The sequence below is a fragment of the Boleophthalmus pectinirostris genome, unplaced genomic scaffold, assembly GCF_026225935.1.
Source record: "Boleophthalmus pectinirostris isolate CB_2022bp ecotype Guang Dong unplaced genomic scaffold, ASM2622593v1 HiC_scaffold_1, whole genome shotgun sequence".
NCBI lineage: Eukaryota > Metazoa > Chordata > Actinopteri > Gobiiformes > Gobiidae > Boleophthalmus > Boleophthalmus pectinirostris.
Window position 1 is genome coordinate 22279982 of NW_026570970.1, and position 131032 is coordinate 22411013.

General features: G+C 37.5%; 1 protein-coding gene across 2 annotated transcripts; it reads left to right on the top strand.

Annotated features, from left to right (window-relative positions):
- Window positions 1-47425: 47425 nt before the first annotated feature.
- LOC110156156 (contactin-associated protein-like 5) lies at window positions 47426-121224 on the top strand. 2 transcript variants are annotated; one of them, XM_055149598.1, is made up of 22 exons: window positions 47426-47566; window positions 58462-58609; window positions 67755-67958; window positions 69537-69733; window positions 76601-76744; window positions 80348-80621; window positions 83348-83491; window positions 84083-84242; window positions 87749-87855; window positions 88673-88792; window positions 89914-90114; window positions 98444-98600; window positions 99667-99794; window positions 101848-102018; window positions 104238-104456; window positions 107045-107284; window positions 110560-110787; window positions 115053-115186; window positions 116557-116644; window positions 116728-116931; window positions 119472-119543; window positions 121034-121224. In XM_055149598.1, the coding sequence occupies exons 1-22, from the start codon at window positions 47441-47443 to the stop codon at window positions 121222-121224; spliced, it is 3657 nt and encodes a 1218-aa protein (XP_055005573.1). In that variant the 5' UTR covers window positions 47426-47440. The 2 variants fall into 2 exon arrangements, with proteins under 2 accessions (XP_055005573.1, XP_055005578.1); XM_055149603.1 differs by having other exon boundaries at window positions 116731-116931.
- The last annotated feature ends 9808 nt before the right edge of the window (window positions 121225-131032 follow it).

Here is a 131032-nt window from a genome sequence, read left to right on the forward strand (position 1 = left end):
TTTATTTGTTCATTTGTTGGTATATATATATATATATATATATATATATATATATATATATATATACATAAATGTGTTTCTCACCTTCCACGGTGGTAGGTCTCTCTCACCCTCATTGAGCTCGGGTCCTCTACCAGAGGCCTGGGAGCTTGAGAGTTCTGCGCAGTATCTTTGCTGTTCCCAGTACTGCACTTTTCTGGACTGAGATGTCCGTTGTTTTTCCCGGTATCTGTTGTAGCCACTCTTCCAGTTTGGGGGGTAACAGCCCCGAGTGCTCCGATCACCACAGGCACCACTGATGCCTTTACTTTCCAGGCTCTCTCCAGCTCTTCCTTGAGCCCCTGGTATTTCTCTAGCTTCTCGTGTTCCTTTTTCCTGATATTACCATCGCTTGGTATTGCGATGTCCACCACCACGGCTCTGCTCTGTTTCTTATCCACCACCACTATATATATATATATATATATATCTATATATATATATATATCTATATATCTATCTATATATATATATATATATATATATATATATATATATATATATATATTTATTTATTTTTTTTTTTTCCAAAAAATGGTAGTGGAAATAGAAGATGTAGTGAAATACAAATAAAAAGGTATCCACTTAAAAATGTACTTAAGTAAAATACAGATACCTCACTCAATTTTATTTCTCTCCAGCGACTAGGTCAGGAATCAGAATGCACTAGATGGTTTGCAAAAACCCCGGAAGTGCAAGTTTGGGCACCAGCCAATCAATGAAGAGCCATACATTCTGTGTTGGCAACGATTTCCGAGATCAAGGATTTAAAGCCGGAAAAAAGAGAATGTTTGGTGAATTTTATCAAGGGGAAAGACCATTCTTCCTACGGGATTTGGAAAAAGCTTAATGTACGAGTTAGCCCCATTAGCGGTGCATTACATACATCACAACCAAATAGCAGCGATGGGTTAAATAAAAAAAAGTACCCACCTACCGTCGAGCAAACTGCAAGGTCAAACGGTTTTCATAAATACTTCTTTTTCTTTGTAAACTTCCAATGGTTAATTTAATGTTTAAAAAAACCAAAAAAACCGAAAACAATAATAAACCAGCTTTATAGAGACAATTTTATTGAAAGTTTTATTTATATACAATATCCCGTGGAGTTAATAAATCAATGCTGTTTCACATCAACAAGATAATGAGGCACCATGAAGATCTCAAACTAAACGTGCTCTGACAAATGTATACCTGTTGTGTAGTTTAAAGAGTTTTGTTCTGAAATGAATATAGAAAGCTGAAATAATAGGACAAAAGTGAGACAGAGAGTATTACCCTGTGCTAAGGCCCTATTTCACAATGTTAAAAAAAACAACTTCAACTTTGCATCTTGTAATTCTGTAGCGGTAATTTTCAAGTTAACATTTACCTTTATTTCAGTATAGATTGAGAATTCCAAGAGGTGAAATCATATATGGAAAAAAACTAGTGAAGGTTTGTAGATTTTAAAAACACAGTGGAGCACATGACATTAGAAAGTGGAACTGAGTGTTTTCTGTTTTAGAGAAGAATTCAGGGTTTGTGTGTTAAACATGTGAATAAAGCAAATGCACCTCCTGGTATATTTATGATGAAGAAACAACATTATAACAGATCAGGAAAAAAAGGAGGGCCCCTAAATAATTCTGATTAGAATTTTCTAATACCAACATTGTCTTGATCCTAAATTTCAATGTAAAATAACAGTACTTTCATTGATCTTATCACTTGGTCTTGTTCTGCTATACATTTATTTCCCATGTGTATCAATGCTTTAGATGAGTATAGTTATAATACTAGTTTTAGTCTTTCCCTCAATACAGCAATTTACTTTATAATATATTTCTAAATGAATATATTTTCTGAATGTTACAATAGTACTAGGTCTGCACTTGCAAAACAAAGGCACTCTGAGACCTGGTTCTAGCTTTAAAATGAAGTGAAGCTATCAGAGCCACATAATTCAGTCTATAAATAATGAAGATGGCGGTGGGTGTGATTGTTTGAAGAGTGAAAGCCTGTGCTGACACTACACATTTGTTCTGGTTTGCAGCTCTTCAACAGCCTGTCCACAGTTTGAACAACCAGCACACAGAAACTCTGGCACCAGCACAAATGAAATCCCAACTCATTACATTGTCTTTGCTCAAAATTAAACACTACTTACTCCCATTTGTGCCAAGCGTAGGCCTTATTTAGGAGCTGACGGGCGTATGTGTGAGCAGCTGGTGCCCCGACCCTGGCTCGGCTGTCACATCGGTTTTAACCTCTGCTTGTTCCTGTCCGATCAATGGTGGGAAGCAAGCCACAGGACTCAGGTGAGGGGCCAGAGAAAGTGTCCTCATTGTGACCGCAGTTTTGCAGTTTTTTCCAATACATTCTAAAGCTAGTATTCGGAAAAACAAATCATGCTGATGGTATTTCTCTCTCTATTTTTGCATTCTTAAGTTTAAAGGCATACTGTAACTTTTCTGGTAGAGGGTCTGTGTTACTTGTGTTTTAGTTTTGTGTGTCCATGTCATTTTTTATAGACCTGCGTGACCCATTTTGTGGTCAAAACTCCTGTTGTTTTGTTTCTTAGTTTAGTTATGTTCTGTGTATATCTTAGTCTGTTTTGTTAATTTACCTTTTACATTACTGTTAATTAAACATTATTTCATTTATTCCATTATCCATCTTGGTTCTTTTGTTACTTCCCTGACTCCAAGAAGCTGGGTCGTAAACTTGAAACTGGGTCTGAAACTTGAAATATATATGTTTTTGGTAGTTTTGAGAGATAATAATACCAGCAATTGAATACATACAAGATACAGAAAAGCAGAGCAGAAAAGATACAGGGTGTACCTTTAACCTTTAACTTTACTGGCTCTACAATGTTTTGAATTATGTATGCATCATATAATTAGTTACTGTTGGTTATAGCCCTTTTTTGTATTACATTGCAATTTTCATTCAGTTTCACCCTTGGCTGTCATGGTCGTAACTGTCCTGACAAAGATGTGGCTTTTAATGTGTGCCATTGGTCTCTGTCCACCAATCACTCATACACTATGTCCATTCAGACTCCTTTGATCATAGGCTATTTTGACTTTGAAATGTATTATGTGCACTTTCTGTGTGTAGTGAGCAACCCCTTTTCTTATTTGTGTTACCCTTTTCATAAATAATACATAATAACTATTATAAATGAATCAATTACTTTTCCTGTTTTACATTATGCTGCAGTGTAATTTAGCCAAATCCACTTACTACTGGATAAAAGCAAAGGATCTTCCTGCTCCAAATTTAATCCAATTATGTAACAGTGACATGTTACAACTGCCTTGCAATGGGACATAATGGAAAAGTCACAACTAAACACTTCTGAGATGACGGTTGTATCAAGACTACTCTGTAATAAGTTTTATAGCCAAACAAACATGTTGAAACTGACAACTTAATATGCTTTGGTTCTCTGGGTGATTGAAGTTCTAAATTACACAGATATGAAACTGGACTAATTCATAATGGATTGTTGCAGATGTGATGAGGCTGATGGCTTGGGTGCTGTAGCCAGGCGGTAACGGCACAGATCAGAGTGCAAGTGAGATAGATGAGATGGAGGGGCGCTGTGCATCTGCTGTCCTCCGCTGCCTCTGCTCTGGGTCACACTCTCACAGACAGACTCAGAAGGGAGGGACCTGATGGCTAATGTTGAGCCAGTTTGATCTAGATGTGGCTTATTTCTGTGAAGAGGCTACACTTCTCACAATTAGAATGTATGTTTTTAGCAATAAATGTGAGATGGATATGTTCAATGGTGTACTCTTGAACATTCCAGGCAAAGCAAACACATCTCCATAGAGTCATGTGTTCTTAGTGAAAGCTTCACACTTGTGGAATTTTTTACCACAGGGGCTGAAGTCACAGTCGGACATCACAAAACTGAAAAACCGGCTTAAGGAAAATCAGTGTGAGCGCTAAACTGCTCCAGGATGTAGAATGGACAGATATGGGCAATTTGTTTTATGTGTGCGTTCTTATCTGTGTCTTTTACTGACTGTTTTCTTTTACCAACACCTTTTAAAAGCCTAACCCAGGAAGGGGGCTGCAAATTATCCTGTGGCCTTACATGGACATCGGTTTCTTGTTTGATGGCAATACTGTCCATGCCAGAGAAACAAATAAATGAAAATAAAGAGGCTGCAGTAGCTCAGCTGGTAGAGCATTTGTCCATGGATCCGAATACTGCTGTTGTTGTTGTTTTCTTGGGCAAGACACTTAACCCAATTCGCCCCTAGTGTCTGTATACACTGTTGTGTGAATGTGTGTGAATGGGTGCATAATTCCTTGTTGTAAAATGCTTTGAGGGCCTTGAAGGTGAAAAAGTGGTATATAAAAATGTGAACCATGTGACCAAATGAATAAATAAATAAACAAAAAATAAATGAATCAGTCAATAAATACATAAATAAGTATTACCCTCCACCAGAAAAGTTACATAAGTGCACCTTTAAGTGTGACATCATTACAGCTTTGCTCTATGGACACAAACACCAGAAACAGGGATTTTGTTGGAACTAAACACTTTTTATAACAAATAGATTTAGAAGTTCATAATGGTAAGCATTTATGTGTAAATGGTCTCCACACAGAGTTAACAGAGTTCTACATTGTCCTTGAAATGCTTTATGCAAGTATTTTCTGTACAAGATAAGTAGTCTGTATAAAACCTCTTCATGGTATGTGCATGTTATTCACAAGGTTGCCTCCAAACACTGCCCCAACATTTAACAACTGCTTTTTAGAATGTTTATATTTTTTTAGAAAATGAATGATACCACCTTTCACATGATATCCTTTTGAGGGATAGCCATCTTCAGCAGAACTGCCCCACTGTTTTAATGGGAGATAAAACCCATCAAACTATAGATAAAGCATGTAAACTCCACACTGAGAGGCTCACGCTTTTCGGGAATCAAACCTAAGATCTTACCACTGTGAGGCAAGAGATGCGCCAAAATGAAATGTATTCATACAGCACTGAAGTCTATATTTGCTGCAGATTACATTCAAACCCCTGTTATTTTTCACATATGTCTTTCCTCCCAGTATGAGCACAAAAAGATGGGCCTGTACACGACTACACTGTACTCCAGGTGACGATGGGGTCACAGAGACAAGCACAGCACTGCACAGCACCGCACAGCACCACACAGCCAGCTGCAAAGGTGTGATATTGGATCCACTCACTCCTGGCTCACCTCATTCTCTCTTTTACAGTTCTATATCCACATGACACATAGAGTTTTGAAAATGAGCCAAATCGTATTTACATTTGTCTTAAGCCTGTTTAATGCTGCTAGTGTCTCCCCATGGCGCCTTGTGGTGGTTTTCTTCCATTAGAAGGTGTTAATAGCAGGATAACAGGAGGAGACAGGCAGCAGAGGTGACAAACACAGAAACAGGTCAGGCTGCTGTGAGTGGAATCAAGTATAGATAAGAGAAAAGAAAGGTTACATGGTGTTAAAAGGTTATTTTAGATCACAAAAGAAAATGTGATAATGCAACTGGCAGTGTGAAGCCATAGGATAAGATAAGATAAAAGATATTTTTTGTGTTTAAAAGCAGTGGTGATATTATAAGCTGAGGTTTTGTTTTTCTGTGAAGGTGAGAAAGATGAAAGAGGACTGAATTTGAACTGCTAAACACAGAGTTGAAGGTATAATAAATGGATTGACCATCAAAGACAATAGTCACTTTCTCAAGTAATTTGAAGACATTTCAACACACAAAGACAGCAAATCATGCAAACATAATTTTAATGAAATAAGTACAGTATTTGGGCAAACTTGAATAGGGAAGTAATCAAGCATATAGGCAGTAGTACAGACTAGTACAAGCATCAGATAAGTGCATATGTGCTTACAACTAGAGATACACTGCTCCAATACTTGTATCAGACACCAAATATCAACCAAATATTGGTTCAGTCAGTATCCTGGCTGGGCACATAAATTGGTTAAATAAGACTGTTTACTGGTGGTATAGTCTGCCCAGAAATTCTTCTGTGGTGATTTAAGGGATAATAAATAACAGCTACATAACACATTTTGATCAGTCTTGTCTTATTTTATTTTTGTTTAAAGGAATTACAGTCCCTGACAAAAGTCTTATCGCTTATCCATTTTGTAGAAACAAAAGCTTATAACCTGACTTTAAATTAATCGATTGGTTTTAGAAATGTCTCATATGAAAGCTAAAACCCTCCCAAATTATGCTCAATAAACTAAAATAAATTTGCTTCACTGAAGAAAGATTGATCATTTAATGAACACAGAAAGGTCAGATTTTGGCAAGACAAAAGTTTTGTCGCCTACAGAAAATTGAACAAATAATTTACTTCAAATACAAAAATATGTTACATAACGTCATTGAATTAAGTAGTGGTGCTGTGAGATCCATATTTAATATCTTGTATGACTTCCATGAGCTTGAAGGATGCATCCATGCGGTTCAACAATGATTCATACAATTTGTTGATGAAGTCATCAGGAATAGCAAAGAAAGCGTCTTACATGCCTCCCAGAGTTCATCAAGATTCTTTGGTTTTGCCTTCCATGCTTCCTCTTTCATTCTACCACAGACATGCTCAATGATGTTCATGTCTGGTGACTGGGCTGGCCAGTCCTGGAGCACCTTGATCTTCTTCGCCTTGAGAAACTTTGATGTAGAGATAGAAGTATGCGATGGAGCACCATCCTGCTGCAAAATTTGACCCCTTTTGGGAATGTAAGAGGAGCTAATACTTCTTGATATTTTAGGTTATTGATATTGCCTTCCACCCTGCAAATGTCTCGCACAGCCCCATACTGGATGGAACCCCAGACCATGATTTTTCCGCCACCAAACTTAACTGCTTTCTGGGTGAATCTTGGATCCATGCGGGCTCCAGTAGGTCTCCTGCAATATTTGCGGCGGCTGTGATGTAATTCAACCAAGGATTCATCTGAGAAATCCACCTTCTGCCACTTTTCCAGTGTCCATCCTTTTAGCAGGCTGTGGGCCTTGGCAAATGCCACACGTTTTTTTAATTGCCTTTTGTTTAGTGCTGGTTTCTGTGCACTGATTCGACCATGGAGGCCATTTCGAGACAGAATTCTACAAACTGTTGTGGTTGACACAGGGACTTGAGGTGACCAGGCCTGGTGGAGTCTGCTGCAGTGGAAAAGGGGCCGGCCTTGGATTTTCGAATCAACAAACGGTCCTCCCGAGCAGTTGTCTTGCGGGGTCTGCCGGACCTGGGCTTGTCAAAAACATCTCCAGTCATTTCAGATCTTTTTCTTATTCTTTGTACTTGACACTCAGACACATTGAAGGTGTCAGCCACCTCAGCAGTGGATCTGGTCTTCAGCCTCTTGATAATTAACACTTTGGTCTCAGGGTGGATCTCAGGCATGTTGTCAGAGGTCAAGTTGCAGTTGATGTGAAGGTCTGGTGTGCTGGGTTCTTTTTATACACACCCACTAATTGACTGATCAGTAACTGATCACAGGTGAGGCTGTAATCTAGGATTGGGTGCATCATATGACAAGGCGACAAGACTTTTGTCTTGCCAAAATCTGACCTTTCTGTGTTCATTAAATGATCAATCTTTCTTCAGTGAAGCAAATTTATTTTAGTATATTGAGCATAATTTGGGGAGGTTTTTTATGCTTTCATATGAGACATTTCTAAAACCAATCAATTAATTTAAAGTCAGGTTATAAGCTTTTGTTTCTACAAAATGGATAAGCGACAAGACTTTTGTCAGGGACTGTAAATGCTGCTTTCAGTGTCTGCACTGATATTGGTCAATATTGGTATCAGCAGACACTTAATGCTATAGTATCAAAATCTATATCAGAATTAACAAAGATGGATCACTGTGTACTATAAACCTTTCAAAAAAGGTTCAGTTATACTTTGTACAGCTTTACAATACTAATAGGCCCTTTGCCAGCTCAGGCCTAGAAAAACAATGACACTTTTTATGTTGTTGCTTATCACTGTAATGCTAGCTCTACACTTTTATGTCATAAAATAAATAAAAATAAACAGTTTAATATATGTAAAATTAAAGCAGAAAAACTGGAGTTTGTTGTTAAAACAGAATGGAAAACAAACAGCAGAATATTTTCTTGACTTGACTAAACATGTCAATTAAACTCAAATTAAACACATTTTGGAAAGCTCACAGCAACTGCGGACAAAAACAAAACAACTGAATAAATAACTGATGCCTCATATCTGACTTTGAAAGTGGCCGGAGCATTTAAAATAAAATGTGCTGCTGAGCACCGCTCTGATACAAGTGCATTATTCATGGTGGAGCTGCACAGGCTCACACACGCACGCACACGCACACATACACACACACACACACACACACACACACACACACACACACACACACACACACACACACACACACACACACACACACATGTACATACACACATAGACACAGACACACACACAGAAGGGCAACTGCAGTGGAGGGTTTTGGTAATGGCCATAACAGGAACAGTAGGCTCCTGTAATGTGGACGAGATGACAATGTGACTGATGCTTGGACAATGTGTCTTTATTTTATGATATAACAAAGGAAAAAAGATAATTAACTTGAAACACAAAGGAAAGAAAATACATGATAATTATGAGATACATTTATTCATATTTGTCGAATATTTTTTAAGTTATAACAGATTGTAAATGTCCTTGATTTATCAGAAAACTTCTGCAAGCAAACATTCTTTGTATACCTGTCTGATGCCTTGAGAAAATATTTCTTTCGTTTAGTCTACAAAATAGGTCTGGTTGCATTGAACTTTAAAGAAGATGTATTGTGGTTTTTTTTTTTTTTTTCACTTTTTTTCCTTGGGTATTTTGTAAACTATAACATAGATCATGGTTTTATATTTTGTTCAGCATAAACCAAAACACCCAACAACTTCTTGTTCAAAACTGTAGAACAAAGAGCCCCTGCCTCTTCATGGTGAAATTGACCATTGATTTTGACCCTTTTATGTACGAGTTGGACAAAAATATTACATTTTTGATCGGGCATGTCAAACTCAGGCCTGGGGGCCAAATGTGGCCTGTGATATAATCATATTTGGCCCACGAGATCATATCAAATATGTATTAGAGCTGCCCGCCAGCTACAGATACACTATAGAGACATTATTTATTTAAAATATTGTTATTATTTTATATTATGCTTGTTCTGGATTCAATGTTTAAGCAAAACTTTTATTAAACATTTTAATAAGAAAAGGAAGAGAAAACATGCACATGTTGTTGAAATTGTTCAATAAATATTTAGTTTGGCCCACGACTTGGTCCCAGTTTTAAATTTTGGCCCTCTGTGAATTTGAGTTTGACATCCCTGTTTTTGATGATCTGAGCTAACGGATACAGTTGGAACTACTGTACACTTCATCAGTGAGAATTTCTATTTTATGTTCCCTACTACAGCACAAATTCTCATGTAATTTCACATATTTTATAAGTTTGGACACTTACAATAATAACTGCTACTGCTTCATATTGCAACCATCTCAGCTGCATAGTATTCATATTCAGCCCTAGTCTCGGATGATTGCAAAATTCCTCCATCTTCCTGGTGAAGATTTGTGAGTGTCTGGCAAATGTAGCAGTGGTGCACAGTCTTGTCTGATGTCTCCAACAGGCTGGACTGAACAGGTGCCTGCCAAAGCTCCTGCAGCCAATTTATTCTCCCTGACATCTGCTCATTGGTGCAGCAGTGCCAGCTCCTTCCAGGACACATCTACTCTGACGATGCACACATCCAGGTCAGAAAGAGGGGTTTTCTAAAAGTGAGTGAGATATATGCACAGCAGCCTTCCTTATCTCAAACTGGAGAAATACAGGTTTAGGTACGGTTAAAAGTAGATATTTTCTGGCTCTGAATATAGCTCTGCTTGGGGGTGTTTTAGTAGAAGGTGACTAGGCTGTTTACAAGTGGGAGAAAAGTAGGCTTTCTTGTATTGGTGGATTTCAGATAATAGGATGTGATGATGTCATACTCCTAGACGGGCAGCAAGAGCCATTCCCACTATTGATACTCGGCAAGGAGTGGTCTGTATTAGGGCTGGGTATCATTCAGAAGTTGCCGATACGATACATACCTCAATACATAGGCCACGATATGATACATATCTCGATACAGTGCACGATTTGATACGGTTCAATAAAAAATAAAGGGTTAATCATGGATGTGATTCTAAAAGTCATTATTAAACCACGTCTCTTGCAACGTTCATATGAAAAACACACATTTAAATCATCAAAATCGTGAAAATGTCAAATGTGTTGCATAAACGAGTTTCCTTCCGCTAAACAAACAACAAACTATTGCTCTGCAACAAAATAATTTAGTAAAATATACCAAAAAATACTCTTAGCGATATATCGATATAGCAGCCCATGATATCGATACTGTATCATCACATTAAATGATACCGTACACCGATATTTCAATATTTTTATACACTTCTAGTCTATATGTATGTAAATATCATGCAGCCAGTGCATCTGTCTGTGTTTGCCCAGATCAAGACTCCTGTAAGAGCTGAAACCCGTAGCGTACTAATATATAAAGCAAACTTCAAAAACAGAATGCCTCTGACCTCCTGCTTTTTTGCCTATCAAAGTTGTTAATAAGTTTGAGTTTGTTTTTCAGGCATTGTTAAGAGAATATTAATTTTGTCCACTTATAAATGTTGTCTTATGTCAATATTTTGCTGACCAAAAACAAAACAAGAATGTTCTCGAAGACTATTTCCCTTGACTAATAAAAAGTAAACAAGCAGAATGGATGGATGGAAATAAGATCCAATCTCCTAATGAAACAAGTCTGAATTCTGTTTATTTCTTTACAATCCAAGTGCCCCGATCCAAATCATTTACACACTCTACATCCAAGGAGCAAGTCTGGTCTTCTGTGGGAAAATGTTTAGACATTATTAGTAACACTTTATCATAAATACACCTTATTTAGCCTTAATAAACAATTAAGAAAGATGTAATTCATTATGAACAAACAGTTAATTAAATAGAGGGAATTATGTATAAACTTGTTGTGTTTTTTTCATTCACACATATTGAACACATAAATCCTTTGTAAAACACTGTTCCACTTTGTGATGCCATATGATATTCAGGAAGTGCTCCACTGTGTTTTTAAACTCCATACACCTTCATAAGAATCGTGTGGATAATTTCAGCCTTGGAATTGACAATCTCAACTAAACAAAAGGTAAAAAGTAGCTGTTAACTTGAAAACTACCACTGCATGACATCACAAGGAGGAATAGAGCATTTTGAACTTTGGAGATGTAGACAAACTAATAAGGCAGTCAGATTACTCAAACGTGTGAATGCAACAAAATACAACTTCAGGAATGTTTTTTTTTTGCTGAGGTAACAGCTTTATAACATGCACTATGTAACTTTTCTAGTCTGTTGAGATGTTATCGCTTGGCTTGGACTGTTCCACAGTATGGCTTTACTTTTATCCACTTTTCATTAAATTACTGTTGTTTTTATTGCTCAAAATGCCTTTGAAGATCAGGCATTATTATTAAATGCGTGATTGCCTTTCTGCAGATCTGACCTATAACTTATGGCCTATTGGCATCACCTATTGTCTTCACAGAGATACACGTTTGGTGGGACATTCCAGGCAAAGCAATAATGTTTACATGGAGACAATGATGAAGATGATTGTGGACCCTCCTTCAGAAATGTTACACAGTGTACCTTTAAAGCTTACAACAGTCCATTTTGTGATATAGGACCTGATTCAGGTGAACAGCACTGGTCCACATTGATGGACAGCAGAGATATTCTCCCTCTACTTAAGGAGAAACCAGTGAGTGCTTAGTCCCTTCCCCTCTTATCTTCAATCAAACATCTTTGCAGTTTAAGCTTACGCCAAGCTCTGCAGTCACAACTCAAAAAAAGTCCCCAGCAGCTGCCTGCGGTCCCCCTCACGCCTGGGCAGCCCCGTGTCATAGCTCCAGTGTGATGGGGGGAGCTCTGTGTTCTGTGTTCTCTGTGTACAGACTGATAAATATTGATGGTGGGAGAGAGCCCTGTTGACATGACAAGTCGCTGACATAGTTACAGCTGGAGCGAGCTGCACCCACGGCACTCATCACTCTTTATGAACGCTGGCTCTGCTGCGCTGTGCTACCTCTCCACTCTTGGATCACATCACAGCGATACATAATAATCCCGCCACTCTGCTCTGCATTGTAGCGTAGTCTATATAGTAGCAAAACACCTGGGAAATAGGAATTTGCATAAAGCGGCAATTTAAGCAGTGAACAGCATGTATTTAAATGACAGGAAACAAGAAAATGGCTTTGTTGTTGTACTTAATCACGTATTTAGCGAGTACACTCATTGATGTGTGTAATGTATGTGAACAAGTCTCTGCAGTTACCCAGAGGGAGCTGATTACTTACTCAGATGGACAGGAGAAGGACAGACGTGCTGGGAGGTGGTGAATGCTCCTTACAGTGGCCCAGAGGCTAATTGTGCCTATTAGTATTAGATCTGACTTGAATCAGATTGGGAATAATTGAAAGTTGCAGGTATTGAGATATGCGGTGGGAGCAACTATCTTTTAGCTCATTAAGGCCAGTATAGTTGCCAGTCCAAATCCCATGTGGTTAGTGGTTAGCTGAAGGAGTTGTGGTATTTGTAGTACCTACAGACTGAAAAACATAATGGAAGACAGCCCAGGGATTGGAGTTCAGCACCTAAAAAGGTAAGGAAACAACACTCAAAAATAAATGCTGATCTCACATTTAATTGTTTTATGTTAACCCAAGGCAAATTTAGATGTTAAGGTTATTCATTTAAATATATATTTAACATAACATATCAAAAAGAATATATACTGATTTAAAGAGTTCTGCGAAATAGTATCTTGCTTCCTGTGTACATAAAACAATTGGAATCTTGAACCTAGAAAGAGGTTGCATCATATTTATGCAGGTATAGAGTCAACATGTTTTATTTTGGGGGGGATTCCCCAAGTGTAAGGCTCTAAACAGACTGCAGGTGTTAGAGTTTACATGTGTAAGCTCTTGAAACCACAGCCACACATCAATGCAAGGACGGCCACACTGACAACTCAAGCAGAACATGGACTGTCTTTTTGTTGGTCAATGAGAAAGCCGTTCAAACTTGAAGGGGAGCATTTAGCCTCTTGAAACAGGTCCACAGTGAAAAGAACTAGCTGAATAGGCTTGTATTTACATCTATACAGGCTGATCGCGTAAACCCAAGGATTCACAAAGTACATTTCAAAGCACAAATTAGAAGTCTTTCTGGACCTGGGCTCCTTCAAATGATAACGCAGCTTCCCCAGCAATACTTTGTGCTGATGATAAACACACAAATACAACAACAAATGCATGCTTTCTATGTATTTTGATAATCGCCCCACACAGAGAGTCAAAAAGGTTACATTCTGTTTCTTTAAATAATGACATTTCTCTAGATGCTGCTCCATTCTAAAAGAATATGCAGCCAAATATGCTATTTTCACACATTCATAGGGTGGAATACACGTGCAACAACACCTCTGAACAGTGACTGGTCCTGGATAAATAAGGGATCACATCGCCATTGTGAACCTGTGCAGTCCCACTACACATCTGCGTACATGGAGATCTGTTCTAATCAACTGAATATCAATTGTTTGTTGTAATAGCTGTAAACATCAAATCTCCAAATCAATTCTAATCACTTTCTGTCAATTTTCTTTCATTTTGTTCCCATTGTGCACGCTGCCCACAGTCACGCTGCCATTCCACACCAGGCACTTGGATAAATTGAATCAATAAAACTATTAATAGCTGAGTGTTTGAGCTGCTATGACGAATCAAAAGACCCTCCATGATATCAGACAGGACCAGCTCAAATGAATAGTGATGAGTGGAGTTTTCAATTAGATATTTCACATGAGGATAATGTGTAGATTCATTTTACGCATAGTTCATGAGTGAGCACCTCATTTCTATGCTGTTTTCAGTGTTATTGAGATTAGACAGAATATCCCTAAATGGATTCTTTCAGAAAAAAATGAAATGTTTATATGATCTATGATTTAAAATAATAACTTGAATGTACATTATCAATGTAGTCTTTGTGCTAGTACTAAGCCTATATAAATGGCGTGAAAAAAGTGTAGAAATAAGTGAGGTGAATTGAATTATAGAAACGACTTCCTCTGACTAACACTTACATACAAGTATATTCTCGGGAGTAATAAGATCTCAGTTGCCTCGTGCCTGTAACCGTTGGCTGTATACTGCAGACGCACAGCTACCTGCACTCGAGGGAGCACCTTGTTGACAAAGCCGCCGCCTCCCTGAGCCTTGTGTTGTTGTTACTGCAAGATTCGATTTTTTATTGTTCAAAGAGGTCTGTTATTGCCATCAGGGTTTATATCTCATCAGAGGAGACATGAAAAGGACTGGAGCATCCTTGTGATTCCTCGGTGCTCCTCCTGCACACAGCCCAGAGAGGCTACACTCCAGATTGGGACTTGTTACAACTCGCCTTTTCATTCCCTGTGTCTGATTGCTTTGTTCTCGTGCATCTGGGTTGTGACTGCTATCTGCAAGGTTCAATTTCTACCAAAACTAGTGTCATACTCTCAGTGCATTCTGAACAGGCTAATGGCTAAGCTTGGGATGTTTCCTCTTCTGTGGTTTATGTAATGACAAATTCAGATATATGCCCCAGTTAGGACTGGGAGGTAACAGGATTCTGTACATCCATCCCAAACCAGAATCAATAGAAAACTGTTATAAATGTTCTTTTGGGAATTGCTGTGGTAGGCTAAGAGAAAAGGTGACAGGTTCTCTACAACTCTCAATAATTTTTTTCCACATTTAAGTGTGAAGCAGTGAATCAGCGTTGATCTGAAGCTTCTGCAGTATTGCTGGCGGCACAGAGACCTCTCATTCAACTCCACTCACTTTGAAGCAAAGATAGATCATTTCTAATGGAAATTCTCTCCCATTATGAGTCAATGATGAGGAAAAGAGAATAGAAAACAGTGTGTTGTCGAACAAGCTGAACACCAGAGGGATCGAATCACAAAACCGTAATGTTTGATTTTACAGCCGCAGTCTTGTACAAATGAATGCACCATATTTTGGCACATACAGTATGGAAATCACAGTCACTATAGCCTGCCATTCTCATAAATATATTCACAAGTTTTTCTTCAGTGTGTTTCTCAGATAACATTGTCGACTGATTGTACAGCACTAAGCAACGACACACAAGGTTATGGCACGCTGTGTGTTGAAAATGAACAAATGTACAAATGAAGTCATGTGTAATGAATGCCAACACTTGGCACGCAGCACCTATCCACATCTGCGAATGTGAATGCACCATGTACTGAGATCATGTAGTGTCCCATTTGAAGCACAGAGGCACCATGCTATTTCTACAGGCTCCTGTGGGGCGCGCTCTGTGGCATATCTGACCCCGCCCACTCCAAAAATGTGGTGAATAATTAGGATGGTCATAAGGTGAGAAATATCTTTGAACCACTGCAAATAGTTAAAAATGAACTGTTTTTCACATTTTAGGAAAAAAAGAAAATCAGATACAGTGCCTTTAAATCGTCATCTTAATTATTCATCTGTTTCCTAATCATCCTTATTTATTCAGGATTAGGAATGGTATAAAGAGTTACCCCTGGGTTCACCTTTTTTGTTCATAACACATGTTCTAATGAGACATCTCACTACAGAAATATAGGTCAGTTTCTTGTTTGTGGCCCTGATGTAATGAGACAAAGCTTGTTAAATGGCTGTAAAATACTAAGAGCTCTTACTTCAGTTGTTGATAGTGCCAACTTTTGGAGCACCCCACTCCCTGGAGATTGTCTTTTGGATGTTGAACACTGGTTATAATTTTCAGCTACAATTTTGGGAAGTACACTAGTGTTGTAAAATTCACTTTACTTTGGTCTAAATGAGCAACTAAAGTCAAACTGAAAGTCAGTGTAATTAAGAGTGGCAGGGCTTTGTTGTCAGTTTTAAAAGAAAAGTTTAAAGGCACAATATGTATGATTTAAAACTTCAGAAACAAGACCTACAGTTTGTATATCCACAGATGCAAGGTAGACATAAATCGATTATAGCTTTTACAGCTAATAATTGTAATGGCAAGTTATTGTTGCTTACAAAACATTGGACATGGTGGCCAGGTTTATGTTACTATTCAGTTTTCAAGATGATTACCCCATCAGAAAGCAGAATGAGCTTCCCGCAAGTCTCTCATTTGGTTTACCAGTTTCAAAGCTGAAATGTAGTTGATTTAAACCTAAAGGTCCAACCTAAACCCCGGTGCCTGCAGTCAATCATGAGTCAGTGTTAGTGTAGCCTCTGCAGCTCAGGGAGGGAATTCTGGAAGTTCTGAACTTTTCATGAGCTATGACCTGTTTCAATACCGGAAATGAGCAATAAAAAGAAACTTAACTTTTGTCCTCTTTAAGTCACTGGCAACCCAGGTTCAATTGTGCACCTTTATGATCTGGAAGAAGCAGAGTAACTAGATGTAATTGGGGCCTTGTTTGTCTCCTTCACTTGTATGGATTCTCAACTAAAACTACACAGAACTTCATAATTGGATCTCAGAGTACTTCTATACCTGAATAATGGTTTTGAGTGAGTATTGTAAGCAGGGAGCACAGTGCCCCTAAGCTCTCCTTGTACATCATATTGTACAGTTTGTCACAAAAGTGTATGTAATATTCAAGATATTAAATCCTTTTCTTGGATTTTGTTTGGTTTAGACCTCACTCTCAACTTGAGTTACTTACATCTTGTTTACATCAATACTGATATTCATTTCAGACTTAAGAGAGACATAACATATTTGAACATATATCTTAATGTTAAATCTTAATCATGTTAATCTAATAATGACAGATTCACATCATGGGCACCTGTTTTTTGGTAACTGAGTGTGTATACAGATTTTAGTCCCCACATCTGATGAATACACACACCTCTGCACCTCTTCTTCTCTTCTTTGTGACCAAGGTCTCCGCCCTCTCTCTCTCTCTCTCTCTCTCTCTCTCTCTCTCTCTCTCTCTCTCTCTCCCTCTCTTTCTCTGTGTAAATGTGCAGACCGACCAGAAGAGTCTGCGGTATGACAAAGGGCATATCTCTGTGTGTTTGACAGGGTGACCCACTGGGCATGAAAAGCCTCTACAACCAGGGAATGCATCTGGCCAAGTCGGTATTATGACAAATCTCCCTCAAAATGAGAGTACGCTGCAATATATTAGTCTGCAGAATAGGATCCTTGTGGGCCAGAGTGGATCCCACCTGCCTCCTCCATTATCTACTTAAGAAAATGACACTTCCCCTGAATTGAATTGCTATACACAGCAGAACTTTTCACCCGGAGATTTTCAAGGTTCTACTGTAAGGTAGGCTACTATTTACAACATTATAAGTACATTATTTGGAATATATATATATATATATATATATATATATATATATATATATATATATATATATATATATATATATGTGGTTTGAAGTCTATGGTGACATTTGTGAATATAAAGCCCCACAGTCTTGTCATGACACATTTCATTGTATCTGCTAAAAGCTTTGTCATCCTGGTGAGAGTCTGTTTTCAATAAAGTCAATGTAGACTTTTAGAAATGAACATCTTTAAAGCCCCAGGCACATGAGGGGGCTGTCAGTCACTGTGATCAATCATTACTCCACTTGATCACCGATGGCATGTCTAAAAATACATGCTTTTCTATAGAAGCTAGTCAATGGACCACAAGGCATATTGGTCCCTTCTTCTGGCAAGTCCTAAACTTCCCAACTGATTGAAAGCTGAAAAGCCCATTTATATTCCAAATCACTCTTTGGTGTTTTTGTCCATTTCTGGTCCAAAAACATTAGTTTTGTCCTGTCATTTGTAATTAGAAAGAGAGTAGTAATTACATTGTTATACAATCTGAAAATATTGCTTTATAAAGTCTAAGAAAGTCACTTTACACGTTCATGCATTATTCATTCACTCACCCTCCTGCCTTGGACAGACTGGCTACCATTCTACACTAGATGTCACTTCAACCATTAACAACCCTCAAGCACACAACACATTCATGCAGGGCAAAAGTGTCTTGCCCAAGGACACAAACACATTACATTACATGGTTGGAGCTGGAATATAATGCTCTTACCACAGAGCCACTGCCATCTCCACTACGATTTGTTTAAAGACCTCGTCAGGGGTTACATGGCCAAGTGAACATATTTTGTCTGAAAGCTCATCTCAACCTGCTGTTCCATAAATGTGACAACAACAAAGCTTTAGTGAGTATCGTTTCTTTTCACATGAGAGGGAGGTGTAGAGTGGATCCACTTAGTTAGCAGCGAATGCACTCTGGTCTGTCCCGCCCCGGAGAATGTCAGGTTAATGTCTTTTCCATCTCCGGCTGACAAAAGATGTTTACTGCTACACAAGGTTGCGCTGAGAAGAGTATGACAAATGAAAACTTACCTTTAAACTAAAGCCATTTTGTGTATGAGTCCATTGAGCTTTAATTATACCATTTTAAGGCTTGGCTTGATGAGGGGAAAAAATACAAGGACATTCTGTATAGAGAGAAGACCTACATGTGGGCAGTTTTTCCATCTGAAAACTGCTGCTCATCCATCATGTGCAAGTGTGAAACTGTGTGTTTCCCAAATTACCTCCTCCACCGCGGGGCCATCACAGGCCATCCACTCAGCCTGTGCCAGAAACTAGAGACACAGCCACACATTCAGGAGGCATATATAAGATAAGATAAGACGTAGGTATTTGCACATCTCAAAGCACACTTGGCTACATTTGATTTTGACTAGGGATGTACCGATCTTCATTTCTGATACTGATTCCCATAGAGCTTTAAGTATCTGCCAATACCTGATATGAACCGATATCAGGGCAAAGGCAGTATTTATTTCCAATCCAAACAAAAACAAAGTAAGACAAAACTGATCCAAATGGGTTAGAACGTACTTGTGTAATTAAAAGTTCAAACATTGGCTAAGTACAACCAGTAAATAGTGTCTTTACATCCATTTATATGTCCAACCAGGATACTGGCTGAATCAATATTTGGCAAGTATCAGCGCCAGTATCCGATACCAGTATCAGATCTTTGCATCCGTCATTTTGACTATACAATGCTCTCACATAATTTTCAATCCAATCCAGCTTTATTTGTATATCACAGCATAAAAAAAAGTAAAATTAGCAACAGAAAAACAGAAAACAAAATCAATAAAAGACAGTCAATTTTATGATTTATTCAATGTGCCTTTATTCAATATGCTCTTTTGGAATTTTACTTCAGAAGCCGATGCACGTCCCCACTATTTTCCCTGATATCTGCCTAAAAATGCTGCTTTAAAGACCTTTCTCAAACCATTTGGTTGAGTTTGTGGAGGCAGACGAATAAATGTCCCAAGCTTGTTGATGATACAGCCTCACAAAGCCACTGAAGGGATCTTTTAAATAGATGAGCAGTTTATTTCTTTAACTAATCTTGGTGTTTTATTATTTTGCCACTCTCTGAATCAGAGGCTCATTCCCTTTCTCCTTAAACGCTAATTCAGTCCTTTTATGCTTTCAACTGCTCCGTGTCTCCTCAGACGCTCACTACAAACGTGTCCAAATGGAAAATATAATTACTGATGCTAGATGATAATACAAATGGTCCCTTTGTGGAATAATTACAACTTCTTTTGTGAGACTATTGTTGGCGATCCAATAAAAACCCCTGTTTCATGTACATTGGCTGGGATTTGCCTTATACTCACGGTAATGTTCTTTGGCGGAAGTTAAATTGGTCTTTTCTAAAATGACCACTGCGAATGTGAAAAGCAAATGAATAAGTCACTTTGGGTTAGAGTCGCCATAGAAACATGAAACAGCGATGTACATCAAACAGAGAAAGCGTCAAAGAGAAATGTAAAACGCACAGGGAAGCACAACAGCCGCCCCCGAGCACAGAGCCAGACAAAACAAAACAAATACTTAATTGTGGACACTGCTCTCCTACTAAGAAATTCATAATTAAAGGTCCCATAGGACACAAAATTGACTCTTGAGCTTTTAGTCATGTTATAATGCTGTTACCTCAGAGTTGCGTTTGTTGTTGTTGTTTCATTCACACGTTTGAGTAACATTTTAATATTTGTCTGTCTATATGTCCAAAGCGCAAAATGTTTTATTCCACTTTGTGATGTCATGAAGTGGTAGTTTTCAAGTTAACAGCTACTTTTAGTTTTAGTTCAGTAGACCAGTAGACATCAGCAATTCCAAGGTTGAAATTATCCAAATGATTCTGGTGAAGATGTATGGAGTTTGAAAGCACAGTGGAGCACTTCCTGTATTACCACATGACATCACAGAGTGGAATAGAGTGTTTTCTGTTTGAAAAAAAGAGCTCAGCCTAAATATGCTGGATTTATGAGTTTAAAGTGTGAATGAAACACAACTCCAAGTATGTTTTTGATGAGGAAACAACATTTAAACAGAGATTAGAAAATAGCATACAGTAATACGAGCCATTGAAACTATAATGTTAGGTCCCTAAAAAAAAAAAGGCTGACACTTTTCTTTGTTTGCTAATGCCTGATACATTAGACAACACTGATGCATTGTCTGATATGAGAGTAGAGCTTTTACCCCAGAACAATACATGCAAGTCCTGCTCTTCCTGCTAAAGCTACAGTGGTGGTATATAATGCTGTTTTTATCCTTTATTTCTTGGAAAATCAAACTAAAATCTTGTGACATGATATTTTGACCCACCAATGCAGATCGATGCCGTTTTCTCATTAGTGTGTTTTTTCTGGATGATAGGTGCAGAAAATCATAAGTTTACCTCCTGAATGCCATATATGAAAACTCACTTCAGAGCCTAAAACAATGACTGGACCAGGACTCTTTGCGCTCTTCATTTGCACTTATTTACAAGCAATTACTGGAACAGTTCTCTGCCCTCACACATCTCCAGAGTGCACCCGGTCAACATGGACTTTTTCAGAGCTTCCTTGAGGAATTAACAAATTGCATTTAGCTTGAAACTAATAAAATACAATATATATATATCTTTATAATGCGGGCTTGTTTTACATGTTTGACCATGAGATTCTTATCTTTATTTCATTGTATGAGAAACCACCTCCCCTTAAACTGCTGCTCCGTGGATATTAAGAGGAGAAACACCGCAATTTACAGTATCACGTATTTTGTATTTGTAGACTTTATTGTGTAGTTTCCAGTTTCCTTTGTTTAGCCAATAAATGAGACTGACACACACAGAAAGAGAGAGAGAGAGAGAGAGAGAGAGAGAGAGAGAGAGAGAGAGAGAGATTGGGTGGATGTACGTGACGTTGTGGAGCTGCTCTGCTCTATCAGCCCTCAGACTCCTGTATCCCTCCACGCTGGAGGCGCGAGGAGGACCCTGTGCGCGCTTCGCTCTGTTTTTCTCGTTGTTGTTCGGATAATCCACGTGCAGCTCGGACGTAAAGATGGTTTGGTTGCTGTGCGTGGTCAGCCTGTGCACTCTGCACGCGGTCAGCGGAGCATCCGCCGCCACGAACTGTAAGTTTATCACCTTCAGTGTGAGTGTATCACCTGTAAGTTCCGCCTGTCATTGAGAGCCCGCGGAGGCAGTGACCATGTGCTGCGCGGTACGCCCGGGCTGGGCTTTTGCTTGTTGCACTTAAAACAAACCCGTTTAGCCCAGAGGAGGAAAGCGCTGCTTTGATTCACACTATAGGATGTTTTGTCATCAGTCGGAGTCTGACAGGAGCCGGCAATTACAGCCGATTGCATTTGCTTTCCGGGAGTTTGGGTTTTATGTTGCCAAAAGCTCAAGCAATTCAATATCCGCTGCACTGGACGGTGTGCGGTCGGTGAATTGCGGGGCGGGTTATTAAAGATTTTATTGAGCGCTTCTTAAAGTCAGGAGGACGCTGCTGCGTGCAGCAGGACGGACAGAAATTGCTGAGTGGATATAGCTCTACACTGTACAGTCTGCTGCGCCCGGGCGATTGTAAAACATCAGTCAGTCTGAAATGTGGAGAGGACTTGGACTTCCTGGTGCAATAGAGGGACGAGTGAAGGTGGAATCTAAGCTGGTCCCTAAACATCTACAATGTTTATAGTTTATGGTTCAGTGACAAAAGGTTTTCCACAAATTAAAATAATATGCCACCTGGCATTTCATTGTTATTTTCATGATTTTGTTAGTTTCTAATGAAGCCTTATTGCGGATCTTTTTGGACTGGTTATTTTCAGGATAGAGACCATACCTGCTGGAGAGATAAGCACTTATGTCTTATTAATCTTAAACTGTTTTGCAAGGACACGACAAAAAACTGAAAGAAATCATTTATAAATCAAATATATAGGCTATTGAATAAACATTTTCACTTTTACACAATTTTATTCAGGATAATTGGGCTATCGTGGCACTTTTTCTGTACCCTATAACAATGAAAGTTTCAGAAATATGTATTATCCATGTCTCTGCATGCCTTCATAATGGTCCCAAACACCAGAGAGATCCTTGTCTCACTGGTGTTATGGAGCCAGTGGATGTGCCTGTCTTTGCCCTGGAGGGCAGGTGACATGGGTCTTTTGTACTGTAAGTATGTGATGTTATGGGGAGAAAGCAGGCTAAACTGACAGGTGCATTACTCATTTATGGCGGTGGTGCAGTTTCCAAATGTCCGCGCTGATGGGGGCTGACACGCTGCGATCAGATGAGCTGCTGAGAGGCTGTGGAGGTCACAGAAGTGCTCCTATAGTTACCACAAAAGACCCATATATGTGTCAGGACCAGTTTGTGTAGTCCTGGCAGGTGGCTGCAGGTACCAGCAACCTCCAAAAGATGTCAAATGCTCAAAAACTAAAAATGCCAGCAATATACTGTCCTTCACAAACCCAGTTACAGGACATCAAAACAGTGTTAGTCAGGTCCAATGGAAGGGATGTGTCATAGAGGGCATCTAATGTTTAGGCCAATATGCATATGGTTGAATTACTGTGTGGAGAGAACTTGCAGTACAGTTAGGACTATACAGTAGCTGATTTCTGCATTACATTTATTTTTTCCTTTTTTCTCTAAATAAATGCATATGTTGTATTAAGGCTCAATATCTTTGTTAATGGTTGTCCTGTTTATGTTCATGAAATCAATACTGAAAGAAAAAAGTGAATTAAAAATCAAGATTTAACATGAGGGAAAAAAATTGTGATAATTTTTTTGGCCAAATTACTCAGTCTTAATTATATGTCTTAAAGTGGATAAATTTACTCAGTCCAGTTACAGTAATTAGCCCATTAAGTACTCAGCTAGCTTTATGGGGACTGGCTTTGTGACCATGAGCCAGTGTCTCCACAAAAACTGCCTCTCTGTGGCCCTGTCTTTATAGTTTTATATTGACCTAAACCGAGAGGGCTTCCCCAAAGCAGCAGCTGCAGTGGAGTATTTCAAGCAGAGTGATCTCACGGGAGGTGCCCAAGACAAGATGTTTAAATGTCAGGAAGCACTACTACTACAGAGCCCATATTGCCAACGCACACACACATACACAGACGCACAAAAACACACACTTTTCAATAAAGTTTTTAAAGGATAATAGCAATTTGGCAACCAATTTGTTGTGACAATATGCTGAAAATAATAGAATTATTATTATAAATCCAAATAAAAATGTAATAAATACAATCTTAACTTCATTTTGAATTTTTAAGCATTTTATATACACAATAAAACAATTGTGAACTTTCAAAACATCAAAACATTGGACAAGAGATACTCCCCTGTAATGTTTTGGATTCTTCATTGGCAACGTTAATAATTACCATGTAAGTACAGCCCTTATACATTAATGTTCTGTGAGAAATACTTTATTCCACTAGTCTAAGGTTGGATATTTTAGACAGATATTTAATTGTGACATGCATTTGCAGATGTAATCAGTTCACAGTACATATTTTAAACACATCCAGGAAAAACCTTTGAGAGAAGACCGAAATATGAAATGCTAAATATGAGAATCCCATGCATTTGAAAACATGTTTGTAGAAATTTGGTTGGCAGGTGTTAGACAAGAAGGAGATATTTGGTTGCTTGCAAATGAAATAATAATAATAACATATATTTTTGGAGTTGCAATTTTCAATCATTACGGCTGTTATTTAAATGACATTGTAACATATTTAGAAGCCCAATAAGTATGTACAATTTCAGGTGTAAAGTATTGTACTTAAGTATAAATTTTAGATATCTGTACTTTACTTAAGTAGAATTTAAAATGGATTCTGAAAAGTGGTTTCTTTTACTTGATTACATTTGAAAGCAGGTGCCTGTACTTTCTACTCCACTACATTTTTTAATTGGACTGAAAAATAAAGTATTTTTTATTATTGTGTGAGACCTGCTCAAAAGCCTGAAGGTTTATTTTTTAACATATTTGTAGTTTGAGCAAATATATATACAAATAAAAACTGCTAGAAAAATAAACTTATGAATTCAGTTGTTTCTGTTTAACAAAATTGAGCACAAATCTTTATCACAATCACTACATTTGAAGACCTCAAAATATGTGTGAAACATACTTTTACTTACTCTTTAAGTACATTTAAAAAAAAACTTCTTTAATACTTTGACTTAAGTAGTTTTTCAAGTCATACTTTTACTTTTACTTGAGTGAATTCTTGTTCTGGTATCTGTGCTTCTCTTCTCCTTAAGTAACACAATTGAGTACTTCTTCTACCACTGTTCAATATTTGTGCAGTAATTATATTTGCGTATGAGAGCACCTAGGCCTTTTTTTCTTTACTTTTACAACTTAAATGAAGTCTTCCTTTCACCGTTGCCACCTACATATTAAATCAAACCCTTATCTTTTTAATGTAGTGCCCACTAGACAGCTCTCAATCCTGTAGCATGATCCTCCCCCATGCTCTCACCGAGGAGCATAAGTTTGGTTTTGGCAGCGAGTGGAGGCTGTCATTATCAGCTGAAATGACACTCTTCACCGCGGCCTGCCTGTGGGAGGAACTGTGCCTGATCTCCACACAGCAGGTGCACCCGCTACTCCTGCTACACCATTTCAGACTGCAAATCACATACTATATTTATTTCAAAATTTCACGTTCCAACTAGCAGACGCTTCGCAAATAATTATTTCTACCGAGGGGTGAGAGTAGGATAAGGCATCTGAGGGAGAAGTGATGGCCAGTGATGGTAGATTATATGTGTTGGAGACAGTGTTGTTGTGTGGATGTTAATGAGAGTGAGGCATGCTGGGAACTCTTGACAGCTCCATGTTCAAGGTCTCTTTTTATCTAAATGAAGGCATGTTTGACATTCAACATTGTTTTCGTAAATGGCTGTTTTATTTATGTTAATGGAATAAATAATGAAAGGCATTTGGAAAGAAAAGAAAAAAAAAAAACATGTATTGAAAACCAAGATTGAATATAGGAATACATTGTGATAATTATCTTTCTAAATTGATAAACTTGTTCTGTCCAGTTACAGTAATTCGACTATTAAGTACTAGGGATGGACTGATACTGTTACTGGTATTGAATATTGGCGCTGATACTGAAGAATTAGCTGGATCGAATATTGGTTTCATGATATCAGTAAAGTTGATATTCTGATTTTGCCCCAGAATGTCTCAAAGCTGCTCATTTGTGATATGAAGGAGAAATTGCAGTTACAGGTCACTATTGGATCTCTGTGGAATAGGACTGGGTATCATTCAGAAGTTGCCGATACGATACTTATCTCGATACAGTGCAATTTTGATGAAATACAGTACAATATATTTTAAATCGATTCTATGCGGTTCAATAAAAAATAATGGCTAAATCAAGGCTTGTTCAAAGTTCATATGAAACACGCCCATTTTAATCATTAAAACAGTGAAAATGTCAAATGTGTCGCATAAACGAGTTTCCTTCCATTAAACAAGCAACAAAACTGTAGCGTTGTAACAAAATAATTGAATAAAATATACAAAAAAATACTCTTGGCGATATATCGATACAGCAGCACACGATATTGATACTGTATCATCACATGAAACGATACAATATATCGATATTTCAATATTTTTGCACACCCCTACTGTGGAATGAGTAAATTGTTTTGTTTTAAGGAAATAAATGTTATTTTCTGTCCCTACACTGGTATCGGTTCATATCACGTTCTGCTAGACCATTTCAAATTGCAAGTCACATACTATATTTATTTCAAAATTTCAAATTCCAACTAGCAGATGCTTCGCAAATAATTATTTCGAGAGAGAAGCGTGTCGGCAGCAAGGTGGGGCATTTGAGGGCCGTGCCCCCCAGCGGCCACTGGTGCCCCACCCCTCAGCACAGGCCGTAACTATTACCATTTTAAAATGATTTTGTTTGGCGCATTTCTGTTTGGACTGAGGGCACAAACTTTAGCGCCCAGACCAATGACATCACAGTCTCTGTTTATTTAGTGTAGTCTGATTGGACAACTGTTCTGTCACGTCACGTCACGTCATCCTGCTGCTTCAGCTCTTAGCAGCTTCACGATTAGCGGCAGCTGCTACTTTATCCAAAACCTCCACACAGGAAATCGTGAGGAGAGAACCAAAGAGCGGACACACTGACAGACCTGCCGCCGGGACCGGGAGCTGTCGCTGCCGCTGCTGGGCCGGGCAGAAGATAGAGTCTATCCGCCTTTGCCCACTCGTTTCTGGGTGTAAAAGTTTGTCCTGGGCGTAGAGCAGAGGCATAAATCTACCTGTTGTCCTAGTGCAAATATGGGCTGGTGTAACTTTCAGATTTAAGTAGCAAGTGGGATTAAGTTTTAGTTTTACAACCAGCTCATGCATTCGACTCCCGGACCTCGCATCACGGACCTGACTGGACCGGGATTTGGACCAGTTTCATCTCTTCATATTGGACAATAGACTTTTGGAGACAGAACCAGTGGGACAATGGATCGAGGAAACACTCTGCTTCAGTCTCTGGAGAAGGTCAGAGGCTTGTTTTCATTAGTTTGCGGCAAATCTGAAGATGGAGCGTCACAGATAAATAGTGTTATAGTTAAATAGTGCGTAAATGAGCTGGTGGGTGCGGTGGAGCTGCTCCAGTTGTTCTGTCATGTGCTGGAGGAGCGATGCTGATGCCGTGTGTTCATGTGACCAGAGCCTCTTATCTTATTGTAGTTTTATTGACATTGTTGGGTCTGGATGTGAGCGGCGTGTTATGTTGTGTTGTTGCGTAAAGTTTTCGCGTGGCTGTTCATTGTGCTCTGATATAGTTCAGCCACTAGTAACCAAACTATTCATAATTTATATTTATAATTTTGGCCTTGGTGCCCCTCCCAAAAATTATACCCCCATTTTTTTTAATTTAATTTTTTAAATATCTCACATCAGGAGAAGTGTGTGGACGGCTCACCCTCGCGTACCACGCCCACTACAGCCCTGGTGCTGTCCGATGCATGGCTCTTTTTTTCCCGATTGCTTCTTTCAGTGATGTTGTTCAGGGGTGTTTTTGACGAGAGGCTGTTGTTTAATGTTTACAACCAGTGGCAGGTCTTATTGTTTTTTAAAATAAATTTCAACCTTTTATTATTGTCTCGTGTGCGTATCGTCTACCACACAGCCTCAACAACTATTGCAGCTAATAGTAATAATATTAACTGATAATAATAATAACAACACACAATTAGCCTAATACTGATAAAGAAAAACATGTTTGATAGCATTTCTGCTGTGTATGACTCCACCCCATTAAAATATTTCTCAAATGGCAGTGCTCCCCCTGCTGGTGACCCACGCCCCCCCCAGTAGATGTGCTCTGGCGCCGATTCTGGAGAGGAGAGAGAAGAAAGTGATGGCCAGGGATGGTAGATTCTATGTGATGGAGACAGTGTTGTTGTGCAGATGTTAATGAGAGTGAAGCATTCTGGGAACTCTTGACAGCTGCATGTTCAAGGCCTGGTGGGCTTATCACAAGGTAAATGAGGCAGAAGAGCGCAGCGTGACAGAATAGGCACTTACCACATTTTAAACATTCAAACTATCATCGGGGAAAAAGCAATATTGGGGCAGAAAACAGCTGCAAAGTCAAAAGAAGTTATGAACTAAAAAAAAAAAAAATTATACCTAGAATTATAAAAACTAAAACTAGTATCAAAACCAGATACTTTTTGTAATCTATTGATACTGAAACTTGAAATACTTCACATAAACATGACCTTTCCTGAATAGTTTTAGAAGTAATCTTGACCTAGTATCTTTATCCTGAATCTTTAATTTTATTATTATTTTTATTTTTTTATTTACTACTGCTGCTGGAAATATTACTAAACTAGTTATAGATTTAGGCAATAACCACCTTAAAAACGACAGAAGTGGCAGAGGTGGTGACTTATGGCCATGAAGTGCTGGGTTTATTATCTTGCATCATGAATTGTTGTGATTTATACTATTGTCTTCATCATTCATGTATTTAAATGTTTTCTGTACATTTGTATCTTTGGGGAGCACTTTGGTCTTTTATAAAAATCACCTTGTCTTCCAGTCTCTTGACCTTTGACCTTACCTGTGTTTGGCAGATATGCAGCCACATTTCAGTTAGTTAGCCCCAGGACTGCCGTGGCTATCTTACATTCATACATAGAAGACAGTACAGAGTTGTGTAGTTACGTTTTTATCAAGATTATCGATGATATGCTTGGGTTTTTGCTTCACAGCCAATTCAGAGTTCTTTATGTTCAGGAAATTCATATTGAAAGCAACTGCATTTGTTTAAACAGTTATGTTATGAATGTAAATGTTTGTCCTGAGAATGAATGTCCACTGGAGGTACCTCAGCTTTAAGGCCTACTGGGGCAGGCATTATTCAGCAACATCCCATAAGCAGGAGAAGGTAAGGAAAGGAGAAAAAGAATGTTTGAGACAATCAGAGCCTTATGAGAAAAGGAATGGAAAAAATTGCAAAAATAAGTTGTTTGCAAGAAAGTGATTTATTTATAATCCCAGAAGTGTCCTCATGGATTTTCTGCAGCATGCAACTGTCGCGGTGGAAAAGCACAAGTTTGGGTCAGTGAGGGTCCAAAAAACAGGAAGAATTCAGAAAGGATTAGTAAACAAGATACAATAATTGAAGAAAATTTTATTAGCAGCAGGATTATATAAAAGAGACAAGGATGCTTAAGGAAGCAGATCTGACCATTCACTTGGTCTGGTGGTGTCATGTTCAATTTCATTTATTGCTGTATAGCCCAAAATGACAACCATGCCTCGTCTTAACCTAACCAACAGAAACAGTCCAAAAATCAAACCCTTGAAACTGTCAATAACGGACAAACACATTATCTAATACTCAGTCTTCATGGAGATGTACAAGTTTACTTATCATGTGAATTGTTTCAGTCTAAGCAATAGTCCATGGAGACAAGCAGGTGGTGGACGTTCCACCTGAAAAGTTACATAGTGTACATTTAAGTATTGAGAATTATCTATTTAAAACTCCCTACTCGTGATTGTTAGTGTTCTTGGTGAGTGTATCACAAAGATGCATTGTCTAAACTTCCAACAATCTCATACTAGTTATGATTCATACTTTCTTACCACACGTCTCCGGAGTTTGGATGGTCAAACTCGAGCTATTCTGGAGCTATTGTTCTTTGAGTCAGTGTGGGGGGATAGCGTCAGTGCTGTGGTGATGGGAGGTGTTTGGAGCTGGCTTTGGAAAAGGATTATGTATTGCCCTCTATTCATTTTCACTTGATTGCATCAGAAGGATTTCTTAAAGTGAAGTTGGATAAAGGGCAAGGCTAGAGCGGGCTGCGTTTGTGTGATAGATCTGTACAAGGACACACGCTCACACTATGAATTCTGTTTGGATACATGCAGTGACTGTGGGTATAACATTAAACCGTCTTTGGTCCTGGTTATGTTAAGATTTCACTGGTGGAGGTTGGATTGCCACAGATGCTCCATCACACACACTCAATAGTCTTCTGAGCATCAGTGTCTACAGATGCATTTTCTCATCATCATTTCAGGAACTATTTGAGTATTTTAGTTCTTTTCAGGTGTCTGGTGTGATCCTCGACATCCCCCTCTAAAAAAACAGAGTAAGCTTGAATCATGAACAGGCTTGTGTCAAGAATAAAGCATTACATAATAGCCACACAGCTCCCTAGATTATTCTTATTTCCAAGTAGAAATCCAAGATCTCAACCAGAGTGCTAAATAAATAAGAGTTGGTGAAGGCTTTGGAAGGTGAAGGCATCAGTGGTGCCTGTAGTTATCAGAACACTTGGGCTGTGACCCCCAAACTGGAGGAATCGCAAATTCCAGGAAAACCATCAGACATCTCAGTCCAGAAAAGTGCAGTGTCAGGAACGGCAAAGATACTGTGTAGAACGCTTGAGCACCCAGGCCTTTGGTACCTGAACTTGGAGAAAGAAAGAGGGTGTAGTTTTTATTTTAGCCGTTACACAATGTCATCATTCAAGTTAACAAAAACTGAATAAGGCACATTTCAAATGAGAGTAAAAATAATCACAGGTTTCAAAATATTCCTGGTTCCAATCCAGACTTCATTCGGCCTTTGAGAAAAGTGAGCTGGCCAGGTAAGCAAAAGGTCCAATGCTTATTTACATCTATTAAACGTATCACAATCAAATTTCATAATGAGCTTCTCTGACTGACTTATATTTTCCACATCAATACGGTGTCAAATTACAGACGGTCATAACATATGGGGGTATCTTATATAACTGAAAAAGCAACAGGAGTAGTTTTGCTCATAAGCCATAAGACTCTCATATCACATACCATCTGCACTTAGAGTAAAGTGCAACCCTGCTGTTCAATATCAGGCCTTGATATTGAAACTATGATTATATTTGCCCAGCTCCCTATAATATTGTATATGTCTCCTGAACTTGTTTATGATTTCCCTTATTTGTATTCTTGACCTTTTGAAGTCTTCATTCTGGAGTGCGGCAGTGGCAGTGTTTGTGTGATTGCAGTTGTATAGCCATAGCCTTTTGACAGTGGAGAGGGATCAGGGAGCTTGTTTTGTCCGCATTGTGCAAAGAACGCACAGAGATACATGATATAAGACTATTTGGAGAAATTATTTTGCCCAGTCTCTAGGGGTGGGAAAAAATCTATTGTGATAAATGCGGCGCCAGTGGAGGACTTGCCATTTCCATCACAATGATTCTGCTGTGAGTCGCAATCTATAGAATGCAATGAATATGCTTGGAGTAGCATTAGTGTCTTAAAGTTCCATCATGTTTTTTTTTGTTTTTTTCTTTACTGGCACGAGGTTTTTGAAGGGATTATCAACACCCACTTTTTATTGACTAAGCCCAAGGACAATATTGGTTTGGGACATTTGTAGTGATGACAAATCTCTCAAGCATGCAGTACTTGAGACATGGATTGATGCTGTAGCCTAAGTGGATTTAAAAGTGACTTAAATTAACAGAGAACATTTTCAGAGTAGGGATGGGACGAGACACAATTTTCACAAGAGGAGATACGAGAGACTGGGTCCACGAGAATGAGTCCTAATTTATAAATTTCACTATTCATTTTCCAATTTTGATGTCACAATTTTTTATTTATTTGATTTCGTATTTTTGTTTCCAGTACTGCATTTTCATTTCGAGTACTGCATTTGGAACTGTAAAAGACGTGACTTATTAACCCTTTATTCCAATCCAAATGTAAACCCCAAAAAATTCTCAAGATAATTTTTCTCATGTGTGCACTATCTTGTGGCAATTTTGTACCATCTGTATTTCAGAGTAATGAATACTGTTGATAGACATGATGTTGATATTGCTGTGTTGTTAACACAGTACAGTATCCCGTATTTTTTGGCTATTTTTTGGACTATAAGTTGCACCAGAGTGTTAGTCGCACCAGCCAAAAAATGCGCAATGAAGAAGAAAAAAAACATATATAAGTCACACTTTTTGGTGGAAATGTATTTTATAAAATCAGAAATCAGGAACTGACATTTCATCTTGAAAGGGAAGTTATAGTAATAACAATAAAATAGAGAACAACAGGCTGTTAACATAACATATGAACAGTTATTCAGATAACTCAGCATAAACAACATAACATAACACGTTCACCAAACTCTCAATCCAGCCTTTCTGAATCTTTCTGATGGATGGTTTCGGTTGTCACTGAACTCTCACTCTCACTGAACAGGCTTTTTCAGTCTAACCAATGACTTCCAGGAAAGTAGCATGGTGCACCCTCCCAGTTACCATGAAGCTGTGTTCTCCATCCCTACTTTCCTACCAGTCCTTCACAAGTTTCTCACTCATTCCAAACTTTCTTTCTGCTGCTTGATTACCATTTTCTTCTGCATAGTTCACTACTTGCAGCAGGTCAGTGGATCTTTCTGCAGAAGACATACGCAGTGACAGTGGTACAGGAGTAATAGTAGTAGCAGATACTGACACACAGACCTAGAGAGCCCTCTTGAGGCTGTCATTGTGAAAATTTGATATAACATGTAGTCCAACAAATACGGTACTCTTCCTCACTTAAATGTCTATATGTGACCCTTATGGTTTGGACACATGTGGGATTTATATAGAGAAAACTGGTTACATTGCAATCATTTTTTGTTTTTGTTTGTTTGTTTGTTTGTTTATTTATTTTTATTTTTTTAATTTTTTATTTTTTTTGGAGATGTGCAAAATTAGATTATTGAGTACATTGTCTACTGAAACCTTTCAAAATAAACCCACCAACAAGAGCATATTGAAAGTAAAGCTAACTTCTAATGTGCAATTTAATCTTTGAAATAACAAGAATGATATCTATGTTTTTTTGTGATTATTTTTACAGTCCATTCCCATTTTGTGTGATACTAGCTGATTACAGGGATGTTTAACACATTTCAAAATGGATTGCCAAAATACAATTTTACTCTTTGGATCACTTTGGCATGATCCAAAGAGTTTCAGTTTTGTCAATATTGCTCACCTTGATAGAAGTGACTGCCTGATTTTCCCCTTTGTATTGAAGTATTTTATTATCAAAACATGTTTCCAGCTTACAAAAAAATCTTGCTTGGCCTGTGCATGTTTTTATTTGAATACAAAAAACACTGCAGAGATTTTCTGTTGGGTATTAACATTTCTACCCCAGGTTAAATTATTTCTCCAATTACCCTTTATTCAAACACCACAAGTATTCTGTTTCTGTGTATTGACCTGCAGTGTTAGAACATATTATAGTACTGTTAGCACCTTGTTGCTAAAACCAGTATATATAATATTTACATTGAAGTTAGTGAATCATGTTTCACTAGTAACTATTTGTCAGTGGAGGCCAGAGTAAAGATATCCCTACATTACTTTACCCTGCAGAGATAATTACTGTAGGTCACCATAGTCGTTTGGGACTTCAACCAATACTGTAGTCAAGTACAGTGTGTGGGCAAGTCTTCATCACACTGTGGGGACTAAAATACGTATACACACTCACATCATGGACATTATGGGGACAAAAATGAGGTCTCTATGACATGAATGCTTTATTTTTAAATCAACTCAGATCTGGGTTAAAATATGTTGAGGTTTGGATTTAGGTTAAGGATATACTAGTAGACAAGTTGTAACTGTAGTTAAGGATAAGGTCAGTCTCTAGGAAATGAACGCAAGTCAATGCCATGTCCTCAAAAAGCACGGAAATCCAATGTGTGAGTGTGTGTGTGTCTGTGTGTGTGTAAGATACTTGGAGGTCAAAGGTCATGCATTCCGAGCCTGTTAGTCCATGTGGAGAGGGATCATATTAGGCCTTATCAATACCACACAGAGGTCTGAGGTGGCGCTGTCACCAGATACCATCATTGTACCCTTTGATATTATTGACGCTGTGGTCACCATCGACTGGACTTCTGCACCCTCCAATCAGCTCGTTTTGCTCCGCTGGGGTTTGGCACTGTGTGGAGACAGACTGGATACTGTTAAAAGACAAATACACAGACTATTGCAACTAAGCATTTTGGATCATATTTGCCATGGGTTATCACTTGCATTTAAAATTAAACGTATGTAACTTGTTCAGCAAAAATAGACTGAAATGGAGGCAATTTCTTATGTTTTTAATGCACTAGAAAAACATGTCTTTGCTGTGAGTTTTTCATTGGCTGAAACTGTGATTTAAATTGTAAATCATGAGTGAATTTGCCTTATGTATTCAATAATTTTCATCCATTCAAAGCATTTTTTTCTTAAGCGTTTGCATAGTATAGAATCTCTGCATGGCTTTGAAAAAAAAAAAACATTTATAGCAGACATGAATCTCTATCACCATACTATACATTATATATCTGTTTTATATGGGCTCATATTTTAAGTGAATATAAAGAATGATGAGAACACATTGTTCCATCTAAAGGTAAAAGGGATTATTACTTTCACATGCTGTCCTGGTTAGAACAGGGTCAGTAAATTGGTTGCAGTAAAGACAAGTATAATTTACTAAAACTTATAGCTTTAAAAGAAGATTTTTATTTTTTTCACATTTGAAGGGCAGAGGCATTGGTCAGTTGCAGGGCAATGGGGAAAATAAGATATAACAAAGTCTTTGGCTTATGCAGAAAATTCGCACTTCATTGTGATTGGCTAAATCCAGTGATCCCTCATTCAGTCTTACAGAGACCAGACTATTCTATATCTTCATTCATTATTTATTAGAGAAATGTGTAATCTGGATCTCAGGCAAATCTACAGAGACACTGACTCTGACACAGCTGAAGTTTGAGTGCAGGTATAGAGGTTCTAAAATATGAGGTCATGGCTGGCTGGGTTACTGTCAAACCCTCTGATGCCCACTATGGGGCAAATCCACTAATGATGTACGAGTGTGACATTGTTCTGGCATTCAGTTAACGGCTCTGATCTGACTAAATGAGAATGTGCCAGTGTTAATAGAGCCTGTTTTCTGCCTATTAACTTTACTGTGAGTTCACAGGAGACATACCAGAGTTATGGTCCCTTTCAGCCATTGCAAAGCTTCTTGTTTGTTCCACTGTTTTCTTTTTGTCATAACTACAATGCATACGAAGATACAGATATTTAGAATGAGGAATTTTAACCAGCAATGTCCAAATAGACCTTCACATACGGCATTGCACTCATAATGCTCTCTCTAAACAAGATTTGCAAACTGCTTCACAAACTGCTCTTCATATTTTTTCTGGGCATGTAACACTGAAGTACATTCAAGATAGAATTATATGGGACTTGATGGGTATTCTACAGTTCTCTCTTAATCAAAAAATAATGAACTGGAGAAATTATTTACGTATGGTACAGTTAAGCAAATCGCACAATGACTGGATATCACTACTACTGTATGTGAAGGGAAACGTAAAATCAAACCAAACCAAAAATAACAACCCAAATGGTCATTTTGATTTATGTTTGCAAAAAAAAAAAAAAAAAAGAAAGATAATACTAATACTGTATAATCTCTTAATTCAAATTCCACACTGAAAAACTGTTTTTGTGAGTTCTGATACCAAACAGATTGCTATACATTCTATAGTCGTGTCTATAGTTGGAGGTCAGGTTTGACTTTGATTGCTGCTGTAATGCTAATCTCAGGAGGAAGGAGGCTGGGGTCACGCTGCGCATAACCCTCCACCCACAACCTTCACATCTGTCTCCAATGAACGCTCTATTTTCGGATATCTCTTCGGCATTTTCCATAACCAACTATTTGTACATTTCCTGAGACCTTATATCTGATACAGGCTCTGTGTACACTTGATACTGCTGTATCTTAGGCAGGCTGCTTGTGATAATGGATTTTGATTTTAGTGGGGCAAGTGGAGTTCACATTTGAGGTGGATGTGCAAATTAGCAAGGAGACGAAGACAGGATTTGAAAAGTACTACACTATCAATTCCAGTCAGGTGGACTACAGTAATACCTAGGAAACGGAGCTGATACCTGCACAGCAAATGCCCCATGTCCTTGAAACGAAAGATAGAAGACTTGAATGCCACTTGATTATTACGCTTCTATATGAGACAGTTAGATAAAAATCAAGCTAAAGCAATGCAAAAGAGTCCGAATGCAGCATGCTCTTATTCAGAAAGAAATGAATAGCTTTCAAAACACTTTTTCAGAATAAAAACACAGATAATGCAGGGTCCTGGAGAAATGCTTTGAAGACTATGCCTGTAAAGCTTATAATTAAGTGAATGTGGCTGACCTTTGTATTGAATGGGCTCTGGTGTGAATGTATTCTGCTTGTCTAATAAGTGAGTCTTTCAAGCTATTCCCAAGAACTACAATTAGTAAGTCATTGGTTAAATACGTATAGGCAATTTCATATTACATTTTATCGGGGGTCAAAATTAATGCAGTTTCTGTAGCAAGCAGCGGCAGACATGTATTTCTCTTCTGACCTGAATGAACTTGAATTATTGTAATTTTTATATTTAAAGGGCTCATATTACACTATTTTCTGATCTATGTAATATCTAATGTTGTTTCCTCATCAAAAACGGACCTGGAGTTGTGTTTTGTTTCATTGACACATGTTTAACACACAAACCCTGCATCTCTTTCACCTTGTGTGATGTTATCTGGTAATAGAGGAAGTGCTCCACTGTGTTTTTAAAGTCCATACACCTTCACTAGAATCATTTGAATGATTTCAGTCCTGGAATTGCCGATCTCTACTGAATTAAAGGTAAAAGGTAGCTGTTAACTTGAAAACTGTACCACTTCATGACATCACAAAGTGGAACAGAGCATTTGGAGCTTTGGAGGTGGAGACAGACTAATAATAAAGTCTCACTCAAACATGTTGGAATGAAACAAAACACAACTCCAGGACCACTTTGCCCATCTTGCTGGTCAAAATGCATTGGCGTCCCTTCATGCAATAAAGGACTTTTAATATATTCAGTCAGAGTGCTTTGGGTTTGTACCTTGCCCACTTTTACATTTTCCAGTAAGGGTAACTTTCTGTTTATAGACTACTGTTTTAACCCTCATAGAGCACCTGTACTGCTATTTTTTACTTTTTTAAGACCCAGTGAAGCGCTCTACCTCTTTTTCTTCATCTGACAACTCCAGTTATGTTTTTGATGAGGTAACAACATTATAAGATGGTTAAAAGCTCACTATAATCAACTTTGTGCAATATTTTGAGCTCTCTGTTGATCATGAGATAATACTGCTTGCTGTAAATTTTCCACAGTATGACATTATTTTGCATTTATTCAATTTTAGGTGTTTTTATTGCTCTAAAATATTATGCATTTCTCCTGTCACCTCTCCACAGATCAGACCTGTAACTTGACTTAGGCTACGTCCACACGACAACGCTCCTGGATTTTTTCTGTTATGGACTGAAAAAAATTTGCGTCCACACACAAATGATATAATACATATGCAACACCTCTATGTGGTTAACAACAATAACAATATTTAATAATGCATATCTCATCACATTTTTTTTTTTTTTTTTTTTTTTTTTTACTTTAAGGTAATTTAACCTATTTTAGATGTATCCCAAAAATGCAGCCTTTTAATTTTGCAAAAGTTAAACATAAGTTTTCGTTTTTAGCCATAACATTTGGATGAGAATTATTAGAATAACTTGGTCTCAAATCGAACAGTTTAATTACTTGTGTGTAATCTTTGTTACTGATCCGTGTGCGTATTCTGCGGTGTGTGTTGTTAGCATTAGTGTTAACGGCGTGTCTTGGTTGCTGGCTGACGGGAGCGGCTCCGTAGGCTACACCTGTCCCATTTCGATAATGCTCTTGCGGTCCGCGGAGGCCAGTTCGAGGGCTGCAGCCTTCACTACAATCTGGAACCCGTTCTCAAAAAACACAATTTTTGCCCAACCAAAACGCCAGCTCCATGTGGACAAAAGACCAAAACAAATACAAATTTCACCATTTCAACCAAAAACCGTTGTCGTGTGGCCAGACCCTTAATGGTGTTATCTGCTTGTCTCCATGGAGATATATACAATACAGTATAACATTTCATACACATAATGCACCTTTAAGGGGTTGTGGTTAGGGTATTAATTACAGTTATACACCAGAGTCTTTATTAATAAACAATTTATTCATTAGGAATTAAAAAGTATTTGTGCATACATTTAAGGCTATTAAAAGTGTAGTTATAAAGTGGTACCAAATATATTGCTTTACTGAATCTCAGCAGTGTACAATTAACTTTCAGTTGTATTACAGAAATCTATTTTCTAAATCACTGATGCTGTGAAAAATCGTGTAATGAAAAACACATAGTAGAGAATAGAACAGGATTCACTTTGGTCTCACTGTGACTCAGCACTTTAAACCATTCACTATAGGATTGGCCCAGCAGAGCTTTTGTGTCTGTACTCTTGCCAACAAGCACAGGACATTTCTTTTTGTAAAACGCTGTCTCACTGCACGCATGAGAATCAAAAACAAAAACAGCTATAAAGGCAATTTTGAAATTAAAGTGGTACAAGCACCATACTCTCTGATTTTCTTCAGTATCATTAAAGGGCCCATATTACAATATTTTCTGATCTATGTTATAATGTTATTTCCTCATGAAAACCATACTTGGAGTTGTGTTTTGTTTCATTCATTCAAATCTCTAACATGTGTGAATGAAACAAAAAATTGCTCCAGTACATTATGTTGTTGACAAGCTAACAAGAGTCTAACATAGCTAAAATCTCCGAAGTCAGTTTTGTGTAATACTGGACCTTTAAGTGATAGAGATAGACCATCGAACACATGCGCAAACGAGAGCCTTAAATGAACCTGCACTGTGCTGATTAGGAGTGTTCACACAAAAGGCCTGATTTAGCCTTGAATATGTCCATCCTGTTTATGGCTCAAAGATGAATCACATCACATCAAAAAAAAAAGTGGACACAATTATCTCAAAAGCTGCATTTATTAAAGTAATAACATGTTGTTGTTGACTGAAAAAAGGATCTAATTTCTAATGATTCTTATTTTATTCACTGGCGAGGAGCACAACCTTTAGTATAAACATGAACCCATTATGCTTAAAGACAATGAGTGTTGTAGACGGGCTGAGATTCAAAGGGTGGTTGTGAAATATACGCATGTCTTATGAAACGGTAACTTTACAGCCTTGTCAAATGTATTGTCATTGTGTTGTATTGTATTGTTTCTGTGTGTTTGTAAGCAAACTCGGATGTGAAGCTTGATCTGTCTCTCTAGACATCACATGATCAGACCTAAGTACGATATATTGCTACGTGAAAATATTATGAAGAATGATAATATTGAAACTACTTTATTCCACTGACACAATAACACTAAAGCAGGATAATTCAAGTAAACAAGCAGGAGTTACTTATTCAACTCAAATGTTAATGTATTACTGCAAAAAAACAACAAAAACCTCAACATTAATGAAAAGAAAATGTACACATGTTAAATACTCAAAGACTCAAAATATATAATTTCAGCATTGATACATTGAACAATAAGTTGATATAGTAATTATTGTAACAGGCCTAGGCAAGATACAATTATTGGGTGTCATGTAGGAGTGTAACGATATTCAAGTCTCACGATATAATATCATCACAGTATGAACCTCACGGTACGATATTTCGTGGGGAGGCTCACAGTTAGGGATGTACCAATATCCAAATCTCGCTGTATGATATTTTCACGATATACATCTCATGGTACGATATTTATTGCAATATTTTGTGTAGGCGAACAAAACTGTTAATATGCGACTTTTTCCTCTTAAAATGCCGTAGCAAGACATAATCCAAAGAACTAAGATGCAAAAGTGCTTAAAAATTTTATTTCTTCATGTAGTCTACACTGAAATGGAGCAAAGGATTATGGTCTATGTAGCTCCCTCTGTCTTTTTAGTTATTGCTGCACCATAATTCTTCGATGTTTTGTGATGGTCCATGATATTACTATGAGAACTTTATTGATACGATATCACGATGTTTTGGTTACTCTTACATTCCTAGTGTCATCTTTTAATATGTGCAAATGTGATTTATATGTTCACTATTAACCATGGATGTCATCAATTAGGCAATGTACAATTAACTTGTAGTGTTTTTTTTCTTTTTTTTCCAAAGTTCTTTGCACTTTTGTTGTGAACTTTATAGTCTATTCATTTTTTGTATGATACACGAACCTTAAAGGTCCTATATTGCACAAAATTGATTCTTGTGAGTTTTAAGCCATGATAGAATGTTGTTACCTCATCAAAAACATATCTGGAGTTGTGTTTTGTTTCATTCACATGTGTTTCTATATTTAATTCTATATCTTCAAAGCTCAGAATGCTCTATTCTTAAGTAATTTCCCACTCTGGCTCACTAGGAAATGAGGTCCTATGTCCAAATTCCTCACTGTCCCTTTAACAGCTACCATTTACCTTTTATTTAGTAAAGATTATCCAAATGGTCCTGCTGACTATTCTACTCGTGTTCAAGGAGTTTAAAAACACAGTTGAGTGCTTTCTCTATTACCATATGACATCACAAATTGTAACAGAGTCTTTTCCAGTTTGAGAGAAGAACTCAGTGTAAATATGCAGGGTCTGTTTGTTAACGTGTGAATGAAATAAAATACAACTCCAGGTATGTTTATGATGAGGATACAACACTATATAATAATAAAATAAAACAGCGTTTTTTGAGCTCTTTAACTTTTTCAAGCATGTTTTAACACATATTTGAAGGACTGTCATATTATTATATTGTCTAAATACTGCCATTGGCATAATACAAAAACATATCAAGAGTTTCACTTTTGTCAACACCACCCACTTCTCTTACAGGGAGAATTACCTCTCAGGGTCGAAAAAGTTTATTTTGTTTATTCTTGTCAAACATTGTGAAAAAATAGCTTGCAAATCACAACCAAAAAGCTGCCTTATCCTCATGACACAGCCTGTTAATCTCCCCTCAGGTCAGAGAGGACATTTGGGATCAATATAGCCAAATAATTGTGGACTAGACTAAACTTAAATCTTATAGTGCTTTACTTTTCTCATCCAAAATGTAGTAAATTATTAAAATGTCCCAACTTCAAACTTTCAGATAGCAGTGTTTACCGCACGACAACAGCCGCAAGCCCTCACTACTGCTACTTAGGATTTCAGCCGAGATTACGTCATACTTAGCTCACCTTTTTTCCCCCTCCTGAGAATGCTCATGTTCAGGTTTATTTGACTTTTGACTTTGAGCCTCCCAAACTCCGTAGTTGTACATTGAGATCGTGACTCAGCTCGGGGCGGTCTGTAGTTCTATCTCCAGGGCAGAGGATCAGCTTATTTCGACAAATCATACCTCATCCATCCGGTCTATGTGAGATGCAGGCGTAGGGTTTGATTAGCACGAGGGCTGGGAGTGCCGCGCTGTAAACAACAACTTGTACGTGACATAGTGCGTGAGTTATGGGCCTGCTGTCACTTATGGACATGTGCTATCATGAAATATAGCAGGTTTGTTTTGCATCCCAAATAGGGCGAGGTGATATTGTTCAAACTTGTGATGGCTGAGGTTCATTCATCTTCTTTAAGGGCCAGCTGACAATTCAGTCATATATATGCATGCACCCTAATAGACTTTGACTATAATCCGGTGTGTTTATATTCTTGTTGTATCTTGTCTGTCCATTAATATGCAATGTCCCAATTAAATAAATAAAAGTAGACAGATAAGACAACCATTCACATTCACTCACTATGGGGAAGTTAAGAGTCACTAATTCAACACAGTTTGTATTTCTAATGAAACATGAGAGAATCAGACATATTTATTTATTAATTTGAGCATCATTTTCCGTACATTGCAGTAAGTGCATTGTCATTTAAGTACATAGCTGAGGTGCTCATTTCCTACTCCTTTTTCCAGAATTTAGTAGTTAGCTGTGCGTGCTGTCTGCCATGTCTGCAGAATTTAAAGGTACAGTCCGGAATTTTGGACATAGGCCCTCATTTCCTAGTGTGTTCAGAGTGTTGGAGACGTGTGGAGACACTTTTTTAAAATATTCCATCCAGTCCTTGTATTTGCGGAGGTCGCTTGTGCTAGGCTAGTGCATGTCAATAGCCATAGTTATCCTGCCACTAAAAACAGTCTTACCCACCCCACAAAACACCCAAAGCAAATCTATTATTACATCAGACTATCGATGTGAATGTCTGTGTTGATAGAATAATTTTAGAAGTAAAACCAACCTTGCATTTGAACGATTTATGTCTGAGCAGCAGCAGCGAGTTGTACTTCCTGATAGAAAGCTTGGCAGCGGCGGACTATCACTTAGCACCTATCTTACCAGCAACTAAAATCCAGTTGTTGCTGATAAAATAGTCCCTCAACATGAGATGATTCATGCGATGCAAGGTTTGTTTTATTTCAAACATTATTCTATCGACACAGGCATTCACATCGACAGTCTGGCGTATTAACAGATTTGCTTTGGGTGCTTTGTGGAGTGGGTGAGACTGTTTTTAGTGGCAGGCAAAATATGGCCATTGATATGCGCTAACCTAGCACCAGCGACCTCTGCAAATACAAGGACTGGATGGAAATTTTTAAAAAGTGTCTCCACAGGTCTCCAACACTATAGCTACCTGGGAAATTAGGTCCTATGTCCAAAATTCCAGACTGTCCGTTTAATTACATGTGACATTAGCAGTACAAGAATATGATATTGTTAATGAATTTATAAAAGCACACAGCGAAAATGTACAGCACAACAGTATTCAGTTCAGTTTGTCAAGTTCTCATGATCTACATAAAGTAAGGAGGATATAGGGAGGTTGATACTAAGGGCTTTAGACTTTTGTTCTATTTTTCAGAATTTCAGAGACTAAATGTATGTTGTATTTGTTCAATTACCGTGTTCTATAATTATAATTTTATTCCATGTTTATTTATTAATTTATGATTTTATATTGTTTTAACTCTCTCTCTCTTTTAATATGTGGTTTTTAGTAGGGTTTTTTTTTTTTAGTATTTTTGTGTGTGGTCCTGTATTTACTCTGTAAAAGTTCAAGACAATTCTCATACTATCTTGATACTATTTATATTTTTATACTTTTTTATTTATTCAGTCGGGGTATAGATAAAGGTGGATCATAGCTCTTTTTGTTTATGAAATGTTTAGAAGTTTTGTAGAAAAAAGTTAACCATAGAATATAGAGTAAAATATATTCCATAGAATATATTTCTTTTATAATGTTTAGCCAATGATTCAGAAGAGGTGGGTCATTTTTAAAACAGCTCCTTGTTATTACTTTTTTGATGCCAGTAACAGAATTTTTAAAAAGGTATCTGTCCTCTTTTCAAACACCTCTCCAAGCAGAAAGACTAACAGAAATATCTTGGAGTGTTTTGATACAAATTTTAATATGAAATAGTGTCTGGGTATCATTACGTTCACCAAGAATGTAAGACCCTTGACAGTGTAGCATTTTATTTTCTCTGCCAGCCTGCTTGTTTAGTTTCAGTAGCAGAGATGTTATGTCACCCGTACAGGATGATGGATGAACACTCCTCTGAGCAGACTCGAGGAGTGAGGGCCAGGGTTAGCAATAGGACTCTGACCGATATTGACGGATTAGGATTGGCGTATTGCATAACAAAAGGCATTTCTCGGTATCCCCCGTCTTGCCAAAACTTCTGATTTCCCCGGCGAACATGTGCAAGTGGTGACACAATTTGAGCCTTGAACAAAAAAGCAGCTTGATCCACTTTAGTCACACTTGAAATCGGGATTAGGAAAAACGCTTGGCAACCCATCTGAGAGGAGGCAAATCAGGTCAGCCAAAATTCAGCCCGAGAGCAAAAAAAATGTGTTGTTGACAGTTTTTTCAAGTACATACAGGTGTGCTCTGAAGTTTAACTGACTCCCAATAGCAGAACAGGCTCCCATCTAAACTGACTGTGATGGAGAGAGTGTGCAGATAATTGCAATCACTCTAGTGCCAGTTTTCATTACTTTCCCCGATACCACCTTAATGCAGAGCCAGAAGCAGACACATAGAGGCTAGCATAGTGCACCTGTCTTCTCATATAGTGAGTGGCCCATCACTTTGGACAGACAGTTTTAGATCAGCAGGCTTCTAATCTGCCCCCTCCCCTCCCTGGAAGCGCTGTAATCCCACACAAAAACACCAAATATGGGACACACGCATACAACCAGGGCCCCGTGCAGTTTTCAGGGGTCACTGCAGGGGTTAATAGACTGTTTGAAACGTCTCAGAACTGGATAAGTGAGCCAGCCCCTGTTATTTTCTCCCATTTTGAGCTTTAACGAAGCCACAGTTGACAGGTAAAGATGCACTTTAGACACATGAGGCTGAGTTTTTCATAGTTTTGTCAGAAGAGGATGTCTAAATTTAAACTGGCTCACAGGTGGAGGAATAAAATGGAGTTTCATTCTAAATTATCTTGGAGCGATTTTAAAACAGTGTGTAAAGTGTACCTAATCACCTGCTAATGGATTCAATGCCAGCTGGCGGTACTGGGGTACATTTTTACTGTTTAATTAAGAATGAGAGAGAATATATGGTAAGGTATACTTAATTATAAAGACTGACTGATATGTTTTTTTTCATGGCTGATGCTGATTGTTTAGAGTCCAGAGAAACCGATGGTCGACAATTTCTGACAATATCTTTTTGTTGATGTATAGGGCTGTTTTTTTATTATTTTCCCCAATTTATGTCTTTTAAATTTGCAACAAACTTACCCCAAGCCCTGTTTTACTGCAAACCTTTAAGACAGTGGTGTAGTCACATTTTTTGCAATTACATTGATCCACCATTTTACGGCGTCAGTCTTCAGCTACTTACAAACATCCTGCTCCTGTTTTCAATAAAAATACATTTTTGTTCTATGTACTTTCTGTTGTACATAGAGTTGCTTTTTTTCTTCACTAATTTACAGATATAGGTGTGGTGATGATAAAATCAGAGAGATGTATATCTTAGGATCCTCTGTTGTATATTATGCATGTTGTCTTTGTGTTGTGGTTGTCTTTTGTTCTGTTTTGATTTGTTTTTTCTTTCTTTTCTGTAAACACTATTTTTATTCATGTATTTAGGACCCCCTTGCAAATGAAATGCTACATCTCATGGGGCTTTTCATATAAATAAATACATAAATAAATGTGATACTATATCTTCTTGCAATAAAGAGTTTAAGTTTTGTGTGTACTCTTTAGGCAACAGGTTGGCCAAAACAATACTCTATGCTAAAACGTGCAAATATCAGCCCAATATATCGACCAACTAATATATTGGGAAATTTGTCCTCTGTATTTGACCCATCCTTATAGTGTTCAGACTAACAGACACCACAGTGCAGCAACCTAGGACCCATGGTCAGGACTACTTTAACTGGATGACATTACCTGTTAGCAGTCTTCCAACTTTTGAATTGATGTTGCAAACTTCCTTCCAAGTAGTAAAAGAAATGTATTTTATGATTGCGAAATTACAATCCGTGCAGTAAAAACACTTTTTTCCCTTTTGTCTTCAACAGATAATTGCAATGGGCCCCTGGTGTCCACGTTACCCCACTCTTCATTTCAGAGCTCCTCCCAGTCCTCGGGCAGTTACGCCGCACACAACGCTAAACTCAACAGACGAGACGGTGAGTGCTAAAATCTGTTCAGTTTAATAAGACCTTTATGAACTCATTTGTAATGGTCAGTTTGTCCCACGCATGTCACGATTTTACTCTTACTCCTGCATGACCTTAAAACTCCACTCAAGTTAGCTGGTGAACTTCTCGTGCTCTTTTACATACTTAAATCTGAGCACATATCTCACAATAACCCCTAAAAACATAAATTATGAACTTGGATAACATATTCATGCAGTATATGTGTGAGGGAATACTGTCTACCTCTCAGCATAAAGGTCTAAAGCTCAATCAATGTGTTGGATATCTGCCAGTGTTTTTCTGTGCGCGTTTGTGTGTTATTTTTAGTTCCCTCTGGATGTACTGCTTTTTGCTTTTGTACTGCAGTACTGGTGATACAAATACTCCCCATAACATGAAGTGTATTGGTCAATAGGTCTCTGGTTCTTCATGAATGCTTCACGACCAATCCTACCCTACACCCAAAGAAGCAGGTACTGACTTTGCAGCTGATGCCATCAACATTCTCTGGGGGTGTGATGCTAACTGTAGGCACTGCTCTGTCTGAGGCTTTGTTAAACTTTAATCTAAACTTTATTGCAACACAATCTAATCAAAAAGAACTGATTTAGTTGGAACTACAACAGGTGAGTTTACAGTCACAAGCTAAATAGCACCAGCCAACAGTTTAGTCACTCTCACCTTTTGTTGAAAATGAAACACCTAAACAGGACCATGGATGCTTTTATTGATCATAGGCTACTAAAAATTTGTTCTTTAAATCATTTTCTTCAGTTGTCAGACCTAAAACCTGCTAAAAAAAAAAAAAGGTTTAAGGTCTGACAACTGAAGGAAAGAAAAACCCAAAATGTAACATTCTCCCATACACATACATGTAGAACACCCCAGCATGATGTCACTGCAAAGTATCAATTGGCTTGTTTCATCCTTCCAATATTGGACAATGAATGAACTGTATGAACTACTACTTTATCTAAAGGAAGGCAGTAAAGAATAACAGAAAGACCTCATTAAATAAAGAACTTTTAATTCTACTCAGTCAGTGTATTTTGGATTTTTCTGCCTTTAGTTCTCTCCATGAAAAGGTTTTTTTAAAGTTCATCTTGTCATCCTTGAAGAGCATCTGAGGTTTTCAGGTTTTTTCCCGACATCTATTGACCCAGTGAAGAACTAAAACCCTATTTTGTCTTTTGAATACACATATTTATTTCGTTTTAGGTTATCTCTTTAGAATTTGAAGCCAACTTCAAAGTATAAAAAGTTTGGAGCATGCATCAATAATGTATTTGGCAGTTGATATTGAAAACAAAAAAACTTTTGGAAACACATCAGAAATTATACATGGAGGCTTCAAAATTGAACTTGCAGAGAAAAATCTTTATTTTGACTAGACAAAAACTGTCCAAAACTGGTTAATTGAAGATCCACTTTTGATATATTGCTTTTTTTCTTCTTCTTTTTCTTTTTTTTCTGATATTTACACACTGAATGCTTTATCTTATACAGGGGCAGGGGGCTGGTCTCCACTGGTGACAGACCAAGAGCCGTGGCTTCAGGTGGACCTCCGGGAGCAGATGGAGGTGACAGCAGTGGCCACACAGGGGCGCTATGACAGCTGGGACTGGGTCAGCAGTTATGTCCTCCTGTACAGTGACACGGGCCGTGGCTGGAAGCAGTACAGGCAGGAGGATGGAGTCGGGGTGAGTGGCCTCTTTGTAATATAGCGGCACTGTGTACTGTGTGTCCTCTGATGAAGGTGGACCTCGATATGTCAAAAGACATACAGAATATAATACTACAATTGTTATTTTAGAGAAATGTACACAATCAGTAAGTATATAATAATAATAAAACTACAGTTCATTCATATCTGTGCCATACTTGAATCTCATTTACAAGAACTTATCACGTTTTATGGATTGCCTGATACAGTCCTCTATTCATAATATAGTTATTGAGATAATTAGAAACATATGGAGAGATTTGTTTTTGGCAACAACACCCACCCATACTCGTAGTAGGTGCTAAGAGGCTTGTACGATGTGCGTGAGATCAAGCAATCAACACATTAGCAGGAGGTCAGACAGCACAGCAGTTGTATTGACACAGGTGATAGCTGAACTGTGCATAAAGCCATACATATGCCATAACTATTTAATTACAGGTCTTTATATTGCTCAGAAATACCTTGAACGTATTCCTATGATATAGTATGCTTTTCTCATTGGATAAATATAAGTTTAATGCTGTGGAACATACTGTGATGTCATGCCAAGTTATAGCTTTTTCATGATGACATGCTGGTGGTAGACCCTATAGTGAATTTACATTAATACATGCAAAACAAAATCTAAGGTGCACAGAAATAAAGAACTGGGTAAGAGCTGGTTGACTGTCGATTTGTGACATAGAGGAACAGTGTACAGACAGTTGACTAATAATTTTATTTAGATAATAAGGCTTGCTATGGGAGAACAGTAGAAATGAGAAGTGAGTGAATTAGCTTTTCTTGTATTTATGTAAAAAGCCAGAGTTTCACTGGTCTTCCTAGTACTTTTCTTCTGTATAAATAGTTGTTTTTCATTAACTCCTGTGCAGTTGTAATCTTGTGAGTATAGTTTGGGTTGGATACATGCACATAGTTTTGAGTTTCATTGCCACTCCCCCTTTTTGTCTACTAATTGATTGGCAGGACATGTCTTTAGTTGGCCAAGAACTTTAGTCGACTTCCGCCCTACATTGTTGCCTGTGCAGCTGAAAATCAAATGTGTATATAAACAAGCGGCTTGTTTAATTATGAGCTCATTAACAGACTTAGCCTTCTGTTAAATCTTTTCCCAGTGGGTTCTTTGTCAAGTTACTAACCCATTTCCTTTTGTGTTGTCATTCATACCACACTCAGGGGTATATTTACTAATAATAGGTTTTTACTCATGTGTTAAATGCATTAAAAATAAGTTAAAGGTGCATTGTGTAACTTTTCTGGTGGAGGGTCCATCACTTGCTTTTCTCCATGGAGATGTTATTGCTTTGTCTGGAATGTTTCACAGTATGGCATTAAACCTTTCTGTCTTCATGGACACCAAACCAGACCAAGTTACAGGTCAGATCTGTGAAGAGACAACCCGCTCACAGTTAGAATGCCTGTTTTTCTAGGTATTTTTGAGCTATAAAACCACTTGTAATTACTAAATGTAAAGTAGAGCTGTTTAATGTCATATCCATAGAAACAAGCAAGTGATGGACCCACATACAAAAAGTTACACGATGCACCTTAAAATGCAAGTAAGACAAAAGCGAACACAGTTGAGAAGGGTCCTGTAGGCTTCATTGAATATAAGTATAAAAGTTGCAATTTGTAATAGTAAATCATGTGTGACACGCCCACAAATAGCACATGCAATTTTTAGTTTAGCACCTGGCTTGATATCCCTCAGTGATCAACTTGTTTATATGATTCTGTTTTTAGTTCATAATGCAGTCTGGTCAGCGACTACGGTGTTGTTATTTTGCTTCTTAAATTAATTGATCCTTCTATGTGGTGTACACAGATTTCACTGCACATCACAATGTCATGATAACAAAGATGGCTATTTTGGGGTGATGTGTGTTGTAGTCTGTGGTGTGTTTAGATAATAGTATGAATCCGCATTTTTCTACTTACTTGGCCCCCCTTGAAAATGAGAGGCTAAGGGACTAACTTGCTCTGTTCAAAACTGAATAATTACTTTGTTGTTAGTACACTCAAACAAGTCTGGGCAAGTGTATACATTTTCCATTTTTCCTTAATATTGCAAACTGTAGTTACAACTCTCCCAGTCCCCACCTTGTTATTTGTTATCTTTGCGAGGCTCTTGGGCATATGCTGTTGAGGAAATCATCTCATGTATTCTAAGTGGCTTGCATGCACAGAGCCTAGGGAGAATATAGCTGTGTGCAGGTGTTAGTCTGGCAGACAAGACCCTCGACTCCTCTTTGCACCCACATCCTTAGTTACGCACCCCAGGGAGATGCAGGGAGCTAGACAATATGTGAAATCCACCAGTGGAAAGAACCTCTTCAAACCGGATCTGACTGGTTTTTATTTACCTCTAAATCACACACAATTTATAGGCTGCTTCTATAGATTCGAGCAGATCCTCCTTATGTGGATTTATAGGTGGCGCAGGAGAGATGGCAGCTAATATATCAAGCAAGTCTCATTCACAAAGAAGGCTTTCATTGGGAGGGGCATATCCGTCTTTTGGCTTCGCTACAAGTGAAGCTCAAAGGTAACTCTTCGCTGAGAGGGTCTAATGATAGAGCAGCCGCTGCAGAGCTGAGCCAACCCGAGCCCGTGCCCAGACCAAATTGGCGAAGGGGAAAAATTGGCTTGGTACAAATACAGATAATGATCACCAACCCCACTGGCCTCCCCGATGGCATTCAATGAGCAACTATGAAATGGCTTCAGACTGAAAGATACTAGTGCCATGATTTAATTAGGATTCCTGCTTAGTCACGCTATCAAAGATTGTTACAGGGCAAAATAATGCCTGTTAAATACTTAAATATGGGCCTCAAAGGTCCTTTATTACGCAAAATTAACTCTCGTAAGCTTTTAGTCATGTTGGACTCTTGTTACCTCCTCTAAAACACACATGGAGTTGTGTTTTGTTTCATTCACACACGTTTGAGTAACTAGTCTGTGTACATCTCCAAAACTCAAAATGTTCTGTTCCACCTTGCAATGTCATGAAGCAGTAGTTTTCAAGTTAACAGCTATCTTTTACCTTTACCTTCAGTAAAGATGGGCAATTTCAGAGCTGAAATTATCCAGATGATTGTAGTGAAGACAGAACACAGTGGAGCACTTCCTCTAATACCACACAGCATCAAAAGGTGTTTTCTGTTTGAGAGATTAACTCAGCCTAAATATGTAGTTTGTGTGTTAAACAAAAAACACAACTCAGATTCTGGTTGTGACTAGTATTGGAATAAGTTTACTCTCACCGTGACTCTTTATTTTAGTTCTGTTCTATTATCAATTAGTACTCATTAATGCAAACTCACCAATATCTGATCACTATCTGATCAGAGTACAAATTATGAGTAACTGTATTCAGGTACAGTTACTGTTTCAATGAGTGGTAAATGGATTACAGTTACTTTGCTGAAATAAGTGGATTACAAGGTGGTATTTTCCTGTTTTCACATTTTGTGCTACATCCCATTTATTTATTTTTTTTATTTCGGTAATTCCACTCATTGCCGGAAACTCAAACAGAACGCGGCAATAAGAGCGATGTAAACGTCATGTTAACGTTGGCGGCGTCAGTCACACAATGGACGAGGTCGAAGAGCCAGTAGAACAGAGGCAGCAGTGCACAGGTAAAAACACATTTGTGTCTTGGAAATTCTTCTCCCGACGTGAGATATTAAAAAAATAACAAATATAAAATCGCCTACAACTTAAATGTCAAACCGGAGCTACTGGCACTGGTGAAAACAAACTGCATAGACTCATGATATCTACTGTTCTATACTAGTGACCTGCGACACGAGGGGACGCGCACACAAAACACACACAAACACACACCTTCATCATCGTCATCGACCTGAGAACGCGCAGACCACCGTCATTCTCCCGCGCGCCGCGTGTGGACCGTGTTTTCTCGTGTGTGCCTCTAAACCAGAACTAACAACAGGACTAACCCAGTCCAGGACTAAACCAGGACTAAACCAGAACTAAACCAGGTCTAAAATCAGGACTAAACCAGGTCTAAAATCAGGACTAAACCAGGACTGAACCAGGTCTAAACCAGAACTAAACCAGGACTAAACCAGGACTTAACCCAGGTCTTACAATCAGGACTAAACTAGCACTAAAACCAGGTCTAAAATCAGGACTAAACCAGGACTAAAACCAGGTCTAAACAATGATACCTAACAGTAGGTTGGACATAATTTAAGGTGATCTCTTATAAAAATAATTTCTCTATCAATAATATTTTTAATATGGTTAAGGAAAGACTGGTCTTTTTATTTTCTTTTAGCAGACAAAATTTATGTTAAGATTTCCTGGTCTTTGCTTCTCTACAGTAAACAGTTTCTTATTCATGGAGACTTGGGCTCAACAGACAATTTGAAGAGAACAAACAAGAATTTTCAGGATGTGCTTTCTACATTCATGTAGTTTTAAAAGGCATGACAATATCAAGTAATCCAAAGTAATCAGATTACGTTACTCACTTTAATTTAATGGATTACATTACAAACTACATTTTGGGGTATGTAATCTGTAATCTGTAAGGAAATACATTTTAAAAGTAACCTTCCCAACACTGTCACTGGATTATTACACACCGCCTCACCTCACCTCGGCGGGTCCTGTGGCAGTTTCTGTACCGTCATATCAACTGGATACATTTCAAGTCTCAACATCTCTCACTGTCGGATCATCCTTTGTATCTGCACCCGCTACCACTGGATACATTATCAGTCCAGCCGTAAAACACTTTAGTTTTGCTTCAACACTAGCCACTAACAGACTACCAGCTCCGGCTAGCTCTTCCTGTGGTGCGCTCCTCGTTGCTCTGCCCCAGGTTGGGCCCGACAACTGCATTGCCCCGTTGTGGATCTATCACTGGTGCCTTGTGGTACTCCTGTACTGGATAACACCTGCACTGCTTAAACATGGCAGGGTCAAAATGATTTTCTAAGTCTGAACCTCCCCCCTGCTATTTATATTTTCAAAAATCTTGCAGTACTGGTCAAGGTGGTGGGCTTGCAGTTAAATTACTTTCTGATCCACCTGTTACATCATTTGAATATCATTTTGAAAAAGCAGGGTCTGGACACAGAAGAGCTCTCCAACTATTAGCCAATCTTAAACCTTCCTTTTCTTAGTAAGATTTTGGAAAAAGCAGTGTATGTGTGTTATTGTGAAGCGCTTTGGGTGTCTTAAAAAGCGCTATATAAATGGAAGGTATTATTATTATTATTAACTCCATGTATGTTTGTAATGAGGACATTATAACATAGATCATAAAATATAATAATATGGGCCCTTTAAAGAGACAACCTGAGTAGTGGCATGCATTTGATCGTATGTACATGAATCAATTCTCCATGGAAGTCTGCAATTAGTGGGCGAAGAAATTGACTTTGTAATCTACCTTGGACCCAAGCGTAAATAAACATTTGTGTACAAGAAGTCATCCAGCGTAACCAACTTGTGCTAATTATTTGTCTTATATTACTACATGATTGGAGGCAGATGCATTGCTATGGTAACCAACTAAATTAATAGAAGGAAAGAAGATATTTTTATTTTGATAAATCACTCCAATAAACAGTAGTTGAGTCAGAGTTGGTGACTATTTAAATTCTTGTGGAGTTATAAGGTTTGGGGCTGCTTTAGACTATAAAGAGAAATAGCTGGAATTGTTGTTGCCTCGTTTTTGGTTACTAAGCTCTGTGCACCAGTTTTGTTCTAAAATAATACAAAGAAAACTTGCCTTATATGTGGATGTTAAGTGTTTTCTTAGCCGGCAACCAAACAGACTTCAGTATCTGTATAATGTACTTTTAATAACCTTTACCCTAATCTTACTTACCTATTTACTAACACAAGAAAATATACTAAGAAATAAAATATACCCTTAGCTCGATTGAGTAGGTTTTAGAAAGATACAAACCAATTTTAGTTGTAATGTTAATTCTGTATGTAACATTTGACCCTTTCCTGTACGCACATGGTCCCCTGTATTTGAAATGAATTAATTGATGCACTGAAGAGATCTCATTACACATGTTTTATTTCCTGGTATATGATTATCACAGAAAAAAGAATAACTGCTGCAGATTAATTTGACATCTATAAGAAAACACCTGTGGTCAACAGCATGGGCATCGATCCATAGCTCAAATATAAAAAACACAAATTACCATTGTGCATCATAAAGTGAAATCCTCTACTCCAGTTTTCCCTGCCTGATACTTACACCTCAACTAATACATTTTAGCACACTCCTGCTGAATGGTTATCTGGATATAAAAAGAAATTGAAATGTACTTCATTGTCTACTCAGACCCAAGTTAGAGACCCAGATATATTGTACAAGCAGCTCTTGGGGTGAAAATAAGTTTGCTGAATACTGCCTGCATATTATTATTACGTGTTTTATTGTCCAATAATCAGGAAGTGCATGAGAGCATGCTGAGAGTTGTGAAAAGCACTTATAAACTTTGGTGAATAATTAGGACACTTAAAGAAGTATGTGGGAAATAACTTTGGACCACTGCAAAGCATTTTAAATGAACTAGTTCTGTTTTTACATGTTTAGGACAGTAAAAGTCAGGTACAGTGCCTAACAAAACCACAAAATGACAAAAAGAAATTGAGAAGATATCTGGGTCAAATCGCAACATCGTCTGTAAATAAACCTGAGGGAAGTCTGAAGATTTGGTTTGTTGAAGGAGGCATAATTATTTTGCATCTGCTATTTTATTAAAAAGAAAGGGGCTGTGCTCAAAGAAACATAGAAATAAAAAGCTCCCACACACTGTCTGTCTCACTATGCTGGTTTTATTCACTGATCAAACAAAGCATTGAAGTTTCACCCACTAATAAACCAACTATAGTCTTCGCCAGATTTAAGAAACTTATTCAAAGTGGTACTTCGATTTTAACACCAAAAAGAGGAATGTGCATGGTGATTGACAACTTGGAAATTTGATCTTAATTTTGGTTTAGAGTGGGAGTGAATACATATTACATTGTTAAGAAAGTTTGGACAGGTTATGAAAATCTGCATGATTTGCATGTTTATTTGTAGAACCAACTTTTTCGGTTTTAGTTGTCTTTCCCTAATTTTAACCCATTGCTAACAAGATAATTAGCAAAAAAGACATGAAGTGAAGTTGCTGTTTTGAAGTTAGTAATTACTTATCATCACATTCTCCTTCTTAAAATAGTAAAATTTTTTACACCATGTACACTGTTTTTAATAGTGTCTTTGTGTCTTACAAGCACATCACCACATTTAGTTTTATTGACATTTTCCATAACAGTGTTACCAAATGTAATTCTTTTCATGTATTACTGGACACGAACTAACTAGCAGACACTGAACATGCTGACAAAACCCTGTCTCTCTGTGTGCTCATTTGAGAAGCTTGCGGTCATCACCCTGGCTCTAGTCTTTGGTCCACTCTTCACAGCCCTGCTCCCTCAGCCATGGCTTCATTATTTGTACCTTTAGGCTGTTACATTGACCTTCTGGAACAAAGTGCTGCCTCTGTATGGCCGCGAGCAGGATTTATTCTCCAGTGGATAGATTAGAATAAACCTCTGTGGCCCGAGCGCTGTATGCAAGCGAAAGGAAAAGTGACACAGGGGAGCTCATCAGCGCATAGGAAGAGTAAAGAGCCTTAATGAATGAGGAGGGGAAGCAGGCTGCATCCAGACAGAATACACATAATGAAGTCACTATGGGGTTAGGGCTGTTTGCGTGGATAAGGGACCCAGCCTCGGCCCGCTGGCTACATAATGGAAAATCCTCAGCACCCTCAGGTCTTTATTTAGAGCTGCGTCTCTCAGCTGGAACACACAAGATGTTCTGTCGCAATTTTTTCCAAAGCAAAAAAAGAGGATAGCATATATACACAGTTTTAGTTTGTGACTGAACTACTGAACCCAAACTGATCAGAGTAAGTTTAAAAAGTTCAAGATGTTCATTACATTGGCGTTTGCGTGCTTTAATAATCTCTGAAATGTCAAATTGGATAGCCACCCTGATGCAAATTAGTTACATCTACAGAATAACAACATAGAGAAGTGCAGCAGGTGAAGTGGTTTATTTTTTAAAACAAACTTGTTGACATAAATCGCCATCTACTTTGCTCAAATCATGTTCAAAAATTGCAAGTAAAATTCACTAATCAAATTACCATCTGTGGTGAGATTCAACAGCTCCAAGCTATAATATGCTAAGCCATTACATGAACGTCCTCGGGACAATGTAAGCAGAGTTGGATCATTGGTTTCTTGGAGCTTGCAGTGTATACAGTAGCAGAAATTTGGAGCTGAAACCTCATAGGCCCAAATAATTGTTTTACTAATTGGAATATCATTATGAAGATATGAAAGCAAATAAAAATCTGTGGTGCATGACTGTTATTTTAGCATCTAGCATAATCAAATAAATACTTTGATACATTTTGCCTTTTACATTTGTACCAAAACAGCATTATGTACCACAACCATTTGTTAACTGCAGACAATAATGTGATTACAAAAATGAGTCACTTTTGTATATTCTTTTAGCTCTATACACAGCAGAAGATAACACAATAAGTTGTTTATTCATGTTTTGGTTGCACACATTACACACAATGGATTTAGTCTCAGAGCAACATCTTGTATCGGGTGTGCTCTAAACCAAAATTCCCTATAGACTTAGGGTTACCTCTGTGGTGGATGTGAATTATAAATTAGCCTATACAGCCTGTACTTGTTATAAGATTCATCCACTCGGCTCCTGTTAAAATGCTGGAAATAGGAAAGTGGTGGCATAAATCACAATTACAGCTTTAACAGTCGCACTGCTGCCTTGATTATCTACCAAGAAGCAGTGTCCTGGTGTTTTTTAATGACGCCCCTGCTGCCTTGTTACAAATACATTGGACAGCCTTTGTTCCGCCTCTCCCCACTGTACAGTTTCCGTTGCTTAGGGAGCCGGAGTTATTGGCTTGGTGTCTTTCTTTGTTTTATAAGAGTCGAGGCTTGAAGCTTCACTGTCAACGATGCCTCTTTACAGCCCCTTATACTGCGGTCACCTGCCTGGAATCCATTATGAAGGGTGAGCTAATCAGTCACGTAATGGCAAAGACGAGGGCTTGTTAGTGGTCCTGTTGTTGGGGAGAGAACAAGAAGGATGGGACGTCACTGTTGTACTGTTTTTAGCTTAGTGTTAGAAAATACAAAGTAAATGCTCACATCTTTTTTTATAAATGGTACATTTTTATATCACACTTTTAGACCTCCAAGGCACTCAAGGAACCACTCACCCGTTTACACACACATTCATACACTAGTGTACACAGACACTGGTGTGAGGGGGGTTAATTGTGCTGCAGAAGGACATAATGGCGGTATGTTTATCTTGCCACTCTACCAATTATATTTTTGTTGAGAGTGGGATTTGAACCGCCAACCTTCAGATCAGTGGGAAAAAACTCTGCCAGCTGGACTACTGCTGCCCCAAGCATTTGTTTGACCAGAGGATGTGGAATGGGGATTCCTGCTTTAGCCCTCTGTAAGATGTTATTATTATGTTATTATGTGCTCGGCTAAGATTATTGTTGCAAGTTAAAGCTCGGCTACTGGCAATTTCACTAACAACAATCATAGAGAATGGATAAAATCTTGTGTTGATCCAGTGTCAAATAACACCAAATAATATGTTAGTGTTGCATTACTAATATCGGTGTGTTTTTAAAATGAGTCTCCTCTACTAGGGAAGCTTACTTTGGTACTATTTCTCACATCCTTCTCCAGCTGAGAAGAAGGAATAGTTTCTTCATACTAAAAAATAAAGCAGCAAATAAAAAATAAAAAAAGATGTAATTAAAAGTATAAATTGCAACTAGTATTTTGGCATTGATTAAAAATTACTGCTATCTCATGTATTCCTTGTAAACATACAAGCTTGCTTTCTAATAGATACTAGAATGCTGCCTAACAGATGGTAATGTTGTTACTCTGGTGGTAACATAATGCATATATAATTGATTAAAGTTATCACAATAGAATTCCTGTAATACAAGTTGCCTATAATGAATACATGTGAATGAATGCATTAGTATTCAGTGTGAAAAGCTGTAAAAAAAGATTCTCGGATACAAATTGATACTAAAACTACAGCCAGTAATTTGAAGTGGGATTGAAATCACTTAAATAGAACATTTTACCTTTTTAGAATGGTCTGAATATATATTAGAACTACAAAAAGACCACAGATTTGATAGAAATTGCTATTATATTCTGTATTTAGACAATAGAAAACAGCACAGCTCAAGTGTTGTGTTTTTTCCTTTAGGGTTGGAATTGAGTTTGAAATGTTGTATTGTGACAACCCTACCAGAATGCACTCCTTCCTAGGCCCCTAGTTACTGATTTATTGATGTGAAGTGCTGTTTCAGATGACATCTCACTATTGTACCTGCTTTAGCCCTGTATTTGTCCACCGCATTCTGTACATTTCCTCAGTCTGCCTGCTACTCGCTCATATTTCCACCACACATTGCGATTCTTATCACGCTAAACCAATAGTATGGTAAGGAATAGGGAAAAGATAGTGCCCTTGGGTTTGCATTGTCAGCATATTATGGCTTCTTATGTGCTTTTCAAGGATTTAGTGTATTCTGTCCTCTTATATTTCAAACACTGGGCCGAATAACACACTCCTCTGCTCTCAGGAGAAAATATGAATGTGAATTTGGTAGATATCTGATGATGGGTGGTGTCTTAGAGCAGCCTTGGCCACGTTGCATTAGCCTGCATTAGTTTAATAGTGCCATTACCGTGTGTCTCTCTCTGTCTCTCCTGCAGAGATTTGCTGGGAATGTGAACTCAGAGGCCGTGGTGGTGAACAAGCTGACCCACTCCATAAAAACTCGATTTCTGCGCTTCGTTCCTTTCAACTGGAACCCCAGCGGCTGGATGGGGCTCAGGGTGGAGGTGTTCGGCTGCGCTTACAGTGAGTAAAATTTTTTACAGTATATTTATATGTTGCTGTACGATGAAATGTATGTTTATATTAGGGATGCACTGATCTGATACTGAAAAAATTGCTACACTGGATATCAACTTTCAAATATTAGTTCAGCCATTATCCTGGTTGGACATATACATTTTTATTTGTAAAAAATGTTTCTGTTACATGAGAGATAAATAACATCTGCTGAACACATTTGGATCAATTTTGTTTTATTTTATTTTTGTTTCAAGGAAATAAATGCTGTTTTCAGTCTCTTCACTTTGTATTGTTTGGTATCAGCAGATCTTAAAGCCATAATATCGGAATTGGTATCGGAACTGAAAAAGATAGATTGGGGCGTCCCTAGTTTATATTTTTTAATGTCACTATAAAATGGAATGCATGTTTATAGTTTTAAAATGCGTATATATGTATTTTAATTTGAATATTAATGTTTTTATATAAGAATTGTATGTAATAATACTGCTTATGGTTGACCTCATAGCAAAACCTGTATCCTCAAATAAAGTAGCTGAAGTGGTGGCCATATTACAAAGCTTATCTTCCTAGGCCTGTGACGGTAACACATTTTGAAGCAAGATATATATTGCTACAGAGAAATATCACAATATACAATAATACTGAAACTAATTTATGCCACGGACACAAATCAAAGCAAAATATTGAGTCCTGAAATATACTGTTCCAGCTTCCATATATTGAGAAATGAGTCAATATAGTAATTATCCCTGGTATTTGAGATGGCTGATTAGATACATATTTTATTTTGCATTTAATTTTCATTTAATTTTATTTATATATGTTTTTTTTGAGTGTACTGTATTTTCTTGTAAAGCAATCAGCACAAGCTATTTCCAGTCTTAAGTTTACCTTACTTTACTTTGTCATTAAGAAAGTACTAATTATGTTTTGACACTGTGTTACATATATTTTTGCTTCTATACGTATTAATTATTATTACATGCCAACATGTTTAGCGAAAATATCTTAATTGCTTTTCTAGTTCATGTAATTAGATTATCTTAGTAAAGGAACATGTTGTTGAGCTTTACATTTGTGTTAAAGGGTCCATATTACAACATTTTCTGATCTATTTATAATGTTGGTTCCTCATCAGAAACTTACCTGGAGTTGTGTTTTGTTTTATTCACACATGTCTATCACACAAACCCTGCATATTTAGGCAGCGTTCTTCTCTCAAACTGAAAATGCTCCGCCTTGTGATGTCATGTAGTAAAACAGGAAGTGCTCCATTGTGTTTTTAAACCACATACACCTTTACTAGAATCATTTGGACAATTTCAGCCCGGAATTGTCAGTCTCTGCTAAACAAACAGGTAGCTGCTAACTTGAAAACTACTACTACATGACATCACAAGGTGGAACAGAGCATTTTGAGCTTTGGAGATATAGACAGACTAATAATAAAGAATTGCTCAAACATGTGTGAATGAAACTAAACACAATTCCAGGTATGCTTTTGATGAGATAACAGCACTATAACATGTCCCAAATTTTGCAGAATACAGGGCATTTTAAGTTATAAGTTGTTGTGTACATTGTAGTAAAATGTTGCATACTGAAGTGTATTTTTTGACTGTACAGAGAGTAGCTGTCCATCACTCATCAGTCAAATCCTCACTTCAGTGACTTTGTTATTCACAAAGTCTCAACAGAACATGACACTCACAAAACTCACAGCGATGTCAAAATCAATCCACTAAGTTGACAGTCTTCTTTACATTTTGATGGATAATATTTTTAGCATTTTTAAAATAATTGCAAAGTTTATAATAGTTACATTACAAAAAGCATTTTTGTGCTTGTTGGATTTTTATTTTTTTTTATCCAAATGTGTCCTATATCAGCCAGCCAGACAGAGAGACATTCATAAAATAGGGCAATTAATTTGTTGTGCCTCTGGTTGGTGGAATATGTGCACCAGTCACCCATCACTCACTAAAAATAAGCACTGTAAGGGGGACCCGTATTGACAGACATGAACATTTTGGTACATTTTTAGTACTATTCCAATCATAGATTATATGGAAGTATATACTAGTGTAAATATACATATCTTACACACTAGCCACTACGTTCTGAATAGGAAGTGGTGCCTCTGGCTCAATCCGATTCTGGCTCTAATTGACTTTACATTGAAAAATCGTCACGACTCTCTCTGTAACTGCAGAAGTGAGCCCTGCCATTTTGTTCTTAAAATGTTCATATTAACTCGCTCTACATGATCCTCCTATTCAGTGTTGGGAAGGTTACTTTTAAAATGTAATCCCCTACAGATTACAGATTACACACCCCAAAATGTAGTTTGTAACGTAATCCATTAAATTACTCAAAGTGAGTAACGTAATCTGATTACTTTGGATTACTTGATATTGTCATGTTTTTTTAAACAACATGAATGTAGCAACCACATCCTGAAAATTCTTGTTTGTTGTCTTCAAATTGTCTGAGCCCAAGTCTCCATGAATAAGCAACTGTTTGCTGTAGAGAAACAAAGACCACGATATCTTAATATAAGAGGTTTTGTCTGTTAAAAGACAGTAACAAGATAAGCCTTTCCTTCACCATATTAAAAAATATTATTGATAGAGAAATTATTTTTTATATGAGATCACCTTAAATTATGTCAACCTACTGTTAGGTGTCATGTTGTTTGGTTTAGACCTGGTTTAGTCCTGGTTTTAGTCCTGATTTTTAGACCAGGTCTAGACCAGGTCTAAAATCTGGTCTAAGACCTGGTCTAGACCAGGTCTTTAGTTCTGGTTTAGTCGTGGTTTAGTCCTAGTTTAAACCTGGTTCAGTCCTGCTTTAGTCCTGTTTTAGTCCTGGATTAGTTCTGGTTTAGTCCTGGTGTTAGTTCTGGTTTAGAGGCGCACAGGAGAAAGCGCGGTTTACGCGAGAAAACACGTTCCTCACACGGCGCACGAGACGGCGGTGTCCGTGCTGTAACTACGGAAGGAGACGTGGTCCGCGGGTTCTCAGGTTGATGACGATGATGAAGGTGTGTGTTTGTGTGTTTGTGTTGTGTGTGTTTGTGTGTGTTTGTGTGTGTTTGTGTTTGTGTGTGTTTGTGTGTGTTTGTGTGTGTGTGTCTCCTCATGTCGCAGGTCACTATAGGACAGTAGTCCAGATATTTATGAAGTCTATGCAGGTTGTTTTCACCGGTGCCAGTAGCTCCTGTTTCACATTTAAGTTGTAGGCGATTTTTATATTTGTTTGTTTTATATATATATATCTCACATCGGGAGAAGAATTTCTAAGACACAAATGCGTTTTTACCAATGCACTGCTGCTTCCACTGTGTGACTGACACCGCCAACTTTAACATGACGTTTACATCGCTCTTATTGCGCGCGTTCTGTTTGAGTTTCCGGCAATGAGTGGAATTACCGAAATAAAAAAATAAATAAATGCGAGGTAGCACAAAATGTGAAAACAGGAAAATACCGCCTTGTAATCCACTTATTTCAGCAAAGTAACTGTAATCCAATTACCACTCATTGAAACAGTAACTGTAACTGAATACAGTTACTCATAATTTGTACTCTGATTACGTAACGGCGGTACATGTAATCCGTTACTCCCCAACACTGCTCCTATTTTTATTCCTGTTCCTATTCCTGTTAGTCACGTGAGCTTCATTTGACCTTTAGTCCACTTCCTGATACACTCTATGATCCCTATGAAGATAATCAGACAATATTTTACCAAACTATTCACAAAGGTTTACTTTAATTATATTTTAATCAGCTTTTTCCAGCCTATTAAATTGTTTTCAAAACTATACACAGATAATCTAATTTTATGTCGCCATCTACTATTTCATTTTCTAGTAGCATCACATTTTTTCTTGATAGATATACACTAGTTGAATCAGAGCAGCAGAACACACTTTGTACAGACAGAGGTTGGGGGATTACATTGGAAACAGGTGCACATCTGTTCCACTCAGTAATCATACAGAGTTGTGAATGAGCTCCGTGAAGCCCTCTTCAGTGTGTGTGTGTGTGTGTGTGTGTGTGTGTGTGTGTGTGTGTGTGTGTGTGCACGCGTGTGTGTGCGCGTGCGTGTGTGTGTACGTGTGTATATAGGCTTGACTATTGCTTCTGGGATTGGTCATTATTGGAATGGGCTGTTGTTGGATGTGTCCAAACACTGATGTTCTGTGCTTCACCTCAACTAAAGTGCCATTTGCATCACAGCCTTCTCAAGTGTATATTGCCTTGTGGACTTATCTAAATTGTTTGTAGTTTCAACACATATACAAAAAAGATATTTTGGAGTCTGAACGATAAACTTCATTGCCTGACAAATCCAGAATGATAACTCTCTGTATTTTTTTATACAGATAGATATCAGTATGGTCACAGATCAGATTTGTTTATTTCAGTGACAATTAATTAATATGACACAAAGGAGCTCATTGGTCATCTATCATTTAGAACAAGATCATATTTCTCTCATTCCAGATTAACAGTATTGTGCTTCGCTTGTTGATACTGCAGAAATCGAATTTAATTTACATTGGTGTAAAATGTAAGATGATCCATTTCTGTTTAACTGAATTAGATATCACAAATAAAATAACAATGCACTGAAGCAAACAAATGCAGAATGAATTTCACTGCAATTAAAGTGAAAAACATTTTGTGCTAAACTATTGTTGTATGTCCCTGTGTATAGTATGAGCCAATCTCTCATTAGACACTGCAAATGGTATTATCACAGCCCAGGGCAGAAAATGCCATGTCGTGTTAAAATCACTTCACATCTTTGTAGTATATTTATTATTACAGTATATTATCATCCATGGATTGCTGTTAATGCTGTGTGTTGAGCAGAACATAAGCACATGTAACCTCAGTGATCCTTACTTAGAGACAACAGTGGAGGTGTGACACATGTTGGTAATGCTACAGCCTGGGATGTGATCTTATTTAGAAACTATTCCGAAAATGTGTTATAGAGCAAATGGTCACATTAGCGCTTTTCCACCTTCAAGGCTCTCATAGCACTTTATATCAAGGGACCACTCATTCACCCACTCACAAACACATTCATACATCAATGTACACAGACACTGGGGGCAAGATGGGTTAAGTGTCTTGCCCAAGGACACAACAGCAGCATTCTCAGGGCTGGAATCACACTGCCAAATTGTGGATCAGTGGATATGTCCTTTAGATCAGTGGCCAAAAACTCTACTAACTGAGCTACTGTTTATTTAAACAATTTGTTCAAATAAATATCTAGTTTCGATATTAGTTTTAATTTTTTTTTATAACCTGATGCAAAGGATCGTGGGGTTCAAGCAGGGGCTGTTTTATTCAGAACAATAGTGGATAAAGTATGTTTAATGGGGAGCGAGTGGAACAGCTCTCACACATTGTAAAGCAGCACTAACGGAAGGCTCGCTGAATTAATGTGCTGTAAAAGACCATCCCAAATGCCCCATGGAGAGAGCTTTTATGGGGCCTGACTGTCTCTGTCTCACAGCAGCCAGAGCACAGTGTTGGAGCAGGCTGGTGAAGATGTTTTGATTTTAACATATACTTTGGATGGTTTGGGGTAATAATAAGCAGAAATACAAAAAGTCAAAACTTCACTGCTGTCCAACCAGAAGATCTCAAGTTATTTGGGCGTGCTAGGACAACAACATTTGTGAACTGGAATTTGCCTTTGGGTTTTAATGATTCATGATGGTAACGCTTGTAATTCAGCTCATGCATAAAATGTTAAAAAAGAAGAAGAAAAAGTAATGGCTGAATGATGTTTTCCAAAAAGTCTAATTTCTGCACCAAAATGTGGATGGTGTGCCATTATTATGGTAGGGTGATGTACCAAAAGAATTTTTTAGATCACAATTTATGTACACTTTAGTATCTTTATATTGTCTGTTTTTTAGGTAACTAAAGCCAGCTACTGCTTCAAGTTCCCACTGCATTGTCATTGGTTAAATCTGTCTGTCACTCACTCAGTGCATGACAGAGGTTAATCAATAGGAGAAATGGATGTGGAAAAGTTTCTCTCTCAAAGTGTCTGAGTATAGTGCTACATTAAAACTTTGAACAACACTAAATCACAAAAAAATCACCAAAAAAACAGATTATTGAGTCAGATCACAATTTAATTTGTATCATCATATCACTCTATTGACTATTTAGTTTCATTTTTCTTTTATTTAGTTTCTTTTATTTTCATATTCTAACTTGTTTTTTCTGGAATATATTTTAAAGATCCTACATTATGCTATGCTGATTCTTGTGAACTTTAAGACATTCTAATGAATGTTGTTACCTGATCAATAACATACGTGTAAATGTGTTTTGTTTCATTCATACATGTTTGAGTAACACTTGATTATTATTCTGTTTACATCTCCAAAGCTCAAACGGCTCTGTTCCACCTTGTGATGACTAGTGGTAGTTTTCAAGTTAACAACTACTTTTTACCTTAGTTCAGTAGAGACTCACAATCCAGGGCTGAAATTACACAAATGATTGTGTAATTTCATAATCATTTACACACCACCACCACCACCATCACCATCACTCTTGCACACACCACTTTCATACTAGGCAATGTGGGTGAAGTGCCTTGCCTAAGGACACAACAACAGTTTTTGCAACTAGCTCCCCACTGTGGCACCAGATTTTCCCAGCGGTCTCCCATCCAAGTACTACTCAGGCCCGGCCTTGCTTAGCTTTTGAGATGTGACAGGATCAGTCTTTGACAAGCTGGTATGGCCACCATTTAAAAACACAGTGGAGCACATCCTGTATTACCACCTGACATCACAAGGAGGAACATAGATCAGAAAACAGTGTAATATGGGTCCTTTAAGTGGTACGGTGCTGGTAGTTGTATTGCAGAAACCAAGCCTTTTTTACCTTTGTGTGGAACTCTGTCTGCTATTATACTGCAATCAATGCTCTCCAGTCGCATATTATGAAGGTGAAACTAAAAGACGCCACAGTCCCAGCAGCTCTCTTACATTTCCAGCCCAGTGCTCGGAATCAATCGTCTTTAAATGTGGAGACAGTGAAAAGTGGGACTATAATAGGCACCAGTTGGTTTTAGGTCCAGCTTGACCGTGAGGTGGGCTGCTGTGTGCTGTAAGTAGCACAAAGACATTAATAAATAGAAGGCCCTCCTGGTTGTGCCGGAGAACAGGTCTGGCTCTCAGTCCTGCCGCAGTGTGACCACATTCGATTAACAGGCTAGGATAGAGATGGATACTCCTGCAGTTTCCCCGGGCACAGTCGCTTGGGTTAAATAGGCTTTCTTTGTTTGATTGTCGAACAGAAAATCTCATTTCAGACAAAAGGGTTACCAAAAGGGATCAACTGTTTGCCAAATGTCTTTAGAAAAATTATATTTGCAAGATTTATGGAACAGTGGGAACAAACAAAAGAGAAATAAGTACTAAAATAGATACTGCACTGTAAAAACTAAAATCTAGAGTTAAGATTACTTGAATTAAGAAAGTAAACAAAACATTTTCTATTTAAAATATGAAAATACATCTTGCTACTCCAAAGATAAGAAAAACAAGTCTTTGCACTTAAAATAAGAAACTAAATCTAATGTTGCTTGAATTAAGAAAAACACACTTATTCCATTGGTAAATCATTTTACTTGTCAGGTTGAATTTGCCCAAATAAAGACAAATGTCCTTAATTTAAGTGATTATAACTTACCTAGAGATTGTTGCGTTTTATAGTGTGGCTTCTGAATAGAACTTCGTCAGACAAAATATATTCAAAAATCAAAATTCATAATCCTTGGAAGATTTTATTTCTTATGCATATCATTATCTACTCTTCCATAAATCAAAGTTATGTGTAATGGGAATATATTTATAGCTCAAGTCATTCAGAAATAAGGCTGTCTGACATTTTTTGCTTGTACAGTATGTTATATAAGTTACCCAGTGTAGTAGTGATCAGTTACTTGCAACAGACCATTATACAGGGAGCTTGGAAGAGGCCATAAGCCCATATTTCACACAGAAAGCGCAGTTCAGTTTATTTCTAAGTTGAATACATTAATAAATACATTAATAATATGGTGAAAATGGAAATATGTATAGGAACTGTCTGTTCATTAATACATGGCAGATGGTATTTACATTTTTTGGTTAGGAAAAACACATTTGCACCCTAGAGACAGTAATAATGCTCATATTGGAACTAAATTCCAGTTACACGGTATTAAAATGGCTTGTGAAAGTAGCTATTTGCCAGTCAAAGATTAAAAATAAACTATTGATCTCATTCTCTATGTCAAATACTCAATAATCTAACGAAGCGTCCATTTTTCATTAAGAATCTTGAGCTGCCAGCTGTCTGCATTATTCTGTCTTAATTATTCATGCCGATTTGGCTGCTGTTCAAAATACACAATATACTGAACGTCTGATTTTCCAATATTAGTATGTCACTGTGAAAAGTCTTTTGACACAAGCCTAGCATGCAGCACTCTCCTTTAGTGTGTGCATGGTAATCTGTGCTACAACATTTCATTATTGGCCCCAAACCCAGAGTTTTTGGCTAGAAATGACAAGATTTAATGCATTTTCTATGCTTTGTCCTATCACTGTTTAGCATACAGTCACTTGTTTGTTCACATCGTTATTGCCAGATCTTTCAGCCCACAGCTTTGGCAAAAACATGTTGCCATTTCAATGCTAAATATTTGAAAGCCAACAGAAAATGCTGTTTTTACTTAAGCCATCAATAATGGTTCTCCTCTCTACTTTGTAATTACAGCTCTAACTACTTTGAATTGTCTTTTGTAAACTTTATATTTGTAAGTGTTACTTCTTTAGTAGTGAAGTTTGAGGAACTGCAGTATTGCACAAATAATACTGTATTAAAATCAATAAAATATTAATAAAGTACCAGCAAATGAAATATGCAATATCTGTTATATTGTATTCTTTCATATTCTGTTACTTTTGATTTGTGTTATATTCTGCAGATTCAATACACCAACTTCTACCATTTTACATGCCTTGTAATTGGCCATTATATTTAAACTGCTGACACCATCGAGACCATTCCTCTGGTATTGATTTTCGCCACAAACTGTACTTTCCCAGAGTCGTACGTGGCAGACTTTGATGGAAGGAGCTCGCTGTTGTATCGGTTTAACCAGAAGTCCATGTCGACAGTGAAGGACGTGATCTCTCTGCGCTTCAAGAGCCAACAGTCTGAGGGAGTCCTGCTGCACGGAGAGGGCCAGAGAGGGGACTACATTACACTGGAGCTACACCGGGGACGCCTAGACTTCTACCTCAACTTAGGTACTACTTGTTTCAATACACACTTCAAGCATCAAATATGGACTAAGATCTTTTATGGTTTTGGACAGAAGTCAGCAAGTTTGGGCTGTTGTTGTTCTTGGGACAAACTTGGAATGAAGTCTGTGTGTTAAATTGGTAGAGATTACAGAATCCCGGAGATAATTACAGTCCTGGAGATTACAGTTGGGAGCTAGCCATGTAACTAATACTGGTGCATTTACAGGAAAGTTTATTAATTAAAAAAATAAAATAAATAAATAAATAAAGCCCCACCATGTACCTTTTCACCCCAAAAAAAAGATCAAAATAAACGCATGTTTGTTTGTTTGTTTTTTTAACATGGGATGTTTTTATTGCACTGAAAAGCTAAGACAAACATGCATCTTAACTGTGTGTGGGCTTGTATCTGCACAAAACTGAATCTTATTTGACTGTAATATTCTACAGTATGCCACCTCCAAAAGTTACATGGTGTTGTTTTAAATTCTTAGTAATAAAATGTCATTTCAACAATGACATTTTCTTAGCCTTCAATTGTCAGACTGCTATGTGAAAAAGTGAAATAAATGAATGGCTACAGAACAACCATTGGGCACTAATGTTTACCTCTGAAATGCCACAGCTGCTTGGCATAGGCTGTGCTCTCTGCACCCTGTGAGCAAGTGATGAGTTGAAACAGTTTATCTCCTCACTAGTCCTTGTGTTTCACAAGTTTTAATGTAAATCTGTAGAATTTGACCAAAACTCCAGTGTCTCCTTCCCTATGCCTCTGTGTGTCTGGAGCCATCTGCCCCCACTCCTCCTCCCTCACTCTGATCCAGCCGCAACTTCTCACCTTTTCAACTCTGGTGCTTCTTATCATTATAATCCAAGTTAAGAAAGTTACAACTGTTTTCTCACCATTTATGAGTGAAACTTGAGACCTCATTTAGCACACAGAAATCACCCACATTTCTACAGATAACAGTAGCACACACGTGCACGTGTTTCTGCAGTAACACACGCATGCTTTTCGGATGAATATTGTGCAAACTCATTCCAAAACTTTCTTTGGAATTATTAGCCTTGTCAACTCTAAATAAAAACTGTAGTGATCCTGACACCTTGCCCTCTGTACCTGAAGTTCACATGTCTATGTTTTCAATAAGATGGAAGAAGATTCTAATCAAAAATAGAGATCCATCAATTTGTGGGGGGGGGATCATGATTCCTTTTCTTCCTGCCCTATCTGCCATATAACATTTTTCCCAGCAAGTAAATATTAATCTGACTAAAAATGGAAAGACTAAAAAAATGCATAATGTTTACACTAAAACAGTAGAAGCAAACAGTTTAATAGATTTAGATTTGATTGACAGTTTGGTAATGGCTTTCTTGTTTACAGAATGCCAGAGGATAATAATTCCTGTGCCATATACTGTGCCTGTATAGCTTCCCCATATGGCCTGGTTCTTTCTCTGCACTGTACATCATTTGTGTGGACAGCTGCTGCCTGAGTCTGAGTCCAGGCCCTGACTTGCTTGTCCTCAGTCATTTCGTGGTGTCAAAGTGTTTTTGTGTGCTCCTCTCTCTCTGCAGATGACAGCAGCGGTAGCAGGCAGAGGTTCAGCAGCAGCAGACTTGTTGCCGTGACAGTGGGCAGTCTCCTGGACGACCAGCACTGGCACACCGTCTTGATTGAGCGCTTCAACAAACAGGTCAACCTCAGCGTGGACGCGCACACACACCGCTTCACCACCAGGGGAGAGGGCCAGTCGCTGGAGGTGGACTATGAGGTGAGGACTGAGGACAACAAGTGCACACTAAATCTAAAAGGAGAAGCTTTCTAGTGAATGGTGACTAATAATTCTTATGCTCCTGTGGCATTAAAGGATTGTCTAAATATTGAGGAAAAAATAGTGGCAATAAAACAGGGGCATCCTATATTACACAAAACTGACTCTTGTAAGCTTTAAGCCATGTTTTAATGCAGTTACCTCCTCCAAAACATAATTGAAGTTGTGTTTTGTTTCATTCACCCATGTTTGAGTAATCCTTTATTTATTAGTCTGTCTACGTCTCCAAAGCTCAAAATGCTCTCTTCATGAAGCGGTAGTTTTCATGTTTTCAGCTACCTTTTATCTTTAGTTTAGTAGAGATTGGAAATTGAAATCATCTGAAATCATCCATATGATTCTAGTGAGGGTGTGTGGAGTTTCAAGTCACAATGAAGCACTTCCTTTATTACCACATGACATCACAAGGTGGAACAGCATGTTTTGTATGAGAGAAGAACCTAAATATTCATCATTTGTGTATTAAACATGCATATGAAACAAAACAACTCAGCAGTATGTTTTTGATGAGAAAACAACATTATGACATAGATCAGAAAATAGTCTAATATTGGTCCTTTAAAGGTGCGCAATGTAACTTTTCTGGTGAAGGGTGCAACCTACTTGTCTCCATGGAGATATAATTGCCTTGTCTAGAAGGTTTCACAGTATGGCATTAAACATGTCTATATTGCATTTATGTCAATTATGGGAGCTTTAATTGATCAAAACACCTCCACAGATCTGACCTCAACTCCTTGTCGCCATATAGGAGAGAATGGATTAGGCAAAGCAATAACATCTCCATGGAGACAAAAAGGCGATGGAAAGTTATATAGTGCATCTTTAACCTTAACCTTAAATGGTAGACTCTTTGTATTTACCTCACACTACATTCTTTACTATTGTGTGGCTTGAAAATTGTAGAAATGCTACTTTTTCTCTTTTTAAATGGCCCAATAAGCCTTTAGTGCTATCATTACTGTCACACTCCAGAAGATTAAGATGTTTAAGTGTTTAAATAAGAGTCATTTCTTCCTGCTGGCTGAACTGAAATGGAGCAAAGGACCATGGTTAATGTAGTTCTCTGCTTTTTTAGTATGCTGCTGCAACACACCAGTGCTTTTAAACAGAGGACCTTGTGACTGGATAGAATGTAAAGGACGATATTAATATTGCCTGACTTTTGGTGACATAGCCATTGTTACGTCTCTAACATTAAAAAGTCCTATATTACACAAAATGTATTCTTTTAAGCTGTGCTCTAATGCCGTTACACTGTCAAAAACATACCCAGAGTTGTGTCTTGCTTAATTCACACTTGTTTGAGTATCACTGATTATACCCTTATTAAGTTGTCTACATCTCCGAAGCTCAAAATACCTTAAGTTCAGTAAAAATGTGCAATTCCAGGTCTGAAATCATCCAAATGACAAATGACTCTGGGGAAGGTGTATGGAGTTAAGAAACACACTGAAGCACTTTTGCACTTTCTGTATTACCACAAGAAAAATTTTTTTTTTTTTTATGTCGGTTTTGTTTTTAAACATATGTGAATGAAACAAAATACAACTCCATAAAAGTTTTTGATGAGGAAACAACATTATGACATAAATCTGTGTCAAAATAGTGTAATATAGGTCCAAGCATAATATAAGTACAGACAGCAGTAAAATCATTATAATTACTTTTGTTGTAGAAGCAGTAATCACAGTTGCAGGCCACATTAATAGTAAAAATATGTATTTATGTAATATTTTCAAAGTCATTTCACTTTATTGTCTGGCATTACCATAGGCTTGGACTGATTCTTTCCCCTTTGGTAAGTACATCAGAGTAGAGTCACATAACCTTGAGGTCTGACCCACAAAACCTGTTTAAACAAGTGCATGTAGCAATTAATGTTACAGTTCATGGAAAGAGAACCTTTTACCATAGAACAAAGGAGAGCCTGAACCTTGAAGTAAAGTTATTTTTGAAGTCTCTGAGGACCAGTCGACTGCCAAGAACACAGCCATCCTTTACTGGAAAAGGAGGTTGCACTTCAACAATACAATCCTCAGTAGGGCGTTCAACCTGAAACCTAATATTCCAGTAGAAAGGGGTGGCATGAAGAGTCAATAGGCACCAAAGCTGTTCAATTAGGCTCTATTGAGATGGTTATCATGTAGAGAAAATCACTGAGAGGAAAGGACCTCAATGAACTGATACTATGATGCTGTGTCAGTATGGCCGATATCATTTCATACAGCTCATTGAAAACACTTACAACAATATGTAATAAAGGAATAAATATATAAAATAATATTATTCCTAAGACAAATATAGCAATAATGGATGTGCAAGAATATAGAAATATTCCTGAATTAAATTTTGTGATACAGTATCGTTATCGTGGACTGCACTTTTTAGGTGACGGCACTACAATTTTGTTGCTTATTTAGTGGGAGGAAACTTTTTTATGCAATCCACTTGACATATTCACTGTTTTGATGAGTAAAATAGATGCATTTCATATTAATTTTGGACAAGTAATGGTTTAACAAAGAAATATTGTTGCTAAATTACATTTGGTTCTTAAAAAACAGCAATATATCAGTATCATGTGCAATATATTGTTTATCACATGTATCGCCGTATTTTGATAATATTGTATTCTGAGCCATATATTGTGTATCTTATGGAATCTTGAGGGGTTCTGTGATGTCCAGCCATAATAGCAATTATGTAATGTTAACTCTATCTTTAGTATATTAAATTATCCATTAGTATCATGTGCAAAAATCTGGGGAATTTCTATTATTCTTTGTTCTTTTTTTATTATTATTATTATTTTTATAATAATTATTTTATTATTTTTTATTAATATTTTTCTTTTAATTATTTTTATTTGTTTATATTGCCCTATACATTTGTTGAGTGTTGTGGTCATCAGTTTCATCTCATGTATTTTTATGTGTAGCTAGTACTGTAAACTTTTTCTCAGATTGGACTTTCACTTCAGCTGATTTCTATTCTAAGCATAAAACTCCACTCAGACTGAAGCAGACTGGGCATTTTCAGTGCAGTTTTGTGTTGCTGTAAGGAGCAGTTCCATGTCTCCTGCAGGACACTGGAGAAGGATGCAGCCTGCTGGGATTCGTTCCCATTTGGCCTCAGAGGCATTAGTGAGGAGGAGCTGGTGTTAAGGACGGACAGTGTTCAGGTCCAGAGTGTGTGAGTGGGAGGGGGCCCAGGGCAGTGAGACGCTCTCAATTCAAATCAGGTCACAACTGGTTTTAATAGATTAGACCTGCTTTTGGCCGTGATAAAACTAAACTAAGCGTGGAAGACAGAGTTGAGACTGCACAAATGATTTTCCTTTTCTCTGTGTTTATTCGGGATCCTGTTAGCGGAGTCAAGATCGCATTCTTCTTTGGAGAAGATAATTTAATCAAAATATGTCTTATTTCATATTGTAGTAGTTTTTTCACACATTTGTCAACAAAACACACATTTGTCACTAACTGTTACATATTTTTGCTAAATTATGTATTAATAGTGTGTTCTCATTTGCTCTCAGTAATAGTTGTTTTTTTTCTGCTTTGAATGAATAAACGCTCTGCACTTTTAACTTTTGCCATTTTTATGCAGCAAATGGCAAATAAACTGAAACCTGGTTTTATTTTCATATAAGCTACATTTATGTAATTCATATCAAACATAGTTTGTACTGATATTATTGAAGGGTGTCATATGATCAAAGATACATTACAACACAGACTGATTAAAATGTGTCTACTATATGTAAATGTAAATGTCTGTCAATATAAACACAGAAAATACAGAGGTGGTTTTCAGATGATGTCATGCTCTCAGGTGGGGGGCTAGAGCCAGTTTTTCCTATTGATTATTATATTGACTATACTATTACTCTTGATATTAAAAAAATATTTTATCAATATCCATTGCAACAGCCCCCAACTGTATTAAATAATATTGGACTATAGAATGCTGTTATGTCATGTGAAACAGCAACTGGTGAGACTGAGCCTTTTTTTTTTTTTCCAGTTTTTTTAAACTGCCAAGGAGCATGGTGATAGGTCATTTGTATTAACATCTAAATATGGTTTGTGGAACTTTAGCTTGGACAGACTGATCGAAGTTTTCTGTGTCATGTCCTGCTGTGCTGTGTGTTGGCTAAATACTAGGATCTACTGTAACATTTAGATTTTAATTCTAGCTAAAAAGAATCTTTGTCAGACTCTTAAAATCACCTCTTGCTGCGTGTTCTCTCAGCAGTGTATGTCCAAAGTGAAGGCTAAAAGCACTACTTTGGATGCAGTGTTTATTACAGTGATGGGTGAAACAAGTCCTTGAGTTTGTGCACAAAATGCTCTAGGGCTTCTATTGTCGTTGTTCAGTTATGTAAAAGCTAAATACACACTCTGAATTAAAGTCATTGTATATTTAGGCTTCTCTGTTGTGTTACGTAGTTTGTTCGCTCACAGTTGTTGCTACATTAAATAACTGGCCACTCTTTTAGCTATACTTCCTTCATCCTTTTCTCTTATACTAACTCACTTGATACTCTTTATTTATTACATACAAAATAGGGCTGCAACTAATGATGATTTTGCTAAACCAGTAAACTCTTCTCTTGATTAATTGATTAATTGTTTAGATTGTAAAATGACTTTAACTATTGAATATTTACTCAATTTCACTGAGATTGAGCTAAAAAGATGATGCTTGAGGCTTTCTTGATGGAGACCAGATAACGATTATTTGATTAGTAAAGTTGTTGATGATTATTTCTATTACTGATTAATCAGTTAACTTATTTCAACCATAATCCAGAAAGTTCCATTTTTTTTTTTTTTTCATATTTTGGTTTGTTTTCCCAGGATAGTGATTATACATGTTTTTAATCATTTGTTGCACACTGTATGTCGCCTCAACACATGTTCAAACCATCTCACCATCTGGTCTCTCTGGCTTTTTCTTAAATATTAGATAATAACCTCTAAGAGATCACAGACCATTTAGAATCTTCGGTGCATCCAAGCCAGAATAAAGTAATAAGTTCATTTATAACTTAACATTTAAAAGTTATTGCACAATATTGGTGTGGTGACAATCCCTGAATAGAAAAAAATGAAAAGAAAAAGTTACGGTATTACAAAAAAATATTAATGTTTCAAGTAAAAATGAAAAACCTTTCTTAACCTTTTGATTCTGAACACAGCAATTAACTGTTAGAGTGCTTGTGACGCGTTAGACTCCTAATAAATAAAACATTGTTAACAAAATTATGCTAGATATTATTAAAAAATCTCACCTAGCAGGCAGCACATACAACATACACCAAGGTGCTTCCATAACTGTTACCTAGCAACCACCAGCACCACCCCTTGCTCTTCAGCTTCTCCGCCTGCTGCCCTCAACTAGAAGATACAGGTCCCGACAGGTCAGAACTACCACACTGACCAAGAGCCTGCATCCTCCGGCCCCCCTCCCCTCTCCGCCTCCCTCTGGACAATAACCACACTCACCAGTACAATGCTTTGAACTGAACTTTGCATTGTTGTATAATGACAAACAACTCCACTTATTAGCATATCAGCCACTGGCCTTAAATCTCCAGCCTAAACCGATATTTTGTTTTGGTCAATCTGCTGCCTAACAATACACACACAACTTTATGTCAACACTTTAATACACAAAATATGACTACGCAGCTCTCTTACAGATCTGTGGTTTTGCGTACTTTGTGGAAAATAATGAAAATTGGTCCAACATATCAGCCCATAAATATCGGCAGAGCTTTTCAGCGATCCGTTGCTCCAGATTCTAAACAACCAGTATCGGCACCAGCCATGAAAAACCCATATCAGTCAACCTCTAATATCTAACTATATGTCCCTGTGATGCACTTTAATTCTGATCTGCCCTTTATGCTGCGGCAGACACTGTTACTGTTTATTGCATAGGCTGAAGTTTTTATTGTGTTTACACTGGGGTTATTAATGGGGTGATGGGATGGGGTCTTGCACCTTTGGTATTGCACTTTACATCAAAACTATGCAGTGCGTGATGCTCTAAACATAATTTTGTTTTTTTCCTATGGCAGTGACAATACAATCTTGAATCTGAAACATCTTTATTTTGTTAAATGATAGGGGTGTAACGATATTCAAGTCCCACGATACGATATTGTCACGGAATGAACCTTACCGTACGATATTTATTGCGATATCATGGGATATCTATAATATAATCTATAATAACAAGACTGACATTATAAAATGCTTTGACCAGTCATTTGGTGCAACATTTATTGTCATATTCGAGGAAAGTAACAATATCCAAATCTCACAGTACAGTATTATCATGATATGCATCTTATTGTATGATATTTATTGCGATATTTTGAAGAGGCTAATAGTTAAAGATGGGACACTTTTTTGCTTTTAAAATACCTTGACAAGATTTTGGTGTGAATTATTTCTGTCATAATCCCAAGAATTCAAGTAAAAAACATATTTCTTCATGTCTGCACTGAAATGAATCATGGGATATGTAGTTCTCTATGTTTATACGCTGTTGCTATAAAACCATGTGATAAAACCATGCATTTACGCAAAGAAACTTGTGATTCGATATATTGTGACAGCCCATAATATCATTGTGAGACTTTTGACGATATGATACCACGACATTTCGGTTATTGTTACATCTCTATTAAATGAAGGTTTAAACGTCCAGAAAAATGTCATTTGCAACTATTATTTACATGGTGGTACATTATATGTATTGTCTTTATGTGCTATGTTTCTGTGCTTGCAGCTGAGTTTTGGTGGCATTCCTCTGCCCGGTAAGCCTGGTACATTCCTCCGAAAAAACTTCCACGGCTGCATGGAGAACTTATACTACAACGGGATCAATATCATCGACCTCGCCAAGAGACGCAAGCCACAGATACACAGTGTGGTGAGTTTGAGTCCACATGATAACATCTCCACTGTCCGAGCCGGGTTACATATCACGATGTGTGCACTTTGAGAGCTCCTTGAGGGCTCCTTCTGCCTGCATCCATTTCACTTCTAAAATTCAGCCAAGCTTCCTTTTATGATCGTCCTCCAAGTGTAATGAATAGATTTCCATACCAATTTTCCAACAGAAAATATTGTGTTATTATGAATTAATTTAAATAAAAATGCATAATGAATGTATTGTAAGAAACTCAATTCATTTAAAAGTGCACTATGTAACTTTTTGTTTGGAGAAATGTCATTTCTTTGCCTGGAATGTTCCACAGTATGGCATTAAACAGTTCTACCTTATATTTATTGAATTACAGGTAGTTTTATAGCTCAAAAATGCCTAGAAAAGAAGGTCTCCATGATGATAGAAAGATGTAATGCCATGCTATGAAACATTCCAGACAAAGCATTAACACCTCGTGGAGAAAAGCATTTGATGGACTCTCCACCAGAAAAGCTGCTCAATGCACCTTTGAAGTAGAGTTTAAGCCAGCAACACTGTGCCAATCTCTGTCTGCTTAGACTTGTTGGTATGTTCTATCTTGAGCTTCTAAGTGTGTTATGTTTTATTGCACCACGGTATACCTTATATAAGGAGTTAAAGGTTAATGCACAGTGCTACATGATCCTTCATGTACTGTATGGAAATTGATTTAGAGATTTGAAAAAGATACACGTATAGGAGGACAGGATGCATTTTGTGCTGTTGAACAAAGATTGGATCTGTTCAGTACCTATAGAAGAGTTTCAGTTTCAATGAAAACCAAAGATACACAGTACATAGGAACAACAATTAGCAGTCAAAAAAATATAGACAACTCTTAATAATAATACTGCGCATTAATTAGCCTAAATAAATCATGAACAAAAACTTAATTCAAAATGAACAAATAGTATATAAAATAATGATTATGTTTAGTATATAATCACTACACTTATAAGACACTGTGTAAATTTTCTGGTGGAGGGTATGCCATCTGTTTATCTCCATGGAGATGTTATTGCTTTGCCTGGAATGTTCCACAGTATGGCATCAAACAAATATATCTTGCATTTAATCAATTATAGGAGTTTTTATTTCTCAAAACTACAACAAAAACATTCATCTGACCTGATCTGACCTGTAAATTGGTCTAGTGATGTGGCTGCCTGTCTCCATGAAGATAGTTTAAATTAAATGCCATACTGTGGAACATTCAGGGAAAAACCTCTACCAGAAAGGTTACACAATGCACCTTTAATTAAGACTTCTAAAACCTAACTCAAGTAGTTACTAAGCCTAATCATTCTTAATAAACTATTCTAAGACCTTTGTTATTGCTATTAAAGTAGTTATTATTAAGTGGTACCAATATATATTATTTCACAATCTTGGAGCTGATTGCAAAGTAAATGTATAGAGTGCCTTGGCATCATTATCTTCACTCCTGTTTGTATTACAACTACAACTGAGGCTGAGATTGCAACAGATGAGAGTAGACACACTCAAGCTGTACACAATCCATTATAGTAGCATTTAATCATGTTAGCATTTGCTGAACTGTCTAAACAGATTACCAACTTTGATTTAGTTTTAACTCTACAAATGACCAGGGCCCAAAGTCATTTTAGCAGCGACATTATCACTAACTGTGAATGGATTGCTTTAAACAGCTCAGCGTTCTCTCACAGAAATCACAGTGACCATTCAAAGTGCCACAAGCCACATCTGATCACACAGACACCTCCCTACCTCTCCCAGTCTGATTGCTGCTTTAAAAAGACTTTTACCGACAGCTGCAAGAGGAGGTGGGGCGAGGGCGGCGGCCATGATGGAGGCTGTAATGGAATTTCAATGGGACACTTTCCCTGAGGTGGAGAAGAAGGGAGTGCGATTGAGAGGCACACAGTGGTGATTGCTTAAAGCTGCCCTAGGCTTAGCACTGATAGGACTGTGACCCCAGCCTTTGGCACATACACCTAATACCACCTCTGCTCTGTGCTAAATTAAACTGAGACATCTGAATGAAACTTTTATTACCTTTTAAAGTGAATGTGTTGGTTTAGGACAAATGTAACCACAAGAAAGACTCCATTTAGTCTGAGTGTCATTAAGACATAACCTTCATGGCTTTGACCCAAAGTCTCTGCAGTACAATTCACTGGATGCACGTACTATATAGAGTGCTATTTTTGAATTCCCATTTCATAAAAAAATAAGCCTGTATGTCCTTATAAATCAATAATGCTGACCTTACTGTCTTAAATACATTCAAGTTACTATTTTAATATGACAAGAAACCAAATCAGATATATCAGAATAACCCACTAGCGTGCGGTCACTTTTGTAGGTAGGCAAGCAGACTTGAAGTGGACATCAATCTTTAGTTGATGATAATTTAATGATACCACTTTTTATACTAACTACATTGCACAGTGTAATTTTTTATAGAAATATTAAATGCATATGCTGAGCTTTAAGAGAAGTCTAGACCTACATAGTTTATTAATATTTGTATGTACTGGACTGTATTTGACACCCTGTATTTGACACATTGTTTATGGGCTATTTGTTTCTTCACAGATTTGCCCTACTCCCACATCTTGTATCTGCAGCTGAACCTTCATTCCTGTTGTTATCTCTGTTATTATTATTATTATTATTATGCATCTAGAAATCATGGGTGACATATGGCAGCTTTACAGATGTGCAATGCACTTGCTACACAAAATGTACATTTATGAATATGTAAGAGATACTAACTAAGATATGAGATACTGACATCAGTGCACTGGTCAGAAAGGTGCACTGGTCAGACAGATGAACTTATAATGCAGAATTTGCAAATGATGACTTGTCGCTAAAAGCTAGTTACTTTTAGACCCAAGTGTTGAAGGTTGGAGCTGTTGTTGTCATCTTCTGCTGCACATGGGCACATACATGAAATCACCTCACATGTCCAATTCCTCCAGATTCCTGTTTGAGTCCCATTTCAGCCTACTGTGTCCTCAGTATACATGTACAATTCTCTAAAACAACTATCTGGCCTCTCCGGTTGGAAAAGAGCATGTAGAGATGTGGAGCCAGGCCTCTGTAGCAGAGCACAACAACAACACAAGTTAATGAGAAGTTCAGAACCGCACTTTCTGCAGTCTGCTCAGTGGCCAGTAGGGTGCAGTAAAGGTGACCTCAGCCATGCTTCAAACAGCAGAAGCTAGCCACAGCTACAGACATGATTTTAGATTTTACTGGTCAAGTACTGCTTGCCTTGATTGTCTGACCACACACCACTGGAATAACATATGGGTTTGCTTGGTTTAAACCAGGATTACACTATTTAACACAAATTTTAAAACAGATTCACTAAGCAAGAACAATTAGGTAAACTTTGTACTAAATAAGGTTTTGCCAGGTTGCAATTCAACTTTGAAACTTGTTCACACTGAATTCCCTATTAGATCAAAGAAATTCAATGATCTGATTAGCTTTACAAGCACTTAAGGGAAAAGAACAGTTCAAATCAAAGTTTACATTCACACTCACATCCTGCCTTTGATTTGCCCTCCTCAGGGGAACGTCACCTTCCAGTGCTCCGTGCCCCAGCTGGGCGCCTGCACCTTCCTGAGCTCCAGTAGCAGCTTCTTGTCTCTCCCGTCACCCACGACAACTGCTCCTCCGGGGAGCTTTTCAGTGCACTTCCACTTTAGGACGTGGAACGCAGATGGGCTGCTCCTATCTGTGCCGCTGAGTCCGGACCCCCAAAGACTGGACCTACGCCTCAGTGACTCTCGACTACTTTTGACCTTGCAGACCCCCGCCAGGCAGAAGTCAGAAGTCTTCACTGGTGAGTACACTCTACTTGCTCATTGACACTTGTAGACTTTAATAATGCATGCTGATACTCACATATTCCATCGATGAGTGCTGCTAATGGTATACCATCAAATATTTATTGGCTATAAATGGTTTTATTTTATGCATTGTAATTGACATTCAGAGGATCATTACTTATTATGTGTGAACTGTGCTGTAAGGTTAACCTGAGTGCAGCACTTTTCTCAAATGGAGTCAGAATTTTTAAGGTGTTGCAATTGAGATATATGGGATTTTGTTTTGTCCCTTAACATCCAGAGTTGGAATTCTGATGCTGGGTGAAAATGTTTAGATGCACTTATTATGATTAAACTGAGGAAATTTGATGTATGATTTTGACTTTTAATTTATAGTTTTGAAACTTGAGGTATATTTCTGTAACTTTGTCTGGATTTTAATTAAAGGTTCAACAATGAAACCAAGCAAACCTCTCAAGAGTTCATGAGCAAACGTTACACTGTGGAAAAACAAAAGTCATCATAATCTTCAAAAAACGTTTATAGAGTCAGATATTATATTTTATGCATAAAGTAAGGTCAAATGTATTGGCACAATATATATACATGTACTAAATGTCTTTTAAACTTTGTAGATTCTGGGAAGATCTAGCTTGCCATTATTGTTTATTGTGTAAAACAGGTTATAAGGGAAGATGTACATAAACTGAATCTAAAATATATGAAGCCTTTAAACCAGGCATTAATAACATCACTCACCATGTTTACTATATTGATTCACTGTAAACATATCTGAAATGACTAGAATCAGATTTGAGCGATTTTGACTAAGACCACATCGACTATGGAAACTTCCTGGACTACTGAGAGATAGATATAATACCACATGTAATATTAAAGAAAGTACTATGATTTAAGGTTGAAAATTACCTTCTGTTGTTTAAAGAATGTGTGTTTTTCTTACCCTGTGGTATAGGTATTGGTACTGAGTATCAAGCCTATTCCTTAGTATCGCAATCAAGTTTGAAATTTGATCGAAATTGTATTGTGACAGCATTAGTCCACCGACACAGAAATGACTAACAGAGGATTATTTAAATTTAAGCCTAACATCTCCAGACAGCAACAGTACACACATTGTCTGATGTAAATTTACCGGAGGCAACAGACTGGAAAAGGCGAGACAAATGTTTTATTTTGTAACTTGTGGGAGATTTACATACAATACTTGTGGGATTTTTTAAAAGCAAATTAGGCATCTTGATTTGACAAGTTTGGACAGAGGCGAGGGAAACATGACCTTAAGAAGACGAGGATCTCCAAACGCCGCCTGGCAGTTGTCCCTAGAGGCTTCCGTAGTTATTCCATGAAACAGTCAATGGCCTGTATAAAAAACGCCTTTGGCACTAACATCCTTCTGGGATAAAAGAGCTTGCTGTTAGCGACAGGCATCAGCACAGTCTGAGCAAGAATCTCAAGTTTTCCCTGGAGCTTTAGAAAAATCTTTTTTTTTTTTTTTTTTTAGGTGAAAAATGTCCAGCGTGTGGAGTCTGGGAGCTACAGCCTGGCCTCATTTAGATGCTAATTTAGTCTGCGCACAAGTGTGGCTCAGGTTTTTTATCATGCCGTTGTCCTCTTGATAGCTGCGAGGTTAGTTGTCAGCGTTGATTAAAAAGAAATGCCTTTTGGCTCAGATGAATTGAGCTTCCAGACTTCATTGTTTTAGGCCTCGTTCAGAATTGTGCAGAAGAAGATGACTTTAAACAATTTCTAAGAGAACCCATGGAAACTACATTACACTATTGTGATTATCAGGAGACGATTGGATAGTCAGGATTGCCTTCAAAGCAATTGGTATGATGACATTCAGCAGTAACAGTCATTGGAGGAAAAAAAAGTTGTTATAAAAATTCATAACACGCGTTTGCATCTCTGCCCATTATGCGTCATTATGACTTTATTTGTATGTGTGAAGATAAAAAAACAGACAGGCCACAGGTTAAGTGCTCAGATACGTGCTGCACATCTCAAATGGAAATTAGACTATACATCATTTCGTGACACAGAAAGGAAAACATTAACTATATCTGTGAAGTACATTGCACCTTATTCAGATGCTAGCTTTCTGAAAGGCCTTTACCATTTATTTTGTACAAGTTTCATACAGGGATTTATGCAAGTGAATGAAGCAATTAATAAGCTGTTGACAAGAGAAGTGAGAACAAGTGAGTGCAAAGTTGTGCTCATCTACTGCAAGTAGCATATATTTATAAGTGGTTTAATTGGAAAACATGGCAGGGTCCAATACATAAACTAGTAAAAGCAATAGATCTGACTTCACAAACATAGGAGCTGCACACATGGCAATCAAAACCAAAATTGCTTCTTGATTTCTCGCATTTGTCAGATTGCAATGGATTCAAATTACTTGGACGTTTGAATGCCCTGCAACACAACTAAATATCCAGTGTTTTTAATAACTCTCTAAACAAACATTGAAGTGCAGGGGATTTTTGTATTGGCATTTCTATTTAGTTCTTCTTTCATGTGTTAGTGCCCAATAGATTGTTTGCAAATCTAATACTAGCAAAACAATGTAACATAACAGCAATTTATATGATACACATATTGTCATCAGTTACTTGACTTGGATTTCAACACAGTTTGATCAGGATTTTTTCAACACTGCTGATTTAAGTTATATATTTTTTTATATTTATATATTTTGTTTCTTTCGTAGGTCACACTCTGAATGATGGGCTGTGGCACTCTGTACGCTTGGACTCAAAGAACCTGCAGATCACCTTATCAGTAGACAAGGAGCCCCCCTCCACTGTGGAATTATGGGAAAAACTGGAAGTCAAAGGAAACTTCTATTTTGGAGGTTGGTGAATAATGAATAAAGCCCACATAACCTTAATTTAACCTTAGCCCTTAACCTTAAAGTGGGCTCTGTTCAGCCAGAAGAGTTCAGTGATTTGTTTTTAAACAGTAATACATAGACTTATCAATATATGTGTTTGATACATGTTATGTGGGGAGTCGGAGATATGTTAATTCAATTATAATACAGCAAGATAATAAAAATAAACAAACCTGTGATATAAATTCCGTTTCTACATGTACATGTTCAGTGCATTTGTGCCGTACTTGAATTTCAGGCTCAACATTTTCCACCATGTTCACACATTCCTGATAAATTAGTCAGATAAAATTGCCTTTAGGATATTTTCCTCAATATCACCAAGGCTGTGGGGATATATTTCATTGGTAATGATTTAGATGTATTTCTGTATTAGGAGCAGTGTTTGTAATTTACAATGATTGTTTCAGCATGAGTGGCTTTGTAGCCCTAATAGCCCTGTACAATGTGTAAAATAATTAGCTCTTTGTGTTTCCGTTTTGCATGGTAATATTATGTTAATAGAGATTATGATAATGGAGAATTTACATGTGTGCATTTTTCACCACTCAGGCTGCCCCACTGTGGAGTGTCAGCGCACCACTCCAGCCTTCCAGGGCTGTTTGCAGCTTATATTCATCAACAGCCAGACAATGGACCTCAGTCACGTACAGCAAGGGCTGCTGGGAAATTATAATGAGCTTCAGTTTCATACATGCAATATAAGAGACAGGTAAGTTGAGTGAACTTTTATTTGAAGAAATAGAGAAACGGCAGTGAAGATTTTACCATTCAGTCAAACAGTCCTGTGTCAGAAATAGCTGTGTGTGGAGCGGTGTTTGAGCTGGCAGCAGAGTCATTTGTGGCCACATTGTTAATTCGGAGATGACAGGGTGTTGTCTGCACAGCCGCCTAAAAGTCACTGACAACTTGTCCTGGAGAGAAAAACACACTGACAGGATCATCCAATTAAATTGCAACAGGAACTTGGTAACACCATCCCTGGCAGAGGACTATGCTAACAAGCTGCTCCCCACTGTCCTGCATGCCATGCTAACCTCATTACCCTGCACAGCTTTGGGCTCTGTAAACATAACTGACACAACAGTGTGTATATGTCACATGCAGAGGGAGGAGAGCAGACTGCTGGATGTGCCTGCAGGCCACTGCTCTGTTGTCACATTCACATTACCTGTTTTCAGCACAGACGGCTCACTGTCATTGCATGGGCAGCACAACATCTGTCCTGTCACTGGGCTAAACCACACTGATGGATGGAGAGAGATAGTCTTTTATGTGGGCACAGCTGAGTAATAGGATATATTTTATAGACATTTACCCTGTTGTCAGTTTGTGCCACACCCAAGCCTAGACAGAGAGACTGTAGTTCCAGAACAGGCCTCGATGTAAAACCTTCAGCAAACCATGTAAATAACTGAACGCTGAGGCATGGTGCTTTGCTGTGGCAACATCAGAAAGGATAAGACAAAACAAATATAGTTTTGAATGAACAGGCTGTAATTTTATGGCATGTGATGAGTCAAGAATCATGTCACCATAGCAACTGAGGGTTCAGTTACACGTTTGAAGTGGTGCTGAAAACAGATAAAATGAAGTACCATATGGATCTGAGGCTTTGAAGGGCACTTCAGAGACAGCCCTATTAGAAAGTCCGTCAAACAGTCTGTACCTTATGTTTGAGGGAGTCAAATTAAAATATAACCAAAATTTTAGCATGTGGTCGACAAAAGTGTTGCTAAAATTCTTTATGGGCTTGGGCCGAGAGCTATTTCAACAGCATCTGTTCAAAGATCTGTAACCTAACCCTTTCACATCTGTGCCAAATGTACAGACAGAGAATAAAGACTCAGCTTCACTCTTCTCTATCTTGTGGCACAAGATCTTGTCACATATAAAAGTTTCTCATCGCACCATATGCCATCTTTTTTTTTTTTTTTACATACATACCAAATCCTCTCATATATCGGTGTGTTCAGACTTTTGACTGGTCATGTACATATGTTTAAACAGCACAGTCAAAAGTTTGGTGTCCAACTTTTGACTGTGCAGTGTGTATATTACATATATATTATGCTTTGATTTCACCAACATGCTTTTTGTCTGGTACCAACAAGCGTAATAAATATGAAGCAATATCCCACCCCATATGGTTTTGCACGTACTTTCTTGGGAGCAAAAATTATTCTCTCCAATCACTGCCTGGAATATAGAGTCAATATTGAAAAGCAATTACCATTTTTTCATTAAGTAAAAAATAAATTAACTCCAGGTTAATTGTGTTATGTAAAGTGAATTGAATTTTCACACTCCAATGCTCTCACCCCTCACACTGTCAAAACTCCCCATCAGTCTTTGGGGGTCTACCAGTTTCCATTGTATTTTACGTTCTGTAATAAGATCTATTGATTAGACCACAAATCTTCAAACTATGAATACCATTGACCAACATGTGAACATATATTTATAGACTGAGCTAGAAGAATATTCCCTTTGTTCAATTACTGTCTTTATGGTAGATTGTGCTGATATTTTACGAGCCATAAGTTCGACCCACAAAGCAGAATAGCTTTGATGGTAATTAAACTGGTGAATGCAACCTTATCCGTGTTTTGCGGGCTCCACTGCAGTTAATAGGTGAGAGCTCAAAGTGTATGAAATTATAGATGCACGCTTGAAAGGCCGGCAATTATGTGTAACTCAAGTAGGCTTGAGGAAGGGACTATTAATCAACCAAGTGTGGTGTGGACTTTCTGTGAAACGCTTATTGTGGCGAATATCCCATAAACAGGCTGAAGGTGATGGGGAAGACTATTTTTAGAGGGACAGAGACAGATATGTCAGCTCGTTCAATGGTGACAAGGGCAGCCAGTATAAAGTCCCATTTTCCATGCTTTTGGGTGCCAGCGTCACAAACACATAATAAAGACACAATGACTTTTTTACGATGAGGGCCCAAGCCAGGGTTTACATCACAACAAAAAACAAGTGAGAGGAGCCATTGGGATGAATAAATAAACAGACCTGTGAATCCAGTAGAAAAGGTCAAAACATTTTAACAGTGGTTTTAATCAAAAATTATCTTTATATTGCTGTCATTCACCTCCAGCATTGATTTATAACATTTATTATTCATTTTGGTAAAAATTTACAAAATTAAAATGCTCCTGCTGTCATCATCCCATTAACATTTATAACCTTGAAGCAAACACAATGTTTGAGTTGTTCAATTCCCACAATACAAGTGTTTACAAATACCAAATTAATTATATTCTTTGCTGCTGGCAATTAGACGTTTCTAACTAAATAAGCTTCAGGGTGCTACAGGGGATGGCAGCTAATATAAAGTGTTCAGGGAAGATACTTAATTTTTGGTACAGCTGCTAAATGCTGTCCAAAGAAATATAGCTTGGTATTGCCTGCTTGGACCTATAGAAATGTTGTATTATTCGTATAAGCTTCTGTGTTTGTAGCAGTGAATCTAACAAAACATGGGAGAATAAGGCACAGTTGTTCAAGTCAGATTTAAAGGGCCCATATTGCGCTATTTTCTCATCTATGTTATAAAGCTGTTTCCTCATCAAAAACATACCTGGAGTTGTTTTTGTTTCATTCATGTTTTTGAACTCATACACATTTACTAGAATCATTTGGTTGATTACAGTCCTGCAAATGCCTGTCTGAACTAAAGGTAAAAGTTAGTCTTTTACTAGAAAACTACCACTACATGACATCACAAGGTAGAAAAGAGCATTTTGAACTTTGGAGATGTAGACAAATAATGAAGGGTTACTCAAACATGTAAACAAAAGAACAACTCCAGGTATATTTTTTTAGGAGGTAACAACATTATAATATGGCCTTAAGCTCACGAGAGTTAATTTTGTGTAATATAGGACCTTCAAGACCACACACATCAAATGCATACTTTAACACACACTTAATGGGGAGTTTTAAACACAAAGTTTAAGCAAGGCTCTGTGAAAAGGTGGTGCTTTGAGCAGGTTCTGTTGAGTTTAGTGACAGATGGTTTAAGGAGAGAGGTAGGTAGGTGGGGCTTTCTCTCATCCCTCTACTCTACAGCGCTCCTTCTGTTAGTCTGTTGGTATGTGCATACCCATGAAAAGTAGTGGAAGCATCTTTTGTGCAAATTCATGCGTATACAAAGTGAACTCGGTGTGTGGCTCTATTCTTCAGTCCTGCTCCTCTGTCTCGTCCCAGGTGTCTGCCAAACCTGTGTGAACACGGTGGCCGCTGCTCTCAAACGTGGAGCTCCTTCTCCTGTGACTGCTCTGGAACGGGGTACTCCGGCGCCACCTGTCACAACTGTGAGCGTTGCACTTCATCACCTCCTCTCCTCCTTGCTCCCTTCCCTGGATATACATGCCCTTATCCACTCTGCCTTAGTGTTACATGAATCAGCATCAGATGTCTTCACCTGTCTCCCTCCCAGACACACTTTTTTAGTCAATGCGTAGAAACAGCATGTCACTACTTTCTACCTGACACAGCCTTAACATCACCAGATTCTTGCTTTTAAAATTTCAAATCTATTTTTTGCCATGACTTTCCACTGACTTTGCATGTAGTACGTTTTTTCCTTGCGGGTGTCATTTTTTTGACTTACTGCACCCCTTCTCTCCTTGATATGCACAGTGGAGACAGCTGCTGGATTTGGGTGCCCCAGAATACTGATTTCTTGTTTATAGGCTTCCAAACGCTCTCCCATTTGCAAGTCAGAAGAGTGTCTCTTGAATAGAGTACAAGCAATTTACTCAAAAACTGCTCTGATTAAGATTCAGTGTTGCAATTTTGACTTACAGAAAGCCCAATTTTACCTTTTTATGTGCAACTGATTTCGCTTTTGGGTAATCATCTGTATTTAACAGAATCTATGAAAAAATACTTAGTGACAATGTGGTTGTGATAATGTTTTATTGAATTATTATAGCAGCACTAAAGCACGCTGTACCTAGTAGCCAAAAATTGCTCTTAATATGTTATTATTGCTAAATACTTTACTTGATATCTATTAGAGTTAGCCCTTTGTTTTTTGTTATTTTTTAAGAGTTGCAATATTTATTTACAAAAACTTAAAACTTTACTTTTGTATCTTTGTTTTGTTTTTTTTGTTTTTTTTCGCAGCCATCTATGAAGCATCTTGTGAGGCATACAAACTGATAGGCAGCTCATCTGGCTTCTACTCCATTGATCCTGATGGGAGTGGTCCCCTGGGTCCTGCGCAGGTGTACTGCAACATGACAGGTGAGACAGCATTACTCCAGGTGTCATCACTTCTTCTTTTACTCTTTCCAACTTTGTGGAGTTCAAAGTCCACTGTCCACTCACTTACACTATGAGCTGGATTGATCTGAACCACAACAACTTTCTAACTTTCTGTCCACTGAGAAATCATAATAGTCGCCCACACACAGTTTCTTAGCGATGATATGCTTGGTGATGTGTGAACTTGATAACTTTTAAAAACGTCCATACTGTTCTATATTTTCACCACATGCCATTCACGGCCATCCAATTTCAAAAAGTGCTAAAAAGTTGGTGCGAGGAGGAGAAGTGATGGTGCCATTGAGGTGTAAAGGCAGGATTTACTCAGTGACATCCCAAGGGCAGGGGGAATGGACAGTCTCATCAAACCACTCTGTTCAAAGTGGAGGACTTTTCACCTGGCCAATGACCAAACTTTAAAATGGATGTAAGCACTTGTGATAAGGTTCTTTGTTATGTGCCCAGACATACACTATCCTTTTGCTGGGCAGTTGGGGGTCAAGGGCATGGGTCAAAAATTGTGTATCATATGCTTGCAGATTCGAAAAACAAGAAAAAATTACTAAAAAACATTCAATGCCAGAGTCTGCGATTAGAATGAGACACAAAAGTGTGTGCGAGCATAGAAGTATAAAAATATAAGCACTTTCTCTGAGCAGTTTTGTTTTTCTGTGCTGTGCTTGGTTATGGCTCTGGGCTAAATCAGTTCAAAGGTCTTCTGGTGTGTCTTTTTAAACCTGCAGCATTATGCCTTGCTCAGATTGCACGTGGAGCTACTGAGGCTGCTGTGTCAGGCCCATATTTTTAAGAAGTGCAACTCATGTGGAGAGCACTGCTGTGCTCTTGTGGTCACAGGCTGTGAACGCTGCACTCGCGGGACCTCATCTTCAAGAGAAAACTAACCATTTATATAGGAAAAGAGGGCTGTCGCACAGTTGCATGGAATTAGTGTAATGTTTTGCAATGTTTTTATTCAGTAAACTACCAACATGAAGTTCTTTTTTTCCTTTTACCACCATTACACTACAAATTATTAGTTTAGATAGTTTAGTTATTTTATTATACTTTGGAATAATATATTTTATTTACTTTTATTTCAGAGGAAAGAGTGTGGACAGTGATACCTCACAACAGCACTGCTCCTGTCACAGTTCAAGGCTCTTCTGTCCTAAAGCCTCACATTATGAAACTCAACTACAGCACCTCCACTCAACAACTGCAGGCCATCGTCGAGGGCTCTGAGCACTGCCAACAGGAAGTGGTCTACAACTGCAGGAGGTCCCGCCTCTTCAACTCCAAAGGTAAAGTCAATTTTGGTATATTCTCTCTTTACCATGAAAGTTTTTTGCATGTCTTAAAATTATTAACTACAGTAGTTTTCTAAGTACTAAAATTAAATAAAAGAAGTTGTACACTCAAAATATTAGCTGTATTGAAGCTTCAGCCGTGCATTGTCATTGTCTTCTTTTAATGTGTTTATAATGTTAAAGAAGGCATCCAATGCAAATGATGTCTGCTATAGTTATAATCTATGATACTCGTGCATCATTATTTCCCTGTTCCTAACTGTAGCACTGATATCCACTTGCTCCTTTACAATATTTAACTGAAGTAAATGTAATCACAACAGTGTGTGGGAAGATGAGAAGGGAAAACAATTAAAGCATGGTTAAAAGCTCTGAAAAGTCGATTTTGCTTGATGTCTCCTTTAACAAAGTATACTTTTTTTCATTGTGAGGTCATCTGTTACTGACACGTGAGACTATAATGAAGGAGATGTCTGTGCTAATGATGGTTTACATGGTATTGATTGATGTCTACAAATAGCTGCAGCCCCTGTGGTCACTCTAATGACCGGTGCCTTGGCGTGGCTCATGACCTTCATCGACTTTAGGCAAGCACTAATCCTGGCTTTGTTTCTCCTTTGGAGTCAAAAGAAACACGTCGAGCTTGTTTTAATTGTTACTTCTGTCATGGACATTGTGACTGCTTGGCTTTGTTGATTAGTTGTTTTTAGGTCAGATAGTGTTGTGAAGGCCTGTAATTAGGATTGCTTACTAGTGAGATATGTTAAAAGAAACAGAGGCAAATTAAAGAGACACTTTATCTTTATTTGAAGTACTGTGATTGAATTTGGGCTTTATGCTTTCAAATCAGGATTCAGTACATAATGCACAAATTAGGGGGCCTATATTGCCCAAAATCAGCTGTTATAATGTTGTTACCTTCTCAAAAACATGCCTGGAGTTGTGTTTTGTTTCATTCACGCATGTTTGAGTACTTCTTTATTATATCTCAAAATCTCAAAATGCTCTGTACCACCCTGTAATGTACTGAAGTGGTAGTTTTCAAGTTAACAGCTGCCTGAAATCATCAAAATCATGATTCTAGTGAAGGTGTATGTTTAAATACACACTGGAGCACTTCCTGTTCCACACGACATCACAAGGTGGAACAAAGTGAAACCAAACACAACACAACTTTTGATGAGGAAATAACATTATAACATAGATCAGAAAATAGCATAATATGGGCCTTTAAACACACTCAGGAACATTAAAATTTGAGAGTTGATTATAATATGAACTGCTAAACGAATACATGTTTACTGTACTTGTTTACTTGTTTAGGTCTAAATTACAGGAAGTTTTGTTTTGGTTTCAGAAAGGTTTGGGTGTTTTGTTTGTGAAGGATATTTATTATCAAAATAATTGCAACTTTTGATTTGATAATATGATAATTGCCGTTATTCAGATTTCAATTTTGATTTGATTATTATTAACTGCACAGCCCTATATACAAGGATACATGAATAGATACAGAACGTTTTAATCATTGTGGGATATAACTGTTGACTTCCACAGTGTCATTTATGTTTTCGAGTTGTAACTTGTTGAGTGTGTTTTTATCTGCTATGTTGACAGAAAGGTGTGAATGCTATTTTCCCCTGATGTCTGATTGCTGTCTGTACAAAGCTTTAGCAAGTTTCAGCTGAAGGCTACTTGTCACATCTGCTTTACTTTGCTGGATAGGTAAACATTACATCTGACATCTAATCCTTTGTTTTATAGTGTTTACTTCTTGACAATAGGACTTATATTATGTAAGGATTTTTGTTGTTGAATTGGGCACTTTTGTACACCAGAGTGAACAGAGAGCTCCTGTTTCATTCTGCCATTGGAAATCCTGCACTTTTTGATTAGCTCTGTCTTTTTGTTGGATTTAACAGCGTGATTCAAGTTCACCTTATCATCCTTTTATGTTATTTGAGATCCTCAGACTGAAAATGACCAATTGTTGGCTTTGAAAAGCACAGGGGGAGGCAAATGTAGGACATCCCAGCCCTGTGTGGTTACCGCCGAGATCTTATTTTAAAAACGTGTGATAGGGACAGGATGACAGCTAGAATTTGGCATTAAATAAAAGAAAAAAAATGTCAAAAAGGTTTAGAGGCTTTGCAGGGTTTGTTAACGCAATATTGGTTGTCACTCAAGGACATTTTGAAGATCACTATGCACTTAACTATAGTATTGGTGTTATACATTTGTAAATTGTGCTGTTATGTTTGTACAATTTTACTATAAGGCTGTTAATACAAAGTTGGATCAGAGCATTGGTCAAAGCAACCAAAATCAATCTTGATCATTTGTCTCATCTAACTTTATGGTTATGGCATATACTTTATTGAGTAAATTGGTCACCTGCATTGGATCCATTCTTCAATGCTGCAGGGGAAACATGTGAGGAGGAGGCACCCATCTCCACTTTTTGAGCCAGGTTTTGTCAAGTGTCTTCCTCAAAGAGTCAACAATAGTTAACATCCAGATTAGTGGCTCATCTGTGTAACACTGAGAATATAAAAAGTATTATATGCAACATTTTGAGGACTTTTTTTTTTCCATTTTATAGATTTAATATTTTATTTTATATAGTTAATCGCTTTGGAACCTGTCCTAATTTCTCACCATTCTCTCAAACCCATCAGTACCTGTATGTGTGTGTGCAAGATGGCCATTTAAGATTTCAAACATACTTTTTTCCTGGTTACCTCTGGCTGTTGTAGAAGATGTGAGCGAAATGATAAAATGCTGGCCCATAAAACAACAGGGGGTGTCAGGTTTTTAATGTGGACATTGACATCACAGTGAGATGTATGTATTTATTTTCTCATTGGTTCTGCCAATATCTAGACGTCTGACCTCCAATTCACAAGTATTGATTGACATTTCTTATTTGTAAACCCACGCATCGTCTGAGTGGAGTCCTAAACCAAGGCTGTGGTTGGTACAAGGACAGGCAAGGACGCAACGGAAACTCAAGTGCTATCTGTTTTCTTAGTTATTTACTTTAGGGCTATAGCTAAAGTAACCCCTAATTGGTCCTTTTTATAAATACCAAATCTTCAACTTATTCACTCACTTCTCCTTTTATGCGGTTGTCCCATTTATCCCATATATAATCTAGATGACATTATTTCTTGACTAATACAAATTTTGAGCAACTAAGACACCATCGGCCAATTAATCAATGAAACAACTAAAATCCTACAGCCCTAATGTACGTACTTTGTTACATAGTAGTGAGCAAAGATTCTTATTTTGATTATTCTTATTCTTATTCTTATTATGTAGCCTATGCTATGTTGCTATGTGCTCCAGAACGTAAAAATCCATATACATATTTTGTCCATTTTACACTTCCTGTTTTTCTGCTTGTTACAATTAGTGGTCACAGTTGGCTGATGCCTGTCCACCTCATGTGTGACCAGTTAGTAACACAGCTGACCCAGAGGCGCTCAGTGGAAACCTTTAACTCTCACATTCATTTAACCATGGCCAATTTGCATTCACCAGTTTTCCAGCAGCACATCTTTGAATGCAAGGAGCAAACAGAGTAAAATGTTGACAAGAGCAGGCCACCTTCTACCAATTACTGGGATCAGTGCAATAGCTCTAACCAGGACCAGAACCTCCCAATAACAGACCATTACATTACCCACAGTGTCAGAAATATGATAGAAGCTGGGGATATATAATACTTCCAGAGGTAACAGTGAGATTTACTGTCTATTTTATTTATGAGTGTGTCTGTTTTGATATGGCACTATAGAAGATACAATCAATAGATTCTGTTGTTTACAATACATCAGTTGCCACCATTGGTATAATGTCTACTGCCCTCACTGATTTCTTATTATATCATTTCAGCTGCCATCTAAATATGAAATGTTTATACAGTGATATTCAGCATCTTTAGAATGTTAGAATTTGAGAATGTGAACATAGCTTGTCTGGAATGTTCCACAGTATGGCATTAGACTTATCTCTCTCCATGGAAACAAGCAGAATGTTACCACCCAGCCAAGTTACAGGTCAGAACTGTGGAGATGACACACTGCTTACAGTAAAAATACATATTTTATGCAGAAAAATTACTGAGTGGAACTTTAAGAACATCCAGGGGTGTTCTATTGAAGAATGGGAAAAATAACCTTGTAAAACAAATTTAACTTGACACACTTGGCTTTTACTTACTGTTTACAAATGTTTTACTTATTTTCCATGCTTATAGTTGGGGTCATAATTTTCCTTGTAAAATGATAATAGGAAGAGGTTATCTCACAGTGGTAGCGAGTACAAAAGCACATATTTCATTGAGACTGTACACTGTCAGATGCTTCCTTTAGTTTGTCTTCAAAATCTCTGCTGTTTCCTGCTGCCATGCCCTCACCACACAACAACTTAATTATAGATTTTGAGGGTAGATAAGATAACTCCTGTGAAACTTTATGATTGTAACTGAATGAAAAAGACTAATTTTTTTTCTTATCAACTTGCTCCTACCTGCTGTGTGGTGACAGGGCTGTGACCGGAGCTTTGTTGTCTTCTTCTGGATGAATGCAGAATATTTTTTTAAAGGTCCTATATTAAACAAAATTGATTCTAGCGATGTTGTAACCCCATTAAAAACATACCTGGAGTTGTTGTTTTGTTTCATTCACACACACTTGAGTAACCCTTTATTATTAGGCTGTCTAAAATGCTGTGCTCCACCCTGTGATGTCATGCAGTGGTAGTTTTCAGCTTAACAGCTACCTTTTATCCTTTTTTTCCTTTTGTTTAGTATTGATTAGAAATTCCAGGGTTGAAATCATCTAAATGATTCTAGTGAAGGTACATGGATCACTTCATGTATTATCACATGACATCATAAGGTTGAGTGTTTTCAGTTTGAGAGAAAAACTCAAGTCTAAATATGCAGAATTTGTGTGTTAAACATGTGTGAATGAAACAAAACACAACTCCAGGTATGTTTTTGATGAGGAAACAACATTAGAACAGATCAAAAAATAGAAGAATATGGGCCCTTTAAAGCACTGTGTCCCAATTCTTCGAAGAAAAAGTACTGGTATTTATTAGCAGTAGTAAAAGTAGTAGTAATAGTAGTGACGTATCTCCTGACCTCCACAAAATTGCATATTTTACCTTTAAGTGCATTCAATTCTACCCATAAGATACAGTATGTGTGTGAAGAGGATGTGTCTTTTGCAAGTCAGTCTTCATCATTTACCTGTAAATGAGCCATGTGATATTTGAGTGTAAATAAAAACCCTCCCTCTCCTGCATACCAACGTTTCGTAAGAACCCTGCTCATACACACACACCATTTCTAATAGATTGGCTTGTTAGTGGACGGCCATCAGATCCCGTTTGGAGAACGCCACACATCGCGATCAGTAGTGCCACATATTTTTATACCAAGCTGAATCTAAAATAGCTCATTACTGAAAAGCAGGTCATTGTTTCTTCTCTATAACAATAATATGGCTGATGCGTTTTCATACATAAAGTTATCTTCGTAGCCATAATATATGCCAGGAGGCGACCACAGAGACGCTCCCTATGACACTTGATTATGTATAGTGGCATGTAGCGTAATGGCTTTCTTCCTGCTCGTCGGTCTCATCCACAATGCAGGGGCACGCGGTGTGACAGATGATTGAGGCCAGGCTACTTAAGCTCATAGTGCAGCTAATGAATCGTGTCTTTATAGCTCCTCCGCTGCCTTATTGACACTTACAGGCAGCCAGGCGTCACGCAGACACACAAGCAGCAAACAATGACTTCATCTGTTGTGAAAATAACACATTACGATTCACTCCCTGCCATGAACGCAAAAGAACTGGTTTGTAAGGCAGCACCAGCTCTCCTGCCGTGGGATGACTTTTAATCAGCTTTGTCTGGTTATTTCTTAATAATTATTCAAATATTCAGATCTAACTTGTGCATTTGTGTTGCTTTTGCATGGTACTAGTCTAGTTTTCTGGCCTAGATTTACAGTTTTAATGAGTATACGCAGGCAACTTAGCTTTAAAGGTCAACGACATGAATTACAATTTGGCCTTCATCACTATGCTTGTGCTCAGTAAAGCCTGAAATTTTCACTACAACGTCTGACCCTCAGATGCTAGTGAAAAATATCAGGGAAGATGCACAATGAGGTTGGCAGTAGAGGCTAAACCTTACGCAGTACCATCACTCCACCAAACCAGCAGTGAAGGCTCTGGTACGTATGTGAGTTTAGTGTTTTTGCCAAGACAGTAGTAGCAGAAAAGGCACTGGACTCAAAAGAAATGTCAAACTATATGCAAATTGGTTTAAGAGCCCTACTTAGAGAGAAAAAAAAAATCCCAACAAAAATGTTATGGCTGGGCATTTTAAGTATATTGTTGTAAACTAAGATTTGCCTATGGATGGTCACATATTCATGTACAGTAGCTTATGTTATACATTTTGTACAGTGTTTTTTGGAATGAAATGTGCACATTCTAAAATGAAATAGTGAAAATGAGCACAACAGAAGCAACGGCTAGAGCAAGGGTGTGTCCTACTGGTTGGCAATCACTGGTTATGCCCTAATTTGTGGGAAAGACAGTTGTTGTTGATCAGTCAGATCTAAACTTTGAGTTGGCGCTGCATTCACCTGCAGCTGCACATGAGATTGCAGCCTAAATAGTCCCATATAAAGTAATTGTTCTAAAATACACTTTCAGCAGCTGGGATGAAGGGCTATGTATAAGTGTTTATTGAAATGCAGTGCATTGGGTAGTTTTAGCAGACTAGCTCATCAGGCATTATATTAATTACACAATAATAAACTCACATAACTTTAAACCCCCCACTGATATGACTGAACAGTGTCTATGTAGTTAAAACATGTGGATGTAGGCTTAAATGCTGCCATTTCTCTCCAGCTCTTTTTAAATGAGGAGTAAGTCCAACGTTTGTTTAGCCACATGCCCAAGCCATATAGTGCGTAAGCTCCGATTTCTTAATTCGACAAAACAATTTGGGTATTTCGTGGGAACAGTTTGGTTAATTTGTGAATACCAAGTGGGGAACAAAATAGTAATTTGAGGCCTGAAACTAGAAACTAAGATTACCCCAGGAGGGGGGCTTTATATGTGGTTCCTAGGGTACACCATCTTTGAGTAAACCTGCTCCACTATCCTTCTCTTAGTTTTGCTAAGTATGTCATCTGAAAAAGCTCATATAATTTCTCTGAAGTATGGTGTAACACCAAAATTATCTTTGATATGATGCTTGTTGGACTGGGTGGGGACATTGCATCAGGCTGGTGAATGAGCGTGTCACTGAGAGACTCCTCATTGTTAGTTGGGTCTGGGCCAAATGTAATCTCCGGGTCAATCAATAAAGCATCCAGAAAACTTCCATAGGAGAGGGGATGATGGACTCTTAACAAGACTTCTGTGTAACACAGAAGAGAATCTCGATGTGCACAACGTAGATGTTCCAAAAGAACTTAGCTCCACTATTGTTTAAGCTGTTCTGAAAGATGTTATACACTTTACACTATTAAACAGAAAGGTGTTCAACATTAATACTTCCACTGGTATATAGTGGTACATAAAGAGCAAAGCTTGAGAGGATATTTTATTGTGGTAGCTTTTGAAGATAGTATACATTTTAAAAAATAACTTAATGTATGACAGTCTATTCTAATATAATGGACTATGTATCTTTCACTTCCTGTTTACCTACAACTGTCTACTTGCAAACAGAAAGATAAATTTAAGCTATAATGCTAGCAGTATGACAGGTAGCCTGAGGCAATAAAAAAAACATATTAATCCACATTACAGCAATGCTGAGCGCTAAATGAGAAGACAGAGCATAGGCCAGTTTGTTTCCCTACAAGCATCTGAAAATCCTGACAAGTCTGACAAATCTGTTGTAGGAATTGTCATTACTGTTCTGGGACTAGGGCCAAAATACAGAAAGACCACAGGCTTAAAATGCAATAAAGAACTAATACCAGACATGGTAGGTGGGATAAACTTTATCGATATCTTAATATTATTTTTTATTAACTTAAGACTGCATTAGGTAGCTAAACATTTATAAATAAGATTCAATGGCTTTTTTTTTTTCAGAAATTTATAGAAGAAATGTTTTAAATAGTTGGAGCTAAAATAAAATTTTAATTATAATCTTTTAAGTAATGATTTGAAAAAAAAAAAATGAAATAAGGGCTAGGGTTAGACATGAGTTTTCAGGCAGTAGCAGTAGTATGTGTCTTACACTCCTGTGTGTATTGTGTTATGCTCAGATGGCAGCCCCCTGTCCTGGTGGCTGGACCGTGGAGGAGAGAGGCGGAGCTACTGGGGGGGCTTCCTGCCTGGGGTGCAGCAGTGCTCGTGCAGCCTGGAGGAGAACTGTGCGGACATGAACTACTTCTGCAACTGCGACGCCGACAGAGAAACATGGTATTTAATATGACACGATTGGTTTTGGTGCAAGGACAATCAATCAAAATAACATGATTATCCCCCATACTTTAATTATGTGCAAACTGTTTAACCCTGATAACAATATTACATTTAGTTTAGCCACTATTAATAGCTACTGTTGAGCACATTTTCCTGGTTTGGTTCTGGTCTGGTCTTGGTTTAATCCTGACGTGGACTTGGTTTGGTTCTGTCCTGGTTTAGTTGTGGCTTAGTCCCAGTGTAGGCTCATTTTTTATATATGTGTGCAAATGTGAATGTGCCCTTAGAATCAATTTTCTGTAAAGTAATTGGCCAGAGCAGAGCAACGCTGTGTACATACAAAAGTTTAAATATTCCATGTTTCGAAATACAACATTCAAGAAAATGAAAAAACATAAGACAATATTTGATTGGCATATAAATCTACTGGATGCATGGGGGGAATACTCTTGCATTAAAAAAAGTACAAGTCTTAGAGGATGTTGTAAATGTGTTAAGTAAATACACAGATTAGCTTCTTATCTTGGAATGCATGTTCGTACCATTGCAGTAACCACATTTTTCATAATCCACTGTTGTGTGTAAACCACCACATCACACACCATAATGTCTTTAATCTCATATTCTTGTGTTCACTGCCAATTGAATTATATGTACAGTGCGTTATAGCTCCATTTAAACTAATCACATTTTCATGGCATTGAATGGAAAAACAAAGGCGTATTGTATTGAGGGGATGATAATTCACAGCGCGCCTTCCTCACGTTGAGCTCTGTTCGCATATTTCCACCGGCTCTTGTCTGTTTGTGATAGATTGTGCCCATTTGAATGTGTTTACTGAGCGTTCGAGGCTAATGCAGAGGAATGGGCACGGTTATCTGGACTTTCATAATAAAAGCGTTGCACCCTGAAGCCTCTCCTCTCTTTCTCTCTCTCTGTCTGTCTATCTATCTCTCTATTTCTTTGTCTCAGCTCTCTCTCTTTCTCATTCTTTCTCTCTCTCTCTCTTTCTCTCTCTCTCTCTCCATCTCATTCATTCATTTTTCTCCCTCCTCTCTCACAGGGCTAATGATTCTGGGGTGCTCTCGTATAAGGAGCACCTGCCTGTGACCCAGATGGTGATTGGAGACACCAACCGTACGGGGGCGCAGGCGGTTCTCCACGTGGGCCCGCTACGGTGCTATGGAGACAGTAGGTGATCACCTCAGTCCAAGGGGCACAGAAACTTTTGTGGTTTAAGATGGACAGATCCAGAAATCACAAGAGTGGAAACAATGATAGATACAACAGAGAAAAATAGCTGTAATACAGCTAACAACAGGCCTGGTCATTTCTGTATACAAAGCATCGTATTTCAGATTCTTCAGTTTCATTATCACTTTTGGTCCTTTAATGTACATAGACTATAATCAGTATCCATGGGTTGGACTTGGGTAGTACTGGATGGGAGACCACTGGGAATACCAGGTGCCGTAGAGGGGCGGCAGTGACTCATTGGTGGATTAATCCTCACTCTGTCTAGTGCCGACTGCTATTGTGTCCTTGCAGACATTTCGGCCACTGTGCTTCCAATGACAGTGAGAATGAATATTGGACAACAGATGGAAATTAGCCCATGGCTACAATCTGACATGTTTACAGCATGTGCATTATGTATGTTCATCTGGATGAACTGTCCTATCCAAAAGCACATCAAATCAAATATCTATTGATCTTGCTCCCCAAGTAAATAAAGAACTATCTTGGTGCAGACTCTGGGGCACTTATATATTTTTTTTTAATGGACACGATTTAGGATGATGCCTACCTCTTGTTTCCAAAGAGTTTTAAGTGCACTTACTCTGTGGTATTGGGCACAACTGTCCAAATAAATGTAGCATAATGTTATCTAATGGATTTTAAATGGGGGCATTTGGACCAAGGATAGACGTGGTCTATAAAAGAGTTTCTTCACAAACTTTGGATGAAGAAAATTGAGGCCCTTATCTCTGCCCAGTGCGGTACATCACACTGTTCTATAACCATGGAAAAGCAGTTATACACTAACTGGGTTGCAGCAGATATGCTTTGAAATTTAGCTTGTAATCTATTGTATGCGTAAATCAATGCAGTTTTATTCCTAATTAACTAGACTTAACAACTTAATGTAAATGTGTACATTATTTCCTTTGTTATTGCATTGCTAATATATCATAATTACTTTATTGCTGTAATAGTTTACTGTGATTCCCTGAAGCATACAAGACTTCATAAAAGCAATTAAATAAAACATGCATTGATTGAGTAAAGTCTTCACATTTTGCAGAATTGTTGATGATTGTTTACACAAAGTGTAACAGAATAGCCACCGTATATTTCTGTATTTTCTAATACAGAAAATCTACAGTCCAGAAAGATCAAATAGCTATCCTAACAGTCTGTCACAACATTATTACAGAAAATTTGTGTTATTGTTATATTAGCTCATGCAACAATATCTGTATAGCAAGAAAAGAAATATCATAGCTTTTCAGAGAGACTGTTTTCTTTTCAATGCTCAAAATGTTTGACTTAACATTCTCAAGAAATTCTGTTTCATTTTCTCAATTTTAGTTCTAATTTATCCTTGTTTTGGCCCTGTTTTTTTCTTGGTAATGTTTGGATTCTGGCTCACTCCTGTCTTATTGTGGGTACCTAAATCCAAATGGAGCAGTTTTAGAGTGAAACTGCCCTTGTTTACAACTAACATTATTCATCAGTAGAACCATAACGACCCATAATGATGTTCAAGCCAGTTCCATCAATTGAAAATGGCTTCTGGATCAGACCTCAAATGTCTTCATCCCAAAAACAGAGTTCAGATGACCACAGATGAAACCTTCTTTAATATCTGCTATCAGTCTTAAATTACAGGCTGTTTTGTTTTGCCCAACTTTCTGCCTAAAAAGTACACATAAAGCTTTATTTAAAAGTTTGTGGTAAAAAAGGGCTGTGGATGAGTTTATAGTAAAATTTTGATAACAGAATTTGTAGAAAATAATCCAAATGAGCCCCAAAAATATCGGTATTGCATCAGCTATAGAAAAACCTATATTAGTCAATCTCTACTCTCAACATTATTCACATAACACAGCTTTTGATGATTACATTTTTCCATCATATTGTCTGTAATATTTATATAACATATTACTACATAGAGGTTCACAGACTATATTTACACATCTTAAAGCATGCACATTCACATTCTCTATCTCTTCCCTTGCAGAGACATTGTGGAATGCCGCTTCCTTCTACCAGGAGTCATCGTACCTCTACTTCCCCACTCTTCAGGCTGAGCTAGCATCCGATATCTCCTTCTACTTCAAGACCAGCTCCCCGTCTGGAGTCTTTCTGGAAAACCTGGGCCTCAAGCACTTCATTCGAGTGGAGCTGAGCTGTGAGTACAAAGACCTCCTCGCTCACACAGATATACCTGTACAAGAATAGCCCTGTGATACTTCCTCCTTTTGTGTGTAAAGTGGCAGGTTGATGTTGACAGTTTAATTTCCCCAACCTGCCAGGTCTAACCGTACGGTCTGATCCAAATGGCACACTGCTCTCTGCTGTCGTGCTGTCATATGAAATGTAACAAATATTTCCTTCTTCCAGGAGTAGAGGAGAGCAAAGCCTTTAATAAACACAGTCGGGTCATAAATAAGTAAGGACCTCAACAAAATCTGCTGGGCTGACGTAATGGGTTTCTAAGCTTAAAATAAATACGATTTAAAGGGAATGAATTTCAGTTATACAAACTGGAGCACAGCACAAAACAAGAAAATATACAGTTGTAGCCTACACAAACTTGCATAATTTCAATGTTCCAAAGTTTTGAAATGTTTTTCTAGGTAATATAACCTTATGTGTATATTATTTCTCAGACTATATCTCATAACAGAATCACATACAACAAAGCTGGTTTTATTTAAGCAGTTATTTTAGCGTCTGGCTTTTCGTTCAGGTACAGTGGTTCATTTGTATTCATAGTATTATCCTATAGACTCTTGCTTTAATGTACTATTAACTAATAAAGAATTCAGTGGCTGTAAGTTGTCTGTACTTTGCCAACAGGTTTGATAAACTACTTTACATTCCCCTCTGCATTATGATATTGATCGTCAGAGGTGTACACAGCCGCAGAGACTTTGCTAATATGCTCAATGAGGAAGCAGTCAGTTTCCTTGAATATGTTAAGCCCTTTGTGTTTTACTCGAGCGTCATGAAATATTGACAAGCTGTCAGGGCCAACCACACTCATCCACTGTCTCTCAGCAGCATTGAATCACATTGCATCAGAAAAGAGATGACAAAGGTTTTTTAAAAAGTTCACACACTGACCTGACTATTAACCACATGTTGGGGGAATAGTCAAAGCTGGTCAAATAATTGTGTTGTTTATATCTTTATATCTTTTTTAATAGCTTTAACCGTACTGGTAATTATAAGGAAAGTGCTAAAATCTGGGCTAATCAGCAACAAGTTTTCACAAATTGACTTAATAAGTGAACAGTTTTGCAAAAGTACTGGCACATTGCTGACAATTGTATGACATTTTACCAAAACAATTCTAAAAGACAGTGAAAATAAACCCAACTTAAATGTGTAGCTGCTTTTTCAATATACTTTTTGAGGGAAAACATAAACTTTACTCATTTACCCAAAAACGTTTGGTACCATAGCTTTTGTAAGTTCAAACTGTGCCCTGGGCTTTTCTCTGCAGCAGGGTGGGCAATTATTTTTTTCCATGGGGTCACATGAGAAACAGAAAATATTCGGGAGGGCCGGGCCAAAATGTTAAACTGGATTTTGCATAATATTAATTGTATTTCTTTATGAAAAAGTAAATTGCATTGTTTCGACAAACTGGTAAGACTGGTAAGAGTATATGTTATGACTAAGCAATGAAAAAGTGAGGCTGCCTTATAAAAAATGTCTTTAAAAATAGCACCTGTAAAATAAAAGCAATGCAGATTTAGTTCATGCATGAGGTAAAATGATAAAATATATCTATTTTGTAATTCCAAATTATCTTAAACAGGCCAATCAGAATCAGCCAAAGGGCCGTATGTGGGCCGGGACCTGTACAATGCCCAGGTCTGCTCTACAGCCTGGGACTCAACTGGCCCAAGAGTACCTCCTTATAAAGTGCCCCAAATCACTTGTGTGTTTCCTAATGGGCACTGCCCATTTCACTCTGGCTACAAGGGTACTCACTGCGGAACCACGGTGGAATTTAAGGTGTGCCTGAGTCAAAAGCTCAGACATAAACTATTTGCAAATTTCTCTTTTCCAGTTGTCACATAACCATGGAATTTTGAATTTTGACACACAAATACAAGTTTTAGATCAGCTGTGGCTCAGTAGTTAGAGCTGTAGGAGAATCAATGCTTGCTCAGACCAAGTTTTGTTATGGTCTCTTTATGCAAGACAGTTCACCCACCTTTATCTAGTATGAATGTGGTGTGTGCATGAGTGTTGGTGGTGTTAGGAGGAGACCATGGCAAAGATTGACAACCTCACATCTGTCCCCAGGGCAGCTGTGACTATAATAGCATACATTATTATTATTATTATTTCAAAAATATTAAACGCCATCTTACATTTCTTGTCACTCTACAGCACCCTCTGTGGTGACGTTCTCCTTTGACGTGGGGAATGGTCCAGCGGTACTCTCTGTGAAGTCCCACCTCTCGCTGAACGACAGGCAGTGGCACTACGTGAGAGCCGAGCGTAACGTGAAGGAGGCGTCTCTGCAGGTGGACCAGCTGCCCCTGCGCTTCCGAGAGGCACCAGCAGAGGGCTACCTGCGCCTCCGCCTCAGCAGCCAGCTCTTCGTGGGTGGGTCTATAGCACACACAGACATTGATTTTTCTGGTTGTGTTTTTGAGACAAGTAAAAGATAGATGGTAGATGGAAGCATTGAGGTCAAATGTGAGCTGTTGTATTGCACAGAATGAAATCACTAACTCTGATACTGTGGCATTCCAGAGATGTTCTTTATAGACTTCAATGTCAGTAAAGAGACCTGTGCATACCACCTTCTGTTATGAATTACTTTAGATGATTTGAAGTGTTTATTTAAAGGTCGTATATTACGCTAAACTGACTTTTGTGAGCTTTGAGCCATGTTATAATCTTGTTGCATCATCAAAAACATACCTGGAGTTGTATTTTGTTTAATTCACACATATTTGAGTAATCCTTTATTATTAATCTGTCGTCATCTCGAAAGCTCAAAATGCCTTGTTCGACCTTGTGAAGCATTAAGCAGTTTTCAAGTTAACAGCTATATTTTACCTTTAGTTCAGTAGAGATCAGCTATTCCAGGGCTGAAATCATCCAAATGATTCTAGTGAAGGTGTGTAGAGTTTAAAAACACAGTGTAGCAGAGTGTTTTTAGAAACAAAATTCCAGGTATGTTTTTGATGAGGAAACAACATAGATCAGAAAATATTGTGATATAGGTCCTTTAAAATACCATCACATACAAAACTTGAAATACAGAATTCAAATGTGAATGTTAATTTAATACAACAAAATCTACTACTACTCATAACTCAACTGAAATGTTCTTTCCTGATATATCTTATTTCACTTAGCCAATTAAACATACTGTGAAATTAATCAAAACTTCAGAATTGCTGAAAGAGATAAACTAAATTGGTCTTCCTTAATAAGCACACTCCTCATCAGATAAAACATAAACAAACATGTGGTAGTAGCTTGATTTTCAAGTGCAAAAAATCCCAAAATAGAAACGATAGCGCTCAGATATTACAAGTTGTTGCTGCAGTATTCTCTTTATCTCCAATTGCAGAGGCGCCTTTCTGGTTATTGCTGGTGGCCAATATTTTGATTATGGTTCGGCTGTATTTCCTGGCTTCATGCTCAATACGGACTGTGCTTCAATATGTGTGCACAAATAGTCCCTAAAAACAAATTCAAGACCTGTGCTGTAGCCATCATTTATGCGACTGGGTATAACTAATGTATTCCACTGTTTTCGTAGTGCTGGAGCTGTCTGGTTTCACAGATTCCTGTTTCCCCTTTGACATTTAAGTGTCTTCTTAATAACACACTGGGAGGGACAAAGATATCATTACAAAAGACTTGTTTCTTTATGTGATTGTGATTTTCTGCTGTGTGCCGTGAACCCAAGAGTTCATTGAAAAATAATTAATCAGGAACATAGAAATGACAAAAGAAAATGCTCTTCAAATCTCTGTAACTTATCATTTTGTGAAAACGTAATAGTTTTTTCATGTGCAGGAAGTGCAAAGGTGTCAGTCTATCAAGATGATCCATTTTCTCACAAAGCAAATGTAATATCTATGTGTGAATACATCAGCACAGGCTTTGACTTGGATTAAACCAATTTATTTCAGCTAATGTGGTTTTAGACAGTGTGTAATGTATTTTAAAATGTGTTAATGGCCAAATTATAGTCACTGTCAATATGTGGAGGAGATTAGAAATGGACCAATAGAAAATAATGCCATAAACGTTTAGTTTACAATTAACTGGCAGGCAATTAGGAACTATAGGGAACCACATAGCATCACTACATATCTATTAGCATTGTACTGATGTAGAATATTAATTAACAATATATAGATCATGCATAGACTGTAACTTGAGTAAATATACAGTCAAGCCAACAGCTGTATTATTAAATGGCTATTAAACAAACAAAATAGATGGTTGCCATAGAGCTGCGTGGGTTTTGAAACTCCTTTATCCCTTCTTATTGCTAAAGGCTACGGTATTTGAAATTATAGCCCATAGAGTATAAATAATGACTCATTCTAATTACAGGCTATATTGTTGTCAAAAAAGTACAGAATTTTAAGTTGAAATAATGTTTTCTTAGTATTCAATTTAGATTTTTATTTTTGGCAGACTCCACAGTAGAAGTGTGTTCCCTTTGTGTGTTTACTGGTGCTCAAATCACAACAGTTATATCTTATTTATGAGCGCACCACGGTTCGTTTGTAAAGTGCAGTACTTGGCAGACACACACACACACACACAAACACTTGCAGCTTCTTTGTCTCCAGTCCCTGTTACACTGATGGATTCTACAGCTGCATATAGTTAATTACAGTCTCAGTGTTATATGTGGCGTCCATTTTTGCTTTTGCTTTGCGTGCAGTTTAACACACAGATATTTACTCCTGCTTTATCTTTCCCATAAGCCACACTCACGCTGATAGTTAGTGACACTGCTATAGCTCTTCAGCACGCCATTAGTCCAAATTGTACACATAATTGTACATTTATATTTAATGAGGTCTCACAAGTGCCAAACCAGGATGCACAGTCGAATTAAATTTACGCTTATGATAAATCCTAATGAAAAATTTGAGTAATTGTAGATTTTTTCTCAACAGCGTTCGATAGAAGTAATGTCCTCCTTGTTTGTTCAGGGGGAACAGCATCACAGCAGAGAGGGTTTCTGGGATGCATTCGGACTCTTGTCGTCAATGGTGTGAACTTTGACCTGGAAGAGAGAGCCAAAATGACGCCTGGAGTGAGCTCTGGTTGCCCCGGTTACTGCAGTGGGTCCAGCAGCTTGTGTCACAACAGAGGGAGGTGCATAGAGAAGAGCAGTGGGTACATCTGTGATTGCTCCCAGTCGGCATACGGGGGCACCACCTGCGATCAAGGTGAGATGTCACAGTGTTATAAACATTTGAAGATACAGAGGCAAAGTCTTCATCTATTGATTTATAAAATGAAATTATCTTTTAAAATGACAAATTATACACTAGTATTGTGTCACTTGGTTGAAAAAGCCTTTGAAGTGCTCTGACTTGAAATAAGATCGATAGAGCTCCAGATCCCACATGAGGAAGTTTGGACACCGTATTGGCAAAGACTGACTTGCAGCAAACCTGCTTTTAGAGTTTCAATAATCCACAATCTGTAAAATTACAAATTAAATTACACCAATGATAAAATGTGTTAATTGTTTCTTAATTCTCCACCACTATCCCTACTATGGAGTTTTGTAGTGCATACTGGAATTGTGCAATGACATGCACAATTTTGTGAATACCTAACAAAAACATTTTGTAATTACAACATTTGTGGACTTTGTTTGGATATTTCTTTCAAAAATAGAAAATCACCCAATTGGAGTACGCTATGTAAAATGTTATGCTCTAGTGCAGCAAGCATCATCCTTCCTAAGAGTATAAATTCCTTGTTTTGTCAGAATATGATAATGGATTTGGTTTGATTCATATTGTTTGGGGATATTGTTGTAGAATACATTGAAGTAGCTCTAAAGATGTTGCAGTACAATCACAATAGTGCACAATATGACAATATTACACAATATGACACATTGGTTTTCAAAACACTCAAGTCTACTTCAGTTGATTGATGTTTAACGATGTATCATTGCACCCCAGAATAGCCATATACAGTATCTTGATGGACCATAAGGTTAAAGGGGACATATTACAGTATTTAGGCTGAGCTGAGTTCTTCTCTCAAGCAGAAAACACTGTTCTGCTTCGTGATACCGTGTGGTAATACAGGGAGCACTCCACTGTGAGCTTTGGAAATGTAGACAGACTCATAATAAAGGGTTAATCAATCATGTGTGAATGAAACAAAACACAACACATTAACTTGGCTTAAAGCTCAAAAGAGTCAATTTTGTGTAATATAGGACCTTTAAGAAGCCCCCTAAACTATCCTTTCATTATATATATTATTACATTACTTTATTAATGCTGATCTAGTACTTGGGTGTTCTTTGTCTAAAACTATATAACTATTAGCATGTCATAGTTTTGCAATATAAAAAAAAAAAAAAAAAAAAATGCCCAATGTTGCCTCCTTTAAACTAGTTTTTGCCCAGTTGGCATATGGAGGGACCACCTGCGAACTAGGTAAGCACCGGCCAGCTCCTGCTTCACACTTCATATCATTATTTGAGCAGATTAATGCTGATTATGGCAAACAAAGCATCGATCACTGTCTGGGTCATTCAGTTAGGCCTGTCCGAGGGAAATGGGAGAAATGCAAGAGGCAATTAATACTTGTCCTGGCTCCAGACTCCAGAACATTTAAAATGCATTAGACCAGATTATCGGCCGCTCACTGTGAGAACACCAAATCCACACACACAGATCGTGCCACACATGCACAGTCCAGCTGCAATATGGAAGAATAACAGGAGGACTTAGTGAAATGTGTTCATTTACAAGCAGAAAAAATACTAATTACATTGACAGCTGTGCTAATTCTTTCTAAAATACAAAACAAAATTAGACAATTTGAATAATGTATTATTTCAATCCACCAAATGTACTTTCAGTCAGCAAGGTCAAAAAGCGCCCAGTCGGTTTCCAACAAAATACTGCTACTACTATAGTAAGATTATTAGTAGAGATACTGTATATCGTGCAGGTATTTGCCCTTTTTGGCATATCGGCTATCATCCATAAATCTCCAGCAGAAGCCGATATTTTGTTTGGCCCAAGCAGCAGCCTAAATATGCATAAAGAATGTATGCATAAAGCTTTGTTTGAACACCTTAGTACTGCATAAATGTGACTACACTGCTCTCTACACAGTTTGTAGTAAAAGAACATTGTAGGTGAGTTTGTACTAAATTTTATTTGAATAATTTGGGAAAAATAACCTAACTAACTAACCGGTTCTACACATCAGCCCAAAAATACCAGCAGAGCTTATCGGCTGTCGATTTCTCTGGAGTCTAAACAGTCGATATCAGCATTGGTCATGAAAAAGTGCATATTGGTCCATCTCTAATTGTAAGTTAAACATTTAAATATATGGAAACCACTGTGTTTTTACCCTAATACTTAAAATGCAATCGGTCAGTATTCAAAGGAAAAACAATTGTATCTCTTAAAGGTCTAAATAGTTGCCTTATTTAAATACAGTAACTAAATTATATAAATATTCAGATCCATATGGTAGAAGAAGTTTCTGAAACTCCAGAACAACTAAAAGTGTATTCATGTTAGTTCATTTCATATTCCTGCTGTTAGAAACAAACTCTGTCTCATCTCTATCATGCGGTGGAACATGTTTCTCCCGCAGATGCTCCTAGCCATATTTTTAATCCACAGTTCTTTTAAAAATGTATAATAATAAACATGTTTGTTAATATTTGCTCATTTTTAAAAATCTATTTAAAATGCAGGGCCAAGATATGGGCAGTTTAAAATTAAAGCTATCATTTATTTGTATTTTTTACTCATAAGCATTGTGCAGTTGATTCAAGTTTTGATTGGTAGGTAGTTGGTATGGTTGGTAGGATGGATGTCATGTCTGCTGCTCATGTCCATCCAGGAAGATTTTGAGTCAAATCTTTAAAAAAAATCAAAAAAATTTTTGTGAAATGAGTAGTCTAACCTGTACTCCGTATTACACAAAACTGACTCTTGTGAGTGTTATAATGTTGTTACCTCCTCAAAAACATACCTGAATGTGTGTTTTGTTTCATTCACACATCTTTGAGTAACCTTTTATTATTAGTCTGTCTATATCGCAAAAGCTCAAAATGCTCCATTCCACGTTGTGATGTCATGTCGTGGTAGTTTTCAAATTCATTACTTACTTTTTACCTATTCTATTTTTTAAGTAACGATGGGCAATTTCTGGGCTGAAAGCATCCAAAATTGATAATTCTGTTAAAGGTGTAAGAAGTTTTAAACAGTGGAGCACTTTCTGTATGACCACATGACTTCACAAGGTGGAATGTTTTCAGTTTGAGTCGAAGAACTCTGCCTAAATATGAAGGGTTTATGTGTTAAATATGTTTGAATGAAACATAACACAACTCCAGGTTGTAATGAAGGAACAACATTATATGTAGAAAATAGTGTAACATGGGTCCTTTAAGCTCTTTATACAGTATCTAATGCTCTTAGTATCTGCTCCTCTCTTTTGTGCTCAGAGGTGTCGGTGTCCTTTGACCGGGAGTCCTCAGTGACCTACACCTTCCAGGAGCCCTTTTCGGTGATGCAGACGGGGAACTCGCCGGCCTCCAGCGTTTCCACAGAGACGCAGAGCCGTGCCCGAGAGGACATGGCGTTTAGCTTCAGCACCACACAGACTCCGGCCATGCTGCTCACCCTCAGCACTTTCAGCCAGCAGTACATCGCCGTCATACTTGCCCGGAATGGTATGGGAAGCTGTAATACTGGTTCACGTATGTTACCTTAAGCCCCAGTCACACATGCAGCCTGACCCAGGAATCATTTTCACAGAACAGGTTCAGGTTTTCCTGCAGTTTCCTGGGTAAATTACTGGAGAATAAAGCCAGGAAATGGTTACAAGCTTGGTTTTCTTGGTTATGTCTCAATCATTTTTTGGTTTTATATGCCCGAAACATGCAATTTTGGACATTTTTACACATAAATTACCTTTCCTATTTAACTGCAGTGTTGTGACTAAAGACTTACCTATTAAATTGTTGTTATTGTTATCTGTACTTTTCAGACTTATGACAAAATACCTTTTATTAGCAAAGAAAGCAGTATTTTAGAAATAAAAGTTTAAAAAAAAAAAAATTATATTAGTACACTTTGTTAAAATCCTTGTGTAGCCTTCAGTCACCGTATTTAAAACCTGTTTGATTAAAATGTATAAATTAATTCATCTCAATGTGCAATAGAAATAATCAAGTATACTTATCCAAAAATTAATAAGCACCAATATATACTTTTCACTACAGATGTTTATTGTAAACAACCTATAACATACAAGATTTAGTTGTAGAAACACAGTAATATACATACATTCACTGAAAGTTAGAGATTATGAGTTATATTTCTGCTCCTGTTAAATTTACTGACCATTCACTTTGTGCTGTACATTTTTTACAGACATACTTCAGCACATTTTAGTGATAGTAGTCATTCTATTATCTGAATCATGCTATTGGACTGATAAAAAAGTATCAACATTTATATTGTTATTTCAACATTGCCTACCCATACTTGTGGTCAGTTTGATGGCCTTGATCTAAAAATGTTCTGTGCTTGTGTTAGGAGAACTGGTTCGAGGTTCAAAGGGCTTCAGTGAATGTAGAATATAGTTAAAGTCCCTGACCTCACAGCTCACTGGCCATTGAAAGTGGAAGAGGGTTCATGGACGCATATCTGAGCTAAATTGAATGGTATTGTTAACATGGGAGTATAAATATTCACCTTGCTGCGAAATAATTGAATGAGCCCTTTGCCCTGTATCCTGTGTTGTAAAACCCAGCTGATAATATATATGGTATGATGATAGCGTTGGTGAAAATTTTGTATATTAAAGTGTTAATTAGTACACACATATTCAGCAAATGTTTAAGTTTGGCAGTATTAAAATTCCATTCGCAAAGGTGAGCCGCAAAGAGTTGAGCTAGACAGTGATTAGAAGATCCACAATTAGCTGAAAATCACATACAGAGATAATTTATTTGCAATTAGCCTCTGCCTTCCTGATAATTTCATTAGCAGTGTTGTCTTTGAGTTATAATGAAGCCGTGAACCCTTTATAGATCTATTATTATTGTATTTTTGTAGTTGGTTGTTAGTACCAGACACTTGCTGTTGCTAACATCTTGTGTGGGTTATTATGTAAAATCATTAGTGTGTTAAAAAGAGTATTGATAGTGCTACTGCATCTTAGCAAGTTCGCAGTAAGGATGTGGGTGTGCTACTCTGTTAGGTAAATTAGGTATACGGAAATTCTTCAGTTTAAATAACATTATTAGATCCTAACTCCCATACAAGCATGTAACATTACAGGGCAGTGGTTTTCAAAGCTTTCACACTAAGTACCACCTAAGTATAATAATATTTGCCTTTTTCGAGTAAAACTTTATCTATACCAGGACTTCACTAAGCCTGAATTAAAGCTAAACATGAGACTGTATATGGTAGTTTTAGATACTGACGAATGAAAATAAAACAAATACTGTATCTGTAGAGGTACTAACAGATGCACCCCATGTACCACAATTTGAGAAACAACATTATAGGGAATTTAAAGCTAACATTCCATATGGATCAGGTTGTTTTTACCCTACCGGTCCTTCCACTGTAGGCTTCCGAGTAGTATCTAGCTGTCAGAATTCATGGCACAAATATTAACGGGCTCATATTACTTCATAATTCTTCTCTCAAACCCTGTTCCACCTTGTGATGTCATATATTCCTATATATTAACTCCATACACCCTCACTAGAATCATTTGGATAATTTCAGCCCTGGAATTGCCAATCTCTACTGAACAAAAAGTAAAAGGTAGCTGTTAATTTGAAAACTACCTCTACATGACATCAGAATGTGGAACAGAGCATTTTGAGCTTTGGAGCTATAGACAGACTAACAATAAAGGGTTATTCCATCATGTCTGAATGGTACAAAATACAATTCCAGGTTTGTTTTTGATGATGTAACAACATTATAACATGACTTAAAGCTCACAGGAGTCTATTTTGTGTAATATAGGACCTTTAACAGCTAGATATTGCCAAATGGGCTGGTGGGTGAAATGATCTCAACATTGCTTTTCAAGCCATCCTCCTCCATTCTCTTCCATCACCTTTCCTGTCTTTTGCAATGGATCTATTAAAATGAAACAGAAAGCACCAACAGATCCTGACAACTCACGTATGATAATGCTTATAGCCCCACCCACGTCTCCGTAAACAGCGTCTCTATAGGAACGACTGTTCATTTCAATACTGACCCATTGCCACTTGACAATGCATACTTCCACACTCTCTGATCTGCCTCTGAGTGTGTGTGGGAGGAGCACTGAGCAGATATTGACTTGCAAGTGAGGAGCAGAGAGAGAAATATTTTTATATCTTGAGCAGAAACCGTAGAGGCGTAAATAAAGACGGACCATTTATAAGGAAAAGGCCATATTTCTTCGATATACAGACAGTATTGTGTAAAAGTTTGCATTCAAAGGGCTTGGCAGGATTTCTTGGTTATGAAATTTGAAGTGTTGAAGTAAAGTTTTGTTGGTGATCCTTAAAGTGGAATACTAAATCAACTTTTTTTGCTACCATTGTGTATAAGGTGTTTTAATACTATTGTACTGTTCCTAGTCCCTATTTTTCAATTTTATTGTAAACTAGTTATATTTGCAGCTTTGTGGTCAAATATGGATCAAAATGAAGTACCTGCTAGACCAATCACACTGAACCTCATATGTCCAGACCTCACCCCTCCTCCACTCTCCCTCTTTTCTTTAATCCTCCAGGTACTGCCCAGTTTAGCAGCTCTATTTGAAATGTGGTTGTGGGCAGAGTTAGGTGTTTAGTCTCACTTTAGAATTGTGTCTTATGTCTTTGGACATACCAAACATGGCTAATTCCATTTAGTAAAAGAACAATTTGATATTTTTGAATTATTTTGTTTCTGGGATGAAAAAGCATTTACCCTTGAAAAAGAAAATTTTTCAGGGGTAAATTAATACTTTTTGAGTACTTTTTAAAATAAATTCCAAATAATGGTGTTTTTGTCCTGATAAGCCCTGTTTTGATTGCAAATGACATATTATACTAACATATTAGTCTGTTTACTCCAGATAGCAATGATGGGTATCAAAATAGTCAGTGATTATTTAAGTTGTCAATTATTCACGATTATTCCAATTAACTGAAGCAGCCTTATTTTAAGCAATATAAAATTAGGTCCCATCAGTTGAGCTGTTTGGAACAATATCATGTGACCGCAGTGGCTCATTTTTTCAGATACCAGAGCAAAGAAATATTAAAGTACAAGTATCATGTAAAAAAAAAATACTTCAGTAAAAATGTTAAAGTAGCTGTTCTTCAAACTGTACTTCAAGAGTATAAAGTAAAAGTATTTTGCAGAGATTTCGAGCTCTTATAAAGCTTCAAATGTAGTGATTTTGATAAAGATTTGTGCTGAATTTTGTTCAACAGAAACAATTGAATCCTTTGTTCTGTTTTGTTTGCTCAAAAAACAAATGTGTTACAAACAAATCCTCAGCCTTTTCATCAGGTCAAACAGTAATTTAAAAAAAATACTTACTTCAGTCCTGTTCAAAAATGTAAGGAAATAAAATAAAATGCATCCACTTTAAAATCTACTAAATTCAGATACCTACATTTTCTAAGTACTGTACTTTACCAATTTTACTTTACGTTCCACCACTGTGTGACTGAAACCCATCAGTAGGTCTTTACTTGCTTATGCTGCCTCTTGCTTCTAGTTCCAGAACTTCTTTAGTTTTCTCAAACTTTGGCACTATACTTCACCACCAGCCAGTCTATGGGTTTTATGAAGCAGTAGGAGCATATGAGGACAGGTGTAATTTTTCCTTATGTTTTATCATTGAAGTATTTTAAAGAAGTAGACAGATGGTTTGGTGCCGTCTTTTTGAAGGATGACGTGTAGATTGTGTCTTTGTGTCCAGGGAGTCTGCAGATCTGGTATCATCTGAAGAAGAGCATAAATCCAGACGTGCTCAGTCCCAGCTCCAGTAATCTAGCAGACGGGCGACTTCACAGGGTCCACATCCACAGAGTCAGCAGCAATGTTTACATACAGGTGGGAAACTACACACCCAAACTCAGAACATGTGGACAGACGTTATATGCATCACTGAGTTCAAGTTATTAGTTCAGAAATGGCTCTGTGAAAGAGAGAGGACAAACTAAAAGAAGCAATTTGATGAGTTGGGGAACCTGCATAATTAGACCCCCTCATTTTATATTCTCCAGTGGTTGTCCAGAATGCTCTGTGATTTTAAAGTCCAAATAGCTTTACCAAACTTGTTTTGATAATTTTGTAGCTTAAATTGCTTTCTATGAAAGGCTAACAAACTTCAGTGCAATCAGCTATTGTTTAACCCTGTTTTATTTCTAACAAAATTTACATTTGAACACAAATATTATAGACATATATATGCAAGATATTATAGCTAAAATATATATACATTATTTTTATTAGCCAATAATATTATGTCTTATGAATGTAAAAAGAACCTCCACAGACTGTGGAGTCCTGAGTTCTTCTGGCTCGGCCTCTTTCCAAACCCACATTATTTTATGTTCATACAACATAAAAGGTCAATGTGCCTAAAAGCCTAAATCATCCACAGTATTGAGAGTGAGTCCTCTTATCTATGTGTAATTGTAATCGTGACCTATTACAAACTTTATCACTATTATAAGAACAAAATGCTAAATTTAGCTTGGTCAGACATCAGACTTGTTAACAATGCCAAAGCAAAGCATGTGCTTGTTACACTATGTCTGAAGAATTCTATTTAATTTGAAATAATGAACACTATATAAAGCCATTCATGTCAGGTGAAGGCCCTGAGGATTTCAAATCCCATGTTTTATTTTTACCTTTGATTTAGCCAGGGCAGAAGGAAACTAAATTATTCCACTGTGCTGTGAAATGCTACTCACCTTTAAATAACATAAAACACATAAAATATGCGAAGTGAAAATATAATTAGGAAAACTCCTAGCAACATATTGAATTATCTCATATCTTGCAATAAAAACCCATCCCACCTGTTTACAATTTCTGGCATGTTATCCAAACGGCATAAATAGCTAAACAGTTAAATGAATTGTATGCATGCCGGGCTGAAATCAATTTCTCACTGAAATGAAATCTATTCCTGCTGCCACAAAGCTGATCTATAGGTGTTACGGCGGGCGCTCTTATTAAGCATCAGCGCGTGTAATCACGGCGTGCTTTATTGCAGGTCATCGTGTCAAGTGATGCATCAGAGACCGGTGTGAGATGGGGAGAGAACGGTCTAAATCACTTAATGGCTAACTGCGGCTGGATATGTTTTCGCCATCAACACAATTCCTAATCTATAGCGTCTCGGAAATGCCACGCAGCTGTTATCTCGGTGTACGTTTCTTGTAACCGACTTGTTATTTGATTTCAACCAGATCGACCAGGACGTGCACAGAAAGTACACGCTGTCATCCGATGCAGAGCTGCTCCTAATCAGATCCCTGACATTGGGCAAAGTCATCAGTAAGTTCTCCTATTACCCCCAGTGTGAAGTATTGGTAATTTCCTGTCTCCATGTATCTGTATATCTGTGTCCTCCATCTGAGCAGGACAGGAGGTCCTCAGTGAGGAGGTGCGGCAGGCAGCGTCCAGAGGGTTCGTGGGCTGTCTGTCCTCTGTCCAGTTCAATCATGTGGCTCCGCTAAAGGCTGCGCTGACCAACAGGGGGAGCTCACTCGTCACCATCAGAGGCCCACTGGTGCAGTCTAACTGTGGAGTACTGGCAGACTCAGCATCTCATACAATGACAGGTTAACTATTATAATATTATATGCAGTAACTCTCATTTAAAGGTGCACTATGCATTATATGTATGTATTATTATACATTTTCTTGTGGGGACTTTGCCTCCTGCTTGGCTCTATGGAGTTCACTGCTCTGCCTGGAATGTTCCACAGTTTGGTGCCCAATCTCCATATGTGGAGAAGTGACCCCGCTCATCCCATGCCGTGGAATTTTCTTGGCAAAGAAATAAGCAGGTGGTGAGGCCTAAACCAGAAAAGTTACATAATGCAAGTTTTTTAAATCCTGAATAACTTTTTTGATTGCAGGCTTTCCCTTTTTAGCGTTCCCCTTTTGACAACAAATCACCTCTGTTATATTGTACAATAGTTTGTGATAAATTAGCCATAATCCATACATCCTACATTAAAAATTTAATTTAAATACTGTCTGATTTCAATGTGTAAGATATTAGTGATACTTGAGTGTAGCATTTGAATAATTTTAAGCAGGCTTTTCCCCTCCACTCTGTAGTTGTAGTAGTACAGTAGTGGCTAACTCCACAGGACTTCAAATGAGAGTGCTGGCTCTGCTCCCTCTCCTCTTGCCCCAAAGCTGTGGTGTGCCTCTGCTCTTGGTTTGTTTAGCATTTCAAAGGCTGACCTCCACCTGGTGTCCACCTGTGGGCACATTACGGTCTGACTAATGGATCCGTCTCCCTGCACTTAGCCCCTGTTTCCAAGTGCTGCTCTGAGCCCGCACTTACCACACTTTATATTAGTCATTAAACTATGAAGTCCACATCATGGGATTCAAAGAAAGTAATTTTTATACTTTGTCAACTCAACATCATTCAAAGTCTCAAAAGTGTACAAATGTGCAGTAATCTGCCAACACCTGCTGATTGAATTTTGAAATGTTACATAATCAATCACCTACCCCAGTCCAACTCAAATACTGTATTTTCTGGGCTATTAGACACACTCTTAAGCCTCTAACCCCATCAAAAAACGACCGTGCGCCCCACAATCCAGAGGGCCCCAAACATGAATCCACTCGGGTGTCCCAGCACGACTTCAGTAAACTACAAAGCTGCACCACCCGCAGCGCACGCAAACACGCACGGAGCAGACAGCGACCGTGCAGCGAAAAACACCCTCAGCCACACTCATCACTCCACACCGACGAGGAACGGAACGAAGGAACGAACCGAAAAAGCGAGTCCAATGTGCGATTCTGAGCCACAACTGAACAACTGAGTCACTGTGAACACGCCAACAATCCAGCGGTCCCAGACAGCACCCTCCCTACACGCCACAATTGAACAAAGCCCAGAGTCACTGTGAACGCGCCAAACAAAGTCCCACTGACCCATCTAACTGTTGTGTTTTGTTTAAAGTCCAGTGCGGTTTATTTGTGTAAAAAGTTTGAAAATAGACCATTTAATAATCCAGAGCGCCTAATAGCCCGTAAAATACGGTAGTAATATAGGGGCCAAAGCTATCATGTGGGGAACTCAGACAACTGAATGTTAACAATCTAATGTGCACTATCTTTGAAAATCCAGACAAATCCAAATCCAGACAAATTTGTGTTGTAATAAGAAGAGTATGCAGATTTAAAGATGCACTATGTAACTTTTCCGGTAGTCACCACAATCTTGCACATCAAAATTTGCTTATTATGTTGATATATGTGGATTATATTTCTGGACATTCAAGATTATTTCAAAGGCATGTAAATCACAAAATCAGATGTGAGTAATCTGTGGGACTAAGATCAGAAAGACACCAAATGCTGTTTACATTTCATTCTAATTATCTTATAACTCCACAAATGTGTTACTGCTCAGATTTGAAGTGTGTGTGTAACCACAGCTGGTGCGACACTAAACATATCTACGTTGCATTTATACAACTTTTTTTGTTTTTTTTAAGTGCTCAACACCTAAAAAATACATAAGTATGAATGCATAACCTAGCCTAATGGCATCACCTGCTTGTTTCCATGGAGACAGATAAATTAACAGTATGTGACATTACTGCGACATCTCCACAAAGACGAGAAGGATATTTTTATAATGTTTTTGTTAATTTCATAACATATGGATATTTAAACTAAATAAGTGTAAGACTGTGAAATTAATATGTTATATCTGCCGTTTATATCTCGTATTACATCTTGTATTTCATTGTATCACTGGAGTTCTTTGTCAGCACTAAACTTTAGCTACCAATAAAAATAACCAAGAAAACAATGAACCCACCAGGCCCTATCTTCTCCCTTCATAAAATGCTCTTTTTTTCCCCAATTCACTCAATTCAAATCCATACTTCATTACCCTCCTACTCGAAAGGCTTTACTACAGGTCAGACTCTGAGGAATTTTGTGGACCGACATTTATATTGAGGATAAAACTTCAAATTTATGGAACGTGATTTTTGAGAAGTGGTGTAGTGCTAAAGGAATACAAATATGCCTTTAAACAAGACAGAAGCTTAAGTTAAATTGATTGTGTCTTGTGCCTATATGAAGTGTTAATGAACTGCTGTGTTTCTGTTTGACTTAGATCAAGGTGCCGCCAATAAAGAAGAGATGCAGAATGGTAATGATACCCAGAAGGATCTGGCAGTAATAGCAGGTTTGTTTTGCCTTACTGTTTTCCATTCTATCTTGTGCTCTAATTGAAATTGTATGTTGTTTGTCAATCCAACTATTTATTCCACTCCTAATTCATCCCTACCTCATCACCATTACAGACACCTAGACAATTATGTGCAAAATAAGTTCAAGTCTGTGCTAATCTTTTAACGGGAAACATGTCTGCTTTTGAAATAGAGAACTGGCTCCTGCCTAGTCAATGGCTTTGAAGGGATTTAATACTGTTTTTATTATAGTGCTCATTGTTCAACCAAGGGTATTTTTAAGTGGTGAATCAGATTAAGCCTTGATTGACAAAACTAATCGTTATATTGAAAGGTGCAAATTATAAGGGAAAGGCAAAATAACTAGTGAATAATTAAGTGCCAGGTTTTGTTCTCTTTTGAAATGTTCAACCATTTCAGAGGAAAATGTACATGTTTTACAGAACATTTGTAAATTGTTTTTGTTTCCTCATATATATGAGCCCAATTTGTTTACCTCAGTACAGATATATTTTATAAGCAGCTCTTAATGTCAAAACAAGACTGTCTGCATCTAATCATAAGCATTTTATTATGTAAGAATCAGGAAGTGTGTGGTTATTATGATAGTTGTTGCTAGCTTTACCAGTACAGCAAAACTCATCGGAAATTCTCTTATAAACTCATCACGGTGAATAATTAGAAATAGCAAAATTCATATGGTATGTTAGGAATAAGTTTGCCTTAGGGATTCACCATTATCGGTGCTGATTCTGAAAAATTGTCTGGATCAGGTATTGGTTTCATGATTGGGCCTTAAATTGTATGGATTAGGCTATTTACAGGCTGATTTTGGCTTAGAATGTGTCAGAATTTTAGAACCTTTATTCATACAAAGGTGTTCAGTAGTTATTTGAAGGATAAATAACAGTTGCGTAACACAATTGAATATTTCATGTAATAAATGAAATTATTGGTTAATATCGGGTAAAACTAGATTGGTTCATTTATAGATTTAGAATCAGGTCCAGTTTTAGACTTTATTGGATTTTGGCATGGTGTGTGGTTAGCATGCTAGTTGTTGTTAGCATTACCATGACAGCAAAACTCTCTTATAAACTCATCATGGTGAATAACTAGAATATGTAAAATTCATATGGTATGATGTCAACCACTGTTTGACCATACACTGGTTTTTCATCAGTGTAATCCTGCTAAATATCTCAAACTAACCAGTTTCGAATAGCAGTACTTTATGAGAGATATAAAAATAGTCTGGCCTTTGCACTACATAAACAAGCTATTGGCCTCTTGGAAAACTACATATTCCCTTGAGCCCTGGCCCATAGTGTCAAAACACATAGATGTCTTAAAAGCGTGAATATATACAAACCACTTTGTACCATATACACATTTCTCTGAGGACCAAGATCTCTTCCCTAATCTAACCTGTTGTTGTTTTCCCACTACCTTTTACACCCTTTAATGCATTTTTCTTGTTGGCCAGGGGTGGTCACGGCCGTGGTCTTCATTGCGGGATGCGCCTTAGCAGTAGTCACTCGCCTCTTGTATCAGCAGAGGAGAGCCCAAAGGAGCATCAAGGAGGAGCATAGACACACCATGTACACGGACTACACCCCTACAGAGACCCACCTCCACCCCTCAGTACGGGACAGCATGAAGGAGTACTACATATGACTCCAGGATCCACCAAAATACCTCCAGAATGGACCCACGGGTGGATGCTACGTGCCTGATGCATCCTATGAGACTAAATAGACTTTACTTTGTGCCCTGGAAATCACGCAGGAACATTGCACAAGTATGTGGCCTCCAGTTTCCTAACGCCCAACCAGAAGGACGGGGCGGAGTCTCCTCTACAGCTGTGACGTGTACTAGATGTTGGTGAATAAACTGCTTTAGGGTTGCTGTCATTTTGAAACGCGTTACCTGGGTGATGAACGTTAGAAGAGGTTGGCATGCACTGACAAGGCATAACATTATGACCACATGCCTTTTTTTGGTTATTTTTTCCAGTATTTTTTCAGTCACAATGTTGATTCAGTACTGTTCCATTGAATGATGAAAAGAAGAAATAGAAAATGTATTTAGTTGCAGAATACTGAATACCTGCATTAAAATGTATTTTTTAACATATTCTGATACATAATCCAACCAGAGTACTGCATTCTGAACACTTTCACGCAGGGTTGCATTTAAATTATAGTATAAACAAGCAACATAGGATTTATATTTGTTTCACAGTTTGTTATGCATTTTCTATAACACATACATATTCTCTGTACATGTATTCAGTTACTTCCTAACACTGGTTCCATTTTTGGATCACAATGGATAATTAATCAACACTGCAGATGAGTAGAATGAAAACAGCCCTATTTGCGCTCAGAGACTATTTATTCACTTACCACCCAAAGAGAGCCCATCAGCAAACAGGTAAAATGCAAAGAAGAGATTTGCTTTATCTATCTGTGGTCTTAATGTTATGCCTTATGGAATGGACAACAAAAATGCACCAATGCCTTTTTGAATGTGCGCAAAATCTAATGTTGTGTTTGAAACCCTCAACTTGCTGATTTCCATTTTTCCAAAGCTGGATTTCAAGTCAGGAAATGTACTCTAGACCAGGTGTAATGGCGGTTGCAAGAAGAAGGATGGAAGAATAGGGGCCGAAACTGCCTTTACTGAGTGCCTAAAATGCATAAAAGTTTTTTCTTCAACTTTTTTGAATTTATTGGTGTGATTTGCACAAAGGCAGTTCCAATTTACATATAGAGAAGCTTATTGTCATTCTGTTGTGCAACCCACACAGCATCGAGACAAGGAGTTTGAATTTTCCAACCATGGTCGACATCTGCCCGTTAAGTATTAGCCATGGTTCACTCTGATATTCATTTCAAAAGAAAGTTTTCACTGCAATATCCAAGAAGCATGGAAAAATTATATTGATTAAATAGAATAAAACTGACTTAACAGTTCCATTAGAATATTGTGGACACAGTCTTTTTTAGTTCAGTTATCTGTTCCTCAAAGTGAAATGCATACATAACACTATCAATGTGAAACTGTACTTAATATTTTAAAAAGTAAATAGTACCTAAATATTTACTAAAATCCTCCTAAATTATTTCCACAATTTTCTAAATCAAAATTTTGCTACACTGCAAATATAATCGAACATTAGTGCATTTGAACACAAAACCAATACATACTAGGTTCAGTGTCCAAATCTAAACTGTAGACATCGACCTTGCCTTACTGTCTGAAGTGGTGCAATAGAAATAGAAATCAGAACTGCAATCGGACACCAAAGCAGTGCATAGATTGTGCTTTAGACAGCATTCCTTTAGTCCTAGAAGAATCTCTCATCTGCAAATCATTTTTAGTCATTTATCTGTGTTTTGATTTTTTAGAGGCACATGTCTTTTGATTTTCACTGGAGCATGCTGAAAGCTGAACCCGTGTGAAATGTAGAGCACATTTCTTCTCTTTACCAGTCCTACTGATGATAATGTACTTGTATTTTTACTACCACTACTTTTGTACTTTAAAGATGACATATTATGTACAATTAACTCTTATGTATTGTTATATTTGCCCCTCATCATGGGTTATTTTGAAGATTTCAGACATATTTGAGTAATTCCAACATTGTCTTGTAGTCACAGGGTTTTCACTTGCCCCATGACCTCGCTCTGTATTGTGGTTCTTTGTTTGTTTTGTTGTTGATTATCACAAATACCAGAACAAATTATAATATGTCTTCTTTAAAGTGACCAGCTTTTTATCATAATCCTCCCATTTGGTATATACATAAGTGAAAAGGGCCAGGATTTCTGTAAAGGGCCCATATTACACTTTTTTCTGATCTATGTCATAAAGTTGTTTCCTCATCACAAACATACCTGGAGTTGTGTTTTGTTTCATTCACACATGTTTAAGGCACAAATCCTGCATATTTAGGCTGAGTTCTTCTCTCAAACAGAAAACACTCTGTTCCACCTTGTGATGTCATGTTGTAATACAGGAAGTGCTCCACATCTCTATAGACCTTCATTAGAATCATCTGGATGATTCTAACCCTGGAATTTCCAATCTCTACTGAACAGAAAGTAAAATGTAGCTGTTAATTTGAAAACAACCATTACACGGTCGTCACAAGGTGGAATAGATTATTTTGAGCTTTGGAGATGTAGACAGACTAATACTGCTGGATTATTTAAACATGTGAATGAAACAAAACACAACTCTGGGTATGTTTTTGATGAGTTAACAACATTCTAACATGGCTAGAATGGTTTGCAAGAGTCAATTTTGTGTAATCTGGGTTCTTTAAAGTCCTTTCATTATTAGTCATGATTTGTCTTCATAACTCTGGCAGTGTGCTACAGAAGTGAAGAGACAGGAGTGGTTTCTTTATAGACTGTGGATCTGAAGCTCCAGCGCATGTCCCTTTTCTGACAGTGAGATGCTCCTCTGATGGCCCTTATCTGAATGAACATACCTCTGAGTGTTTTAGCTGTATGGGTAATAATGTGGTACTTCTTCTCAATGATTTGTATAGCTGCAGTTTTATTAAGGATATATTGTATAGATGTATAATTTATTAATAAAAGGGAACATTGTTTATCTGCCTGACTTGACTTCATTTTAACAAATACTTTAGACATAATAGCTATTGTGGTTTATTACAGAAATATTGTGGTTGCAATTTGGTTGTTTTGGCTGCATAACTCTTTGGGAGCGATGAAGAGAACAGTTTGCTTTAAAGAGCCCATACTACCCATACTGCGCTATTTTCTGATCTATGTTATACTGTTGTTTCCTCATCACAAACATACCTGGTGTTTTGTTTTAATCACACATGTTTAACACGTCAACATCTGTTTTTCTCTCAACCAGAAGACGCGTTCCACCTTGTGATGTCATGTGGTGGTACTGAAAGTGCTCCACTGTGTTTTTAAACACCATACATCTTCACTTGAATCTTTAGGCAAATTTTAGCCCCCGAATTTCCCATTTGTATTGAACTTGAAAACGACCACTACATGACATCACAAGGTGGAACAGCTTTTGAGATGTAGAATAATAATAAACGATTACTAAAACAATGAAACGAAACACAACTCCAGTAGTGCACATAGAAAGCAAAATATAGGCCAGTCATTTGTAAGATTTTAGATGCAATTGTGTAAACAGCATGGGCAAGTAAAGCCAAAATACAGTATCATTTTTGTTGTTGGAATCCTTGTATATTCAAAACTGATGTGCAGTCCACTTTAGCTTTCTCTCACACTGGAGTGGAATAAGCAAACACAGACGTTGTACATCTGCAATGGTTGGAAATAGCTCAGTAAACATTCAGAGTGCTGTGGTTGCATTCACAATTATGTTTTATTGGCTCGTTGTGGGAGGCGAAGGGTTCAAATTATTTATAACTGTCAGCTCACTCAATCGCCGCATTACAAGCAGATGCAATTTCGCATTGTTTTCCTAAAGCCCCTGACTGGTTTAACAATGGGGTAAGGTTACAGTAAATTGTGTTCATTATGGCGCAGAAACAGAGAGGATCTAAGGTTGTACAATGTGATGGAGATAATTATAGGAGCTACATATGCAACAAATGTGGGAGAATACACAGGGGACGGCATGTGGACTAATGGCATCTGAAAGCGCCTGCTCAAATGGTTTCACACTCTCCACACTGTTACTGGGGTTTATATTAGGCTATTTAAATATGAAAGGCTGCTTTAACATGGGATGTTTACATATGACATACTTTTTTAAATTATGCTTTAAAGGGCCCATATTGTGCCATTTTCTGATCTATGTTATAATGCTGTTTCCTTATCACAAATATACCTAGAGTTGTGTTTTGTTTCATTCATACGTTTAACATAGAAAACCTGCTCATCTGGGGAGTTCTTCTCTCAAAAAGAAAACTCTCTGTTCCACCTTGTGATGTCATGTGGTAGTACAAAAAGTGCTCCACTGTGCTTTTAAATGTCATACACATTCACTAGAATCATTTGGATGATTTCAGACCTGGAATTGCCAATCTCTACTGAACTAAAGGTAAAAAGGAGCTGTCAAAAACTGCAGCTTCGTGACATCACAAGGTGGAACAGAACATTTTGAACTTTGGGGATGTAGACAGGCTAATAAAGCAGGATTACTCAAACAAAACACAACTCCAGGTATGTTTTTGACAAGGTGACAATGTTCTACCATGACTTAAAGACAACAAGAGTCAATTTTGTGTAATGTAGAACCTTTAATACATAAAGACAAATAATATTAAAGTTTTTGCCACTTGAAATTGTTACTTGTACCACTTTTTACAAAGAGAAGACTGGATATGTACTGGAATATTTCTGCCAAATATCACTATTAATGAGATGCTACTATTACTTTACTTTATTACTTTATAGATTACTTTATAAATGCAGTAATACAAATTTGAACATATGGCACAAATACTAAATTTAAAACAATGTCTTTTTATGAAATTTGATCAAATAACACAATATACCACTGAGATATTAAATTTTGGCACTTGAAAATGTTCAATCAGTTTTATTATCCAGTCGGGGTCCTGGTTTGGTTTAGCTGCATGGGTCCTGGGCTGAAACATTTAAGAGACCTGCCCCACAGCACAAAATGAAAAGGCTCCCATTTGAGTTGAGAAACAAAGGAGCAACAGTATGCGTGTGTTTGCACTCAGACAAGGATGACACTTCATGTCTTCTTGAGGTGTCACTTTAGAGACAGTATAACAGCACGGGTTATAGCCAGAAAGTTCAAGCCAGAAATACCCAAAAGTCACACAATCGGAAATTAATGAGGAAGGAAGGAAGTTAACATTGGCTGCAGTTTAAAAGCACTTTGCTCTCAGCTGTGTTACGTATAAGACGAGTACTTTTTAATACAAGATTTAGCTACGTCTAACCACTCAAAGCACTTACCTGAATTACTTCAGGTCCATCTTCTTGTGCATGCTCTATATTCATGTTTTCATGGATATTTTTGCTTTGCCTGGAATCAGAATAAGTTTTATTGCCATTGTCAGTGAACAAAATTCTAAATTATATAAAATGTCGAAAGAAGCAAACATATAGGAAAAACACTGAATGAGATGGTGTGTCCAAACTTTTGAGTGGTAGTGTAGATGACAAAACAGCACAAGCAAAAGCATCACCTTTTTGTAAAAGCCTCATACACAAAACTAAATACTTGAGATGATAGACATTTTCTTTAGCCCAATCTCCAACCTCCATCTGTGCTTCAGGACACAGCGTTATACATAATTAATTGTACCAATCCAACTGAATGGGACAGAAATCACCCACGCAGCCTGACATATACCCCATTAAACAACTGTTGCTCCCCATGTGGAGCATCTAAATGTCTCTTTAGTCTCTCAGGCGTCGTCTGACAAACCAGCTCTAGAATCATCTCATCTCTTTCAGCATTACCTCATCCTCTCCCAAACCTCCTACACAATCCACAGAGAAAACTGGATCTGCACTGGTTTAACATACGGAAACACAAAGGAGCGTTATTATGTCTGCCAAATATCAGTACTAATGAGATGCTACTGTTACTTCTTCTTATTTAAAAAGGGACAATACACATGTGAACATATGGCATAAATACTATATAAGAGATAATGTATTGCTAATTTCCACAGTGTCCAGGTGGGTGTTGGACAGAGAACAGGACAATAACAGTCGCACAGAGACAAACCCACAGTTCATAACCCAAAGAGACAATTTGGCTTTTAAATACTTGATACTATACTATTACAACAAATAACAAGTCTGATAAAAGTAGTAGTACACAATGCATCCAAAAAAGAGGACATATTACATTATATCAACTTAAGTATTCTTTTAATTACACTATAATTGTGCTCCCTCATTATTAGCTTACTCAAAGTTGTATTTTTGATTTATTCATGCATGTTTCAATATTCCTGCATTTGAAGCCTTAGTACAGGGACAAAAAGTACTTAAAAAAAAGAGAGAGAGACTTCTGGTCATAGGGTTCAAAATGTCACATAGCCATTAAAAACAATAAAAACAGTCAAATGAAAATCTGCTGTTTGTAATGGTGAAATTTCACTATGACGACATGGGGCCTAAACAGAAAGTCAAAGGGCCTGTTTCTATTATTAAGATGTTTTAGATTAATAGCCTACTGCTAGTAAAAATATGACTCTGTGATACAGGGAAAACTAAATAATCTGAAAACGCATAATGTCTTCTTTAAATTAGATTAGTAGCACAAGTCTAGAGTAGGGTAAGGGAGGATTGATTTCTGAGAAAGAAGCCTAATCATCAACGTAAAGGGCTAGTTTAATCATTATGGATTTCCCATTAAGATTTTGCATATTAGGAAAAAAAAAAACATATTGAAAAATCGATTCTTGCCTTCCACCTGACAGACATGAACACAAGTCTGAAAACAACATGACATGTCACATATCAACAGCTCCCTGTGTAAACTCTAAATATTCTACATGTGTGGTGTCCAGCCGCTTCACAAATTATTCTCACAATTGTTTCTTTGAGATTTCTGAGAGCTTCCTGCTACAGCTGCAAGAAAGTTCAGCTGCTGAACCTGAAAGAGTGCAGGATATTATGTTCTTGTCAGACTTTGTTTTCAACTTCATAGGATACTTTGAATTGCTTGTGTGTCATGAATGAAATACTGAATGATATGCACTGCTGGCCAAATCAAAATGAAGGTCTAATCCACCGTCCTGCTGAAAGCAACAAATCTTGTAACAAACTCATTAGCATGTTAGCAATCAGCTCAAGTCATCCAGTTCAACAGAAAAAGTGTGACACTTGTTTTGGGACAGTCTCTTAATACAAATGTTGTGGTCCAACTTTCTCTTCTTTTTGGTAAGGTATTCAAGGACACTTCCTCCAGACAGAGACTTTGTGCTGTTTGGAGCCTCTGAATGTTCACTGGATCCCTGTTGATATGCAGTCAGCCATCTTATTGGGCACCATAATATCTGTCAAAAAAAAGACAAATATTATAAAAGCACCAACAGGGCCAGAGTTTGAAAAGGGGCTTAATGAACTGATTTCTGTCTTGGAAAAAAATGTTTTGAACAAGGCAAGAGACAGATGAAAAAAGATCTGGGAACTCTAATTGCTTAAGTTGACTCAATAAACCATGGACAAACATAAAAACTGGACTTTGGCTGATATGGGCTTGGGACATAATCCAGGTCAGTACTGATATATTCTTATTTCTTTCTTTCTTTTTTTCTTTCTTTATTTCTTTATTCATTTATTCATGTATTAATTTATTTAGGGAAATTATAAATGATAAATGTATTATAAATGAAGGTGTTCTGTGCACACCGGACCAAGAAGTGTGTGGGTGAGTGGGTGTTTTTATGTACAATTATTTTTGTTTTCTCACTGGAAGTCAGTATTCAAAAATTTCAATAAAACTTCAGTCAAAATGATCAGTCCAAACCTCAGTTGTACCAGTTGCTGGCGCGGACATCCAGGACAGCACTTTTCTTGTGTTAGTACCGGTAACGCTGCTCCTACTTTTTCTTTGGGACGATGCAAAGAGCAGGCCAATGTCCACAACTTTCTGTAAAAGCCTGACAGTTAAAATACTAAAATAAAACAGATGAACCAGACGATTGTCATTCACCTTGTGTTATTCCATAGACCAGCCCTTTTATTTGAAATACACAACTACAATTTCCATGTGTCATTTATACAAATGAACAGTAATTTTCTATAACTGAAGAATATATATATATATATATATATATATATATATATATATATATATATATATATATATATATATATATATATATATATATATATATATGATAATAATTTGACCCCAATCTACCAATAGCAATCCATGCTATTGTTACCGAAAACAAGCAATTGTGTAGTAATTGTGGGGTAATTAAGAAAAGGGGAGAGAGTCAACAGCTGCTGTCACTACAAGACTTGGAGTGCTTATTTCATTCAAATTCCAAAGACTGAATGAAGTTACCAGCACAGTCTGTAACCTGGAAGCAGTGAGGACACACGGTACCTGTAACATGTACAATAGGCACTTGAAATGAAGTGCATTACATTATGTCTGTCACTGTGGTAAATAGCACATTTTCAGACTCTACTGTTAAGGCCATCTGTTAATAGTGCCAGATGCAGTACTTTTGTAGTGCATGTAGTAGAGGTGGTACTTTCACATCAGGATCACACTTGATCCCAGCAGCACATAAAGCATCACAGGTGACACATTATCAATAGTACTATTATAGCAGCTGTCAGGAGCATGAAGGAGAGCCACAGCCCTGCACTTACCACTGCCACACAAAAGCAACCCTGTGACAGTTCACAAACTCAAAGTTTAAAACATTGTCAAATTCTGTCAAATTAACTGTGAAAAGTCTGATCCAATTAAAATATGTCTCAAATAATCTTCCATATTCATTGTAAGCTAATGTATTTTTGAGTGGATAATTTCTACACAAACCAACTGTACCAAAGCACAATTGTTGTATATGTATAAATTAAAAATTAGAGAAAACTGAAAGATAAATCGTTGTCTTTATTGTAATCCTGATAAGACTTAGCCAAAGACTGGTTTGCAACAGTCTTATTCCCTTGTGTGTTAGTTTGAATGTCAACAGCTCTGGTAAAGTTGATAATACACGATGACCTTTACATCAGAGAACACACAGCAGTTCAGATCAATAACACTTGACACTGTACAAATAGGCACATTGTATGGATTCTGAGTGGGATGTTTATGTTTCTAGATAATATGCATAAATCAATAATCCTATGCAAACCTCTAGATTTAAAGAATGCAAATTACATTTACGTGTAATAAATTATGCTATGTACATTTTAGGCTGACATTTAAGTTTTAATTCTTTAATTAGCAGCAGAGGGTTGCACTGTTGCTGCATTCATGTGGTTCATGTGCTTTTATCTCGAACAGTCTGGGTTTTGATGTCACCGTCAATAAAATCACTCAATAACAGTGTTTACTAGAGCTAAGATTTGTAGTTGTGCATATTTAAACTCAGAAAAACATTGTCCCACTTTCTCAAAGACCACATGAAGTCAGCATACGCTTTGCTTCCTCCGTGTGTTTAAAGGTGCTAACTTTTACGCCACCATTTGGTCTCTAAGGAGATCTTATCATTTTGCTTATAATGTTCTACTGTTGTGAGGGTAGCCTCTCCACCTGCTTGTTTTCATAAACATCGATATGTTTTATTCTATACTGCAGAACTTTTCAGGCAAAACAATAAAATCTTCATGGAGATGAGCAGGTGGCAGACCTTTCACAAGAAAGGTTACATAGTACAGCTTTATCAAGATTTGACTACTGCTACTTCAATTCAATTCTTTCATTATTGAGTGAAAAAAAAATCTTCCCAAGAGCAAGAATCTCACTTACAAGTCCAGTATTAGCCAAA

What these genes read in the sequence shown, in the direction of transcription:
- LOC110156156 (XM_055149598.1), top strand. Translation starts at nt 47,441, where the DNA reads ATGGAGGTGACAGCAGTGGCCACACAGGGGCGCTATGACAGCTGGGAC. An exon ending in CCGCCTCTTCAACTCCAAAG is followed by an intron (nt 90,115 to 98,443) that starts GTAAAGTCAATT and finishes TGTTATGCTCAG; the next exon opens with ATGGCAGCCCCCTGTCCTGG. An exon ending in CAGCAGCCAGCTCTTCGTGG is followed by an intron (nt 104,457 to 107,044) that starts GTGGGTCTATAG and finishes TTGTTTGTTCAG; the next exon opens with GGGGAACAGCATCACAGCAG.